Source organism: Cololabis saira, chromosome 17, assembly GCF_033807715.1.
Source record: "Cololabis saira isolate AMF1-May2022 chromosome 17, fColSai1.1, whole genome shotgun sequence".
NCBI lineage: Eukaryota > Metazoa > Chordata > Actinopteri > Beloniformes > Belonidae > Cololabis > Cololabis saira.
In genome coordinates this window covers 19327243-19448424 of record NC_084603.1, presented here as the reverse complement: position 1 = coordinate 19448424, position 121182 = coordinate 19327243, and the positions used below count along the sequence as shown (strand labels likewise).

The 121182-nt window shown below is 40.1% G+C and overlaps 4 protein-coding genes across 5 annotated transcripts; all 4 read right to left on the bottom strand.

Moving 5' to 3' along the window:
* Positions 1 to 11944: 11944 nt before the first annotated feature.
* crtac1b (cartilage acidic protein 1b) lies at positions 11945 to 48433 on the bottom strand. Of its 2 annotated transcripts, XM_061744880.1 has the most exons (15): positions 48365 to 48433; positions 45212 to 45402; positions 40700 to 40896; positions 40259 to 40395; positions 31252 to 31408; positions 29024 to 29158; positions 28445 to 28587; positions 18789 to 18925; positions 17805 to 17887; positions 17253 to 17353; positions 16985 to 17153; positions 15668 to 15813; positions 15215 to 15257; positions 14965 to 15108; positions 11945 to 14698 (listed from the first exon to the last, which is right to left on the bottom strand). In XM_061744880.1, exons 2-15 carry the CDS (start codon positions 45394 to 45396, stop codon positions 14583 to 14585), a joined length of 1893 nt encoding a protein of 630 aa, XP_061600864.1. In that variant the 5' UTR covers positions 45397 to 45402; positions 48365 to 48433; the 3' UTR covers positions 11945 to 14582. The 2 variants fall into 2 exon arrangements, with proteins under 2 accessions (XP_061600864.1, XP_061600865.1); XM_061744881.1 differs by lacking the exon at positions 14965 to 15108.
* A 14582-nt stretch (positions 48434 to 63015) lies between these two features.
* loxl4 (lysyl oxidase-like 4) lies at positions 63016 to 92221 on the bottom strand. Its single transcript, XM_061744786.1, has 15 exons — positions 92145 to 92221; positions 90353 to 90685; positions 86040 to 86344; positions 85742 to 85956; positions 77039 to 77077; positions 76570 to 76783; positions 75129 to 75306; positions 70965 to 71119; positions 70700 to 70867; positions 70209 to 70371; positions 69882 to 70125; positions 69043 to 69158; positions 68597 to 68733; positions 66533 to 66644; positions 63016 to 66446 (listed from the first exon to the last, which is right to left on the bottom strand). The coding sequence occupies exons 2-15, from the start codon at positions 90663 to 90665 to the stop codon at positions 66376 to 66378; spliced, it is 2430 nt and encodes an 809-aa protein (XP_061600770.1). The 5' UTR covers positions 90666 to 90685; positions 92145 to 92221; the 3' UTR covers positions 63016 to 66375.
* A 6380-nt stretch (positions 92222 to 98601) lies between these two features.
* zgc:123010 (uncharacterized protein LOC641500 homolog) lies at positions 98602 to 107507 on the bottom strand. Its single transcript, XM_061745475.1, has 16 exons — positions 107301 to 107507; positions 104002 to 104090; positions 103827 to 103907; positions 103666 to 103722; positions 103369 to 103581; positions 103150 to 103263; positions 102920 to 102965; positions 102659 to 102749; positions 102433 to 102574; positions 102217 to 102321; positions 101954 to 102047; positions 101801 to 101828; positions 101599 to 101676; positions 101345 to 101447; positions 101139 to 101260; positions 98602 to 100852 (listed from the first exon to the last, which is right to left on the bottom strand). Exons 1-16 carry the CDS (start codon positions 107356 to 107358, stop codon positions 100717 to 100719), a joined length of 1557 nt encoding a protein of 518 aa, XP_061601459.1. The 5' UTR covers positions 107359 to 107507; the 3' UTR covers positions 98602 to 100716.
* Positions 107508 to 111745: 4238 nt separating this feature from the next.
* Positions 111746 to 120008, bottom strand: pyroxd2 (pyridine nucleotide-disulphide oxidoreductase domain 2). Its single transcript, XM_061746085.1, has 16 exons — positions 119854 to 120008; positions 119478 to 119497; positions 119182 to 119275; positions 117866 to 117939; positions 117567 to 117722; positions 116932 to 117085; positions 116778 to 116839; positions 116557 to 116654; positions 116314 to 116455; positions 116093 to 116227; positions 115416 to 115488; positions 113888 to 114041; positions 113239 to 113390; positions 112894 to 113000; positions 112425 to 112545; positions 111746 to 112198 (listed from the first exon to the last, which is right to left on the bottom strand). Exons 1-16 carry the CDS (start codon positions 119993 to 119995, stop codon positions 112128 to 112130), a joined length of 1755 nt encoding a protein of 584 aa, XP_061602069.1. The 5' UTR covers positions 119996 to 120008; the 3' UTR covers positions 111746 to 112127.
* Between the last annotated feature and the right edge of the window lie 1174 nt (positions 120009 to 121182).

The window sequence follows — 121182 nt, the reverse complement described above, 5'->3', positions numbered from 1 at the left end:
GTAGCTCATTCCAGCAACAAAACTGACAGCTGGAGCCCCTCACACACACACACACACACACACACACACACACACACACACACACACACACACACACACACACCCACACACACACACACACACACTCTGTCCATGTCATTGGACACCGTTCAATGACAACGTTCAGGTACATTGCACAGCTTCATAATCACTGTCTACAATACCTCTCTGTACTCAGATTATTCCACGTAACCTCAAAAAATGTGCTTTTAATTCTAAAAAATAAAGTGGTACAGCAACCTAATTCATCATTATGGAATATTTTCTCTTTATTTATTTTCCACAGTTGAGCTCGGTCTCATTGGACACAGGTATGTTTCTGAACTGACTTTGGTGTATTAATACATGATGGCAGGGACTCCTTGTATGTTTTGGTGGGGAGGACAGACTAACTAAATACTGCACACGTTGTGTTGAATATGTGTTGATTATATGTGTAAGACAAAAGACAACTGTTATCAATAGTATTCCACCTTCATTCAAAAGCTTTAGTCAGGTGAAATTACACTGTAAAACCAATATTAACACCACTTGGAAATCAGTTCTGTGCTTTAAAGGGATTAAATATGATATAGTTATAGAGAATTGTATTCCATTACTATGCTGTAAACCATAAAAAGTTTTGAATGTTGTACGGATTCAGGTTTTCAGTAATTTCTTTATTCTGTTCAGTTACATTTTCTGTGTAGAGCTAAATTGGATGTTTAATTTGAGCAAAGCTGCAAAGCCCTCTGTTTTGAGGTAATTGCACAGTACTAATTCAATTAACTGATGTTTTTTTATTTCGTTTTATTTTTAAAAAGACAATATCTGCTTTTATTGAATGATAGAGATGAGATAGAGATGAGATCTTAAATGAGGTATGTGTCTACATCCTTAATCTACAGTATAAGGTATTCACATACACTAACGGAGGATGAGGAATATTGTAAGTACATGTAAAGGTTATTTTTTCATTGAAGAAATAACGTTGTGTATGTTGTCAGTGGGGTGAACTATATAGCCGTTACACTAACCCCAGATAAATAATTCTACATATTTATTCAAAGAAGACTTTCACTTCACCTCAGAATGACATATATTGCCTTTTTGGATACGTTTAAAACGAGTCTCTTTATCTCAACTTGCCTGTCTTGTCCTCTTGTCTAACATCATTGCAAGCTGCAGGTGGTGCCAAAAGAGCTTCAATGTTTCTCAAATAACCTAGTTTATGTGATATTATCAGAAAATAGTGGTAATTTCAGCAAATATGACAAAAATACACATACCAACTTCAACTGTCATCCTTTGTCGGCCTTTCCGGTTCTTTTCAAACTGGATCCTTGTTTTGTTTAACCACCCATTTTCTTGCAGGTCCATTTCTATAGTTACACACAATATATCTGTATTTTTCTTAACCAAACTCTCTGGAGATCATTTGTTTGCATCATCTTTTTGATTCTGAGCTTTCTGTTCACCTTTATTTGTTTAATCATTCTTCTTCCCTAATACATCTTTCTGAACATCTGCACTTTTAAACCCGAATTTTCTTTCTCAACTCTCGCAGGGTGTCGTGGGGAATTTTTTTTTTATCAACGATTTGATGAGTTGAGAATTGTGAACAACCTGAAAAATCTTTAGAAGAAAATTAGCATTTAATTTTTCCACCATAATATATATATATATATATATATATATATATATATATATACATATATATATATATATATATATATATATATATATATATATATATATATATATATATATATATATATATATATATATATATATATATATATATATAGATATATGTATATATATATATATATATATATCCAGTACTCGAGCTGTAAGAAAAAATCAGGGGGGATGGTGGATTTTATCATATGAGGACTGATAATTTGTGCTGATTACAAATAATATAATAAACTACAAATAATAGCACTGACCAAAGCACCTGCAGAAATACTGCAGAAATGACATAGCAGCAGTTAAATGCATCACTGGAAAAAACAACAATTTTCACCTGTTTCAAGTAGATTTTCACTTAAAATAAGTAGAAAAATCTGCATGTGGAACAAGTTTTTATTGCTTGTAATGAGAAGATAAATCTTGTCCCATTGGCAGATTTTTCCTACTTATTTCAAGTCAAAATTTACTTGAAACAGGTGAAAATTGTCAAATAAGTTATTTCCCTGGTGTTATTTTTCTCGTGATGACTAAATGTTGAAATAGCAGTAAAACCACATTCATTGATGAATGACATAAGGGATGGAAAGGGGGGATGATTTTGACCGTTTTTATTTCAGGGGGGGTGCCATCCCCCCTCATCTCGAGTACTGTGTATATATATATATATATATATATATATATATATATATATATATATATATATATATATATATATATATATATATATATATATATATATATATATATATATATATATATATATATATGCTGCACTCTCGGTACATCAAAGCTGTCACAATTTTAATAAATGTATTAAAATGAACATATGAGTCTATTGAACTTCATTTTATTATTAATAAAGTTCTTCTCCTCTCTGTCGAGTCGCTCTCTCTGCAGCTCCTATTTCAGCTCCCGGACAAATTCTCTATCAAAACACAGCAATGAAAAGTAGTTATTTCATGAAAATACAACGAACTCCCGATATATAACGTTGTCATAACACTTAAATCACTTTTATTTACCTCACAAGCACGCTAAGACAACTAACAAAAACCTAACATACTATTAAAGACCTAACTTTTAGGGCAGCATTTGGCCGCCACTGAAGAGGCTTCGCTGTTGTATTGTTTTGTGTTTTCTCAATAAAGCTTTGAAAAAAAAAGCGCTTCCCAGAGCTTCCGGTTTTCCATTGTTTTTGAGTGAATACAGACTACCGCTGCCTGCTGGTATGGAGGGAAATTACCTCTCACGCATGCGCAGAACGTACGTGCTAGTCAAGCGTCGGGTGTCGTCTTTGCAGTGTGTTCAAAGAGCCCGACAGAGCCCGACAGAGCCCGACAGAGCCCGACGCGAGCCGACACAGCAGTCGCCAGAGAGTGGGGGACGTCGGGTTGGTGTGTCAGGGCCTTTAGGTCTGACCTGGCATTTGCAACTGCTTCAAAGTGCAGTGTGAGTGGTAAAACTTGGCTTGAAGATTTTTGGTCTGGGTCGAGGCCATTTCACACCAAATATGACAACTGTCTCAGACCACTCTGAGTCCCTGTTTTAAGTTATAACGTTTCCAAGCGAAACATGAAACTTTTCCTTTTTTTGAAAATGCATTCAAACAACTGCAAAATGAAAACTATCTCTGTGCACGGAAAAACGCTAATAGAACCAGAAACGATGCATTTTGCATGCCAGGCCTCTAGTGGGCGGTCAAACTTTGCAACAACACACCCAGGTTTGCACCACATCCTAATTAGACCGGAAAACACAACACAACAGAAGTGTTGAGTGTCCACTGCAAGGAACAAAACAAGAAGAGGGAGAAGCAGAACAACATCAGATTGGGAATCCTGTCAGGCAAATTATGTTGATATTCATGCGGCGGCCCACCAGTTACAGAAGCCTTTGAATCAAGTTTAGAGACTGGCTATATCCACAACAATTCGGAGAGCATATCGCCTGCCAGTAGTTGATGTTCAACTCCTTTGTTCGACTCCTCAGAGGGTGCCAACTCTCTGAACGATGGAAGTAGTGGTTTGTTGTCATTGTCCAAGGTAAATGCAAGACAGAGCATGCTCCAAGTAAGTGTTTTAGTTTTCTGTATACAATGTTAGTTGTATACACAGTATTTGGTTCAAATACTGTGGTTGTGTCATATATTTTGTTATATTCTTTTAATTGATGTTTTATCAGTCTTACTTTTTTGGGGGGAAATCATGACAGTCACTGAGGAGACAGGCTAAAAAGAAAGGTGCACACAGATCCAGCCATACAGGAAGACCTCCCAATTAGAAGACACATGTCGAAGTTGCTTGAGGAGTCGGATCAGTATAACAAAACCAGACTGGACAGCCTTTAAAAAACAGATATTGAGGGTCTGTCTTTGCTTATTATATAATTAATTGCCCTTCGGGGATGAATAAAGTTTATTGAATTGAATGAAAGACAATATTTCAGCCATAACAACACAGTCCATATTCTTATGGAATGGGCAATGTCATCAGCTAGATTTACGCACACTCCTCCCTAGCATGTACACAACATACCAGGACCTATGCAGTAGCCCCCACCTGGATTCATATCCATTCCTCCTCAATATAGCCCACCTGGCCCTTATATTTCATTAACTTGGCTGTCCAATACAAGCTTTACACAGAATAAGTCCAAAATAATTCTCTTGAGGGGTAGAACAACCATTGGAATATTCCTTCATCAAATAGGGAAGGAGAGGATAGTCAGGGTCTCAAGGAAGAAAAATTGGAATTGCTTCCTGATCGTCCACAATCTGCTTCTCAATTGCAGGGATCTTTAAGAATGTGTTTTTTTTGGAATTGACAAAGACAGCTGGGAAGAGAAGAGAAAAAAATACATCTTCACATGTGTATAAATACACAGTATGAAAGGGCAAAAAAAAACCACCTTAGAAAGCAACATACTCAAACAATTTAACAACATCATAACGAAGACTCGCATGTGTGGAGGGGTGGAGCGGGAGGGGGGAGTTCCTGGCACAGGCCACCCAAGTGAGCACCGCGGCCTTCATGGCGTGGCTCTACAAGCTGGTTGCTGTGTTAGGAGGGGTGATACGGGGTGAGCAAGGGAAGGCGTTGAATAATGGGGGAAGTGTATTTATCATTATGTGCATGTGTGTGTGTTTGTGTGAGTAAGTAAGTCTGTGAACTATGCCACAGATCTACTCCTCAACCACTGTGCTAGATGTTATCAGCTGGCTCGGTATAGTTCTGATACAGGTCCACAGGTGTCATAAGGGGAAGGGGAGGGCTAGTGGGTGCAGAGCGTCATGTAAGCATGCCAGCCAGGGAGATTGTGGTTAGACCGGCCTGCCAAGCCACTCTGCCAAGGTCAGATTGTAGTATCAACAATTGTATTTGAGTCATGCCAACTCCAGTCATTTTCCGTCTGCCTTAAAGTCTCTCTGGTTCATCTCAATGGCAACTCCAAACAGCCAGATTTGTGCTTAATTCCCGCCAAGCCGAGCTTTTAACTTTCTCCGAGGTTTTTTCCATCCTGCCAATGAGTTCAAAAACGGCAGCTAGCCTGCGATTCTGTCAAGAATTGCATCCAGTTTGCGATTTTGCGTTGAGTGTTGGTCACACAACTTCTCCCTTCAGACATGCAGCTCTGAAAGGGCCAGAATAGCTGTCGACGTTTTCCGAATGCCAGGTAACCGCCATCTCCAAAAAGCCTGTTATCAGAAATCCAATTATCTAGGCATCTTCGACATCCTCGACCGACAGTATGGACAGACACACGACCCTTCACGTCTTCCAGGAGTTCATCGTGTATCCAACAGCAAACGTCCCGTCGGGGCCAGAGGGCTACCCTCTGCCCTGTCTGCTCATCGAGAACATTCAGTCAATTGTGTTGAGAGATCAGCTAACCAGATCTGTGATTTTATAAGTTTTCAGAGGATATGCAAAGAGAGGCTCCAATAGAATGACAACACAGCACAAGACAGAAAAGTGTTCGCTGAGGGCTTCACCAGTTTGTTTCTGTCTTCATCCAATTCTCTCTTATCATTTTGCAGTCTCCGATTCATCTCATTAATTGGTATCTCGTCATTCTTCAAATGGTTCTTCTTCATTTGCAGTTCCTCCATGTATTTCTTAAGTTGAATATATCCTCTCATCCATTTTTATTTTCTCTTCCTCCAACTCAGCAGACCTATGCGGCAGCCTCTTCTTCTCTGTCTGGAGTTCTTGAATGTTTTCCATCGTTTTCATCTTGGTCCCTCTGGTTTCAGTTTTCTCCAGCTGGAGTTTTTCCTACTCCTCTTCTAACTCTTTCTTCCTGGCCGCTACATTTTTCTCGTCCTGCTGCAGATTCGGGGACAATTGGAATTCCTTCTTGTTTTCATCCAGTTTCACCTTGATACCACAGATTTGTGTCTTTTCCACTTCCAATTTCTTCTTATCCATTTCCAGTTCTTTCTTGTATTCCATTAAAATCTCTCCCTCTCTCTCTGCAGCCTCTTTTTCTCTTTCTCTAGTTGTATAACTTTTTTCTTTTATTTTTGTCTGCACACATATTAATGGTTAATACCATGCTGGTATGAACCTAAGGCATAGCCTATATATGTGCATTTTTCATATAAAATACATATGATGTATATATATATTTTTTAATATGTCACATATATTTATTTTATTAATATATATATATATATATATATATATATATATATATATATATATATATATGAACGGGCCGATGTATATGTCTGTATGTCTATGTGTGTGTGTGTGTGTATGTGTGTGTGTGTGTGTGTGTGTGTGTGTGTGTGTATACTGTAAGTCTGTGTGGCTGTGTGTGTGTGGCTATGTGTATGTGTGTGTGTGTGTGTGTGTGTGTGTGTGTGTGTGTGTGTGTGTGCGTATATGTCTGTGCGGCTATGTGTGTGTGTGTGTGTGTGCGTATATGTCTGTGCGGCTATGTGTGTGTGTGTGTGTGTGTGTGTGTGTGTGTGTGTGTGTGTCTGTGTGTGTGTGTATATATGTCTGTGTGGCTATGTGTGTGTGTGTGTGTGTGTATGTGTGTAATAGTCCTATCAATGCTCCACCTGAACTGTATCTATAACTGTATGTATAACTTTTTCCTTTCCTTGTACCATAATTTTCCTCATCTTAGCTGTATCCACATTCATAACATGCCACAACAATTGAAGATCTTTTCCTTTATCTCAGCCTTTGCTGCTGGGAATATTTCCATTTCCATTTCATATTTTTTATTGTCTTACACCATTTTCCTTTCCTCTCTTTGCAGTTGTAGCCTCTGCTCTTTCAAATCCTTCCTTTCCTTCTCAGTTTCTTGTTTCATTTCTTTCTCCTTTTAGTAGTTGCCTTTCCTGTTTCAGTTTCATTACAGCCTGCAGTGCAAACCATGACCTTGCCATTTGTTGGTTTTCCTCATGACCCATCTCCGTTTTAGGCTCGTCCACTTCTTTATTTCTCTCAAGGAGAGTTGTATTCTCCTTCTGCAAATGTTGGAGTTTCTCCTTCAGTTCAGATGTATTTGAGGCCAGGTATTGGTTGATCAAGTGATCAAGTTCATCAGGTTGACCAAGTCTCTTTATCTCTTCTTCAAACTCTACAGACTGTTGCCGAGGTCATGTGAGGTACAGGATTAAGCACCATTGGTAGGACTGCTCACAAATCCGTCTCATTCTTGGATCTTATCTGTAAGCCGTTTCAGCAATAAACACAGTTGGAAGGGAAACTGTTGGTCAGGGCTTCTGAGTCGTTTTCTGGGTCTCAGGCAGCTCCGTGTCATCACCCTCCGTCTCCAGGACCCGCACACCACTCAAGTACACAGGCAGGTAGAGAGATTGATTAGGCACACCTGTGCACAATCAGCTGTTCCAAACCGTGTCACCTGTGCGCTGCTCTCCCGCACTCCCTCTGTCCCCTGCAGACCACGCCCCAATCCTGCACCCTGCCACACAAGTGTTATGGGTTTTAAAGAAATTAAAATTTTAACCCAAAGCACCAAATCATTTATTAGAATTCAGAAATGCGGCTGTTGTCAATGTACAATGTTCGCTCTCAAACAAAAGACAAACATATTTGCCAAACATTGTTATGTACCTTTTTCACCTCCAAAAGGCCACTACCAATATTAATAATACATATTTTCAAAAAACCCCCACTAGCTCTTTTTTTAACTTAAATATAATATATTCATATATTTTTTAATCACTTCAGATACCTTCTTAAAAGTATACCTTAAAACAAAATTTCCTCTCTTGATTGTTTTCAGAATTTGAAATGAATATAAATAAACAACTTAAAACAACTTTAACCTTTTACATTGTTTTCTGAAATTAAAAATAAATCTACATTTAAATGCTATGGGTTTTAAAAATAATAAAAATGTAACACAAAGCACCAAATTATATATTTAGTGCAGACAAATCTGTTACCAATGTACCATTTTCACTCTCAAATAAAAGATTAAGTGATTTGCCAAATTATTTTTTTTTTTACTTTTTTCCTTTTCAATCGCTTATGCCAACCATGATAAAAGTTTTGCAGAAAACTTTACTTATTTTTCTTTGACTTTTTTTTCTGAAATATAATATATTTACTACTTATTTCATTTGCCCACTTATATGTTCAGCTCAGGAGACTCGCGTTGAACCCAAAAGCCGACACAAGGCTGGAGTAGGGTGGAGACGGTTCTTTATGTGAACCCCACAGGACAAACGGCTGCTGTAGAAAGGGGGTAGAAGTCACTGGAGAGCTGGGCGAAGAGTAATCACCCAGCTCTCCAGAGTGCTTGCTTGCTTAGGCTCATTGCTCATAACTGAGCATAGGCCATCCATGACAATCCGCCACCGCACTCTGTTCTGGGTTAATCTTGATGCTCAACTCCAGTTGGTGTCCAGACTTTTTAGCTCGGCTTCAGTGTCTCGCCTCCAGCTGTTGCGAGGCCGACCTCTCTTCCTCTTTCCTTGTGGATTCCAAGTCACTGTCTTGTGATGCTGGATGCTGGCTTCCTGAGGGTGTGTCCTATCCAGCGCCACTTTCTCTGACAGATTTGTTTGTCCACTGGGTCCTGTCCTGCCCTCTTCCACAGCCATCTAATGTTGTAGAGTCGTCTTAGGCAGGAGTTGATGAAGGTCTGGATTTTTTTCAAGATCCACTCTGGAGTGAATCATTCCAGAGTAGTGAGTTGTGATTCACATAATCATCTGGCAGCAGGCAGCGTGAGGAACAAGGCCTTTAACCTGGCGCTGATTATCAACCTGCTGCAGGTGCGTGTGGGTGTGATTCCTCCAGTGGTTTTGAAACACTACTGCGCACATTGATTGATTACATATTTACTAAGGATATGATAAATAATACTGTTAGTGGTCTGTTAATCGATGACCATCATGACCATCTACCTATTTTTACCTGTAGTATAATATTCATATGCCAAATTAAATGGAAAAAAATCTCTAACACATAGTAGATGAGGAAACAGGGATACCATTAATATATATTTCATAATAGGTCTTGTATTCCATTAAAATAATAACACAAGATTGAGAAAGTGTATGAATTACACAAAGATAAGTCAATCGATTTCTTTGGAAAATAAATTACTCAGCCGTCATACACAACAGTTTTGCTTCACCAAAGTACCATCTGTATCTGCAATGCTCCAATAGCCTGCTAGCAGCCCAGGGAATGGCTCAGTCTAAAAAGTTGCACACTATTGCTGGGGAATGAATGCTTCTGCTATTGGATAGTTGCAACCATGATTGATGAAGCAGCAGCCAACAAACTGAAAGCTATTCCTCTGTCAAATGACACAATCAGGAGCAGTTTCATGGCAAAATAAGAGACAGTCGTTTTGCAACAACAGTAACAAAGACTGTTTATTCATAACACACTATATGTCAGACACATTGACGCAAATGACTTGAAGGAAATTATCATTTCTGCAAATGTGTAAATAACAGGGCCACTGCTCATGAATTGTCAAAATTATGGACGCTTACTTAAAAGAAGCCAAATTGAAATGGACTGTGTGGGGATCTGTATGGATGGGCCTTAGTCTATGTCTGGGAGAGGAGGAAGACTGCAAGTGCTCATCAGATGCATGTCCCTCAATGTGCAGTGGACACATTGTATGATACATGGAGAAGTGCTGCTGTCTAAACAGCGGAGTCCTGAGCTGAACAATGTAATGACTGACATCATTGCCACAGTGAACTACATCAAAACAAGACCCTTACAGCCCTGATTGTTCCAGCTCGCTGTGAGGTAATGGGACCCGACCACACAGCTGTTTTGTTTCATAGCGAGAAAAGCTAGATATATGGGAGACACACGTGAAAGACACAAGCAAAAGAAGGGAATATAGACTCGTTTTGAGAGCTAGAAATGATTCAATGAGGACAACAAGCTGCTGAACCCAGTGAACCCAATATGTGAAAAGGCACGTCTCTATATTGCTGAAACACTTCCAGAAGTATTTCTCAATGCAAGATCCTGATGAATATGACTGGATCCATGACCCCTTCAGTTCAGCACCTACAGCTGACCTCAGCACTGTAGAAGAGGAAGTGTTTATTGATGTCACCTCAGATTCAACGATGAGACGAGAATTGAACTCAAAGACATTGGCTTCATTTTGGATCGGAGTGGAAAAGGACTGCCAACTGCTGGGCAGAAGAGCGCTGACCACAACTCTTCCTTTTGTCACATTGCGCTTGTGTGAGATAGGTTTTTCTGCAGTTGCCTCAATAAGACAAATAAGACAAAATATAGATCAAAGTTGGACATTCAAAATTAACAGAGTGGCTGCTTCTAAACTGCAGTCTCGATTTGAGAAAATCTGCAGCACAAAGCAAGCCCAGACTAGTCTCTGAAAGGACTGAGAAGCTTGGGAAGTGTTTTTACAGAGACTGCTCAAGTTGTCAGTTATTCCCAGACAGCTGGTACAATGTAATTGTTGTGCACAAGCAGTTTTACATTGTTGTAGTTTAACTCAAAAGAATTGGAAGTTGAGTTATTCAAAAAGTAATCTGAACATCATTATGTCTGGCCAACATTAGCTTCTGCCAGCTGTGTAACTAGCCTCCTCAAATGCATTACTCGTTTAATAAAGTAACTCAGTTACAGTTACCCTGGTGCGTTTGTCCGTTACTGGCTCCCCCACTGATGAGTGATGACAAGCAGGGGTGGAGGAGTTTGACAATTAAATGGAGGGGAAAGCGTTTGCCGGTGGAAAGAGGGTTTACCAAAACAAAGGAAGCATGGGTCTTTCAGAGTATAGTTCACAATCAATAAATAAATAAAAAAAACTAATAATAAAGTGATCGTTTTGGGCGCATTTGTTTCAGTTTGCTGGCATGCAAGTTGAACATTGCTAATACATTTCATTTTTAAGCCGCTGTTATGTCACATTTTTATTTTTATTTATTTATTCAATTCATTTGCCGGCCTGATTTGAATCAATACGTTTTGAAAAATGACATTGTTTTTGAGTTTGTATGATATTTTTGTACAAGACTGAAATTAAGTTACAAGGACATTAATGGGAGCACTTTTAAGAATGATATTTAAAAAAATTAAGAACAAAGTTTCTTTTAACACTCCCAATGTCTCCGAGCTGGGCTTTGCTCCCTGGGACTCCATCTATAGATTCTAGCCCTAGTACTGCACGCTCTCCTCTGCATGAGAGAGTGCAGGCAGACTGGTGTTCCACCATCATTTTCCTGGTACTCCCTCCCGAGAGCTGCAGCCTTTTTTCCATTGATGCTGACGTAGTCCCGCCACGTCATCCTGACATCTTCGGGTGTTCTTGAAGAGCTATGACCCACAGAATTCATTTTGGCTTGCCAAGTATGGACTTTTGATTTGCAAAAATGTAAAGATTTTACTTGGAGTAAATCGGTTTGACTCTTTCTTTTTTTTTCAAATCTGTGGCCTAAAGGAATACTTGCCAGTTGCACAAGGAGATAGAAGATACAAGCAGAAGCTGTTTGACAGTAAAATCCCCAGTGTTAAAAAAATATTAAAAAAAAACTGGGCACATATAGACACTGTCCAGTGTTAATTTCGCTGTGTTCCTCACCTGTTTCCTAGCTGTTGAAATTCTCCTAATTCCTTACATGAAGCAGTAGGAAGTAAAAGGACAAAATGCACGATGAGAAGGCTAAGGAAAAATATTCCTTTAATGTTGAGGGGAGGTATTCAAATGTCCATGAAGAAGACCTGCTCAATACTCTTAATTGAAAACACATATAAAAACACATCCTAGACAACAGGTACAGATTTTGAACACATGATTATGACAATTGGTCAGCTACAACCGACATTGTTAACATCGTTACTGCAAATAGTTGTTCTTTTTTATTTGATCATATACTTAAGTTTTGTGCAGACTACTACTACACCAATGGATGTTGTTCTCAGGTTATTGTTCCAGTCGTTGGTCAGGAATGTGATGCGCGCTGAGAAAGAGGTGTCTTTTTGTCCTTACTATTCAATAACTGCTTTCAACCCTGTGACATATTTGAGCAAAAACGTATTAAAATGGTCACTGTCACTCTCCGTGGATTATTTGACTTACAAAGACATCAAAACAACACAGCCAGGATGCAGAGGTCCATGGTGAATTATTTTAATTGCACGAACATGCTCTGATCAGAGTTTGTGGAACTTCCATCTTGTGCAGAGGGATGGTGAGCTGAAGAACTAGATTCATATGTGAAGAATAAAGATGAGAAAAAAGATGGCGCCACAGCTGATGGAGACCAGCTTGAGAACCAGATTTATTTTGGGGGAATTCAAGCTCCAAGTCAGTAGACTCATAACATGGTTGATAGTTGAAGTGCATGTCTTAGCTGCTCTATTTTCTATACCTGCTTTAATCTTATTTAGGGTGAAAATGCCCAGCAGCTTCCTATGCCTGCTGTCATTAAGGTGGGATACCCCCTAGACAGGTTGCCAGATCATTGCAGAGCATATTAATTCATTTTGGTCCACTTGTTGAGTGAACACAAATACAGGAATCGGTGGAAACTGTGAAATGATTTTGTGCAGAGCCACAGTGACTGAGGGCTGAGAGTTACCACCAACACTGTCTCGTTTTTATCTCGTAGCTGCAAACTTTTATTGAAGGCAGCTGAGATTAACGGCTGCACCACCGCTACAATTTACCACAGTCAGATTGTGTCTGTCCGTTCCCCGCTAGCATGCACACCAGGCCGACAGCTCGACTACATCAGTCCCAGGAGATGCCTGCAACACGAAGTGTAAGCACCCTTTTTTTTCCTTTTAGCTTTTCAACTCATTTTCAGGCTTGATGATTACTTTCATCCCTCCATTTTGGATGGAGGGGTAACATTTTTTATATATCTTCCATTCTATATAGGCCTTGACTGCCACGTAAAATGACCTCAGTTCCAGTAGATCTTGAGTGAAACAGCATTATTAAGGACATTAGTGAGGTACACAGATTTTAATCATATGCATCTACCTTCATTACAACGTACATGGGAACAATTTTTTTCTTTCTTTTGACCTCCTCTTTCCAACACACACACAAACACACACACATTACAGGGCTCCATGCCAAATGTGCCGCTGAAAATAATTTCCATCTCAAACACATATGGCTTCTTTCTGATGACAGGAACTTACAGCATCCACCTGTTTCAAGAAATTATTTATTGAGATAGTAATTATTTAAAATACAGGTAATATGCTTGCAGGGTAACAGTGAGCTTGCATCAAAATGCAGCCAACAGGGTAGATAAATCAGAACTTAATAAGATTGTGGTGTATCACAAGCCTCAACTTCTAAAGTCTTAAACTCTGTCATCACTGAGATTGTATTGTGTAAAAAATGCTGCCCGTCCCACATTAAAATGAATGATGATTTTTGTGTTTGTTGCTTTAATATTTCTTTTCATCTTCATGTGCGTGATACTCTGTCTTTATTACTTAGATATATCATTTTGTCTTGTTTTTTTTTGAAGGTGGGATTGGGACGTGGGGTTAAAGTGCACTTTTTTGCCCACATAAACATCCAAATCTGATCCTTTGTTTTCATATGCTCGCTCACGTATACGCTTGTTTTTATCTTCTTGTATTATTCATCAATAACCAAATGTAACGTGCCAGTGGAGACAGATGGTCTGGCATATGTTCTCCAACCCAACCACGTCTCTGAATGCAGCATGCACACACACACACACACACACACACACACACACACACACACACACACACACACACACACACACACACACACACACACACACACACACACACACACACACACACACACACACACACACACACACGCACACACGCACACACACACGTAAATATACACACAAAAGCTGCTGTAACTTGGAGTTCCTCAGTATTCCAATAAGTCCATAATCAGAATGAGAGTGATTGTAAGGATTGGCATCGTGTCATGGTGGAGATACAGAGCGGGTCTCAGCGTGTATCTAATGAAGTCTGTTAAGTCAGTGGATCTGCCTCCGTGTGTGCAGTGGTTACACTGCAGCTCCACTAGCGGTTTTGGCCTCAGTTCAGGTCCCACTAAGATACGTGTCAGGTGATGAAGTAAGGGCCTCCATAGGTGACACAATTAGTCCTGATCCTTGTGGCTCCCAGCAGGCATGCTTTCCCTATGTTTCTTTAAAGTCCAGAGGGGGCCGGGAGCTAAAAGGTGACAAACAGCAGTGGCGACAAGGGGTGGAAGGGTGGCCTGTAAATACCTGATGGAAAAAGACAGCAGAAATCCACAGGAGAAGCAGGAAGGGGATTTTTTTTCTTTTTTGGTGAAAAGTTTGCATTGAGAGTTTCTGTACAACCCCGTTCAGTGGTGCAGAAGGGGGAAAACAGTGAGAACTACAGCAGTCCCACTTGCAGACAGGCTGAGATGAGTAGTAGCGTACAGAGAGAAAGCATGTGGAAATCACTGCATTCCCCGCAAGACCGTGTCTCCCCAAAGTAAGCCACCTGGGCTGCAGGGAAAAGGGAAAAGAAGAAGGAAGCAAAATGTTAACTAACATGGCAAAAAAAAAGACAACTCCTTCAGATGGGGGAGTCAGTCATGTCAGACAGCGAGTGCAGAGAGGGGACACGGTCGGAGGAATGTTAGCACCTCTAAGCCTTTACTCAAAACTAGCGTAATTAGGGAAGCTTAACAACACATGTCGCTCTCTGGCAAGCACATCCTTTGTTCTCCTGATCTTGGTAATCCAGCTAAGTCTCTGTCAGGACCACTCACCCACACAGGCTGACCCATCATCATTGGGCTCAAAGCCCTGGTTGCATCTCCTCTTGGCGCGGCACTTATAGCTGCCGAAGGTGTTGGTGCAGACAGGACGGTCAGAGGGACACACAGAGGGGAACTGGGTACACTCATCCTTATCTGGGGGCGGGGGAGGTGAGGAATGTATAGACACATGACTCATAAGTGGTTTTGAACAAGCATACAAGCACAGCGTTCGACAAGTGGATGAAGTGTTTCAGCTTACCTGTGCAACGGCCATTCTCGTTCAGAGAAAACCCATGACCGCACTGTAAGACAAAGTTAAAATGAAGCTTGAATCTTTTACACTGTCTTAAGACAAACCCAGTGAACATCGGCCCATTTGCTGTTCTGCTTTGCACCATTTAAGACCACCGAACCTCTTTAGATCCTTCTGATGTCTTTCAAACAAAAACAAACTCGTCTGCTTCTCGTTCAGCAGCACTTCTGCTCAGAAACAACACAGCCAACAGAGAACTGAACATCTCAACTTCACACCATTTTAGTCTCAAATCAAACCCGATTTTGAATCAGCATTTTTTTGTTGATGAACAAAAACTCCATGAGTGCCCTATTGTTATTAAAAAAAGAGACTTTATATGTAGATCTAGGGCTAAGTTCTACAGAATACAGGTTTCTTTTGAATGATAGGGGACTACTTTTATGATGGCTTTCGTACCTCTATTTCCACAGTTGGAGTTATTTCATCCTCATCTCTTGGATAGTGGATCTCTAGCACTGAGTTGATTTCCGAAGGCTCCAGGGGTCTGGCTACTGAGCGTCCATCTGGCCAGTACACCTCCACATTGGTGGCTACATCTTTACCTGTTTCGGTGAGGATCATTGATGACAGACACACAAATGAAGACACATATTATCTTATCTGATCACTGAGGGTTCGTACATAACAGTATATACTCCAAGTAGTTAAGACTCTTTCTTTTTACCTTACCAGCCCTCCGTGCAGACAGAGCTCCACCCTGCTCAGGTTTTAATCAGGGACAGAGAAAGCTTACCTACTGAGGCTCCCTCTGTGGCCCTTAATTAAAGTGGCATTTCTAATGTAAACAGATCTTTAGTAACCCTACCACACAGATGTCCTGCCTTAAAACCAAAGAATATTGCACCCACATGGTCACAATCTCATATGAGTGGGCAATTGCCCCTTGGGGATAAATAAAGTTTTTCTGAATCTGTATCTGAAGCGTCCACCACTACTCTGCAGTCTGGTTTTTTCTGAAACTACAACTCTGTGGAAAAGATAAGGGCCGTTGGAGATGAGCAGGGTAAATCTAAAGCAACACCAGTGAGATGCAGCCTTACAGAAGAGCAGATGTGGTTTTCTTATATGATAGATCATATGTGGGTGGCTTGTAGCGCTGGGCGATATATCGAGATTTTAATATATATCGATATATTTTCAAACACGATATGGTACGAGACAATATCGTTTATATCGATTTAAAAAAAAAAAAAAAAATTTTTTTTTTTTTTTGATATAGCTTATTTTGTGACAAATTGACTTGAATGTTTTATTTGAGATTTGCACAAATATTTTGTTATTTGCACAACTGTCAACCTCAGTGGAAAAGTCTGCATGTTACTGTCTACATTGTATTAATTGCACAGTGTATTTTAATTTAATTGTTATGCAGGAAAGGGATATTTGTTTTATTTTATTCAAGAAGCATTTTTATTCTATATATGCAGGCAGTTTATTTTTATTTCATTTCTTTTATACATTTTGATATTGTGCAGACCTCTGTTAATAAAGGTACCTGTGTGACATTTGGCACGAGGCTTTGTATAAAACTGACTGTTTTTTTAAGGGTTTGCCTCAGAAAAAATGAAGCTAACAGAGATGCTATGCTATAATGCTTTGGGGGAAACCCCAATTAAGAAAAAAAATCGAGATATATATCGAGTATCGCCATATCGAGACATGACTTTTGGTCCATATCGCCCAGCCCTAGTGGCTTGTAAAAGGTGGTCTTACCAAGGCCAAAGTGGGCCACAGGCTCCATCTCACACAGGTACCCTGAGCCTCCATCAATAATCCGTGTGTGTGGGCCACTCTTCTTTGTGTACACGACCACCTTCGCTCCTCTGGCAAAAGCCCCAAACTGGGTACGAGGAATCACTCGCAGCCATGAATTAGTGAAGCCCTAACATACAGGCAGAGTGAGGAGAAAACAGAGTTTGGCTTAAGATGATACAACCTACTACGTGTTGAAAGCTGTTTAGAAAAAAACACACACACTCACCTGGTTGACTTTGTAGACAGAGAGGGGCTGTGCAGCGCTCTCACCATGGGACACTAAGAGCTCCAGATGTCCATCTCCATCGAAATCTGTGGCAACGGCTCCTGGAGAGCCATTACGGTAATGATTCAGCTAAACTCTTGAGGAAACGGCCTTCACAAAAAAAGATGTTCCTGCTGATGAACAGTTCACGCTGATAATGTAGGAAAAAAAGTAGGAGGCAGCCGTATTCCTTAGTGGAGCTCTGATGCCATCTAATGGTCTTATACATACAACAGCAGCTTGTCAGTTTTACTCTTTTGTTACTGATTACTTTAGAGTAATCCACTACAGTGAGTAGTGGAATACTTCTAAGTTACGTGGAAGTGCTCCACAACAAATATAAAGGAGCATTATCACCTTTTTGACAGCGTAAACAAAAACTGAAGCTAAAGAAGCTTCACAAAAGCAGAGCTGCCATGTTGGATTCCATCATATTTCATGCTGTAACTTATAAAGTGCTTGGTTTGTGTCTTTGGTCATTTGTTAATGTCTGTTTTGCCTTACGGTACTTACCGGTTCCCCGTCCATCAGGCTCTGCTGCTTCCCCAATATTTAACTCTTCTATCTGGGGGTCCCCATGTTCTCTCCTGCTCACCCTATAAAGCACAGTGACAAAAATTACCCAGAAAATCTAGGCAAAACATTCATACCACAGTCACCACAAATAGATATACAGTAAGAGTAGGAAAGAGGATTTAAAGGATATTATAACACTCTTCTTATTACACTCAGAAACACGCTCCACACAAATTTAATATGTTTTTTATGATATTTGAAATATTTTGTTTTCAATTTCATTACACTGATTTTTCGACTATTATGCAGCCAGCCTCTAAATGTTAAGAAAGGCTTGCAACATAGTATTCACCAGTATGCAAAGTTTAAACTTTAGTTGGCCCTCAGCAATGTTAAAGTTAACGGCTGCTTGCAGGAATTCAGTAGATTTAAATACATTTCTACACAAGGAGCCACTTTGTGGCAAATCTAGCACAGTTTTCCACTTAATTTAATATATACTATATGTAAAACACATATGTGTGTGCTCAAAATTATTATGATTTAAATTAGATCTCGCTGAGCTTAGGACCATCGCACAAAAATATGCTAGGTCTGATGTTACTGAGACAGGATGGACTCATTCTGCAATCAATCAGCTGATATGTATCACACATTGCATTTTGAGCTCTGAGTTCATTAATATTATCTAGAGAGGAAAGCAAACCATGAGCCAAAGAGGGACCTAAAACTGTCTTAATGAAAGATTCATTCATCTGTGGAGGAGGAGGAGGAGGAGGAGGCGGGATGCCAGACTAGATAACTATCCTCGACTGGGAATTTTAAATTCTCTACAGCTTCCAAGCTCATCTTTAGAATATTAAATCAAGTGTAGTTCGTTAAGCTCATTATTAAAGTGTTATTAAAACTTAGCGTCACGCTTGTTCAAAAACTGCATATGTACCTGCAGGTGCGTGTCTACCGTGTTATTGGAGTCAGTACCTGAAGAGTCTGTTGGCTGAGGGGCCTCTGTACGCGATGTTGTTGAAAAACACCTCCAGCTCGTTGTCATTGTCAAAGTCTGCAACAATCACGGTTCGAACCGGGGACGGCATGGAAAACTTCTGCGATGCTATGTCCTGAGAGAAAAGATCCACACATGAAAAACCATCATGGCCATCATGCATACATTCACAAGGAAACACAAATATCTTCACTTTGCATTGGTAGAACCTGCTGTTGTCCACTGGCTTGAGAGATAATGCCATAACCTGATGGTGATGGTTCAGTCTCTCCAGAAAAAGAGCACAGTCATTGGGTTGGACAGACCTGGTTGATCTAAAGTTTAATCTAAAGCTTCCAATCAAGAACAAAGAGGCTCTTTATATTTTCTAGCATAAGGAAAGTAGGCATAAGGCCCCTACCACCACACACACACACACAAACAGAAGTCCCTACTGCAGAGTAGTTTTTGTATGAGAAAAGTAACCGATATCTCCTCGCTTCAGTGGCACAGTGATAAGTTGGAAAAGAGTTATAGAACAGCCTTTCACTCCCTCCAGTATTTACTCCCTGTTTTAATTATAAGGTTCATAAAGCTTCGGGGTGGGGGTGGAGGTGGAGGGCTGTTCGCAGTGACCTTCCTTTCAGGTGAAGGAGAGGGGATGGCCATCAGAGGCCACGAGGGAGGACAAGGACATTTACTATATTACCCAGGTAAGTACATGCGACGTGTGTGTGTACGTGTGTGTGTGTGTCGCTACTAAGCACAAAAACTAAGTTAACATTTGAATGCAATGAATGTTAATTTTAACCGATTTATTGAAACAATTTTCCCCAAATTTTAATCAAAAAAGGAAGATATTTTAAATATCTTTACAATTAAAAACTCCTATGTTGTGTAAATGTATTTTGTTTGAGGGAGTTTTATAGCAAACATAGATAATGGGGCCATCTTGTTCACTTTTCTCTCCTAAATTTGGAGCCAAATAAAGGCCACAAGTGCCCAAAAAAAAATAATCAAATAAAGACATAAATAAAAGACTAAAATAACTATTAAAACTTCACATAAAAACTATCCTCTACTGGCTTTGACTTCACTTTGCATTTGCAGCCACTACAGCCAAGTAAACTTCCACAACTACCACTGCAATCGTCGGACTATTGAAATACACTTTCAGTTTGTGCCGATGTATATGTCTGTGTGGCTGTGTGTGTGTGTGTGTGTGTGTGTGTGTGTGTGTGTGTGTGTGTGTGTGTGTGTGTGTGTGTGTGTGTGTGTGTGTGTGTGTGTGTGTGTGTGTGTGTGTCTGTGTGTTGGTGTATGTGTGTGCTTGACCCAATGTAAGGAAAACCTGAACAACAGATTTTAATTAAAGCATAAAGAGGCCTAATCGGCACTTTCCACCACAGAGTCAAGCTGCTGGTTCAGCCCAATTTAATTGGCGGTTTACTGAAGTGATACAACAGCTTTATTATGCATGCCAAATGTCAACACTGATATTTAAGATGTCGGCGTGTGTGGGTGAAAGGGGTCCTAAATATGTTGTGGCTTGTGATTTAACAATCTTGGTTTAAAACTATGCTGTCCTACTAATTTAATTTGTCTGTGTGAGAGCACATGCCTGTGTGTGCTGCTCTGATGAACTGTCTCTGAGCAAGGGTCACAAGTTTAACCCCTTATTTGACCTCGATAAAGATGCCGTCTGTGATGTTTATCGCTTCAGTAAAGGATGCAGGTACAGGCGGTGACAGGTAGATCACAAAGCAGGAAACTTGTAGATTTACACTCGGTATGACCCATCTCCGCCGCTCAGAAACAAGGTATGACAAAACAGATGCGTACCACTGGCAGTTTCTCAGGAGTTCTCCGTAGAGTTATCGATCGGGTAAATAACCATCCATGCGTCTTTAAATACCACTTAAACCCAAAGTGGGGCCAGCGGTGAGCGGTGTTAATTCATTAGGCAACTGCGAGGACTGATAACACTATGGTTCACATTGCAAGTAGAGGAGATTTGTTGTTCTGTGCTGCTTGCTCATTAGGCATCGATTTTGGTCAGAAGAGGAAAAAAAAAATAGAGACCGACAATCTTTCTCACAAACTCCTACATCAGCAGCTATAATTGATTTTTTGACGCACTGAATCATTAGACACTAAGACTGCACATGGTCAGTGTGTACTGGTTAATCTAGATTATCCACAAACCTGCCTGTGAGCACTTTTTCTTTTTGGTCTAATCAACACTTATCTACATCTAGATCAACCACTGAAGACTGAAGACAACTACTGTCAAATAGTTGTCCAATACATGAATGAAGAGCTTGGTTACTTGTTAAGCAAAGTGCCTTTTTTGTCCATGCGATCCATCCTTTAGGTTCAGTGTTGGAATTCAACAATAACACAGTTACAAGGGGAGGGTTGGTTGTGGTTTGTTTAAATAAAAAAAAAATATATATATATATATATATATATACATAAAATATAAATATGAGTGTGTGTGTGTGCGTGTGAATATATAGTTTACAAAATACAGTACTCCTTCCTCACCTTTTGAGTGATCACTGCAGTTCCTCTTTTCACTGACCAAAGAGGGACAAAGAAACACTTGACCTTTGATTATCTTCATCAGCAGAGCAGAGCGATCAGACTAGCTGCTCTTGACTTAAAGGGGACCTATTATGAAAAACACGTTTTTTCTTGCCAACTCAGCCTGCCAACTCAGAGAAGCAGTGTCTGTACAGCCGCCCGGATGATCCATCCAGTGTCATGTGACTTCTACGAGCCGTTCAGATTTGCGCATTTTCGTTACGTAACCAAAATGCAAACCACGCCTCGGTCGGCTTCAGCTGCATGAAACCACGCCCACAACTAACTCCGCCGGCCAGAACGTCCGCCATTGTTTCGAAGCGGTGACTGGTGTGGCTGTTTGAACAACGAGGGACGGTAAAAATTAGGTTTTGTATCGACACTTACCCTCATAAAAGGATCAGTACCAACAGTACGGACCCGGCAACTGCACACGAGTCAGCGGTAAGTGACGTTAATTTTTTATGTTATTTATATTTGTCTACAAGTATGATCTTTGCATGGGCTAAGTATTTAGCTTAGCTCCGATGTTACAGTCTGTTAGGTTACACCGGAGCCACTCACCGGAGCTCCGGTTTTACCCATTAGGTAACACTGGAGCTCTATTGGTAATACATTTATTTCTGTTTATGGTTTCAGATCTTCCAAGCAATGCACCTGAAGTTATTTATGTACAACACCTTCAGAAGATGCACGGTCCTTCCTTGAGCCAGCAATAGTGCATAAATGTTTTTTTGTTTTTTTTTTTAACAAAAAAGTTGCCATTTGTGAACATTCAGTGTTGTGATTTCTTTACAGTTAACATGATTCATTTGTCTTGTAACATAAGAAATGATATGATGAGGAATCTGATTAAAGAACTGTGGTGTACCTGTTTAGAATTCAATTAAATCTTCCTGTGTGAATTAGGTGACCCGTTCCCCCCTTCAGGTAACTAAAGGCATTCAAGGCCTGTTTAAAATATACATTAAATGCCATAATAGGTCAACTTTAAAATAGCAGTCTCAGTTTCATTTGAACACTTTTTTTTTTAAATATTTTTATCCAGATTTTTTTCCCCATTTTATCACCCAGTGCTCCTACCTACAGTAAGTCAGTCCTGGGCATTGCTCCCCTCTACCAACCCCGGAGGGCCCTGCACTGAGCTAAGGTCTCCTTCTTAACCTGAGGAGTGAGCAGGCCGCTTCTTTTCACTAGACAGGGTGGAGCTTCTCTGGCCGGACGTAGCGCGTGGAAGGATCACGTTATTCAGGCCGGATCCTCCCCACCCCATCTGGCGCCCCAGCTGGCCAGAGAGGGCATGTATAGCCCAGGACTGTGTGCATGTTTTTGTGAGGATAGCTCACATTAGCTACCCAATGGGAGCTAATTTGAACACATTTTTGATGACTTTAAGAAATGTTGTCTCACTATTGGAAAAACTGGCCAAATTATTTTTTGACTCACATCCTCTTTCGACAGCTGTATATCACTTTATGGCACGATGTCTACAACAATGATGGTTTCAACTGTTAACATGATGTCAACTGTAGTTGTCAGAGATGGTGATGGGAAAAAATGAGAGAAGGACCTGCTGAGCAAAAAATAGCAAAAATGCCCTTGTACTAAAACGCTCTGATCTGATTTCACCATGGCAGTCAGATCTGTAACCTGACTTGTCAGTCTCATATAGATACATGCTTTTAGTTGTCACACTAAACTTTTATCTTTAAATGGTAATATTCTCATGGCAAATTCAATTCAAATTCAAAAAATACTTTATTGGTCCTCAAAGGTAAATTTCTTGTCGCAGTATTCGTGATTTAAGTCTCTTCAAAGAGTCATTGTAGAAGTGTGTTGCTGTGGGCAGGAAGGATCTCCTGTAGCGATGTGCTGCAGCTGATCTGAAGAATCCTCTGACTGAGGACACTCGTACTGAATCAATGTGTTGTGAAGAGGATGCTCAGGGTTGTCCATGATCTTCTCCAGTTTATGAAGTATCCTCCTTTGCACAATCAGCTCCAGAGGCTCCAGAACAGAGCACGCCCTCGTTATCAGGTTGTTCAGTTTCCTTAAGTCCCTGGCTCGGATTCAATTCAATTCAACTCTAAATACTTTATTAATCCCCGGAGGGAAATTAATTCCCCCAACAGATGACTGCAGATGTGATTTAACTCTCCAAGACAGACTTATGGAAGATATTCAACAGCTTGCTGCATACGCTGAAGGACCTATCCTTCCTCAGGAAGTAATGTCTGCTCCCTCCTTTTTTAAAACAGCATCAGTGTTGCATCTCCCATCCAGTCTGTTGTCCCAAGTGAACAGGTATTCATACTCCTCCACTTCGTCTCCCATGATGGAAAAAAAACTTTTTAACTTCCTGGCTCTCTTAAAATCCCAATCATCTCCTTTGTCTTGTTAACATTCAAGATGAGTTGATTGTTTTCACATCATGCAACAAAGCGGTCCACCAGCCCCTCTGAACTCAGTCTCTTGTCCATCACTGATAAAGCCACAACTGCAGACTCATCTGAATAAAGGCACAACCGGAGTGGCCAGAACTTCAGGAAGATGCCCAATGGGCCGCTTAATGAGAAGGCTGGTGTTCTGATCAGTGATAAAGAAGAAAAGGCTATTTCCTTACATCGTTTGATGCTTCAAAGATTTAGCGTCGTAATAAAGTGAATTGATGCAACTTGAAGCAAATTGTCAAAGGTGGTTGAGATCAGATGGGGCTGAAAAAACTCAGACGTGAAAACATCAAGAGGTTTGGAGGTGAAGCAGTTAGAAATTGTAAAGTGATATTTATTTTACAATAGGATAAACAAGCACATAAATGATCACTAAGGCGGAGATGGCGATGACCTATCAAGTAATCATAATAAGAATCTCTTTTAACATTTATTAATCCATTTAGATTGACTTGGTCACTGTCGGATTGTGTAGGGGGAGACATGAAAGTACCGTTGCATCACGGATAAACCACAACTGTGAGCAAACTGTGAGCAAACAGTCTTTCCCACCACTACAAGCAGCCTCTCCCATCATAAATAAAACCCATTTGCAGTTAAAGAAAAGGGACAATAATAAAGAGGCAAGACGAGGGTTGACGGTCCCCGTTCATTCCTCTCGATGGATACAACTCTTGGCAAATAAGGAAGTGAAATATGATGCAGAACTGGTCATGTTTCTTCTAGATTGTTAAGTTGGCTAAATTACATTTTTTTGGAGTGGTATTGTTTACATAATGGGCCTTTAAAGCCTATTAATGTATAATTCAATAGCTATTTCAAGCATTCAGTGAGAAGTGTATCAACATGGATGTTTGTCAATAACAGGAAGAAGTTTGCTGGCTCAGGAGAGCTGTGGTGCCAGAAAAGGAAATCCTTATGTTTACTGACAGTGAGACAGTAATACAGTTACAACACAGTTGAGAAGAACAGAAAACTATTCTGACCAAAGTGAAACTGTAGGTTTTATTAGGGCCCGAGCACCTTCAGTGCGAAGGCCCTATTGTATCTGTAGGAATTTTTCTTTCTTTCTTTCTTTCTTTCTTTCTTCTGACGAAAGGAGGGCCTTTTTGCCCCCCTAAACGTGCCCAAAAAGTCACCAAATTTTGCACGCAAACCAGGCCTGGCGAAAAATTTTATATTTAATAGTTTGCATTAATGGGCGTGGCAAAACGGCTCAACAGCGCCCCCCGGAAAACTTTGTGCCTCAAGCCCCACAATACGGTTTGACGTACATGCACGAAAATCGGTACACACCTGTATCATGTCGCAACTTAAAGAAAAGTCTCTTGGCGCCATGGCCGAAACCGAACAGGATGTCGGCCATTTTGAATTAATCGTGTAATTTTGGCGAAATTCATGCCATTCCTTCGGCAGTTAATACGGCCCGAACCGTAACATGCACCCAGGTGTGTTATACATCAAAATGTGCGTCTCCATCCTGCGACACCACGCATTACTTTTCTCTTTCAAAAGCGTTACTGTGGCGATGCTAGACGCCAAAAAGCGCGCCCACCCTTCATCTAATTGGTTCAGACAGAAAAAACTTTGTGCCTCAAGCCCCATAATACGGTTTGACGTACATGAACGAAAATCGGTACACACCTGTGTCATGTCGCAACTTAAAGAAAAGTCTCTTGGCGCCATGGCCGAAACCGAACAGGAAGTCGGCCATTTTGAACATTCTGAATTAATCACGTAATTTTGGAGCAAGATATGCCATTCCTTCGAGAATTAATACGGCCCGAACCGTAACGTGCACCCAGGTGTGTTATACATCAAAATGTGCGTCTCCATCCTGCGACTACACGCATTACTTTTCTCTTTCAAAAGTGTTACCGTGGCGACACTAGATGCCAAAAAGCGCGCCCCCCCTTCATCTGATTGGTCCATATTTGATAGTTCCCCAAAAGTCACCAAATTTGGCATGCAAGGCAGGCCTGGTGATAAATTTGATATTTCATGGTTTGCATTAATGGGCATGGCAAAATGGCTCAACAGCGCCCCCCGGAAAACTTTGTGCCTCAAGCCCCACAATACGGTTTGACGTACATGCACGAAAATCGCTACACACCTTCATCATGGCACAACTTAAAGAAAAGTCTCTTGGAGCCATGGCCGAAACCAAACAGGATGTCGGCCATTTTGAATAAATTGTGTCATTGTGGCGAAATTTATGCCATTCCTTCGGCAGTTAATTCAGCCCGAACCGTAACGTGCACCCAGGTGTGTTATACATCAAAATGTGCGTCTCCATCCTGCGACACCACGCATTACTTTTCTCTTTCAAAAGTGTTACCGTGGCGACGCTAGACGCCAAAAGGCGCGCCCCCCCTTCATGTGATTGGTCCATATTTGATAGTTCTCCAAAGGTCACCAAATTTTGCATGCAAGCCAGACGTGGCGATAAATTTGATATTTCATGGTTTGCATTAATGGGCGTGGCCTAACGGCTCAACAGCGCCCCCTAGAATACTTTTATCTGCCGTAACTTTTGAATGGTTTGACATAGGAAGTTGTGGGTGGTGTCATGGGACTCTGTAATGAGTCCTTAAGCTTCGTTGGCCTTAATTAGCCCCGCCCCTTCTTCTGATTGGTTGTCCCGATTTTCTGCTATAACATTGGAATGGTTTGACATAGAGAGTCGTGGGTGGTGTCATCAGATTCTTTATGGAGTCCTTGACCTTCATTGGCCAGAATTAGCCCCGCCTCTTCTTCTGATTGGTTGTCCCTTTTTTCTGCTATAACCTATTAATGGTTTGACATAGGAAGTCGTGGGTGGTGTCATGGGACTTTGTACTGAGTTCTTAAGCTTCGTTGGCCTTAATTAGCCCAGCCCCTTCTTCTGATTGGTTGTCCCTTTTTTCTGCTATAACTTTTGAATGGTTTGACATAGGAAGTCGTGGGTGGTGTCTTTTCTGATATGCTTATGGGGGGCGGTGGTCTTGAGTGCGAGGGCCCGTTCATCGCTGCTTGCAGCTTTAATTTAGCCTTGTTTTCTCTTTGAAATGTGTGTGTAATGTAATGTAAGAACTTAACTGATTTTTTTATCCATGCAATGTCCTTCAAATTGAGAAAACAAAACTCAGGCTGAAAGTGGGTCCAACCATGGCTTTACAGTATGTTTCTAAAATCCATCTTGAGAGGAGTCAATCTGAGCTTGTGGCTGATGGTCATATAATTTTCACCTCCATACTGACAAAAACGTCATCACAATCAGCTCTTTGGATTATGGTAAAGGGAACTGTTGTTGTTTTTTCCTCTACATCAAGACAATTGGTTTGTTTGACATTGTCCAAAGCAATGACATAACTGGAAAATGATGGTTTAATTCAACCTTGGTTATCTTCCTATGTTAGGTGTGCAAAAAGTGTATTTAGGAAGGCCAGGACAAGCATCATGTGGAACTTTTGCCCCCATGAATTCAGAAATGGTAGCTCATGCTGAACTGCTGCTCCACTTTTGCCACATATGTGGTTCTGTGTCCAGGATCATCCACAGGTTTGTGTTGTACAGGTTTCATTCCTTCTGATGAAGGGATTCCCAGTTCACCTGGCAGGTCATATGCAACACATACACACATTTTTGAGGAACACGTGCACGTCTGCAGTCGGATCGAGTTTCATATCTAAGTGGATTATTTTGCAAATGATTGCTCAAACTGTGAAATGATTTTCACACGTTGAGAATAAAGATCCTTCGAGAATCAACACACTTTTCCTGTTGCGTGTTCTCTGTAATAACAATCAGGCCACGTTTGGCATACAATTTACACAGGAAGACATACAACAGAGCTCCAAATGGGATTTCAAAACCAGTGCAGTGCGAGACTGGCGGCTGGCGCACTTCCTCTGGCTTCCACAGCTCGTTCAGTTTCACCGTCAGCAGCCACTTCTGGTCACAGACGGGATCAATGTTTAAAGATCTGCCAGAGGTTGAACATGACAAAAATGTGCACTCAAACATTTTTTGTCATGTTTGCACATTTATTTTATAGCCACCTTTCTGTCCTGATTTTTCCCTATCAGATTTTCTTTTTTTACACTACACTTCTATTATTTGCTGTTTGTTGTTATTCCTTTCAGTATGATCACTGTCTGCTCCTGCACTTTGTACCAGTTTGCGTGCACGTCATTTTAAAGTGGTCACTTTCTGAATGCACATTTCAAACGTGCTCAGAGTACATACCTCCGAGGAGATCCTTTTCTAACCGTTTAGCTTGACTTTGTCTGGCTACTCCTCCTCTTGAGGTGTAATGACAAGGTTTTAACAATGAAAACTGATTCATAGACTTTCTTTCCCAAAAATGTAGCTCCTGTTTCATTTTCACATTAATTAATTAAGATTACCAGTATTCCAATTTCTACAAAGCTGCGTCAAGTATGGAAGCCAATGGACTATTTACTTCATATATACGCAGGTTTTTTTGTGTTTTGACTGTCAATGCAACACGTGCCTTCAAATGTAAACATCTAAACCAGGTCCACATCAACCCAAGAACTTTTGACACGTCAGTATTGACAGAAGAAAACAAAGGTTTTGTGTTTTGTGGATATTAATAGAACACATTCAGGGCCCACCTTGAATTTCTGTTTGCGGTTATTCAGTTGCATGAACAGCCGATGAGGTCCATTCCAGTTCCCGTAGACAATGTCCGTCCTGCCATCACGGTTAAAATCAGCCAGAGCCACCCCTCTGCCATGCTGCATGGGGTCTTCCACACCTTAAATTATATGTTAATATGTCTGTTTACAGAAATAAAGGAAAACAAAAATCGACCTTGTACATTGCTTTTGCACCAAATTCATAAGATATATCAAGAAAGACCTCATCTGCAAAAGCAGGATTTACATGTATGCATTTCAGGCTTGGAGGGTCATCATACTTCTCATCCACTTTGAATGATGTGACATCAAGAGCTATCAAATTAAATTGTAAGTCCCTTGACTAAGTTTTCAAGCATAGCTTGTGCTGGAAGTTGAGAACAGTTCAACTGTTTAAGTGGCAGGACAGGCACCAGTGAATCCAGTTATCTGGCTAACTGTGTATCTGATCTTGGAACTGACATCACTTCAATGTCAAATGTCCGGCCCACCAACCATTGAGCTTTAATGCATCATGTCCATGTGAATCCTACCTTAAACTGCACGCAGTCTTACCGGCCTGCTGCGCCACATCAGAAAACGTCCCATCTCCATTGTTCCTGAACAGGAAGTTGGATCCATACTCATTGTCGCAGAAGACATCCGATAGAGTTTGACTAACAATGGGCCCCACCACAACACCCCTACCACCTGCACAGATGGAAACAGTAACACAAGGCTCAGCAGTGACCGAAAATAAGGGTACCTCAAAAGAAAGAGAGCAGACACATTTAGAATGAAGAAAAAAACTGAATAAGTGAAATAATGAAGGGAACAGAGGAAGAGATCAGCTTTAAAACAGAGGTGAACGTTAAGAGATCATTACTGTCTTTCTGGTCCATTTGCTCTAAGCATGGCTAGTCTTTCTGCTGACGCAGACACTGGCTCTGATGGGTAACACACAAACACAGGTACAGTACGTACACCTACACTGTAAGTAAAACTGCAAACAATCACAGGGGCACAGAAATGCAACATACCCTGACAAAGTTTAATATTAACCACAACAGTAATTTTCTTCTCATGAAAAGATGTCCATGACTGCATTTTCAATATGACCCCCGGATTTCCCAATAACTTTCTGTAAAGTGAAGTATGTCGCTAAAGTGTTTCATCTCAGACCAGCGGAGTTTAATTATGTAGTTGAAAGGGCTTTGATTGCCCTTCCTGTATGCGGACGCAGCGCTGTGAGCCAGGACTTACTCCTGATTTACTGGCCCGCTCCATCAGCTCAGACAAATATAATTCGCCCCCCTTGCGGCCATAAACTACTAATGTCTCTCAAGAGATATGTAACCATCAGATATACAACTTCACTGGCTGTCCCTCTGCCCTGATTAACGGCAGTTTGATGGCAAAGCCATCTACCATACATCATACACAGTCATTTTGGGCCAGTACACTTCCCCCCCTGGTGGATCAGATGATGTCCTTCATGTAAAAAGATCCAAAGATGAGTATTCATTCTGCTGCTCTAAAACACAAGGTCACGCTCCATTTACAAAACTTAGTGGAACATCAGCATCAAGGGCATTTCAGTTGTTACAGTAAAGTATCAAAGATGGATCATTTCTTGCGAGGAAACAAATCATACTGAAATTCTGCATTTATTCAAAAACGATTTCAACAACTTTGGAGAGGTGCACATATGCATTTCAACAAGATACACCCAACCACAGGTATATTTCTCTAGGAGACTAAATATTTAGGGTGACGCAAGGTTAAGGGTTAGGTGGTTGTCACACACATCAAACATCTTAATAGAAATCCAACCAAGTGAAACAGAATATTATGCATTTTACCCATAATGCCACACACTTGCTTTCCGTGTGGTTGCTGACTAATGCTGTCTGATGTGGGAAGCTGCTGTTCACTGACGTATTTTTTAAACAAAACTTTAAAACATTAACCCCAAAAGATGAAACCTCTGCTGTCCTTTTTTATACGCTTGATGAGACTGACTTCCACTTAACTGGCTGTGCATGAAATAGCAAGTATTATATCAAGATGGCTGAGGCTGTAAGAGATATTATATTTGGTTAGTGAACAGAAAGGGTGACACAGACATACATCAGAATGTCTATGTCACCCTTTCTGTTCACTACCCTCTGACTTTGGAATAAACAGCTAACAGGGCCAAAAGAGCCTGCGTGTCCTCTTCATTCTTCTCCCTTTTCCTTTTCTTATTACCTGGAACTTCTCCAAATCTCTCCTATTTGCCCTTCAGCAAGCTCCTCTGCGTACTGAAGTCCGATCTTTCAGGCCCTATAAGGACAACAGTCATGAGCCCCTTTCACACAGCCAGTTCGAGGCGGGAACGTTGCGCCTTTAAGCCGCCTCGCTGTTCTGTGTGAAAGTCACGGAGGCGGAATGGGGGGGCCAAGTGGCCCCACCAATAAGCCGGCAGCGGAGGTAGTCACAGAGCCGAAACGGGGTCTGTGTGAATGACACAGCCGGCATGCCGGCATGCCACTAGACGCTGACGCTGTCGTCACGCCTCTGATTGCGGAACGCCGGCATGCTGTGTGAATTTACAGACGGGAGCGCCGTTATGCCGGCGTTGTATGGTTCTGTGTGAACCAACAAAGGCGGCGTATTGGCAGGACTTCTTTACACCAATATTGCGGAATCTCTGTGTGAAAGGGGCTATTGTCTCCTTTGCAGATGCCAGTATAAATCATATTGAAGGTCTGGTAGTGCTACAGCCCCATGATCTACGTCACACATCAGTTCTTCATACCCACCAATTAACTTGTTGACTCCAGCTTGCTCAGCCACGTTGGAGAGGGCAACGACACCCTGTGAAAGATCACTAGCTGCCTCGTCCATTTCTATGAGAGCATGAGGACCCACATTTCCACTGGCATAGTTAGCGATGTAGATGGCATATCGACCTGTACCCTATGAAAGAAAAAAAAGGGGGTTTTCCCTGAATTATGCAGGGGTAGCATAAAAACAAAGCAGAAACTTCACGTGAAATGATGACATGACAAAAACTGACCAAAGGAACCACCCTGGTGCAACCTCTTTCAGTTCTGTTTTGGGGCTGATAAAAGTCCTTTGCGGTAGGTACTACTGATCAAACTTTAGGATCTGCTGGGCAGGGCTGATTGGTTAAAGGTAACAAAATAACAAACCTATCTCTTTTTTCCTCTGCCTTATCCTCATGACGTTTCAATCCTCTCCTCTGTAGCCATAGAGGCTAACACAACAAACAGTCAAAGCACCTGAATTTCCTCCAGAGTTGTTAGCGTTAAAATCACAGTCAAAGTTGTGACAAAAATATAGACTACGACAGAAAATGAAAGGTTAAAAGGACCACGAGGATGATGATCATGATCATGAGGATGTTTCATAAATGATAGTCGTACATTGTGCTTGCCCTAAAATCCTACAAGTATTGGTTCTGGAACGATACTCTGATTTATTCATTTATTTATTTTTGCTTTTGACATCAGTATTCTCTTTCTTTGCAAAGATGTCAGATCATTCAAACACCAGTGATTAAACTGGTGCTCAATACATAAATCTACAGGATCATCTGCATATAGTGTAATCGGTTATTAAATGGATGGACTAACTTGTCAATGCCACCTATTGTTTTTTAGAAACATGTTTCAAAGTCTCATGTTCAGCTTTATGCCGAGCTCCTTCTTAGTCTATTAATAATGGATGATACAAAAAATATGAATCTTGAAAATAACCTCACAAATGTTGAATGTTCAGAGAACAGCAGACTGTCAATCAAAACATAGCTCTTACTTAATCCACACACTGCTTTATCATCTAGTTTACTTTAATATTGTCTATTATCATCTATTTTACTGTAATAGCCACAAATATATACATTATATATTGTGGTTTTTGGGGCATGGTTTTTGAGTGTCATCTGCATTGCGGTCTGTGGTGTTATAAGATAGCAACTTAGCAATTATCATTTTCTGGGGCGCTTGGCATCTGACCTAAAGAGCGTAACCATTTTTATTTTAGTTATATTAAGGCTAGCACCATGGCATCCGCGATAGGTCTAAAGAAAAGGCTGCAGAACTTTTATACAGTCTTTGATCATACTAGGCCACTTGGAGGCAGCAGAAACCATGATCTGGATCAACAGTTGGGCAATTTTATAATTTCATCTGAGGTGTGTTTCTGCTCCCCTGATAAGTACAATTCAATAATCAGTCTTATTTCAGTCCATTTTGTTCTCTATATAATATCTACTGCAATTATTTGGCATTGCTTTATGTAATGTTTTTTGTTTTTTTTTTCTCCCAAAACGTACGCTTTCTGGGAAAAAGAAAAGGTGAACAAGAAAGTAGGAAGAAAGTTACAGTCACACTGAACAAAAAACTAATTCTGGAGCTCCTTTTAGCTGAATAAATCTAGGAATAAGATGGTTATTTTTACATAGTTACTGTACACTTAGATTAAGATTGTAATTTTATACATGATAGCAATTTTAGCTTTTAAAAAGCCAAATAACTTCCTAACAGTTCATCAAGATGGTATTTCTGAAATAAAAACAGGATTAAACAGGATAATTCAGTAATATTTTTTCATTCTTTTGCTCACTTAATTAATATTCTTTATGAACATATGTTCCCAATTTCTTTCCCTCTTATGACATCTTACCTTGCTTCCTACCCCTCACTGTATTTTTCAGCCTGTCTCCTTTCTTTACCTCCCTTTGGAGATTAATTTCACACTTCATTATCAGTTGGAGTCCCTGCAGACACAAACTTACAGACGGAACTACACTAATAGACTACACACTCGATTTCAATGAGCTTCCCCACCAGGCTTGACATATTTCCATCAATACAAGCATGCACGTATGCAGGACCACAGACACATACAAGTGGTTCCACTATGTGGGTTCACCTTACTGTATTTTTACTAAAAAAGAAAGGCAAAGAGTCTCGTCAAGGTAAATTTCCCATTGCAGCATGTATGAGGAGTGGGTTTCAGACACTCCTTACACACACACACACACACACACACACACACACACACACACACACACACACACACACACACACACACACACACACGCAAGATCCTGCCGATATCCTCATTGGGATACTACGTGGACTTTTATCATTCCGTGAAACCTAATCCAACCCCGGGCTCCAGTCTAATATTTTTTTCCTTTTAGGAGCACTGTGGCCCCTGACTGAAATGTATAAGGGGCAAAACCACAAAATTTAAAGGCATACCTTTTAATCAACCTACAACTCAGTTATACACAATTCTCCCATATTAGCTGTGATACTGAAGAATTATTTGGCAATAAGCTGACAAGAGAATGATTTGAGTTTACGTCATTCTTGTTTTAACAATTTCACGAGTTTCATAAATGGCAGTGGAACAGGTTATGTTGACTTTTGCCACAATACCACCATAAAGACTGGTGTTGTCCTGCTTATAATGCATTCTAAGAAGAGACTTTCCCAATTCATTAAAGTATCTGAGCCAAAAAAGTCTATGTTTTGGGCCATTATCATTTGTGACCAGGTTATCATGTTTGTGCCTCTTACTTTGGGACAGAAAGAACAGAAAATACAAGTCACTGTACTCATCTTTCCATTGCATTCAAACCTATTAAATCCAACAGCCATTCATATTGGTTACCAAGCCCTGACAAGTATAGATGACAACACCCACCCTGGTTCTCACGCATGCACAGGCTTCGGCATCAGGTTCAAAATATCCACTTGCTCCTTACCTAGTGACCACTCTGTCTCTTTCTGTTTTTCGATATGATACAAAAATGTTGGAATTTTGCAGGTCACACTCAAGCAACTCGTTGTAAAAGTAATCACACTGGCTCAAAAAGTGATCACAAAATGTCACCATTTGTTTGCAGTGTGGAGCCCTGAAACCCTAACCGAACCGTAACTAGTACTGATTTAAGAAAGATTCATGAGAATGACCCAAATATTGCATGATGTGCTATTGTTTCTGAGCTGTAACACCCCTACTCAACTTGTCAGCAATAAAGTCCAACTCTTATGTTAGCAAGTGTCTGCAATAGCAAGACAGTTCTAACACAATGAGGGCTTTAACTTTTGCCCCTGAGAAAGCAGGTGAAGAGTCCAGTATGGCTACTGAAGACACTATTGCACAACGAAAACCTCAGCCTTCAGTCACTCCCTACCTACCCGTCAAATCATCTGACATGCCTACTTTGTTACCAGAAGAACCTGGCATAGCTGCATTAAAACAAAATTCCTACTTCAGAACCACAACGACAACTTGCAGTGATCCGTTCAAAGCCCACTATGGCATCTGAACTTCCTTTAATCGTTCCGGATAAGACATCTGCTGCGGAAACTAAAATGTACCCAATTCTGTAGCATCTGCAAGTCAAGACAGTGACAAATCAGCAGGCTGCAGGAAGGGAAGGAAGCACCTCTGTTAGCTATAAGAACCTTCATCTCAGCCAAAAAGGTTAGCTCCCAGTGTCAGAGAATCAATTTCATGAAACGTTGGTTAACAAGGCAATACGTTCTCCATATTGCTGGGTGAAATAAAAACTCTGAGGGAACTGCTTCCCAAGAAGGATGTGAAGCAGTTAGATATTTCACGGAAAGTTTATCAACTAGAAGTAGAAGTCAGCCGTCAGAAGGAAAAAAGAGAGAAAGCTAAAAGCTCCTTGGCACAGGAACAAATGAGGCCAAAGTTAAGTCTGCACTGGCCCGAGAGCAGGCTCTGCTGGAAACCAACAAAAGGAGTCTCTCAAAGATACAAACACTTCAAAATATGACGTTGAGCAGTTGAAACAAAAGCTGAGATCTCAAAATGATGGGACAGAGGACCAAGTGTCACTTCGGTCTACAGAACTGGGTAAAACATATGTAGAGATGCTACGAGTAAAGTCAAATGGAGGAAACATTCAAGTTAGAAGTTGCTCTTGTCCAGATGAACCTTTACACCGTTCACCCTATTTTTCATCCTTCATCCAACCCTAACTATATACGCTTTAAACTTTGGTACCTTTATCCAAAACCCTAAAACTAAGACCATGACCTCATACTTAAACCCTACACAGCAAGAATTCAGAAAGGTACAATGAGTTTTAAAAACAACGCCACAGTTCAAATGTGTCCAAGTTTGGTTTGACGGGTGATTCTCAACTATCTGTATTTGAATGTGAATATGTGGTTGTTTGGATGTGAGTGGCCATGTGGAGGCCTCGTGAGATACCTAGGGTATACCTCACCTCTCACACCTAGAAAAGACTCTAAATTCGGACTGTCCAAGGCTATGGGGAATTTTTTTTAAAGAGTTGCATCTGAGACCTTACACAGTTCTATAAGCGTATAACATTTTAAACTCCAGGGCAGCACTATTTGGAAAGACTGAATAAGCACGTTTGCTTATTTTGCTTTGTTCTAACAAATGAGATCAAGCATGACAAACCTGGCATTTCAGCAGAAACACCTCATCCCATACTGTAAAGCACAGAGGTGGAGGGCTGATGATTTGGACATGTTTTGCACCTACAGGGACTGGGCACTTGTAGCTTTTAGGATGAACAAGAACTCAAATAGAGCAGGTAAATTGACAATTAAAGCTTGGGTAATGTGACAGGAAAAGGATCCAAAGCAAACAAGCAACTCTATGGATGGCTGAAACATGAAGAGTTATGAAATGGCCTAGTCAAAGTCCAGACCTCAACCTTACTGTGGTGCTGAGGCAGGATCATAAGAGAGCTGTGCAGATAAATGTATTATATATATTCTATATCTATATATTAAATAATTATTGTAATATTGATGTTCATTAATTATGTTCTTATTTTCAAGAGATATGAAAAGTAAATATGCAATATGCATTATATTATTCTTAGATTTGATTTTAATGGCATAAAACTTTTTTTTAATTTACAGCAGAAGTTTAGCTGATAAACTAGGGTTTGGAATACTTTAATTTGATGTGCTCTACTGAGTGTATTTGGTCTTGCTTTCTATTAGGTTTCACCCCTAGGCTGAAATTTCATTTCAACTTTGGAGGATACGATTAACAGAATTTGATCTCAAGAGCAAATGCTTATGGGGGACACTGTCGCAGGGTCACCATCATTCAATGTGCACCTGTCCCTGGTCCTGCCGCTTCATGTCTCAGGATTTCAGCCTTATGAGTTTCCATATTGGCACCAACCTAACACACTATTCAGCACAACATCACCACTACTGTCTTTCTGTTGTTATGATCCATATGTGAAAGGGTTCTACATTTCTTTGCACTGACAACTTGGAACACACACACACACACACACACACACACACACACACACACACGCACACACACACACACACACACACACACACACACACACAAAGAAAAAAAATCAAAAGCAACTCCAAGAAAAGCCCTGAAGGCCACTAGCTGTTACTTAACAAACTTAAAAGTCAATGATTTTTCAATAAGTCCTCACCCAGGGCCAATTTCAGTCACTGGGATTAGAACTGTGAAAAGTGCGACATGCATGCCCGCAAAGTGCATGTAGGCGCTAGGACTGCATAGCCTCACCATCAGTCCTTGCTGCCTGAGCAGAGACGCCTGAATAAGCTACCATCTATAAAGTCACACTATTGTCGTAAGAAATATCATATTTTTATTGTGCTTTATTGTAACATATTTCTGTTATTTAAGCCTTTTAAATCCTTATATTCGCACCTGCCTGCCACTTCAAAGTGAAACGATACATCAGCTCGATGTGAGACACCTCCATATGTCACCCTTTATCAGATTTGTAAAGGAATAATAATGGTATGCCACTTTCAAGGAGACAGAATGTGACAGACAAAATGGCTGGATGACAAATGTGCCTCTTTTGCAGAACGATAGGACTTTATATATGCATAAACTGTTGTTCCCAACACGTCTCAATAGAATATGCTCAGCAATAGGAACAGCCGTCCTGCCTGGCATACAAGAGCACACATGAGCCTCTTGGCTTCTTCTAAAAGAATTATGCCATTAAAAGCAGATATCTTTCCAATCTGTGTGGCACCTGCACATCCCATTAGTGCTCAGTGAGATGGGAATGTGTTAAAAAAAAAACTATTGTAATCCCAGTTCTCCTCTTCCCACTATAAATGGCTTCATCCCATTCCCTAATTAGAAGTGAGAATTGCGTATCTGAGAGATAAGAGATGAAGAAAGAGTGTGAGTGTGTCAGTCAGAGGGAGGAGAAGGAGAAAGGAAGATGGGAAATGGGATGAAAACAAAGGAACTGAGAAGAGGAGCGAAAATGCTATGGGGAGAAAGCAGTAGGGTGCAGCCATCCCTCCCCCTCTTGCATGATGCTCTGCAAAACAAACGAGCCTTTGCTTCTGTAATTACAGTGATGCAATGGATGGAGGAGAGAAAATGGGCTACTATTCCCCCAAATGAACTGTCATAAGACGTACTGTGAAGGGAGGCGCAGGCATTGCACGAGTTATCACTGGTAAACAAACAGAAGCACCCGTGCATGTACGCATAAGACTACAGTGAGACTATGTATGTATGTATGCGGTGCAGAGCCATATACTGTACGCTACACCAGGGGTTCGTAACCTTTTTCACCTCTGGGCCCAATTTTTCCAGCACCATCTACCAGGCGTCCATTCAAATATTAACACTTTCATTTTAATTGATCCGAGTCATGGTTAGTTTTGCATTCAATATCTAAATTGCAACCACAACCCTTGTGAAATTAATAAAATGATATACTGTGACCATCTATATATGTAAACCTGCACATTCAACAAGATCTTGTCTTAATAAAAGAAATCTGTCCTGTATTTTCCTCCGAGCATTATTGACAGCATTACTATTAAATCTCATTAGTTCTAGGCTCCCTGGAAGTATACACTGTGACCATCTATATATGTAGACCTGCACATCCAACAAGACACCAAACAGGTAACAGATATTTGAGCAAATCAAGTTGCAACAAAAACAAGTATAAAGGCTCAAATCAAGGTTATTAACACAAAGATCAGACGTCGACGACGAGATTTCGAGATTTAGATCGACTCAAAAAACTGCAGAGAAATTTTGATAATTCAATCATGTGGTAATAAATGCATTCAAAATAATAAAAGTTTCATAAAGTGTGAATGAAGATATTGTCTCATAATCTGCAAATGAATTTGATTTTAGCATGGCAGAACCATAAAGCGATGACATACTGGCATCTAGTAACATTTATGTAAAAGTGGGCCACCAATTTTAACGAGTGTCCTCACATAAACGAAACCGGCATTCCGGAACCACAGTGTGTCTAAACGTGCGTGAAACAAGACGGAAGGCGTCAATCACATTCCTGAAGCTCATATTTATAAAACTGAAATCATAGAGGAGAAGAAGATGCTGTCAGGTTACTTCATATGGTTATGGTCCTTTTAACAGGAGTGTGTGTAAGCAACTGTGCAAAAGAGGCACGTGGACAAGAGTGACTGTGTGTGCGTGTGTGCGTGTGTGCGTGCGTGCGTGCGTGCGTGCGTGCGTGCGTGCGTGCGTGCGTGCGTGCGTGCGTGCGTGCGTGCGTGCGTGCGTGCGTGCGTGCGTGCGTGCGTGCGTGCGTGCGTGCGTGCGTGCGTGCGTGCGTGCGTGCGTGCGTGCGTGCGTGCGTGCGTGCGTGCGTGCGTGCGTGCGTGCGTGCGTGCGTGCGTGCGTGCGTGCGTGCGTGCGTGCGTGCGTGCGTGCGTGCGTTCAGCATTCTGATGTGGAGAAGTTGACCGAGAAGGTTTGAACAGTGAAACTAGACATATTCAGCTGTATTTACAGTTTCAGTATAATAAATATTAGTGCTGCGGCTCGTCCAGCTGGAGGTGTCCTGGTCTTCCTCACCAGCTGCTGTTTCAGTCGTGAGCGGATTTCAACCACGTCCCTGGAGCATGGTGCAGCTCCTGTTCTAATGGGCGGCAACAGGAACACCATGTTAATGTGGATTTGGTCAGACGACAGGTGACGTCATCGTTTTCTGGACGTGAAAGGATGCAGTTTCAGCCACCTTTATTCAACGGTTTCTTTAATCCGGCCGTAATGTAGTGCCTGATTTCATCTTCTCTTTGATAGATTTTCTTGTGTCTCCCAAATTCAGCTTTGTTAAATTACTGGCGAGTGAATTTGAATGTAATGTGTGGTTCAGACAAAAGTTTCCCTTCGTCTTCCGTGACCCAACCAACATGATCAGAAAGTTGTTAGAAATCCTCACACTTGTCACTCGGTTACAGAATGGGGGGATGTCTTTGCAGACACAACTGGTCTCTCTTTTTGACCCCTTTTTGTCTATATCGGGAGGTGGAAAAAAGAGGGAATCAGATTTGAAACATTTCCGGAAAATCGCTCAGACCGGGAAAAGGGGGACATGTTCCGTAGAGAAAAGCCAGTATGTGAGGACCTTATAGGCTGTATGAAGAAGTTACTCACCCTCTCGCTTTAAATATGTGTTTTTCTTATATATATTCTTATTATTGGACATGTAAAACAACTGACTGGCGCCTGACTGCCACCAGAAGGCAGGAAGCCGTATTGGGGATCCACAGCCCTTGCAGGCCACAGGGTTCAAAACCGAAAGTTTTTTGCAGCCCATTAGGTGGCGCTCTCGGCCCCATGGTTAAGAATCACTGGTTTACACTACTTTTGTGTGTGTGTGTGTGTGTGTGTGTGTGTGTGTGTGTGTGTGTGTGTGTGTGTGTGTGTGTGTGTGTGTGTGTGTGTGTGTGTGTGTGTGTGTGTGTGTGTGTGTGTTACCTTTCTGTCCACACAGGCCACTGAGCGCCCAGCCATTGGGTTGGCTACGTCTCGGTGTTCGTTAATATCGTCGCTTAGAAGATCCTCAAAGCGTCCATTTCGAAACTTGAACAGCTTATCGGAATATGTTGCCCGACCTTGATGCGGGGAGACACAGAATTACAGAGGTAAATAAACGGGAGAGCTGCTGCAACTGAAACCTGAAACAAGGAGTTTTAATAAAAATGACAGAGTTCAGGTGCCGCAGCACCGGCAGCGTGCATTCTGTAGCTCTCCGTATGATTAATGGCAGCACAAAGCTTATCTTTTATCTGATGAAGACTCAGATGAGATAAGCCCGGTAACTGCTTACATATTCTCCTGCTTTGTTTCCGTGTGATAAAAAGAGGTATAACCACTGAGTGAGTGTGTACATGCTGTTGGTATCAGCTTGTACTGTACCGGAGAAGGCATTATTGGTGTTGAGGACATAAATCTCCTCCCGTCCATCCCCATCTATGTCACATGCTGTCACTCCGATGGCGTTGCCATGGCGGTCTCTCAGGGCGTAGAACGGGGAATTACGGTCGTCAACGGCGATGTTGACAAGCCTTTTCTGCTGCTTGTCGTACTTCAGCACCAGGTTTGGGCCGTTGTAGCTGTCAACAGGGGACAACAGCAAGTTGTTACAACTTTATCACGTACCATTGAATATCTCCGGTTCAATAGTTCATATATTGTTACTCGTTATGATGCAGCATAACATCCTAATGTTGAAAGTCAACAGTTTTACAGAAAGTGTTGGAGTCTCAATGTGAAATAACCATGAAGAGCTTTTTTGACATTTGATTCACCTGAGAAATCTTGTATAAATTGTATAACTTTTCCTTTCTACAGCAAGTATTTTAGATCATGGCGGTCAATCTAAAATGCTTAACTGTGGTTTGTTAAATGATTCACACAGGACTAATACTTTGGATTTCATCATGTTGACTCATGTTTCACCAGAAGAAAAAGGTGAGGACTTTTTTAATATAAGGTTTTGTTCACAAACTAAAACCCCATCTAAGTTGGAAAAAATGTACTTATTTGGTGCCTTTTAAAACCATCATCCAACCATCATCATCATTTGGGAGTAAAATAATTATCTAGCGGTGCATGCTATAGGATTTTTGTAGATCATTTAAGCCTGTTTTCAAAGATACTAATACAAGAGTTAAATACTAAAGGAGGTTAGAGTAAAGACTGTAGTCCAGCGTTATAAAAGAATCACAAATTGGAACACAACGAGACAGATGGATGTCTCATTGAACAAATATTCATTGCCAACAAAGTGTAGCCCTGCAGACTGCCTTCAGATATATCAGCCAAAGTGACTGCAAATCACCTGGATCCACAAATCCATGGAGCCCATCTTCTCGGACGAAAAGAGAATCAAATTATTCACAGTATAACAGGGGTTGGGGATTTTAAAATGCCACTATATTTCTCACTACATAATCATAAGTCTTTAATTTTAATAAACACAAGATTTGTGATTCCTATACTTATTGTAAGAACCTACATTTATGTTTTTACTACTAGATTTGTGAAATGATTTCTTTCTGTCATCCTAGCAGATCAATTTTTTTTAACACCTAATGTTTTTTTTTCTTTTATTCCCCCTGCTAGAGAGTTCTGCTGTCAGGTTTTTTCTGCACTGTAATCTTTTAGGGTACGAGCACCATTAATCCAGAGGCAGAATGTTAAACTGAGATTGGACATTTTACTTCAACCTCTGGAGTCGTTGTTAATGTCTCCTCTGAAAAAAATGACACTGTTAAACTGGTCCGCCAGGTCTGCGCCGGTGCGGTCAAAAACGCACTGTAGCCACTTGGATTGGATTTCAGAAACTAAGATATCGTCCGGACACTTATAACTGTCAGTTCTGATCCAAATGACCCCACATGCACATTGGTGCTCAGAATTACAAGATCGTTTTTGTAACGTAGAAAGCATGACCGGAGATTGGACAAAAAAACAATTAAATAATTTTTCAAGTTGGACTACAATATTTAGATTGAAAAGCTGCTTTTAAATACTGATCTGCATTATTTGTTTTATTTGTAATAATGCTAATTTTATATTTGCTTATTCTGAAACTGTAACCTATTAAAAATCACAGATTTTATTGGGGCGCTAATTTAACAGAACAGGGGAGGGTACAGTTATAATTTATAGACAAGATTAAATTATAGATTCCAAATATCTATGAAATGTTGAATATGTTCAGAAAAAAGACGAACAAACTTTTAAAGTTGTTATCATGCTTTGGGTACTGAAGGTCAGCGCCACCGGTGTAATATAAACTATACAGAAGCAATTCATGCGGAGATTCTTCTAATGGCAAAATGAAATTACATCCCATATGAGTCTTTGGGATGATCTCCTGCCTGGGATACCTGCTGAATAGGATGTTTTGGCTAAATGACTTTTCGTAAGCACGCTCATTTTGTCTCATCTATATTCTGTTAAGCATTGAGAAACTCATTGCTGCTTCACTGGATAGAGGCAGGCTTGCAAAACTGTTCCCATCAATGGCCTTCTATTCACATCCATTTTAATCAGCTGAGTGAGCCTCGGGGCACCTTACTGTCTTGGCTTTCAGCTTCTTTTTTTTTTTTTTTGCTTTTTTTTATTCTTTTTTTCTTCAGCATTTACCTTGGGAAAATGCCATTGGATTTTCATTTTGGTATTCAGTTACATAACACTCAAATTTCTGACTATATTAGAAAGAAGCTTAAAGCGATGTGAAATAGAAATTTCCTTTCACATTGTACAAGGTTTTGTTGTTGTTGTTCTGATGGGGGGGATGACTATCTTTAATCAAGAGTGGGTTTGGGGTTTCTTTCCATATAAGAACATATCTAGTTATTGTCCAACACTGTACAGGTGTCCCTCACGATGAAAAGCTTCTGTGGAGATATGATCTGCTCCACTTCAGTTTTTCTTTTCTTTATTCAGATTCACTGCTGCACATACAAATGTCCCGCTGTCCAGTTTGAACCCTTTTCCTTTCACGATAGCTATGAAAGCCAACAGAACTGAAGAAATAATGCAGACGTCACTGATTCTTTGCGGCTTCACCTCTGGACTGTTAGACATGGATTTAGCAGATCATGCATCATCTTCTTTTAATTCAATTAAGTTCTGTTTTACTTAACGGCCTTAGTCCTGTAAGGGCACTTCACATAGAAGATTCACAGTGCAATATCTGAGCATGAAAACAAGGAAACTGTCACCCAGTTTAGCATAACATGATTAAAGATAGTAATATCCCATAATAAGTACATCCCATGATCCGTCAGCCAGTAGGTTCATTGAAGCATGTGTTCATTGAGACTGTTGCTCTGCTGAATTACTTCATTTTCATCAGTCTTTATCTGTCAGACAAATGGCCTCACGTTTGACTCCAGAATTTGTTGGGATAGGGACAAGGTCAGGGTCAGGACAGCCCAAGGTCGACTCAGTAACTGCATGAACCAAGTCATTACTACTCCACCACCGTGTTTGGCAGTGCGTTTAATGTTTTTGGACAACAATAGTTTGGCCTGTAGCTGGTACCCGGACATTTGTCTCTATGGTCCAAAGGACATTATCTGGGGACCTACGGTAATCACTCTGTAATAATTACAGAGTACATCTGTGATTTTAATCCCGTCCAAAAGCACCCTGTCTTATTTCTGTTAATAAAACTTTTCACAGGAAATTACCTTGCCTATTTCAGTGAACACCAAGGTCATCAAATAAATGTAATTCCATCCAAATGTCCATAACTGGTGGTGTGCAGGCAGGAATCTTTCTGCCTCTTTCCTGGCGTAAATACGCCAATTGCTATACATAGTGTGACATTACATAACGACTTTAGCCTATATCCACCACATAACGTAATGACCGGATATTTTAGCTAATAAACGTACAGAAATTAATCAACATTAAGTTTCACATGGAGACTTGTTTAACACAAAGATCAGTAGAAGAATGACAAGTTGAACACGTCTGGCTGCATCACGCAGTAAGAAACTTTTAAACATTCATCAAGCTAAGTTTACTGTTACCATGGCAACTTAATCACATAGGGCAATAAACCATTTCCCGTTTTTTTCACTTGTCAAAATGTAACGTGTAATCACTGAAATCTAACTCCTGAGTGTCTGATCAAACACTTGTAACTGAATATTCAAAGAAGGTTACTGTTTAATAAAACCCAAGGCCTCACTGCCAGGGTCAATCCCCATAAATACAGACTACGCGTATCCAGTGAAAATGGGTGGAGCTTCACACCGATGTCGAGGTGTATTTCTAGAATAACTGCAGGTCCAGAGGTCATTTTAGTTCAGCGTGAATGGTACCTAAGAGACTTTCATTTGGATAGAACTCTTGGGTTTGGGGTTTTTGGGCAATTTATCTGAGCACTGCACAACCTGACATTGGGAGGAGCTTTCTGAGATGTCCACAACAAGGAAAGTTGACAAATGTCTTAAATATGTTGAACTTTTGAAATAATCTCCCACTGTTGACTTGTTTGGAAATGCTCTTACAATTTCTTACAAATTGATTTGTAGCCAAGTGTTCCTCAAAGATCAATACTTTTCCAGTGTTAATCCACACCTGAATGCTCCTGACCAGCCAACTGCCAAAACCCCTGCTTTTGTAGAGGTGGCCAGAGCTGCTGATGATGCATTTGATTAGCAGCACTTGGGTGCAAGTCACCCTCTTAATTCCTAAGTTGTTCACACCCCTCTTCATTTTACTTGAGGGTTCATTTAGTGAACTTTTAAACCATATAAGGACAAGAGGATTTGTACATACCCTTGATATGTTCACCCTAGAATCAAAAAAGAGTGTACGTTCATTTTCTTATTACTGCGTTGCACTGTGAGAAAGCTAAAAGGGCATTTTTCTGAAATAAAGTCGATGCTACGCTCTCCTCACCCAGCCACAAATATCTCCAGGTCTCCGTCGCCGTCCACATCGGTGACGGCCACGCCGTAGTTGAGCTGAGTGGGGTTGTTTTCGTGGTCCGGAGGAAGGACAGTCTTGGTTATTGCTGAGAACATGGGCTCTGATCGCTGAGCCAAGGAAGGGGCGGGCAGGAACAAAAGAAGCCACAAGAACATCCTCACCTGAGGAGCAAAGCACACCATTTGCGACATGAAGCTAAAAGAAAATACTACCTTTGTATGTTTCACAGGAAGCTTTTATTTTTCAAATAAACTTAAAAAAAATGCATGGGCTGTGATACCTTCCACTAAAAAGCAGTAAAAAAACAGCCGAGGCAAACACATTGCTCTTCACATGAACTAGAGCACACATTAGTGTTGCACGCTGAGCAAATAATAATCGAACAGATGCAAACAACAGCAAACGTAACAAGCGTTTGTTGCTAATTCTCCTGTTCCAATGTGGGGCAAACATCATTGGCAGAGGTTTCTTCAATACTCAGACATAAAGATGAAGATATACAGCTGCAATCAGCTGTGTTCTGCCGGGTTAGACCTGAACAACCCATCACACGTGGACAGGCTGACGAATTACAGAACAGAAAATCCATACATGGAGCAGGGTATTATGGTGAGCAAGGAGAAAACCAATATGACCTGATCTAACAGGCCCAAGGTACTGGTTCCTGAGAGACAGAGATCAAATATATACTTTTTTTGGGGTGGGATAAAAGGGCTCTGTGATGTATAAGAGCCCTTTTGGAGGGAAGAAAGGGAAACAGAGAAGAATCGATCCAATTTGTGCAGGTAGGTAGATATGGTGTTTCTGAAGCTCATCTTCAAAAAAAAAAAAAGAAAAGGAAACATGGCTGAGAAAGGAGAGAGAAGGGTCACCTTCTTAAGGCTCAAATAAAACTTTACATCACACACATACACACACTCTAAATGGCGTTTACAACCTGACAACTTGATTTTCTCAGCCCGTGGATTTATGAATGCAGCCTTAGTCATTCTATCTGCGCTGCCATTGAAACGCTCCCATCTCTTTTTCCACACTATTGCAGATTCTTCCTTTCAGCTCCCAGTGTCCAGGTGATATATGGCTCTTTAACGTCTCCTTCAACAATTCAATTTAAGATAAAACTACTGTGCTGTTTGAGTAATACTCTCAAATGCACGTCTGCAGTGATAGGAGGCACCTCCGCTGACACCTGCAGATATAAAGCTTGGGCCAGTGCTGGATTTCCTAGCAGGCAGAGCCGGGATAATGCACATTAGAGAGCTGTTAGTAATGTAGACTGTGACTTTTAGCAGGAGGGGGGTCAATTAACAGCAGTTTCTCTAAATTAGAGCTGGATGTGATGACAAATGAGCAAGTCTACAGAACGGTTTTACAAATTTACTCGTACACTTCAGATGGAAGAAGCGAGCAATAAATTACAAAGAGGAGGAAAAGAAAACCTGGCAAGGTTAAATAACTGTAGGAAAAGAAACAAAAAAGTAGAAGTGCACTGCAAAACAGAGGTATTAAAAGTACAAGTACATGACAAATCTAGTAAAAACTAGGATATAGGTGAGCTTAAATGTCCACATGAGGATCAAAATGGGACATGAGAGCCTGATAACTGGGTACTGTGACGAAACCCCACTAATTCATCTCTAGAAAACGGTAGATAAAAGGCAAGTGAATAACTGAAACCACAGGGGACATATTGGTTCAATAAAGCCATGAGATCGTACATCATCCAGTCAATGACATGCAGTTTTTTTTAAACATTTACTGCAGTAAAAACCAAGACATCCCGCTCAAGTGGCTGTAATGGGCAAGCATGGATTCACAAAACAATTCACGCGCTCATATGGCTTTTACAGTGTAACATCTGTGGCTTGACAGCAATGATGGGGAGCATTACATTAAGTATTTTGTAGTAAACCAGCCAAAGACCATGAAATAGCCCTGGGAAAAAAATAATAAAATGACATTTGAAGCAGGGAAATGCTTTCCATTTGGTTATTTGTATGGATGGTAGGAGGCCATTACTACAACGTGCAACATCAGCATGTGCTTTCTGGAGCGTTCCTGCTCAGCTGTGATCCTGATAACACTGCGACAAAGACCTGCAACATCTTCACTTTCAAACACACACTTTCAGAAGCTCTTCCCTGTGAAGGACACCTTCACTGCAGAACACACACACACACACACACACTCATCCATAAGTGCTCCTCAAAACCCACACATTTCAGATTTTGGCTTGGAAGAACCTGCGTCTGCACCTACCAGTAATGTTAAAGTTTAGGTTGATAATCAATCACCTGACTGTATAAAACAACACAAGTCCCCATTTGCCTCTTAAAACATTCAACACAACAGCAGTTAGAAACATCAGATTTTTTTCATCAAGATGATAGATTAAACTGATCTATCTATCTATCTATCTATCTATCTATCTATCTATCTATCTATCTATCTATATATATATATATATATATATATATATATATATATATATATATATATATATATATATATATATATATATATCCATCCATAAATGCAAAATATTAAATGCATATAACTCCAAATTAATATACCAAGTAACCATTTGAAAATAAAAAGGAAGAAATGACCAGGAAAAAGTGCAGCTATGACAAAACTCTTTTTACAACAGACACAAGTGCTGCAATAATTAGCCTACTCTGAAATCCTCCTGTCATTTTTCCTCTCTGCTCATCAGCATTTTAAAGGTAAATCCATATTATCTGAAGCAGCACCTCTTCCGCGGCCGCTACTGTAATTGCGGCTGTTGATTTAACACTTTTGCTTAGTAAGTAAGCGAGCGTGTTAATCGGGAGTTGTTGGCTGGAGGAAGTGAAAGTAAAGGCTGATTTATGGTCCCGCGTTAACCAACGCAGACCCTACGCCGTAGGCTACGGCGTAGGGTCTGCGTCGATTTAACGCGGGACCATAATTCAGGCTTAAGAAAAGGGAAGAAAAAAAAAGACAGGAAAAGTTGCGTTCAAATACAGTTGAACTTTCTTTCAGGCTCTCTTTCCATCAGATTCCCCGGGGTGAGCTACATTCCTCCTGGAGCCGGAGGACGGCGGAGCAGCATCAGCATCAGCGGCATCAGTCGGTACTCACGGATGCAGAGACGCTCCAAACTCCAACAAATCCTGCAGCGACTGACAGCGACGGGAGAGAAGGGATACACGCAGCTAATTGTGCAGGTTTGTAACGGCGTTATCTCAAGGGTTGTTTTATTATTTTTTTCACCCCCACTTATTCCCTTTACACAACTTCTAAAAGATTTGCTTTATGAAATCGGTGGTGTGAGGTTTCAGCCAATCAGCGGACAGCTCGGTGAATATGTAAGCACACGGCCAATGGGAGGGCTGGGAAACAGCGTGTGGGCGTGTCCTCAGGTGGTCATCATAGTGTGAGAGGGGCGCATCTGGGATCAGGATGCAGAGCTCCATCCATGGAAGAAAAGCTGCGAGAAATCCCTGGATGTCGAGCAGCCTTTTCGTGTATGATTAGATGTAACAAGAAACAGCTGATGCATGTTGGATGCATAGCCTTTAAAAAAAAAAAAGATTATAGTAAAGGATTTTATTTTAATCTAAATCTATCTGTCACATTAGGGACAGAATTCATCACTGAGAGAAAATCTTCTGACCTGTGTGAAAATATCTGGCAGCTTTTGTTCCTTCCGCATCATCAATAATAGTTAAGTAGCATTTTCAGCTTCCGTGCACCCAATGCTACTGAACTCTGGACCCCAGACACTGCAGTTTGCAAACGAGGCATGACCATGGGTTCTCAGCATAGATCCAAAACAAACATAATTAGACAAAAAAACATATTTTCAACAGTGCAAAAAAGGCAAAACATGTATTTTCATTTACAACAAATAGTCAGACCTTTAAACTTGTCTTGAAAAGGTTACTGTAGCAGTGCAACTGATGCAAAGAGAAGCTATTAAATAACCTAAATTAACACTGACAAATAAAACAGCGCTTGATCAAATGGCCTGTTTTATTTTATCTTAAAGGGAATCAGACAGCTGTTCTGGCAATAAGTGATAAAGATAAGGGAAAAAACTGCACCCTATTGTTGCAGAGCATATTACAAATATCAACAGCAATGATTCACAAAAACCACAACAAATTATCTTTCAACGTAATGAGCAAAAAAAAAACTTAGAAATCTCACTCATAACAGTCACAAGTGTGTGAGAGAGGAGTTTGCAGGTTTACAGCTGCCAGATGTATAATTCTTATGTCATGCTCCACTGAGTCCAGCCTCCTAGAGACCCCCAATGAAATGAGTTGTGTGCGTGTGTGCGTGCATGTGTGTGTTTGTGGCGTGTGTGCGTGCAACCTGGTGAAATGAGATGTTCACATCCCAAGGACGTCTCCCACCATAATTTAAACTCACTGGTGCTGGAAGACTTCAAACTGAAAGTGCTGAAGTCATAAAACTCTGCACTTCTGTCTTTACTGTTATTGTCTGTGATCTGCAGGTGTAAACCTGCAGGCAGGTGACAGTGACTCCAACAATGTGAATGCGAGGGCAGAGGCGTACAACTTTGGGATTTGCTTCCAGCTGTCAGGAACCACAGGATGTTCTGTGTTTACTTACAAAATTCAATGCTGTATTAGTGACTTGTCCACTCCATCTCATTTACACTTTGCCCAGTTCACGCTCCCAAAATGTAACAGGTTAGAAAAAGAGAAAATCTTTGGAGTTCGAAGTTCTGCTGTGTATGCATAGTATCTTCAACTATTTACCCCCCTGATCTACAGTCTCTCACCCTGGAGACCTGTGTCTTTATTTACAGCGGGACAAAGAGAAATCTATCAGGACTCAGTCGGAGCCAGTGACAGTATTCAGTGGGACTTATATTCCTTCCACTGGGCACACGGAAACACAGACATAACACTGTGGCGGATGGCGGTTTCCATCGGCTACGCACACTCATCCAGTTCTTTCCACCACCTCACTTCACCTCAATGTCCCTCAATGTCGTCCTCCCTCCCTCATCAGACATAATGATCTTCAAATTGAGCTTCTTTAAGTGAGCACGAGGATGGGGGAAAGCTCGAGGGAAGAAACGGCAAAAAAGGATAGGCTTTTACTACAGCAGGAAAAAAATGGTCCTTTTCCCCTTTTAGGGCCGCTGAAAGATGTATAGTGCCATAGCATCATGATGAATCCCCTCCGCGGTGGATAGGAGAACACTTCTCTCAAATCATTAAGCTTTAATAATGGTCCCAAAGCCGTGCCCCTCCTGGCAGAGTTGCCTGGAATTTGCTCCTCTGGTTAACAGACCGGCTGCTGGATATTCCTACAGAGTCCTATGCTTCATCTCTGCAGGGCAAAGCCAGAGTTAATGCTCAACCTCAGAGTTAGCCGCCTGAAAACATCTTTAGTATGCAAGCTCTGGAAAATCTTTTCCTTAACACAATATAATAAAAATACAAAAATGCTACAAAGATTCAAAAATATCAAATGTGACTTTTATTATTATTTTTGAACAATGCACTACTTTGCACAAAACTGGATTAACCACAGACATGGTGGTTACTGCAATGTTGTGCTAAAGTTGAGTGACAGAATAGTACATTTTTTACGGATACAATTTTTTTTTTTAAATAATCATTGAACGTGCCTTCAAAAGGTTGTTAATAGGCATGCAAGAAAAAAGATCCTACGTAGCCAATAAAGCAGAGACTCTTGGCTTAGTACAGGCCGACCTCTAAAAGGCTATAGATCCCATAATGCAGCATTCCACCATATGGTCTGATCGGCTGTCAATGATTAATGATCATCTTTTAAATTCTACATCTTCTGTTTTTACAAACACAAGTTTCCCGTTCGAAAGAAAGAAAGAAAGAAAGAAAGAAAGAAAGAAAGAAAGAAAGAAAGAAAGAAAGAAAGAAAGAAAGAAAGAAAGAAAGAAAGAAAGAAAGATATAAACCACAATAGAGTTGAGCTTTGCAGTTCTCCTGAGTTATAAAACGCAATGGCAATAGACAAAAAAAATAATTTCACAAAATTCAGCAACGAAACAGAAGAAATACTTTTAAAAAATGCAGTTTTAAAAGTACAAGAAGATAGTAAAAAACATGAAGATTTCTTGTTTTTGATTGAATTCAAATTCCTGTAAAAATGTTGATGTTATTTTTATGTCTCTTTGAAGTTCTTGATGGCATATTTGCTCAAATATAAAAACCACAGTTGTAGTTTGAAAGAATGGCTATCATCTAAAAATATACACGTTAATGACAGAAGTTTAAGTTTTGAATGTAATGTATACTACTTTAAAAAAAGAAAGCTTTTAGCAAATACCCACAATTTTTAGTAAAAAATAATATTTGTTTGTTTCTTGGAAATGACTATGTTTTTTCCTCATTCTCCCTTTCGTTTCATTTCACTTAATTTAATTTCATCTCAAAATGAAAAGTTTAGATTTTCTGTGTGGATGGACAGCAGCTCTGATCTTTCAGTTTCACACTCAGACTCTGCTGTATTTAATCCTCCAGGGTGTGCATGCATGTGTTGCTTCATGCAACGGCGCCACTGCCCTCATGGCTCCCCCGGCTCTCTTGTAAACACACACACACACACACACACACACACACACACACACACACACACACACACACACACACACACACACACACACACACACACACACACACACACACACACATGTGCACAAGGATATAGGTTTTGCCAGGGCCTTTCATACATCAGCCTCCCTTGACAGCTCTCTTAAATGTCCTTGGCAGCCCCCCAACACCGAGCCCTCGTTCCCTCTATGTTCTCGCACCTTTTCCCTCTTTGGCCGAGCCTCTGATGGATGTTGCCATATTTCTCTGCCTCTCTCCTCTGGAATGCTCCCATAACTACTGGGCCCTGTAATGCAAGACACAATCTGTATATATCCCATTAAGTGTCACTTTGTGAATGAACCTGTTTCTTCACACTCAGTTCACCTCACAGAATGACATCCACAGTACGGGGCTGGGGTTAACCACATCCTTAAACGTGGAGACCGGTGTCTCTTCACTTTAACTATTTGTAATGCTTTCATTTCTATTGTAAAATCATTCCAGTAAATCGGAGTGTATTATTCTCATGATCTGCTTCTTTAGCTCCATTTTGAGGAATTGCAGCTTACCTTTTCCTCTACTGCTGAGTGTAAAGAATTGCCTCACATCCCCAGCAAATATCTTTTTTTTCACATCATGAGCTTTTATACACACTTGCTGCTTAGCTATTTATCACATTTTTTAATTTAATGTATGAATATATGATTTATGTTACCCAGGCAGAAGATATAAATCTATTTTTGCAGAGGAGGGGGAGGGGGATAAGAGCTGATGTCTCCTTATTGATTGGCTGCCGTAATAGTGTTTGTTCTTTATAGCTGATCACAGGAAATAAAGCAAATAAATAGTTGAGACTGAGCGCAGTCACTGTGATGCTCACAAAGATGCGAAGGTGATTGAGTGTGGGTGAAGGAGTAGCAACAAAAAAGCAGCAGATAAAGAATCAACCGGCAGGAAAACAGCTGAAACATCATAAACCATTAAGGATACGTACAAAGTATCCACCACATCCACATTGTTAAATGACGGTGGTTTAGAAGAATATTTCAGCTCCTCCACACTGGAATAACTAATACTTGAATAAACTTTTGACTTCCCTGTCTTTTGAATCTAACTGTGCAACTAGGGCACGAAGTCACATGAAGTTTCATCATTTAAACATGCGGCTGGGTCAGAGCTGAAGGCTTAACATGTTTCTATATCTGTACGAGGCTGCAATGCATTTGCTTCAAGGTATTGTTGCCCTTTGTGTGTGAAAAATTATAACTTATTGACATCTTTGTGTGGCATCGTGAGTGACAGGAGGCGATGTTTCTTCACGAAGCTAAAAAAGCCCCATGGTCAGATGTCAGTCTTCAGTCAAATCTTCCTTGCTAATGCGTAATGTCAGGCCATTATTTGCTCTAAGACACTTTTAAAATTGTCACAGGATTTGTCAAATTGATTTGAAAACCAAACAGTAGTCATCGCCCTGCACAAAGCTCTTTGGAAAAGTGATGAACTAAATTTGCCTTGACATGTCTCATGAAGGGAATAAGAAGGAAACGACCTCCTTAATTTAAAGTCATAATCCCGCGTATGTCTAAGTTCAAATTTATCATCTTATCTCCGGTTAAATTAACTATATTATTAGTTGCCAGCCTTCACAATTTAATTATCAGCAATTACAGGAAACTCTAAAAAGACCTCAGATCAGTGACCTCACCTTTTAGCAACTTGGTCCACGTAGAGAGGTGGAGATGAGGGCATAAATCCAGCCCATTAGCCTTCAGCTCTGCTGATGACAGGTCCCGCCCCGAGGCTGATGTAAAGCAAACTTCCTGTTAGGAGATGAAGAAGCCTGTCACACGGCTGCAGCCAGCTCAGCCCATGTCATCCTCCCTCTGCCATCCTCTGGCATTAATAGCAAATCGATTCTAAATGAGGGACAACAGAAAAAAGTGAAGCCAAAAAATAAAAGGTTGCAATACATTTATGTCTGGAAAACAACGGCACAAGGAAGGCCAGGCCGAGGTTGCAATGGATGGAAATAATTTTGCCATCTTTAGACACATGTTAGTTCCTGAAGAAAAGAAACATGAGGTGATTTGAAAAGGGGGAGATTGCAAGAAAGGTTCACAGTCTTGAAATGCAGAGCTGTGTAAATCTCTCCATGCAAGCACTTGTTTGTCTTGATATAACTTTAACTCTTTTTTGAGGAACTTCTTTCCATTGACCTCCTCGGCTTTCTCTTCAGCGCAACATTTTTTGAACGTTTTGTTCTGTTTGTTCATCACTGGAGGTCTTGCCTTTTGGTTGGAGTCTCGCTTCACAGGATAACCTCTTGTTTAACACAATAAACATTGTTTCCCCTCATCATCTCTGGAAATGAAACTGCCGTGGAAAAAAATAAATACATCATCCTTTTAGTTGGTCCTGGTTGCACACAACAGACCGAACATGTAATATATTACATTAAAGAATATTACATTCATTTGTAGAAAGAATAGAATCTGTAGGGTGGTGTGTTGGCACCAAGCGTCTGGCACTTTTTAAACATTATAAGTTTAGTTATTATTACTGAAACTAGTATGTAGGTGCTTGGTTGCAGAATATTACCCACAGATATCGTGTATTTTATCAACAAAGCAACCCAAAGCAGCCGCTCACTGGCTGCCAGTGCTGCCAGCCTCAGTCAGCAACCATCCCTCCTCCCGTGGCTCTGTCTCTGTCTCCTCAGTGGGGTAATCAGGCATTCTCCTGCAAGGTAATTCCTGCTCAGGAGTGCATGTGGCGCTCACTGCGGAAATTCATTTTTTGGTTTAATTTCAGGCCTATTGATCGTGGAGCGCTTTACGACCGCATGACATCCATAATCACAACAATGGTATGACAGCGCAGATAAATAATGTGGCAAAGGCAGGGAGAGAGGGAGGGATGAGGGGACGAAAGGGAAGCAGCACTGAAAACAAAGAGAGAGCCAAGTTCAATCTCCTACTGCATTCTGTATTAATTATTGAACTCCACCCTCCACCGTCACCGGATTGCTCTCCCCTTAGCACCCATAAATTAGTTTTCTTCCCAAAGTTATCTGAAATCTGTTTGCTTAAGCACCCATTAAAGGATAATAGCCTGTGCTCTGTGGTAATTACCAAAGCTACTGTAATATATAATTATTATGTTTAGTGGCGCAGAAACAAGTTACTGCAAAAATAATAAGTATTAAAAAATAAATAAACACAGGGTGCCAAAGCCACAGCATAATTATGAGACTTTGCAAATACTAATGGCGTACTTGAATCCAAGCAAAAGCGATGTAGCAAAACTGAATACAGGAGTGCATTTGTGCTGAAGAATACAGTTTATCTTCCTTTTTTTGGGGTGATATTATCGGTATTAGACGGGATAATGTAGAGGTAGTTAAGAAGAAAAGGATGAGGGAGGGAAATACAATGTAGCACAAGAGGTCAGCAGGCATTAACCTCTTCATGATGCAATAGTTTGGACTGAAACTTTAGATCAAGGATGACCTGAGGTGCAAAAAAAGAGCAGAACAAACAAAGCAAACAGCAAACTCTATCAGATGCATTAGTTCTGAGGAAACCATTGACCAACATGTCACATCCCACTTGCTACTTGACTTAAAATAAAACACTTTTAACATTATTGTAAACATAGATATTTGTAGAACTCGGCACACATCCCTGAAACACAGTTGAGTCTTTTTTTTTTCCCCCTCTGTAAGCATAAATGCTATTTCAGGGACTTCTGGGCCCAGTGCGGTAAAAGTTTGTGTACACTGAAACTTTAAGAGAGTCGGGAGAGCCGTTCTAGGCTGGCTGCAGAAGCCACAACAGGACTATGTCTCCCCCAGGTGTGGACACATAGCTGAATGTGTTTTTAGCACTGCTAATTTTTCAAACTCTGACACAGACATCTGCTACATTAGAATGCTTTACATAACAAAACATGATGAGAAATATGACGATGAAGTCACGCTCAATAGCAGCGGAGGAACTATAATAAAATGCTGTTGTGGGACTTTAAAGAGCTGTGGATGAAGAAAATTATCTACAAATCTCAATTAACTTTTTCAACTTTGTAAAGTCAAATAGCCAAAAATCTGAAATTCCTAAGTTACTTTTCTCCACAACAATGCGAAATGTGACCCTTCGTAGCGTACTAGTGCACGTGCACTTACATGACAGTGGTGTCAGGTGATGCAGCAGTGAATAAAGCATGCCTTTCTTGTTGCCAGACTGACAATTCATGCCCATAAAATGTCTCAAGCCAGAAAAGCGATAAGGATGCAGGTTTAATGCAGCTTGCTCACAGTTTTATTTGTGCAGAGCTGGAGAACCCATACCCCCCTCTCTCTCTCTCTGAGGAGGATGACAGCAGAGAGGATACTTCTGCAGGACAAGGAGCAGTGGGGCATATTTGCGAGACAAAGCAACAGGGCCTGAGAAAGGAAAGTGGCCATTTTTATGATTGCCATATCAGCTGTCACTGCTCAACAGGACATTATTTTATTTAAATTTATATGAATACAACACCCGCAATGGACTAGAAACCTGCCTGGGGTGTACCCTGTATTTCCCCCAGAGAGAGCTGGGTTAGGTTCCAGCAGACCCTCATGAGCCTGAATAGGACTTAGCAGGTATAGATAATAAATGGATGGATGAAAACAGCTAATAAACATTTAGCAGCCAGGTTTCGCAAAATATGTGAAAATGTTCACAGCCTCTTAACAGTGATTTGTGGTGTGACATGATGTTATAAACTGAAACTGATGCCAGTTTAAAGTCAGAATATTACAGTTTTGTTAATATTTACAGCTGCTACTCAATTTTAAGGTTCAGCTGAACAAATGGCGCATGACGTCCTCTCCAAAGTCAGAGGTTGTTGAGTGTTATTACTCACTCATTTGTTTATTTATTTCATTTTATATTCGTTTTTAATTTACGTTTTGTTTGAGGGTCTAAATTATTAAGTCCATTTTTGGAGAATCTGGTTACTTTTGAAACTTGACTTCTCCCAAAAACTATTGAAAACGGTTGTTAAATTAAAACAACAACATTCATCAATTTCTGCTTCTGCGTGATTGAAGTTTATGTGTCTACACACTTGTTACAGATGCATCGCTGTGATTACCTCACGCTGGGATGGGACTAACCAAAAGAATGGAGGAAACACTGGATCTAAACATTTTAGATTGTATTCCTAAACCATGTGACAACCTGCTCATTTTTTTTTTTTTATTTAACCTTTATTTATCCAGGAATAATCCCATTGAGATTAAAATCTCTTTTGCAAGGGGGTCCTGGCCAAGAAGGCAGCACAATAGGTCCACATCAGTTACACATTGAACAACATTGAACAACATCAACAAAAGAGACATAAAAAACAGCTAAAACAGTTTGGCAATCACTACAGTATAATCACTCAATGTTTGATAAAAGATTTACTAACTTGCTACATGAACTACATGAACTACTTTGTTAGTAATGTACCAAAGTCTATCTGCTAACAATGCCATTCCTCCAGAAACACTGCAACTTTAATGCTGACACAAAATTAGGAATTTCTTTCTAAATAAGAGGATGGTAATGAGTTCATCACCTGAGGGCCAGCTCTGTAAAATCGAGGTAATAGTGGGCGGTTACTCAGTGTTGCAAATAGATGAATTTCCCTTAAATATCTTCTGGGAACTTGCTTGTTTTTAGTGTCTTTTTATTTACCTGCATAATATTCATTTAGGGCAGCATGGTGGTTTAGTGGTTAGCACTGTTGCGTCACAGCAAGAAGGTTCCTGGTTCAACCCCCAGCAGGGTCTTTCTGTGTGGAGTTTGCATGTTCTCCCTGTGCTTGCGTGGGTTCCCTCCAGGTACTCCGGCTTCCTCCCACAGTCCAAAAACATGCGTAGTAGGTTAATTGATGATTCTAAATTGCCCGTAGGTGTGAGTGTGTCTGGTTGTTTGTATCTATGTGGCCCTGTGATGGACTGGCGACCTGTCCAGGGTGAACCCCGGCCTCTCAGGGGTAATTAGCTGGGATAGACTCCAGCAGACCCCCTGGATGGATGGATGGATGGATGGATGGATGGATGGATGGATGGATGGATGGATGGATGGATGGATGGATGGATGGATGGATGGATGGATGGATGGATGGATGGATGGATGGATGGATGGATGGATGGATGGATGGATGGATGGATGGATGGAAATTTCTAAAATTCTGCAGGCAAGTTCCTGAAATTACCCTGATTATGTCATGGTGATGTCATTTTGGCTGAGGGTTGGAAATTTAAAAAGATATATAAATATTATTTTGCAAACTTAAAGTTTTCAGGGATGGTTTAAAGTAAGACGCAATCAAGAAGGATCGTGGGAAATATAAGGTTCAGTGTATTTTAAACATAACTGGCTAAAAGTATAGATGTTTCACCCCAACTGCACTGCAGGTTTGTCTTATCTTTCGAGTGCTTGTTCCTAATTTTCATGGCATACAATTCAAAGTCAATGGCGTGTCCCTTTTATACTGTATAACGGTGGGATGACTTATATGCATTGCAGTTTTTTGGTTTGGTTATGTACCAGCCAAAAGCAGTAAAGTTACAGAACAGAGTACTGATCATGAGATGATTTTCAGTCATGCTAGATGTAGTCCCTGCATAAATCTCATTACTCGGTTCCTTTAACGTGAGTCTTGCCAAATATGCATACATAATGAGACAAGGCTTAGTAGCAAAACTGTGTCTTACTGGTGTAAGGGATTACGACCACAGGCTTCATACCTCTGATTAACTTTAGCTATTTGTATGTGAGTCAGTGTCCAGCCCGGCGTCTTTTTAGGGAGGGCCAGTGACCCTATCATGGACACAACCTGTTAAGAATAGCAGACTTTTCTTATCTGCATGCCCTTGGAGTATGCACCTATTGATATGCCACCGTGACTCTATCTTCATGCCAAGACGCTTCCAATTATGCGAGCCGCTGGAGTGAGGCAGAGCGTGGGTTTCGCTACGATGAAAACTGGTCCATGTGATGTGTTCCTTCTGCTTTTCCCCCTTCAGGACAGCCTCTGTAAATGAGAGGGACCAGTTAAAAAGGACAAGCACCTCTCCCCTCATCACAACCCCCAGATCACCACTTTCCCCCCCTCAATCTCATGACCCCATAAAGTCGACTTATCTATTTAGTAAATGGCTCATCACTAGGGCCTGATTCCCCCAAGAAGCAGCATCAATTACACTCAGCGGTAAAATACATCATATGCGGGGAGGTTGACAGTGACGTGGGATCTTCGGCTATCAGTCTTTCTTTAGAAGCCTCTTTTTACAGGGCGTGATGTCACCAGCCAGTCAGGTTGAGGTAACTCGTCAGGGCTGCCCCGTCACTGACAGCAGGCTGTCACTCAGCTGTCACGCTCAGTGTTGGACAGCCACCAGGAAAGTGGAAGATGGATGGAGAGGTATGTGTCTGTTTCTCTGTCAGGCCTCAGGAAGTATCTATTCTCCTGCTCCACTGTCTTAGTTCACACATGTTTGAGGTTTGCAGTAGAAAAAAGTCACCTCAGTGATTTAATTCTGAACTGATTTAATGGGGAAACGGTCCTCTTGGCTTTTCTGCATTTACATCTGTAACAGCTCCATTTATTTAGTTTTCCAGGAGAGGGCAGCACTTCTTTACCAAACTTTGCCGTCATCACTTCCACATAGTGTACGAAGCGCTGCTCTGTAATTCATTGGGGACAGGCATGCAGACGGAGGTCATAATGTTAGGGTCAGAGTACACTGCTTGTTCTGTGCACGCTCCCCGTCCCGGGCTTTGATCTCCTCTCTCCCGCTTCCCTGTTTTTGAAAAAGAAACTGCTTATGAAATGCACTGTGATTCATGAAAAATGCACTGTGCAATTTACAGAAGGCTTCAATCACTTCCCGTTGAACTGCCGGTCTCCCTTCTTCGCTGTCTCCCTGACTCCCCTTCTCTTTCGCCTCGCCTCACTTTTTCAGCCCCCCTCCACCACCGCCACCTCCCCCTTTGCTCCTGCTCCACCCTATAATCACGCCAGTTCATGGCTCTCATTTGGAGTGGTATATATAGCAGTAATTGTCAGGGTGCAGTACAGGGACTGGGCAGAGCGTGTGTACTCTCTCACAGGGCTGTTTTGCAGTAAATCTCACAGGCGGGGAGGAGAGCATTGGGGTGGGAAGGAGTCGGGGTTATGTACGTGCGCTGCAACATGGACACACATGTATGATAAATCCATTTACACACAGTGCTTAAACAACAGAGTAAGAGCATGAAGTCCAAAGTACCTTCAATGAGAAGACTGGATTGGAAGATTTCTCTCTGCTTTTGTAAGTCATTTCATATCATTGCCAATTCATTCACACCTTCAATAAGCCTGACATGAAAACTGAGTGTGTCTCATAGTGTGTTTTTTCCATCAACAGAAAGGGAAAATTATTCAAATGCATTCATTATTCACGGGAGCATCTCCTTATCTGTCCATATTAAGAATCCCAGGTAATGAGCTCGGGCCTGCGTGTCAGCTGCTGAGCGTATGATCCATGATGGAAGCACACACACATCCTCGGCAGGGAAAACAGCTAAATCAATTACGAGCAAAACAAAACACTAAATATTATCCATGTTAGGTTTTTAGATTACGCAGCACCAGCTCATCACGCCACACGTGATTTAAAAAGAGTTATCATGAAACAAATAGGTATCCTGAGAAAAATAAAGGAAAGGATGACAAACTGGTCATTAATCTGAAGTTTGATCACTAGAATCCTTCAATGTGTCTGCAGCCAGAAGAGATGACAGCAAAGCCTGTTAGGCCATGAAGGGTCTGCATGTGCTCCTGTCTGGGTGTGGGGAGGGTCCCTCGTAGGACATGGACAGCTCTGTCATTCAGACAGCACACACAGTCTCCACTGTGGGGCTGTCGGTGGACCCCATCCAGTCAGGGTGGGGTGCCGGGGGGCCTCCCACATAAAAACACGTGCTGCACGCAGGAAGTGGAAACACGAGGATAACATGCGAGCTGCGTGGACGAGTCTTGATGAATGGGCTGAGCTCATATCTTTTCTGATATGTCTTTGTTTCGGCTGTGAACCATCTCAACACAACACCTGTGTTTGCTGGGAATTCACCTCCCTTTAATAATGAAGGGCTGTAGTCAACGTCTGACCAACAAAATCACATTATCCTAAACCAATCCTGAGAGAGTGGCGTCTGCCTGCATGAGGAGATCATTTAGATCTTTTCTGAGGAAGAAACATTTTTTCCAAAGAAAAAGTAGATTTATCTTTAACTTTCACCAAAATAAAAAAAAACTAAACAATGACCAATTACAAAAAACATTCCATGTATCTTTCTAGTTTATATATATATATATATATAAAAGAATAAAAATAAAATATATATAGGCAAGACAAGTTTATTTATAGAGCACAATTCAACACAAGGTAATTCAAAGTGCTTTACATCAACATTAAAATTGGCATGACATAATTAGACAGTAAATAACAAATAAAATGAAATACAATTATGAGAAAAGATGGTAAAATAATAAAAAGCACAAGTTGTTGAAAAATAAGGGCAGTGGAGTACAGCAGGTAAGTTTAATTTAGGAGTACGCTTCAGTAAACACAACAGTAATGTTTTTAGGCCTGATTTAAAGGAGCTGACAGTTGGAGCAGACCTCAGGTCTACAGGAAGTTTGTTCCACCGGTGAGGAGCAGAATAACTGAACTGCCTCACCTTGGTTGGTTCTGGTTCTTGGGAACCACAACAAACCAGATCCAGATTAACCTCAGGGGTCTGGGAGCTTCATAGGAACTAACAGATCAACCATGTATTTTGGTCCAAGACCATTCAGGTCTTTGTAGACCAGCAGTAAGATTTTAAACTCTATCCTTTGACTCACTGGAAGTCAGTGTAGTGATTTCATGACCGGTGTAATATGGTCCAGTTTCCTGGTGTTTGTTAGGACTCTGGCGGCGTTCTGGATCAGCTGCAGCTGCCTGATAGATTTCTTGTTAAGGCCGGTAAAGATGCCATTGTTCTGTTCCATTGTTCTCTTCTGTACTAATGTACTAATGTACTATATATATATATATATATATATATATATATATATAGATATATATATATGTTATATACTGTGTATATATATAAGCTTCATCTTGTTCAGCTCATCCTGTAAACTGGATGAACTCATGGGACAAGAAGAAGGATGAAGTCACATGTCCATGTAAACATACAGTCATTTTAAAATCCCAACAACCTAACTTGCACGTCTTTGGACTTTGTGAGCAAGCCGGAGCACCTGCAGTAAAGCCACGTAGGCACAAGGCACATGACGATACGATAAAAGCAAATGAAAAGATGCTGAACGTGTGAGATTACACTCGATGAACCCATGTTTTTCACTTTAAACTGTGTCTTTCCTGTTTGCCCAGCAGCTGTTTCATCCCAGCAAGTGACCACTTCACAACTCTGCTGTTTTCTTTCTGGGTGGATTTTGTCAGCTGCGATCAAATCAGACCTTTGTTGAGAGTACGTCTACCAGATCTGATATGCTTGAGCTCAGTCATTAAATCTCGGACATGTTTGTGTATTTTTGGTACTGGAATAGTTCAGCAGTCTCTTGGTTTCCATGCCCAGCTGTGTTTGCAAAAGGATTTACTCACAGAGAATCTAAGAGCTTGAAAAGTTTTTAGATTTTTGTGTGCCAGAATAACCAGTTTGGGCAAATCATATTTTCCCATAAAGGAAACCACATGAATTACAGGGGATATCAGGAGATTTCTACATATGAGCCACAACATTTTAAACCACATTAGGTGACTAACTTTGAGCATTTCAATAAAATCCAATGCTCTGCATGTTCTTTGACATATGAACCCCATCTACAACCCTCCCAAATGTGCAAGATCCAGAAGGGCCACTGTAATAGAATCAACCAGGACACCCCAAAATCCATCGTGTGCACACTCCAATGGATCAAAGCTGTTTGGAAATTGTTTTGGACCTTCTCAATATCAGGAAGATGGGTGTTTGTTGTTTCCTTTCTTTTGGCAGAGCCCACTCGCAGCTTGAGCTGAGCTCCGCTTTGATGAATCGTTTGTGGGGTGTCATGCATTAACATCAACAAAGTACGGCAGGAAACAGATGACAGTTTAGTATTAGATGAAGTTTTATTGATTCACAGTAATGATGTATGAATGGATTGTGATTTGACTGCCACAGACAGTGTGTATCAACAGTTTCCTCAGGGCAAAAACATAACAAAGTATCTATCATACCTTAAATTCTAACTACAGAATAAACACGTGGGCACAGATGGGTCACCGTATGAGTGCTGACAGCTCCAGTTAAATTGTTTCATCACAGAAAAAAAGAGAAGTAAATCACATCAGGTGAAATTATTGTTTTTTTACTATTCAGATGAGGTCCCTGAAGTCCCTGAGAGCACAGTTACATATAAACTGTAGAATAACGCCATTTATGTCACACTCTCATTTTTAAAGACACAAGCAAAACTGGCCAAAGAATACGATATCCCAGTGCCAAACTCATAGCAAGGGTACAAATACAGTAATATTATGCAGTATGAACTAAGCAATGAAATGGTATCATCTTTTAAATAACACAGAACAGACTATGGGACAAGCACGAAGCAAAAGGACATCAAAAAACATGTTTTGGTCTATCTAGTATCTATTGATGAGGCAAAATGTGTCTGGAAATGTTTGCGCAATTAAAAAAACAAAACAAAAAAAACGACAAATTGTATAGCAGTCTCAGTGACAAGTCCAACAAAGTTTCCCTAAGAAAACCACCTTTACAGGTTCAGGCACTGAAATAGGAAGCCAAACATATTTAGCATCATTAACTCATGTCCCATTTTGTAAAGGAAAATTGATTTGTATCAGTCTAGTGTGTTAAAGCTCACTTATTCAGTAAAAAGGCACAGTACGTTGTACAAGGCCTAGCTTTAGTAAAAAATAAAGTTACTGTTTACTGTGCTGAAATGTGAATAGAAGAGTTTATATATTTTTTCTGCCAGACAAACCTGTTATTTTCATTGGAGAGCTGCAAATGCCAGCCTTTGGTCTGCACATAGCTCCTCACATAAAGGCAGCTATTGTATTATAGGCGTACTTCCGCATGAGCCCTTGTCCAAACTTCCTTCCTCTCTCATTCTTTTCTTTCAATCACAATCTCTCAAATCTCTCCAAAAGTCATAATCTCACTTACAAATTGCATAAAGATTCAATTCCAGATTTTCTGCCTTTTCTGTGATTGCATAAATAACAATTCCTTGGCGTTTCTTTATAAAGCACATGCTTGGGCCTCAATCTCAACCGTAACCTTAAGTTTAACCAAACAGATGTAATTAAAAGGCTTTTTATACGCTCTCAAAACCCAGCCTGTCTGTCTACCACAATACTGTGGTTTTGTCAGACCGGTTTTCCCTCTCATCAGAGGCTGCGAGAGGAACGCAGTTCAGTAACAATTGTACAGTAACAATTGTTTTAATTAGGAACATTAAAAACAATTATTCATCGGCATGATAGAAATGTTCTATTACTATGTCCTCTAACTACTGCAATAACTTATCTCCCTCTGTAATAATACACTAGTGTCAGAAAAATGAAACGAAACAAACGTAAATGTAATTAAATGCTAGATAACAATTTCCTTACTGAGCATGCTGTGTAAGTGTGGATGCAATGAATAAATAAAAAGTTATAAAGTACAGCATAAATAGCACATTGAACATGAAACACAAATACCATATTTCATATTCTAAATAATAAAACACAACAAATTCCTTTTAGATAAACCCCCCCAAAATAGGAAAAGCCATATCAACACTGATGGGAAAATTGTCCTTGAAGTTGAAGCAAAGAGATGCCATTTATCCATTTTCTCCAGCTGCTGCATCTTGTTCAGGGTCCTGCGGGGTGGGGGGGTCACCCCGGCTGTCATCAGGTAAGAAGTGGGGTACGCTCTGCACAGTCAATCACGGGACATAACTCGGTCTAGAATAACCGATCAGTCCGACGAGCCACCACACCACCACGCTGCCGGATGTCATATTGCGTCTCCAAATTATGACTTGGTATGAGTTTGACACATAATTCATCGTCATGACTGCTTTCTTTCATGGATTGCACTGCTTTTGCAATCATGTTGTTAATATTAACTTTACAATGACCAAAAAAAAAACTAATTAATTAAAATGTTCTACCACAGAAACCCATTATGCACTTTTCCACTTACAAAAAGGGTTTATGGCTACTTACAGCTACTTTTTCATTTTGTTGTAAAAACAAAGTAAGGTGAAACAGAAACTAACATTGCTTTGTTTGTGGGATGGAATTCCAGGGAAAACGAAGAGGAATTCCAGGCACATGATTTCGGTGATTCACAAATCTCTAACTCTGTGCTGGAAACATGAATCCTTCATCAGTGCCGCCATCAGTTATCAGTCATAATTAGTCATAATCTTTAGATACCAAGTCAAAATGTTGGGATAAAATCAAATTTTCGGATACTTTTTTCCATCCCAGTTAGGCTTCCATATAAAATAGTACATTTTGCGCCAAAATTAAAAAGGACTGGGGGCAAAACTCAAATACTGATGCTTAAAGATAAAGTGCTTTCTTTGACAAAAACAAACTGACCTCTTGTTATCTATTCTAAATGCAAAGCACAACTAGGCTTTTATAAAATTCTAATTTTGTTAAAATGAATCCAAAGGAAGAAATCCATTGTAAAATAAAACTAGCAAAAATATCCTGTACAACACCATTCACCTGACACTGAAGTTTATGTCACCATATACAGTGTTTGACTGTTGCCAGTGAAGTTGGAATCGTTTGGTTTTCAGAAACACTCTTTTCAATCTGCTTTTCATTGAGGATTATTTCAGTAGAAAAGGTTCAAAGTGTTTTATTCCATCTTCATGGGCAACAGTGAATTCAAGAGCACCAGTATTTAATTAATAAAATGGCATTATAATAATTTTAATTGGGTTAATTATGGATTTAAATTGAAAAAAATGGAAAATAATGTCAACAGTTCTATTCGTGATACTTTTTTTTGCAAAATCTCATAAGCTTTCTCTGGTTTTCATATCTCCCAGGTCTGGCCCAGATTTTGCAACACAACTAGCACCTGTTGTCTTAGCGACAGTTATCCACATTAAGAGAAATTAAATCTAAATCTAAATCTAGGGTGTTTTTTTCTTTAAGAAGAGTGTTTGAAAACATGTTGAACAAAACGCCACCCGATCCTCTCTTGCTTACGTCGGCCGCTTGAGATTAGAGTCTCTGCGATGGCTGATGCTGTGATATGAGGTCTTCGTGATTATTTTATCCACACCAGCCAGGGATATTTTTTTCTTTTCTTGCATGTTTTCTGTTGTGGTGGGTCTTAAGGTCCCAAAGGTCTGGGGCCATCAATTTCAACCCAGCCTGACTAGTCTCAGTGTCCCACTGCAGGGCGTTGCACAGGATCCTGGGATGAGTTACACAAAGTTGTTGGTGATTTGCCTCTGGTGCTCAAATAGATCTTCAGTCTCTGCACTGTAAGCATCACCTGAGGAGGAAGAAAACGTAACTTCAAACTCAAAATATGAGAGTAATCTAAGAGGAAAGGTAAGTTGTTGTTTTTGTTGTCCTCACCTGCATGACAACTGTACATGTAAACTCTCTGGCCGTCGTATTTGCACCGACATCTCATGACATTGTTCATGAAGTCAGACTCAGCCATGTCCATCGCAGGATTGACTTCCACCTGCAAGACAGCACAATGCATGACTTCTTTCATTGTTGTTCTCACCTCCATCTAACATCGTATCTCCAGTTGACCAGGTTCATGGACACATAAGCAGTGAGTCTCCTTGCTTTACTCATCGGCAAAGCCAATTTAAATAAACAGCAATTGCATGTAAAATTTTGAAAGGGAATGTTATTAACACCACTCGTGGCCAGTATTGTTTTTATAGTCAATCTGCTCCGCTATAAAAAGATGACTTGATGACTTTCCCATACCACATTCTGCTGTGCAGCACTTTCTACTGGATCTACTCTGGGATGATGCTCATTTGGTAGTTTGCAGCAGATCATATGGGCATGCAACAGCAAAACATTTGCCTTTACTATCTGTTATACACTGACAGATCTTTAAGGAAAATGCATCTTGGGGCACTTTAATATTGTGTCCAAAAATAAAGAAACAACAAAAACACTTCTGCCCACACAAAACATAGTAACTGGCTGCTAAAGTGTTTTTGCAGGTGGAGAGGTGAGGGGGCTGCAAAGTAGGACTGATTTAACATCTGAAATCCATCTTGTTCTTGTGTGCTGCCATACACGTGCTAATAGTGTGCCATTTGCAGAGCAACTCCACAACTGCTGATCCTCATTCTCTTAATCTGGCCTGGTGATAATACTGAGGAGCCATTTACTCTAATAGCTGCTCTGTAAACTGCAACACCCACTGTAAGTACAGGTTACAAACAGCTTATGGGAGAAAAATGCAATCTACACCAAAAAAGAGAAGAAAAACCGACGGGGAAAAAAAAAAAACAACATGAAATGCACAAAATGGTTTCTTAATTTTTATGTGTAAATTACAGTGTTGGACCAGAGAGCGTAACACTTGCTGAGAGCCGGTTTTGTGGAAGAGTGCACTGCTCAAATGTGGCTTTAAAAAGAAACTGGCTTTAAAAATAAAAACAGGGCAAGAGGAATTCTTTGGTGGCAAATTAGCCGTTCCTAATGGAAGGGGGGGTACTAGGTGCTATTTGACTAAAGGGAGGCAATGGTTAATTTGGGTAAATTGGTGTGCTTCATTTGGACTGGGTGGTTCAAGGGTAGACCAACTAAGGCTTTTTGTAAAAACCTGGTTCAGAAAAGTCAGGCACTGTCAGCACTTCACATCATAAAGGAAAGAACAAAGCGACTAAAGTAGGAGTTGCATGCGAAACTATATATTTTCGGCGCTGTTGAATAACTACTTCACTGTTTCATCTTGTACTACATGGTATATTCTCATTTGTGCATATTCTTTGTTATGGCCCTTTCTAATATGGAGAAAAAAAAAGAAAAAAAATCAACCTCTTCCCCTGTAGTAGTTCTCATTTCTAATTACTCTCAGGTGTCTTATGTGTGGTTTCATCTTCCTCTGTCATTCCTTCCCTCCAGGCTGCACTATAGCGTAGAACCACATGATAATTACACCCAAGTTTGCTTAAAATACATCTCGTCAGCACACGGCTTTACATATGTGTGTGACACATTGGTAATGAGTGAATTAAATAAAATGGTCTTCAACAGAGAGCCGAGTGTTAATTACAAAGAATCAGTCTAAACAAACTGGATAACAGCAGTAATTATCAAACAGTGAGGTGCACCCTCTCCCACAGCGTGGAGGTAATTGGCAGTATCTAAAGACGGCCGAACACCGTGGTGGGATCGAGAGTCTGATGGGAACAGAGGATAGTGGGGTATTGAGTCTTTGGTGTGTTTTATTTTGTAGCCACAGTGATTTGACTCGACAAAGAAATGACAAAGAGATGAATGGTTGTGGTGACGACTGTGATGAGGAAGGTTAGCTGGTTTTACTGGAATAGGAACAGAAACCCCAACCAACCATGAGGAGGTCCAACTTAAAGACTGTGTGAACCTATCTGCAAAAAATTGCCCTGACTGCAAAAGCGAAGATTTTAAAAAATGAGCTCAGACCTGGAAGATGTAGTCTCCTGGTCGTACATCTGTCACATCAACCCACTGACAGTCAATATCATGGCGATAGGTGTCCCAGCAGCCCACAGAGATGCCTTGATCACCCATGTTGTAGCAGGAGAATCGCTTCTGAAGTCCTAAAAAGAGGGCACACACATGTATACATCAACAACTTCATCAATCATAACATCAAAGCTAATTTAATGCTTGGCGCTCCCTGTTATTCCAAGAGCCTTTAGCTTCCTGAATTGTGTCAGACTACATGCTCTATGAACGCTGCCTTTTTCATGGGAGACATTTCATCCATGACATAACAAGTAAATGGAGAGTGAACAAACAAGAACGGCAGCGATCTGATACATTAAGCAGAAAGTAAAAATCTGAATACATTTCTCACTAACAGCAGAGCAGATTGCTGATACTCGTGAATAACGTTGAACATTTACCATCAGGGCAGTATGTGTCCTCGAGACAGAAACTGGCCTTGTGTCCCTCTGCAACTCTTGTGCCATTCAGAGTCAGCAGGTCGTAATGCGTGAACACCTCGATGCTGTGGTAGTGCCTGGGACGTGAGAGGGGAAAGTCCAGGTGAGTGTTTGTGTCTGCTGAGTCTGTGCATTTACACTAAGTGAACACTGGCTCCCTATGGCTCGTATCCTAATGACCTCACTGCCTGAACATGAGCATGGGTGTCACCATAACACCTTACACAGAGGCTTGTCTTAGCACCAGCTCCGTTTGGGCTGTTTACTTATTCTAAGTGAATGGAGAGCTTTGAAACTCACATCTATAGCGCTGATATGCTATAATAAACTGAGGCAGACCTGACTGTGCACGGAGTACCCTGGCCCTTGTGTGACACTAACAGGAGCGGTTAGAAGGTTCAACCGCCATTTCCACAGACTTGTTAATGAATCTGCAGCGATGACAACACTGTTTCAGGTTCCCCGGTGACAAACAGTTTCTTATGTTTAATGTCTATATTGCATGCTATTGCAGCAAACTCATCAAACTTCTGCCATATTTTCCTTCCTGCAGCAATTAAGTACAATTTAATTCAACATAACTCAGTTTTCTCGACATGAAGGAAGCTCTGTCATTATTCTATATATTTTGAATAATAAACTACTGTTTGCCTCTAGGCTTTTCAAAACCGGCTACTCCACCCTCCCTCACCTCCAAAAATATAGGTAATCAAAACACTGCAATTATATTAAATGCCTTAGCAATTCTTTCCACTGCAACAACATAACAAACCCTTCACCGCTCTTCTGGGGTTTCCTACCTGTGGCACTGGTGCCATGTCCAGCTCTCTTTAGACGCTTTTGGTCTGAAATCGGAGCGACCCATGTTCATGATGCGGGAGGAGAAGCGCAACAGCCGTCGGTGACCGTACGGCCAGTTCATCCTGGCAGCAGATGATGAAAGACAGTTCTCCTCATTGGCACAGGTCAGCAGGTGGAGCGGACGATCTTCCAGGTAGGCGGTCTCCTGGACCAGCTTGGCATCTAAAACAAGGTCCGGGGCGGCTGAGAGGTGTTAAATGAGAGTTATTACAGTGTTATTACAGGAGATGAGAAGATGAGGAGTTACAGGAGGAAGCTTAGCTTACTGTCTGAACAGCTGACCCCAGCAGCCTTAGTGCCCCCTCCGCGAGGACAGTGAAGATGGTTGTTTCTACGACACTGCTGAATTGACAGCTCTGTTCCCACACAGTGAGTTCCACTGAGAATCACTTCACCTGCATTTGAGTCACCAGTCCAGAACCAGGTTTCCTGTCAAAGAAAGTACACAAGGAGAGGACAAGGTGAGTCAGGTGTTTTTTTCACAGTGAGCAACAGCGTAGCTTATTATTTACTCTGATGAATAAAGGGGATGTGACTATGGATCAGTCTCCAAGTGTTCATTTCATTTGCTCATCAATAACCAAGACAGTGCTGATGATAGTCTAACAGCCTCTGGAAATTATATGTCTGATCACTGTAGTTTTCAAAATGACACTAATTGTTTTAGAAGTTGGAGTAGTACTTTGTTTAATTTTGGGCTTTGAGAAAAGGGGGCGACCCTACCATGAGAGACAAAAATGACTATCTCATGTTTTACCTGATGAGCACTGGCAGCAAATCCCAGGCCGAGCTGTCTGCAAACCACCATGGCCTCGTTGATGCCCCAGTTCTCACTACAAACAGATCCCCAACGTTTACGACCACCAACGTCCATCAACACCTCGACACGGCCCTCTGATGGGACTCTACCACCAGCAAGCCGCACCTGGACATTCACCATATTATACCGTTTAATCATAACATTTCAATGAAACCCAAGAAATGTGTTACTTGTCATGTGTTACTTTATCATTTTTTTATACCGTCTTCTCTGAGCCAGTCTTGGGAACGTTGCAGCGGACTGAGGCATCTTGGCTGTGTTTGAAGGTCCACGGTTGGACTTCCTGGAAGTAGCAGTCCAGGATGGACTTCTCAGACCCCCGACACTGAACACTGTTCATATGGATAGGTCCTGTACCTGAAGAAGGAGAAACAGAAAAAGCAAATTTGAAGATTGGTAAAAAAAAATAAAGCAGGGAAATAGGGCTGGGCGATATGGACCAAAAGTCATATCTTGATATTTTCTAGCTGAATGGCGATACTCGATATATATCGATATTTTTTCTGTGCCATAATTGGGGTTTACCCCAAAGCATTATAGCATAGCATCTCTGTTAGCTTCATTTTTTCTGAGGCAAACCCTTAAAAAAACAGTCAGTTTTAATACAAAGCCTCGTGCCAAATGTCACACAGGTTCCTTTATTAACAGAGGTCTGGACAAAATCAAAATGTATAAAACAAATGAAATAAAAATAAACTGCCTGCATATATAGAATAAAAATGCTTCTTGAATAAAATCAAACAAATATCCCTTTCCTGCATAACAATTAAATTAAAATAAACTGTGCAATTAATACAATGTAGACAGTAACAGGCAGACTTTTCCACTGAGGTTGACAGTTGTGCAAATAACACAACTGCAAATCTCAAATAAAACATTCAAGTCAATTTGTCACAAAATAAGCTATATCAAAATAAAAAAAAAAAAAAAAAATTCTCGATATAAACGATATTGTCTCGTACCATATCGCGTTTGAAAATATATCGATATATATTAAAATCTCGATATATCGCCCAACCCTACAGGGAAATAAGAAAAGTAGAGAACATGGACATTACGTGTTTCTTATGAATGTGTGGGGCCACCCAGTGTGGACATCGTGTCATGAGAAGATATTATCATGCAAGTGAGGCTCTCCGTTCTTTTCACGTGAAAGAGCGTTTTCTACTTCATCAAACCGACGATGAAAAGTTGCCATCTGTCATGACAAAATACTCCTGCGAGCCAAACAGCATCAGCGGCAAAAGAAAAAAGAAAGAAAAAAAAAAATCTACTTAAGGCATCTGTCACACCTCATTACCACCATTCTGTTGCTTCAGGCACAGAAACATGTGTGTAGTCCACCACCCTGAGTGGGCAAACAAAGCCGAATCTGTGTCAGCAAAATAAATAACTCACTGGTTTTCATTTGTCGCTTTAACCCAGATAATCTCTAAACAACATGGAAGATGACGGAAGAAAGTTTTTTAGACTTTAAAAGAACAAACAGTTGGTGCCACAATTATGGCACTGTGGCAGGTTCAGAAAACAGAGAACAAACTGTGGCTTCAGTGTTTTCGTAAAACAAAAGACGCAAGCAATAAATGTGGAAATGCACCAGCGTTGGAATAAACAGAACTGAAACCACAAAAACACTGGGAGAAGGGAAAAAAAAACCATGAAAAAGGCCATAAAAAAAGATAGATGAGAGCAGATCATAGTCTAACCAAATTTGTTTCTGCGTCTGCTTTAGTAGATTGTAGGTCTGTTACCGTACTGGTCACCATGCGTGGGTTCATGTTTATGAAAGGACAGAGCCTCACCGCTTCAGACTCCATCTATATGGTAGATCCAAACTCCCAGTCTTTAACTGATCAGGACAAACTTTCTTAAAGGCCCTTGAAGTGAGCTCTAACATGCTCTTTTAAAAGCTTACCCCACAGCAAATTCCAAGAAACCGCCTACACTAACTTTACATGTACGCAAATACACACGGGAGCGCTCCGGTCCCTTATACATGCATAGCAGCCCATGTACAAGCACTTCACTGGCACAGTAAAATAACAATGTTGGTCAAAAGGGGAATAGAAACATTGTCCCTGTAATTTAACTCTCGTATGGTGATGATACATGTAATGATGACAGGAGTTGAAGGGTTGGCGTTAGAACTGAGCTGAATATTTTCCTCACTTTCAATCTACCGCACATCAATTTTCCAAATCCTGATTAAACCATGAATTTTAGCAGTTATAAATAACTAAACGGAGAAAAATGAGGCATAATATAAATGCGGTATCTTATATTTAGTATTTAGAACAAACAGGTTGAGTTTAATTGCTATGTAATTAGATTTGGCCAATGTCACAGATCATTTGGTCAATTTAGAAGACTGACTTCTGGATACTGAACACAGATGCATCAGTTACAGTCTTGTTAAACATGTTTCAAATAGTTGGTTAGTGGTCACTGTTTTTCTTCCCGATGAAATTACATTCTGTTTTCAGCTCGCTAAAGAGTGTACAGTGTTTTTGTCCCCATGTTCGATTTGGGCTGTATGGTACACCCTACCAATGACATTCATACAAGCACACATTTAAACAGAAGAAAAGAAAAAGAAACAAAAGAAAATCAAACCTGTGTAAGGGTATCGTTCTTTGTAAAGGTTGCTCAATGAAAATTACTTGCACCTTTTTGAAAGACACCCAGCTAAATGTGGCCTTCAAACACTAGGAAAAAAATCCTGTCACAGTAATGGTATATATCTAAGATGCAAAGTTATAGAAAGGAACGTGTGAGAGGACTTTGAAGTCAGAGCAAATTCAAGTAGTAATCTATATGAAAGCGTAAGTTAGAGCAAAAGAGAGAGTACTGTGTGTGTCTGAGTATCTGGAAGAAAAGCAAACACGCATGTATAACTCAGTTTCAAGTAGGTTTATTGGTATGTGGACTGTGTTGGTCTTTGTTTAAGCGCACGCACTAGTTTGGCATGAATAGTTTTCAGTTCATGTGCAAAAACAAAAGGAAAAACAAAATAAAAAGATATGGGAGAATATGGTGATAAATATTTGTTTATTTTTGTAACATTATCTGCATATTTTCCATATCAAAATACCATGAAAATGAGAAAAGTTAATCTCCGAGGTTGGGTAATACTTCATGAGTGGAATGATTCATGCACTTGTCATTCTGCATCCACAAAACAAACAGGGCAGGGAATTACTTACCTATGAAATAAAGGGCAGTGAGCACAAAACAAGTTACTAGGATCTAAAAGTAGAGTGACTGTTAAGAAGTAAAAAATCACCATTCGCCAAGTCAAACTGGGGCTGAAGAGCTACTTATGATAAAAAGCCTGAGGTTAATTGTACTGCACACTACCATGAAACATGCATGCAGGATGGCACGTACGGCACGTACACAGATTAAGTTTTAGAGCAACATCAGAGACATTTTTTTTTTAATCTCTTTTGAGGTTAAACACCCAAATGATTCATCAAAGTCGCATGAACTGTATGAAGACGGCTGATGAAAAGGGCGGGCTAAACCAGGCTTAAACTGTGTTAGGCTCATCAAAAAGAAAACCTGCATGAATTACATCATTTCCAGAAAATCTAATACTAAGAAATCAAAACCTAAAACTAACTTAATAATCCAACATGTATTAAAAATATGCTTACTATGATCATCTAAAGAGCTAAACAAGCAGAATGTCATCCCACATTTCATTTCCTTTAGCGTGTTCATGTGCTACACCCTAGCCTGAGCCGTGGGGAAGCTGCTCTCTCTCACACACCCCACTCTTATGGGTGGAGAGACCACTGTCACAGCTGGATACCAACTGAAACTGTGTGTGACACCAAATGTGGACATTTGAAAATGAAGAAAAAGAAATTTGCTGAGAAAAAGAAGTTTTCTCAGCAATTGACTGAAATCTCACTTGAACCTAGCAAAATTATATCCATGGCATTAGTTACCAAATGGCAAATTAAACCACTGTGAATTATAATATTTTAATATTTAAATTTAGTGTGTGTGTGTCTTCGTGTTATTTGGGCAGCTGGAAGTGCTGGCAGAGTGCTTACATAATCACAGCTGGAAAAACTGCAATCAACACATTTGCAGCTCAGAAGGTAACGTATACAGACAGAAAGACAAACACATGCCTGCACATTATCTAATCAGTCAGGGCAGACGGGTGCGGCGTCTACGATAAGCGAAAGATAAGCAAAAGTCTCCCTGTCTTCTCTGGAAGACCATGACGCATGATAAACACATTCAAACAACCAAATTACCGACTCAAAACAACCAGATTAAATGTGGAATTTTGCAGAACTTCTGGAGTAATATGAAAACCTTTGTGTTGAGCAACAAAAGTTCTTTCTCTCACCTTGACCCATGAACGCTCCATTCAGGGCATCCTTGGCCGTGCCAAAGCCCAGCTCTTTACACACCACACTGGCGGCAGTCATGTCCCACAAATGATCCACGATGGTCCCCCATTTTCCATTTCGTAGCACTTCGACACGACCCTCGCCCAGCCTGGGGCCTGCCTTCAGACGGACGGGCTGTACATGGCAGCAAAGGTAACAAATCTCAGTTTTCACACATATATTTCCAGAAGAGCTTGGAAACTTTTCACAGTGCAACAAAATATTCAATTTGTAATTTGGTTTTTTTCTTTAACCATCACTGAACAGAACCATGTACAAAGAAAAGTATTTTCAGGGCCTTCTCTAATCAATGTTATTTGGATTTGAACCAATACACAATTTGATGCATCAATAAAAATAATAATACAAAAGAATACTGCAGACTCTTTCACATCGTTCTCTGAAAACACCTTAGATGGACTTCTCATCTTCATATTTCTTGCCCACACCATATCCAGTAAGCACGAAGCCAACACCACCCCAAACCCAGCAATTTCCCAGGATCATGCTGAAGTTACAACAAAGAATACAGACACTGTAAATGTCATTCTACTCTGCCGTGCTTTTATTGCTATTTTTATTTTATTTTATTTATTGCATTTTATTTATTGTGGCACAAAATGGAGAAGCGTTCCAAATTTAATTTTATGTCTGACATGTAATGACAATAAAGTCTTTCTAATTCTAATTTCTAAAGCACCCAGCCAAAGACAGTGAGCTGTTTAATCCCTGTTTATGTTCATGAAATTTCTCACTGTTGGGTCGTTCGTGGTAGTGGAGACAAATGCCACATTTGAGGTCCAGTAAAACTGCCCCAAATCCACCTACAGCGGTGACTGAAAGCTAAAATATGACACGCGTCAACCCACCTACAGCGGCGTTGGAAACAAAGAGATCGCATGCATCAAACAGTGGTTTCTGGCGTTGAACTTCCCACATCAAAACTGCCACCGATTCCCTGAATCATTTTAAAGTATCAACCGCCACAAACTTTAAGAGAACTTACATTTTGTTCAGTTTACTCATTTGAGATTTTATATAGAGAGAGAGTTTAAATTATTCGATGCTACTCTGACAGAATTTTGTGAGCCATCACCATTGTTTCTTGGAAAGACTGCGTCTTTGGTTCAGGCCTCTTTTATACCAAATCCTGACACACTCACCTGTTACTAATTAATTAACACCAGAAATTCCTACAATAGGATTATATATCTTTAAACATTCCTGTCTTTATTTGACTCTATTTCTTTGAGCCTGTTGCTGGCAACAGTATCTTGGATTTGAAGTTTCAATGAAATAATGAAGTTGTAGAAGATTTGGTTGCTTGTAAGAAACTACACTTTTTTTTTTTTTACACTGTATGCATTTTTAGTTAAGATACAATTTTATGAAACTTACCACAACTGGATAAGGAGCCTGTGGCCTTCCTGAGGAGATGCGAGCAAACTGAGGCCCTGGTACACACTTGGCCACTGCATGTCTGCCGTTCTTACAAGGCATGGGACTGCGGGCGATGGACAGCTGAGCGTGGCACTCTGACAGGCTGTTCTCGGTGCCAAGACAGTGAACTTTCTCTACCCAGGATCCCTTCTTCTTTGCCATGACACTCAATCTAGAGAAAAAATAAACCAAGTCTTGCTTTATTAGTCTTAATATATTTTCAAAATTGCAGACAAGCTGAACTCAAATTGATGTTGACAACATTTCACTTTTACCAATACCAATAACTCAAGGAGACAGATATATTCCATCATGTTTACTAATTACATTTTATTTAAAAAAATCACTTTTAAATGTTAGTATATTAATTAGGACAACATGTGTCTTTATTTGTGACATAATCAACAAGTAATGGTCTTTTTATTACCTTGTTGACGGATCTGCAACCTTGGTATCCCATATTTTCCTGTAAAAGAAAAAGGAAATATATATTTGATATTCTGTAGCTGCTTGTTATATATATATATATATATATATATATATATATATATATATATATATATATATATATATATATATATATATATATATATATATATAATCTGATCATAAAGAACATAGGATCATAAAGAGGTCCTAATGATTTTAAGAATAAAATTTAAAATTGGTTTTGCATGTGGCTTTGTTGTAAGCGTTAGAGGGAAATGCCTAGTAATATTAAATTATTATTAATTGCAGGTTCGTAAAAGGTTTTACATGGTTCATTGTTCAAAAACAAAAATGTGTTAATTGCTGAAATATCTCTTGTATTGTCTGAACTGCTGGAAGGTCCGGGCTGCTTTGATTACTCATAAAAGGCACATGCAACTGCTCATTCATTGTTCAAGTTGTGCCAAACTAGCCACTACGCTGGCATTGTATAAACGTTTTACAAAGTGATGTTGACTGTTGTGGGAAGAAAGGCGAGTTGGTCAACTTCCTTTGGTGAGGACTTAGGCCATTTATGTGCAAAAAAAAAAACAACAACAAAGAAGCACAGTGAAGGAAAAGGAATTGGGAAAACTCAAAAAGCAAGTAACTCCACTTTCAGGATGATGATATTGTTCTGGATGTTTTGCTGCAGCTTACTTTACATGTTTCTTGTTTTACCTTAAAGATTCAGGAGCATACTATACATATTCATCAGGAATCTGGAGCAAAGTACTGCTGGCCTGACCGCTATAAAGAAATGTTCAGTAGCATTGTTCTAGTAAATGTGCCAAACGTATTTCCTGGTTCACTAATAACACTAACGGAGACTTTCTGCTTACAAGACTTTTGCATTGTGTGTTTCAGTATGACAAGTTTGTACATAATAACAGGATGCCAGAATAACTAAAGGACTGGAAAAAAGAAAGAAAAATAAGTTATTTTAAACTATACTTTTAACCTCAAAAGCCGCATACAGTCCCAAAAAAAAGAAAAAAAGCAACAGTAGTAACATAGAACATTTCTGGGAAAGCAAGGTTTGACCAAGCCCGACATACAAACAAGAACTGTGGCACTATGATGGAACCAAATAAAGATTTATGTACCAGGGAGGCTGACTGACTTGGGAGGGAGCTGGAGAGGAAAGCCCAAAGTGTTCTTGACAAACACACAAAAAAAGCAAAGAAGGTATGCCACACAGAACCACGTCAGGACATCCTCAGATAACTGCAAAGAGCACGTCCTGTCACCACCAACAACACCAATTATACCCTTAACACTCACACATAGCTGAATACGCTAAAAACTGACAAACATTCCAAAACATCCATTATCCACCAACCTTAATTTATGGCTGTCAAAACAAATTCGTCAAATAATTTAGAAAAACATTATTCAATACTTCATTCACAGCAGTCACAACAGGCCTGTGTAACATGAGCGCAAATATACCTGAACTCCATCAAATTGCCAAAAGGTTAATTTTGACGGACACAAGCACGGCATCGCAGGTGTTGGAAGCTTAAATTAAAGTACATGTAGTGAATACAAGCACAACGATGAAATGTTCACCAACCCACATCCCACCGCTGATTTCAGCGGCATTCCTTTTAAAGAAACAAACACATCCATGTATGTTTGTATGAGAGCGAAGGCGGGTAAATATTTGTAGTCCCGACATGAAACGCCAGCCATTCCTGTAAGTTAACACACAAACTTTAAAAAACAAACTAAGGACGTAGGAATCAAAAGCCTCATGTGAAGTTAATGCTTGTGTGAAGTCATGGACTGCTGAATGTACACTTTCCAGTCATATAATAACATGTTTCCTGATGCTGTAAGTAGTCACTGTGAAATGACACCTTATGCTAAATATATCCCCCCTAAAAACGTTGAGTATTAAAAAAACAACAACAGTATACATTCATTGTATTCATCCTTAAGAAAAATAAGACATTTGGCAATTTGTAGGTGTAATCTGTTCATTTGAAACAATTAAGAGATAAATAAGGGGCTTAAATCAGGGAACTTTGCTTCAACAATCTCAGTTGACAACTCTTAAAGCTAATTAAACTATGTGTGACTGTAAAGAAAAAATGGCCAATAGGGAATCATCTTAAACAGTTATGTACATAACTTTAAATACAGCTGTATGTGCTGGGAGCTGCGGTAAATTGTGACTGACTCACTACAAACAGTTAAGCACACACGCTTCACAGGGTATTGAATTACACTAGTAAAATATCTTAAATTTGTCTGCCATGTGTCTTTGCTGAAGCATGAAGTAGACATTGTGGGATGCATGCACATTTTCCTATCAGGCAAACATGTCTGTGACTTGTTTGTAGCCTCACCACAGACAAATCAACTTAACCAACTTCCCTCTTCAGAAAGCAACAGGACAACTACACAGGCTGTAAATGATGCGTTCAAGTCTTTCATTTGACTGAATTACAGCTGTGTTAAGCTTCATTTAAGAGTGATAAAACTAATTGTTACATATGCAACAAGAGAAAATGAATGACTGGTAGAAGTTATGATTAATGGTTAATTCTGTATCTGCATGGAGCTGTGACAGCTAGTAAGAACTACAGATCTGATCCAACATTGGTATTGGAGGCCACTACTGAAGTCATTCACTCATCTGCTGTCAGAAGGACAGCACAGGCGTGTTTTGCTGATGCAATAGCTCACCTAATGTATCCAGTTCAGATGACGCATTACTGTTTTTAACTTGTTTTATATCCAATTTGAAAACAACAAAAAGCTCTTTAGTATGAACTTCAAGAGGTAATTTCCCAATAAGCTGGAAGCTGATACACTAAACTGACAGGCAGGTATTAGTTTGGGTTTTCACCTGGTCCGTGTAACTCAACAGTGTCAGCAGTACTTGTTGTGGTACCAAGAGAACATCAGCTGATGATACCAGATTGATAAAAGAAAAGCGTTACACCACTAACTAAATGCATCATCCTCACACTGCTCACGGCTCACATGGAGTTCATGTTAAAAAAAATAAAAGCAATGAAATTATTATTTTTTTAAATGTGTTTAAAAATGTATTTATTTAAAATTAATTTAAAAATTTAAATCTTTTCCTTTCCTTCAAAAGGAAAAAATACAAAATCAAGTTTCGCATATGTATTTTCCACTGTAAGCAGAAAACTCTTATTTTGAAATGACAAAGAGGCGGCCAAAACCAAATAAGCGGTTAAGACAAACACTCAGACAGACAGAGACAGACAGATATTTGTTTAAGTTCATATAACTATGGTTCAACTAAACCATAGAAGTCTGTTCCAAGCATAAAAGACACACATACAAAAAATGAAAGAAAAGAAAACAAATTAGAGACACCGGAAAACCACATCCTGTAATAAAAATGTCACCAGGAAGCCTGAAAATGATACTCCTAATATAAAACTAACTATGAAACATAATTAAATCAAATACCGGTTCAGTTCCTAAATCACATGGTGACAGAGGAAGACAGACAACCGCTGACACAGCGGGCAGTTCAGCAAACTACAGCTGTAATTGGACTTATTTTACAGAAGCAAGCAAAAACCTGGCACGTCTGAGCATTGCTCTCGTTCTTTCTCTCTGCAGCCTTTTTCGTTTTTTTTTTACTCTTGTCCACCTTGTTTGCTACCTCGGTGTTACTCTCTCTCTCTCAGACACAGAGCTATAATTAGGGGTGTTTTTTCACCCTCAGCAGAAATCCTGGAGAGCTTTGGTCCTGACCAACTTGTAATTACAGCATCTTCAGAGTTCCATCCAAGAAACACATGACGCTGAGAGACATGGCAGGGTCTGGTATTTCTAAGAATGGACTGCGAGACTTGGCCAAGAAGTAGAAATAGAGGGAGGGGGATGGTCACCGACTAAATTTGGTCAGATGGGTTTTCCTTCTTTTTTTTGTACACTACGGTAAGGTATTACACAAACAGTTAACAGATGGCAGAGACAGTCATTTCTAATTCTGCTCACATTTAAAATTATAATTACAAAGCGGTAATGTTGGTAAAAATCTAAAGTGCAATCCCTATATCTACCTCTAAATCCCAACTAGGAAAGAGTGAAATAAATCTTTTAGTTCATCCCCATAAAAGCACCTCATGATCATGTGAAAAAGGGAAGTACATGGTCTTCCCTTCAGTTTTAAGGGTCTACAAAAGACATAAACTATAAAGAGAAATAAAATAATTGTAATTAGCAGGTTTTAAAATTATGTTCCTGAGTAACAAGAAACATTTCTTGAGATGTCACATGATGTAACATATTTAAAATGGAAGTTTTGTTTATTTTTTCTGTGTCTTTTTTTAACTCCACCTTGGCAAATACCTGTAAGCAAATACTGCTAAAAAAAGACAGAAAAAAGCTTTAGTGTATGTATATGTATATGACAGGTGAGGCACTAAGAAATGTGTACTCTCTGAACCAGCCTGAGATAATAAAATAAAATGTACCAAAAAAAAATGACAGAGCAAATATGCACCTGTGGAGATATAAAGCAGTTACTGATTTGGACGCAAACAAATCACAGTCTTGTGTCTGAGGTCTCAGCAAAACACCGGGTCATACTGAGGGCAGGCGCGGCCAAGACGTTTCAAGTAATGGCCTCTTCCATGCAAGAGCCTTATAATTTACACAGACGATAAAACAAATCAGCACGCTGACAAACATATGCCTAAACTCGAAGACTAAAAGGTGGAAAGGACTTCTATTAATTAAGCTCTTTTACTAGACTTTAGAGGGTGATTTAAATAATACATCCCAAAACAGCAGTAAGCAGATTCTCTGCGGGTTTCATGTCTTTCAGGCTACAGCAACTTCTCCTCCATCACATCAGTCTTCTTATTAAGCAGACAAATCTGTCAAAAATAATGCAGCCACACAAATTAATCCATATATTCCCCTTCACCTTTATACTTTTACTTATCATCATCAGTTTTTGCATCTATCCTGCCAAATCTATACCACCAGGGAGAAAGAACGAGCAGATGCATGAAAAGCATTACACCTGCAATGCAGGCAAGCTGTAATAATAAATGATCCTGTTCCGGCCATGGCAAGAGTCAACTGCAGCGTGCTCCGAGAACCTTTTATTACTAAAGATATGATGTCATGTGATTCCCTCGTCCAGCAGTAGGAGCTTGTTATTGCTTTGCTGTGTTCACAATAACGCAAAAGTTCAAAACAGACTGCAGATTCAAGGGCAATGCAGAAATTCTTTCAGTGACTGAGTGTGCGCCACACTTTGTTGAGTCGATAAAAAGTTGGAAAAGTCTATAAAATAAATAGGGTTCCCTCTAAACATGTGCAGCCCTTTTCAGCAGCGAACAGTAGTGAGCAGATGCTGCGGTCTGTCGCCAGTTGAGACGGAGTAACCCTCGCCAGCACAAGGACGGAATAGCTGTGCTGTGAATCACCTATGGTCAGCAGCTTTCCGGGAGTCAGATCCAAATTGGTTCCCCTCTACTGACAGTCATACGCTACTCCCTTTTATGATAGCAATGGAGTAATTCCCTGCTGTGTGGTCCTGTTGTGGTTTTGGAGCAGAACTTGCCCCAAAACCACTCTGAACGCTCTTTTCTTTTTCTTTCTTTTTTTTTCTGGAAGCAGAAATGGAATGTCCATCTATGCCAACAAGAAAACTCAATATGATGCACGTGCCACTGGAGTAGCGTAAGCGTGTTCGTGTTCAGACTCATTTTGAACCTTGTGTTGAGAGTTAGATAACAATTTTGATACCTGTCTTGTATCTCCAAGTTAAACACCGTCTGGGAAAACTGCCAGGAGCTTGAGCATAAGCATTACAATGTCAGATGCTCCTGAAACAAGCTGCTTCGACTCCTGTCTCCTTAAGGCCTCGCCATATCAAAAGTCTGTAGTTGGGGAATCCCATCGTACTTGTGGGCTGAGCTATTGCTTAGTTGCTATGCTCTTAAAACAGATTAATGAAATATCTGTAAAATTCAGCGTGATGTGAAGCCTGTACTTCTGACTCACAGGGATTACTTTAACTTAAACTTTGTAATTTGACAATGACGAAGTCATAACTCTTAACTTTATCTATAGTTGAGAAGAGTGAATCCAAATACATCCTTCAATTTGTTTCCGCTGATCTGGGTTCAGGGTGCAGAATCAGCAGACTAAGATCAACCATGGCCCAGACCTCCCTCTCTCCAGCCAGCTCCTCCAGGAGGATACAAAGGTGCTATCAGGTCAGTCAAAATATATAATGTCTGCTTCAGGGTCTTCTCCTGATTGGACATTATTAAAAAAAACAAACTCCCAAGCAATCAGCTTCCCTTGAGCTGGATGAGCAGTGACTTAACTCAAGAGTTAAGGCACATCTAACCTACTACCTCTAAGGAAGAGTCCAGCCACCCACCAGAGGAAACTAATTTCATTTGCTTTTATTTGTAATTTAGTTCTTCTGGTCGCTACACACAGTTTGTGACGATAGGTGAAGGTAGGAACTTTGTGTTTGGTTCTGCTCTCCCTTCACCACAACAGGCCAGTACATAGTCTACATTACTGATGTTGCACTAATCCTATCCATTCTTTCCCTACTTGTAAACAAAGACCCCATGATTTTTAAACTTTTACTGATCACTGCAATTATTTGCTGCAATCACAACACCAAGTAGTGGTACTATCAGTTTACCTTAGAAGTCGGAGGTTCAAAACAAAAATCATGTCACATCCAAGTTGATTGTGTTCCAGCTGGAAAGAAAATCCATTGATTTTCACACCTTATTATCTTCTGTAGACGTTGGACTATCCGTACCCTATGCTAGCCGTAGCTGCTTTGAGCCACTGTCAGCGATACCAATTTAAAACAATAGTACCTGGTGTTTAGCATATACAGTGTAGCAACACACCCACTCACGAGAAACAAAGGGTGTTGTTTCTGTCTACTAATATGTTAGTCTGGCCCAGGGGTCGGCAACCCAAAATGTTGAAAGAGCCATATTGGACCAAAAATGCAAAAAACAAATATGTCTGGAGCCGCCAAAAAATGAAAAGTCTTTTATAAGCCTTAGAATGAAGGCAACACATGCTGCATGTAGCTATATTAGTTATAACTAGGGGAAGATTTTTTTTTTCATTATGCACTTCGAGAAAAAAGTCGAAATGTTGAGAAAAAAGTCGAAATGTCGAGAAAAAAGTTGAAATGTCGAGATTAATGTTGAAGTACAATCTCGAGAAAAAAGTCGAAATGTTGAGGAAAAAGTCAAAATTTCGAGAAAAAAGTCAAAATTTCGAGGAAAAGTCAAAATGTTGAGAAAAAAGTTGAAATGTCGAGGAAATAGTCAAAATTTCAAGAAAAAAGTTGAAATGTTGAGATTACAAAGGAAAGGAAACAGGAAGAAAAAAAAAGAAAAAGAAGAAGAAAAAAATGAAAAAAAAGGTCAAACATTTTTGAAAAAGCTCCAGGAGCCACTAGGGTGGCGCTAAAGAGCTGCATGCGGCTCTAGAGCCGCGGGTTGCCGATCCGTGGTCTGGCCTTATGACTTCTGTTACAAACAGTAAAATGATCTGAGTGCTTGTTTTACTGATCTGAGGAGCAGTCATGTGGACTTATAAGTTTGGGTAGTTGAGGTTTCTCCAACCCTCTGAGTTGGAATTTTAAACTGGGATTCAGGGGCTGTTCTGGCTGAACTTTCCAACTTGGAATTTGGAAAATCCAAGCACAAATGGATGACACTATATAGCTCACAAGAAACACGCCTCCAAAAGCACGCCAGTTAGTGAAAAGTAAGGTTTTTAGGGATACAGGCTGGGTCAGCCAGAACATGATGTGGACAAACTGCTACACAGAGAACAAGCATTGAATAAGCAGGGTTTTTTATCTTTTTATAATGGAAATCACATAAAAATATTCAAACAGAACACGTTGATATATATATACATATGTGTGTGTGTGCGTGCCTGTGTGTGCGTGCATGAGAAAAAGCGATCCTCCACATAAATGGACATGCATTATGGCAGCATGTTCTTCATAGTGTTGTTAGGGTTGAATGTAAAAGTAAATACATGGCTGGGTTGTGCCTGAAGAGGCTGCCCTGTCAACAAGACAAGTCGCTTCACACAGACCCTTATTCCGCCCGCAAATGGCTATCCCAGTCTCACACACGGTATCGATGGGACTGTTAAACCGCAATCAGCAGTGATATTACACTGCGGTATGGGAATCTAAAAGTTAAAGTGCCGCTCTTTGTCTCCGAGCAGCAGGCTGAAGATAGCATCAGGAGAGGAGAGAGTAAAAGAGTGAGAGAAAGGCAATGAGGTGTGCAGAGGTGATTTGCCAAGAGAGAGGTGCAGAGAAAGGGCAGTGTAGAGGGACAAGGATCCCTTTATCATTATCCTGAGGCTCAGGGAATGGAGTGCAAAGCAGGGCACGGGAAAAAAAGCAGCTGGGGGGAAAAAGATAAGCCCAATGCAAGTATTTTACTCAAACTGACACAAAACAGGATGCCGCTGCTGTGTTTTCATTCTTTAGTAAGGTTGTTTTTTCTTTAAATGTAATATTAGAATACAGCGTGTTGCTCTTTTGAACCCTGGTCCTCCTTGGTTTGGTAATATGATAACAAGCTCACACGGGTGAATTGTGCTGCTCTAGATACAGCCAGAGTGAAAGAGACATACTCACTTGTATGTTTTAATGTTGGGCTCTGAAGCGTTGGGAAAGCCGAGCATCCCGCAGACAACACGGCTGCTGTTGAGACTCCAACCCATGTCACAAACTTGTCTCCATCTCCCAGCATGCTTCACTTCCACTACACCCTCTGTGATAAGACTCTTCCTCTTGGTAGCCATGAGGATGGGACGGAGACGTACCTCTTCAATTCGTACCTTGCTGTTACCCTTTCAGATGAGGCAAAACTTATTTGAAATGATATAACTTTGTATGAATTATAAATATATGCACGAGATGATAAATGGTGTACCTGGAAGTTTGGGTGATGTCTTTGGAATCTGGGAATATCAGGTGAATGTCCATTTCCATAATATCCATATCCTGGATGTCTCCGGGTCACCACATGTCCCCCCCACTGAGCTGCAGTGGTGCCAAAAGGCCTACCAGCAGTTGTGTAGCCTCTGCTGGCTGCCAGATCCTGCCTACGTTCAGGGGTGCACACGACCCCCAAGTCTTCTGAGTGCTTGCAGTCACTCACCCCCCATCCATTGTGTTTGCAGTCCTTCAGGGACTTCTCTGAGCCATCACAGTGCACATTATCCATCCATATTGGGCCTGTTGAAAAATAATAAGATTAAATCAAAATGGAATCCATTGTTTTATTCAAATGTTCAAAAGACGTACTAGGCAATGCATCCACACAACAATCTGAATCAGCTCCCAAACACCTAACACTTGACGTTTATAGGCAGGCAGATTTAGGGTTGCAGGTTAGCAGCGCTTAAGCAGTAGATACACAGTATTTTACAAGGAGGCAAGGTGCTGTAGATCACGCTCCCTGAATCCACTCAACCTTCTCTTTAATTTGGATTTAAAAGCAGCAGTAAAGAATGTCCATAAACCACAGCAAGAGTTGCATAACTCTGGCAAGCAAATGCTGTCATTATTCTTAAACAAATGCCCCTTTTCTGTCTATATACTTACTCTGCTGGTTTCCTAGTTGATCTTAACAAGATGCAGCCTCCAATCCCACGACATCACTTTATGATGCTAGTTATTTTGGACGTCTTAATTGGTGGTCTTTTCCTAAAGCCCTACACGTGAGTTGTAGGATAGGCAAGCTGGAGGATGGCGAACTTGTTGAGGACAGGTTACTACTAGGGTTGCCAACCGTCCTGTATTTATAAAGTAAAGTACACGTCCCCTATTGAGCTGAAAGGGACGCACTTTGTCCCGTATTACTGTGAGAGTCAAAAATAGTCAAAAAGTTTTCTACAGACTTTCTGTTTGCACTTTTGTAATTCAACTAACAATGTGCATTATTACAGATTGGATGTTCTGCTTTCATTCTATTGTTTTATATTCCTACTATTTTAAGTTACCAGTAAGAAGAACAGGTTTCTGTTTAAGAAAGATACTTATATTAATCAGTTCATTTTGTTATTTTGTATTAAAGTGAATTGCTGGATAATAATTTGTTTTCCGTGTGTTCATGGCATTCAAAAATAAGCATCCAATTCAATTCAGGTTCGAGTCAAATAGTTAAAAAATCGTTTCACTCACAAAAAAAGGGGCTAAAAAAATTCACCACGCCAGGAAGGGTGAAGGCAACCGGGTCGGCCGACCCTGCCGATGAGGTGTCCCTTATTTATTTTACAGGGAGTTGGCAGCACTAATTACTACTATTCACGCGAAGGTGGGCCATACCTGTCAAGTTTTGGATTTAAAAATACGGGAAATTTTCCGCCGCTGTCCCACCAGCCCAACCAAGGTCCAGTATCTTACATTTTAAGACAGATTTACGATAAATTCAAAATAACTACCTGTTATTTTACCTGTACCCACTTAAAAACTACAATTATGTGCTCATAGCCTGATAGTTGTACCTTTATTGACACTGAAATGCTGTGGACATTCTTAAGTTTGTAATTCCTATAATAGACCCTAAATGAAAACACAAAAGTGAATTAAACCACACTAATTTTTTTTAAATATTTTCAGTTTACATACACATTGATTGTCTTCAAGTGAAACATTTTATTTTCTTTTAATTTGTCATTTTCACTGATGTGGCTCTCTGGTATTCACTGAGGGAAATCGGTCCTTCCCCCGTGAGACACTAAAAATCACCCCATCCTGCTCCTCTTTAGGAAAGTAAATGTAATATCCCATTTTAGAGATATTTATGCGACGTCTTCGCTTTTTGGGGCAGAAATGTCTCCTCTCGTTACATCCATCCATCTCTGATTTGTTTTTCCGAGTTTGTTCCCGTTGTCGCCACTAACCTTGCGAGAACCGCCAACCAGGCTACAGCGACCAGCAGTTCTCGCGAGGGTAGTGACAATTCAGTTTGCAGTTTGTATTATTATTCAGTAATACAAAACGGGACATTTACGGGGAAAATACTAATACGGGGGACGGCGGGAAAGAGGGGTAAAATGTCAACATGTGATGAACTTTTTCTTTGGTGAATGGCTACATTGGCGCTGGCTGACAGGAATGTGCTTCCATTGGCGTGTCTGGCCACAGAGGCGGGTAAATCTGGTAACTTGCTCAAGAGACGTTTTATAAACGAGACACCCCACTACGGTTGTGTTTCCTGTATCTGTGTCACGTGGGTTTCCCCACTCCCCCGCCCCTTTAGGAGACTAACAGCAGGTCCTGAGTCTATTGAGTCCTATGGGAAAAGTGAACGTGAGCACAGATTATTACCAATTCCTAAATATGGGACCCATTTTTCAAAAGATACAAACCTTCTGAACATTCTGACACCAAAATGGCAATTTTCAGACCGACGGATTAGGAGAAAATGAACTTTGTTTGACACCTGTCTCTGTCTGAGCAACACACTCTCGCGAGATTTGGCTCTCATAGCTCTCCTCAGAGTCGTCGGTCACTGCAGAACTGCCAAAGTCGTTTTCCCATCGGATAAACTGAAATGTAAAATTAAAAACTAGCTTCTTTGCTTAAGAATACTGTTATTGTTATTATTGAAGTCTTTTTGGAAGGGAAAAAAAGAATATTAGACTGATCCGATGATTGATATCAGGTTGATATCAGACATTAAAGTAGCAGATAAAAAAAAACGAGCAGCAAAATAAGGCGCAAACATTAAAGTTGTACTGTATCTCGTTCACAACACTTCCAAAACGATGTGGGGAGAGGGGCGACCACGCCCACTTAGGAGACAGGAAATGTATACCATTTAATACCATTGGCAGAAACGGTAATGCGTTATCTTCTGTATAGAGTATCTTTGTTATACAGTAGGCTACTACAAAACGGGACATTTACGGGGAAAATACGAATACGGGGGGACGGCGGGAAAGAGGGGTAAAATGTCAACATGTGATGAACTTGTTCTTTGGTGAATAGGGTTGCCACCCGTCCCGTAAAATACGGAATTGTCCTTTATTTGAGAAAAAAATGTTGCGTCCCGTATTGAACTAATACGGGACGCGATTTGTCCCGTATTTTCATTAACGCCCCATACACACGTCTGTCACACACACACACATCAACACTAAATTGATCAATAATAACAAAATAAAACACAGGAAACATTAAGGCCAGCAAAATCTTTGTGGCGGGACAACAGGACCTGCTGCGTCTGTGCCCAGATCTTTCTATGTGCCAGACAGCGCTGCAGGGAGGACTCGGGCTTCACCTCCAGGTAGGGCTTGGGAATTGGGAATTAAAAGTTCCGTATTGAACCAATACGGACATATATTATGCCAGGCCCGGTTCTACGATGGTGCATAAGCAAGCATTGCATCCTCAGTTTGTGTTTGCATGCTCAGTTGAAAAGACGAAAAGAAAACTGACAATGCGCCCGCGTTAAGCCTGATTTATGGTTCCACGTTAAATCGACGGCATGGCTACGGCGATGGGTACGCGTGCGACGCGCACCGTACGTTCGCGTCCCCAACGTATCCTACACCGTAAACTCTGCGTTGGTGCAACGCGGAACCATAAATCAGCCAGTGTCCGTCACTCATCTCCGTGCAGCAGTTTCCTGCACCAGCAAGACACTGCTCTCTGATTATGGCTCACAGTTTTAAAACCCCAAATAAAAAATTAATTAGAGAATATTTTATGAAATCAATAAACAATTCCATCATCAAAATTATAACAAATAAAGGTTCAACATATCATGCTTTGCATGTAATAAGACTAGGTAATATATTAGTTTCACCTTTTAAGTTGAATTATTGAAATAAATTAACTTTTACACCATATTCTAGTTGAATTATTGAAATAAGTTAACTTTTACACCATATTCTTCACCTGTAGCAATATTCTACACCTTGGCTGATGTGGACATACATAGCATAAGCGGCTATTTCAGCTGCTATATGGTTGGCTGTCTGTACAGTCATGCAAGTTCAATGCTACTAAAGAATGCGTTTTTTCGTATAAAATAAACACATTTTTTATGCAGTTTAGAAGTTTTGGGGCTTTTTTTTGGCTCCTGCGCTGCTGAAATTGGAGCGTCCTTTATTTCTATTTCTGAAAGGTGGCAACCCTATTGGTGAACGGCTACATTGGCGCTGGCTGACAGGAATGTGCTTCCACTGGCGTGTCTGGCCACAGAGGCGGGTAAATGTGGTAACTTGCTCTCACCCGCTCCTTGTCCGTACTTGGCGCTGTGAGCCCAAGTCACGCCGCTTCGGTAGCCGAGCTCCTTGCACACGACGTCGGCCAGCTTCAGGTCCACCTCGTCGTCGCACACGGTCCCCCACGTGTTGTTGTGCAGCACCTCCACGCGCCCTTCGCTCGCCTCGCGCGGGAGGTTTCCCGCCAGTCGCACCTTCAAGGCCGGCGACTGAGGTGCGCGCGCCGCTCTGCGCGGCGGGGACGCGGCGGCGCGCACGGGGTCGACCAGGGACAGCAGCAGGGGGGAGAGGAGGAGGAGGAGGGCGCATGCGCGGGTCATCCTGAAAGCGAGGAAGAGTCCTGCAGAGAGATGTTGGTACAATGTACAGGACTGTCTCAGAAAATTAGAATATTGTGATAAAGTTCTTTATTTTCTGTAATGCAATTAAAAACACAAAAATGTCATACATTCTGGATTCATTACAAATCAACTGAAATATTGCAAGCCTTTTATTATTTTAATATTGCTGATTATGGCTTACAGTTTAAGGTTAAGATTCCCAGAATATTCAAATTTTTTTAGATAGGATATTTTAGTTTTCTTAAGCTGTAAACCATGATCAGCAATATTAAAATAATAAAAGGCTTGCAATATTTCAGTTGATTTGTAATGAATCCAGAATGTATGATATTTTTGTTTTTGTAATTGCATTACATAAATCACAATATTCTAATTTTCTGAGACAGTCCTGTATGACTCAGTTGTTCTTCTGTCCTTAAACGGATTTTATAAATGGCACGTTTGGTTTGCTCATCAATTATCTACAGTTTAAGCTGTCGGTTTCCCCTATATAATGAGAAACACCTGGCATCAGTTTTATACGAATTTCCTTAACTTCATTTCAAAGCAGGTCAAACAGCCAGTACAGAATACCGTTAAAGTAAAGCCTAAATTATGGTTCCGCGTTAAATCGACGGCGTACCCTGCGCCGTAGGCTCTGCGTTGGTGTAACGCGGGACCATAAATCAGACTTAAGTGGGGGGACTTTATAAATTAGACAGAGCAACGCTGACATCCTCTGGACAATACTGCCTAGTGTTGTCAATGAATTTTAAATGTCCTCAAAATTACCCCTGCATAGGTAGCGTGTCTGCATAAAATAAGAGACACAGGACTTGGCTTAATTTGTATTCCTAAAAAATCTTACAAGGATGCAAGTGAAACTTAAACCTCTCACGTATGTCAAATAAAGATATATAATTAGAGACAGGCATTTTTATGAGGCAATTCGCGTGAATATATATCCCCCAAAGCACACTAACCAGACAGAGGTATATACTAAACAGGTTTTAACGTGTGGTGAATAGTTGTGTGACAGTAAAACACAGAGGTGAAAAGAGATACCCAAAACAATAACACACAGCAGGCCACAGGAAAACACAAGGTACAAATTGCCCAAAATATGTTTGTGTAGTTCAATGATAAAATTACAAAAGAACAAACCCCTCAACAAGTAAATATATCATGCAAGGTACACTTTAGGAAACCAAATTGCCCATGCAGCTACTGGGTCAAACAAAGTGTACATACAGACCACTTAGTATTATTCAAAATTTAAAGCGGAACTATTTTCAGCAGCTGAAGCAGCCTTTGCTTGCATTTCATCCTTTAAACACCTGTTAGGCTTGCAAAGTCATACACCCATGCTGAAATAAAAAGAGCTAAACTTATTTCTTTAAAACATCTTTTAAAATCATGAGTAAAAGTCTTTTCATAGAACATTTGAAAAGAAAGAAGCCAAAGTGAAAGTTTACTCACCTGCCAGGCAGCAATTATTGCACTGGTGAAAGTCAGTGGCAAGAGGAGAGTGACTGAAGGAGTGAGTCTACTAAATGCTATCCTTAGTCAATCCTGCCCTGTTCCCTCCTTCTCCATATATCCCTCCCTGCCTTATTGCATCCCTCCTCTTTCTCTCTACATCTTTTTTTTTCCTTTCATGTCTGGACTTAGTTAAATTCCTAAAATACTAAAACGTGAATCAGGTTTACTATATAGACCAAACTGTGTGCATGTTGGATAAAGTTGTCAAAATAGTGAGTGAGTTCCACTAATTTCTCACTTTAACATGTACCGTTGATGACATTTCTATAACTCTAGATGTTAAAATATTATATAATTGTCCAAAGTTGCTCCTTACAGACAAAAATGTCCAGAAATAAGTTTTCGTGGAGTCGCTAATTTCAGAATGTAAAATTTGATCTGGAAAAGTGAATACAATATATCCTGAAAACCATTTCATTCAATGTAGCGCGTGTTTTTTGTTTTCAATCACATGTGAGCCACTCTACACCTCTCTTCCCTGATTGGTTGAAGAGGTGTTTCACAACGCCTCAAAACTTTATGCAATCTTAGGGTAAACGTGTGTAAATGCAACCAACAGGAAGGTACCAGAATAGTTTCAAACATCAAGCTCCAAGTGTCTTAAAGAAGCTCCCTATACCACAGGGTAGATATTTCCTTGTTGAGATGACCACAAACCACCAACTCTAAAATAGGCCCAGTCTCACCGTAGCCATGGTGAACGTGACTGATGAGAAAATGCCCAGGAGTGTGACACCATAATCTAACCTATCATCGTGGTGTGAAGAGCATAAAGAAGTATAGATCAATATAAAAAAAATTAAAAACTGTAATTTTTTTGACTGAAGAGAAGGTCTGACTACATTTCTACCAAAGCCTCTTTACATGTTTAGGACTTATTTATTTACTTTTCGAGTCATTTTGGGAAGATTTGAGGCAAATTTAGCTGCATGGAAATTTTTGTCCTCAGGGTGTTGTGCTGATAAACTGTATTTTTCGGTTTTTAAGTTAACCTCAGTGGGCACATTTTTTATTTAGGTAGCAGGATTTATTCATAGTTATGAAAAATGACAATTATGACAAGGCAAGTGTGAACCTAAACAACACCCATAACCATTAAAGCTGTATGCAGATTTCCAGAAGGGTGCTAAGGAATTACACATTCCAAAGTGTATGTGTGAATATATTTATATATGTGTGTGTGCGTGTGTGAGCTTTGAAGCTGTAATAGCGTCGGTTGTGTGTCCCAGAAACGGTGTGACTGGGTGGCTAGCTGGTGGTCCCTCCCTGAGTGGTAAACCCGAACAGGAAGAGCAGAGCCCCTATTAACAGAACCAAATCAGAGGGATGTCCAAGGCCAACAGGGGGAAAATAGACTCAAGAAGAAGTAAAAGGAGGCATGGGGTGCTGAAGTTTAAAACTGAAACTATCAGCGCTATGTTTGACATCCATCCATTATAATTTATGGTAGTCTGTCATATCGCACTAATTAGACTTGGCTAGACAGGTGCATGCTTGCCATTACTTTAGAGCTCATTGGGGGTGTGGGCTAGTGAAAGTGTGTTTCAGGGCTCTCGGAGAGCCCATAGGACTGTCTAAAGCAGAGCAGGTCTCTGCGGCAGAGTGCTCACCCTCTCCACCTCTCTAATTATGCAAACCAAGCCGGCTCTGCCCTTACCCACAAACTCTGGAGGCATGAAATAAATACATGGTCTCCAACAATAAACAAGTGCCTTTTGAAATGACAGGACCTCCTCCTGCTCCCCCGCCACTGCCGTCTCTCAAGTGTTTCGTAATGCTCTCACTTTTAACTGGCTGGGGACATTTGACGGCGTGTAGAAAAACGTGCAGAGAAATTGCATAGCTCTCTGCAGAACTACATGCTGGCAATAGACTTGGAACAAAGGCCAAGTTTGCCTTGACCTTATGTCGGGATAAATGCAGGGATACAATTTCACTATCTGGAAAAATGATCTACGGTCAGCTTAATTGTAGCAGTATATTAATACTTTTAAAATCTGAACTGTGAATGAAAACCATTTCCAGGCATTCAAACATCCTAATATCAGTAAGTTTATCGTAAGTAAGTAAGTACATTTTATTAATATAGCACCTTTCACAAACAACGGAATGTCACAAGGTGCTTCACAAAAAAATAAAACGACATCAGTAATAACACAAATAAAACACTACAATAAAAGTAGAAATACGATAAAAACAAGACAATACCGATAAAAGCTCCTAGAATAAAAATACATAAAATCAACATGGTGATCATAAAACAACCCTCTCACTGCGAATGTTTAAAAGCTTGGAGAAACAGGTGGGTTTTAAGTTTGTTCTTAAAAGTATTGTACATGTATGGATTTTTAAAGTATACAATTTTTAAGGCTTCACATTCACAAGAATTGGAGAAAAAAAATATCTAATGTATCTCATGCTTTGAACACACAGGACCCTACATTCCCCACACATGGCGTTTGTGATGCAATATATCAAGATATCTTTTTAAAACACATGTATTATGCTCATTTATATGCTCAGAATTGTTTAAGAGTTATAGGTTACTTGCTTAAAAATACATTACTGTTCATCATTGTAGCACGTTTTTTCTTACGTGCTCAGTTTTACTTGAGTCTGCCTCCTTTTACGCCCCTGGAGTCCCGGTCTACACTGATTGGACACAATTCTGAGTACATGGCAGCTGCTCATTTTTTGCTTGAGGTTTCCCCTTGTAGTGTGTTATGCAATGCATTTCATCGTGATGTTAACAAGAAAGGGTAAAGAAAGAAAAGGCTTGGCCAAACACTGGATGTTTAAAGCAACCCAGCACAATTACTATATATTGGAGATAAAAACTCTTTGTAACTTTTACAACTTTTTACTTTTATGTACATTAAATGCAAAGGGGCACAATGCAGATAAAGGAAAACCTCAGAAAGTATGTAGTGATTTTGTTAAATCTATAGTATAGCCCGTGATATGAAAATTTAACAATGCAGCCTCTATGTCATAGAGTCTATGACATCACCCATAGATGTACAAGCATTTTGGCCATCTCCTTTTTTTTTTTTTTTTACTGAATCTTGTGAACAAGGCTATCTGGCTGTCTTTAGGCTATCTAACTGAGAGTCTGTTAATACCATCTGCCCTTAACAGTATACTGGTGAGTTCTCCATGGATTGTGAATAAAAGACAGTCATTGTGACAGCGTGCTTTATTTTGTGTGTGAACAGCCCTTCTGAAACCTCCTGTGTGGTTTATTAGTGTTGTTGTCCTGGTGGAACCAGAACAATATCTGAACAAAAAGGTTCACCCAAAAGGCAATGCTTTCAACCTAATAGATATATATCAATTTACGTATGCTGTTATTTTTCGACACTACCATAACTTGTGGGAAAAATTTGATTTACAAGGGTGTTCCTTGAGAACTGCTTTAACAATGGGAGTCTGCTGGTGCCAGTGCCCACTGGCAGGGAATTTTATTGCACTTTAAAGGGGAAATTATAAAGAATAAAAAGAAAATAGAATGTGCTTTTGAGCGATGAGTGCCTGAAGGGGCCGCCAGCTCAAACTCAAAGTATGTGAGTCAGTGAACTGTTCAGATCTGCAGGACACTGTGACATCATGGACTTAGGAAAAGAAATATCCAGGCTCCCTTTCTTTATCTCCAGCCAACTTCACATTATGCTGCACTGCTGTCTAATAGAAGTGGGTACCACAAAGCTGTAACACTGATTTTCAAAAAGGTTACACCCCTCTAAGGAGAAGAGAGGCTTGCTCATGTCTTTTAAACTGGCTGCAGTGAACACATATGTAAAGTCATGTTTGAACTGTAGCTCTGTGGTATTTTGAACAAAGCATGCCAAAAGCATTTCATTAATTCCTCAGGAAATTGTATCAGAAGTTCAGAGAAAAAGTACGTCACATGTCTCTTAAAGCACTTCTGTATTACTTTAAAGTTATACTGTTGCTATCCACATCAGAGACTTCAGAAATATGATGATCTACTGAAGAGTCATCGCCTGTTTTTAAACAATTTGTGGCTTTAGTGGCCTTTATTAGTAGTAGTGACAGGATTTTACCTTTTCATCTTAGGAGACAGAGTCCGGACCTGAGTCTTTTCATCTCAATAGGAGAAATAAACATGGAACACAAATTCTTCCCACTTATTTTCCCCAGGTCTTCAATGGAAATAATATTAAATATTATTACGAGTAATAAATTCAGTTTTTACTAATCAGCCCACTTACCCACCGCTCAAATCATACGTACATTACGCCCGATTTTCCTGTTACTCTACAAAGTTAACAAAACCTGGACCTCACCCACTCAGGATACCAGAAGTCTAGTCTCCTCTTTGATGTCCTTTTTTTTTACGACTGCTAATGGTAATATCTTAATGCATGCCCTGTATCATCATCTAGTTATGCTAAATTTGACTTTGATTTACTGAATTAACAGCATGCTATATTGAAGCATCTGGGAGACCAGTGATTTAGAGTGTAAACTGGGAAAGATGTTTACTGAGCTACTAATCAAGTGAAAAGTAGTAATTTACTTATATGCTTCTTTACAATCAGTAACAGCTGTCACCGCCTACTGGCCATGAGAAATAATACAGCTGAAGGAGCCGTGCACTGGCTTCACCTTTCAAACGGCTGGTGCCAGGAACCAATCGTGTCTCTCGGGTCATCAGTTTTGGGCCTTGTAGCTGTTCCCAGAATCAAATCTGTGTCTGCTGAAGACACTTTGAATTACTGTGAAGCTTTGCTAATCTTACAGGTTTACAATCATTGTGTGTGTACAGGTGTGTGAACTTGAACATGTTTCACTCTTTATTTCTACTAATACTATATTTTAATGTATGTGCAGTCATGTGATGGAGAACCCACACCCTTAATCATCCTAGCTTTAACTTTCAGACAGATCATCTGACTCCTCATGCACACCAAGGAGTTCATGGATAACTTAATGACCGCAAGGTTCCCAGGTCCTGTGGCTGCAAAACAAGCTCAAATCATCACCTTTTCACCATTGTACTTTGCAGCTGGTAGGAGGTGTTTTGAACTATTGAAATAGATTTCTGTGCATTCTTAGGTGTGTGTGTATTTGTATGAGGATGTATTCATTTGTCAACAGTTGTGTCATGAAACAACCCCCTACTCATGCATTATCACACGTCACTGTCACACAGAGAACATAATGGATTGCCACAGTTTATGTAGTAACCATAAGCCTTAGACTGCTTCTAATGATGCATGGATGTATTGAGTGCACTATGCCGTGTATAACAATGCAGCAGCACTACAAACGACAACTATATAGCACACTATGAAGTGAATAAAGAACAATTTCTGACACAGCCTGTCTTTAGGTTGGAATGTATACAGCTGTATTGTATTGCTTGTCTTAATTTTATTTTCTTTCCCTGTTAGGAACATTGGGTTTAATTAAACGTGCTATACAAATACAATTTCCATACATTGGATCAGTTGGAGAGCCTCTCTGAACGCTGTCACCATGTGCAGACAACGGCAGAATATCTGAAGAGGCTCTAAAGCACTTCTTCTGCTCAGTCCAAATTTGAGTATTTTTGTATTCATTTTAGTTTACAATATCTGAAACCTTACAAATGTACCACTACAAGTCACATAAATATATTGTACATTTGGTTTCACTGCTGTACATTTGTCCGACTTTGCTTTTAAAGTAAATTAAGAATTGATATTCATACTGGGTAGTACTTTGTTATAGATAGGCCTCTAAAATTTTGATGCCAATATAAAGAGAATGATTTGACAATTGCTTTTGTGTGCTGAGTAGGTAAGATTTAAGTGGGTAAATTAACCTTAATGCATGCAGAGCAATACATAGTATATCGTTTGTAGTTTTTCAGCATACTGCAGCCTCACACTTGCAAAGATTGCACATATATTTTGCAGGTGGAATCAGGCCTCAAATCTTCTTTTTAAAATGTCATCTGTGGTACGAAGGCTGCTTTTCCCACACATTCTCAGAGCCACTTCCATCTTCCCTTGGTCTGAGTGGTTACAATACTCCCTAATGTATGTTTCAAGTTGGCCACACAAGTGTCTCCTACTAGTGGTGAGAGTTACCATGCTCCCCCCCACATGAGCCGGGCCTGCTTTGATTTACTTCTCAGGGGTTTTAGGATCAGAAGTTACTTTGAGGAACATCTTGGCTGCCAGAGGTTGAAAATTAGAAAAATGTATGTGCAAGCCATGTGGTAGAGAGAGCCACGTTGGTGAGATTTCAGTATAAACCTGCCACCTTATGGCGGGAAAGAGAACTACAAGGAACTACTACAGAGAAAAAAATAAATACATTTTCTTCCCAATTCATACAATTAATTCATCCCATTACTCATGGATAGGCTCAGACATAGGTGGTTCAGATAAGTTTATTAAATACAAAACAATTTTATTTGATGTGCATCCATGATAATACAAAAATGTGTTTAGATTATTTAAGAAAAATGCAGTGTTGTCATTATTAATGTGGCCCTAAGTGGAAATACATTTTCTTTTAATAGTTTGAAACTGGGTAAAGAGGATAAAAATGAACCAAACGTTAAAATTTCAATTTGTAATATTTAACAGCAATATTAAAAATATGATGTGCTTAAAATCAAACAAGTTATAAGTTGACAAATTTGAATGTACTCTGAAATAATATTTTACAGCACCAATTAAATAAGAAATAAGCAATTATGTTAGATTAAACAAGTGCAGACTTAAGGTTTAGTTTTCAATTCCTTTTTCACAAGTTGAAGCCACAGGACAGAAAGTAACAAAAGAAAAGCAGAAGTGCAACATGTGACAGTTTTTGCCTTGTAAGCCAAAACTAGAAAGGTGAGGGGGGCTTCTGAGAAACGGTTGTCTATAATTTACTGCCCAGTTAAAAAAAAAAAAAAATATTACAAAGCTGAATTTGTGTAATAAAGAGAAATAAAGAAATGTATAAATATCAAAATAAATATTCACCATGCAGAGCATAGTATACAAGTGAACGTAGTGTGGACTTTGGCTGTAGTCTAGTAGATACTGGGAGGCTTGTAATGCACCATCTAGTGTCAAATCTCATGAACGAATGGTGCCTATTTCAATTCAGAGCCATTAGATTCTTCAGCTCACTGAATTACTGAAATTCAGGCTCTAAAGTTCATAAACACTGCTTTTAAAAACGCATAATATGTTATGCAGATGGTTACTGATGTTTAGGGGGGGCGTCTGGCTCTCTCTTGCAGAAACAAAGTTTGACATGTCCAAAACAAATGTGCCAAGAAAGTATACTGAATATTCGAATGCTGAAAAAACAACAAACGACAGCTCTTCATTTGAATTTGATATACAGTGGTCCTGCAACGAGCTCTCCGATAGGCCACAAAGACAGATAGGAACCCTAATGAATGGAGCTCTTCATGGAATCCAGGCCATTAAAAACCTGTAGCCTCAAAACTAACCATGAAAAAGGGTAAAATAATACCTCACAACGTCCACAAATACTGGGCATTATAGTCTTATTAAAAACAGTAGCAACTTTACTGCATTGCATAATATCACCAGGCTTTGCTGTTACTTCTATCACAATTATCATGAGAATAGCAATTCTGCTATCACTTGTCATGACAACTAATCCGATACAAAGGCAGCCAATTGGTAAATAAAGTGATAAACGCAACTCATGTTATTAAACAATCGTATGCTCCTTCAGTCTGATTATTTAAAGCTACATTTAACTGTTTTAAGGCACCCATCTGGGTCTCTGTAGCTTATTGGCTTTTTTAAAAAAAATAAAAAAAGTCCTCAGCTGCATAGGCATTGGTACTGAAACATCAGCTATGTCCGTTTGTACATCTTTGGTCTGTTGATGTTGCTGGCACAGGAACAAGTGTGAATGGAGCTCCAGTATTCCAGTATAAACAGCAGACAGGTGAGAGATAAGAGCAGCTGTGGGCAGTAAGTAGACCTCAACGGTTAAAATCCAAGCTGGTAAGTCAATTGAACATATTTCAAAAATGTTTGATGGAATAAGGAAGATTCTGGACATGATGGCAGAAAATCCTCACTGATGTCTTTCACTGTTGCTGTACGCAGCAGATCCATTACCTTCTAACCCCCCATGGATAGTGGGCCAAGACAGTTTCACTTAAACGTTTCGTAGCTGGCCTGCAAAGTTTACTTTAGTGTCTTTTAAGAGGCGATAGTTCACCATGTACTAAGGAGGGCTGTGAACATGAGGGTTTGTTGCTCCCGTCTGGTTAATCTAGAACTATTTCACAATATTATCCAGTCTGGTCTTTGGTTGAAATGACCTTCACGCTCTCAGTCCTTAGTGACACATGTGTGACCATTCCTCTCTTCGAGTCCAACATCTGGCTCTGCTCCTTCTGGTCCATTCTGCCACAGTACATATTTTTAGACTGGAGATCCTGATCCAGTTCGTCCCAACTCCATTGGCACATTCGGTGCATCTTAGTTTCCTGCACACTGCCGAGGCGCAGCGTTCAAGGTTGCCAGGGTTTCCTGTCCTTGCCCTTCTGTTCAGGAATGTGTTTGTAGCGACATTTGTCCCCAAAGTGGCAGCCAGTGGTTCTCCAGAAGTAACATTCATCGCCGTTTACTGGGCCACGTCTCCGAGGACTGAGTTCAAAGAAAGAAGGAATACAGACAAAGACAAAGAAAGGGTACATTAGCTTTAAAAGTGAAAAGAAAAACAACTTGATTGGTTTATGTGACAGGAGGAGGTCATATTTGGCTTACATGTACAACAATGTGGCTTTTAAAAAAAAAAAGAATAAGTACATAATACATCATATGACTTCCAGTTAAGAGCCATAACAGCATGTACAATGTGTAAGAAAAAGGCATTAAATCCATTATCTTAATCAGAAATATAAATGACCAAGAGGTCAGAAGAGCTTCTTACCCAGCAGCTGCTCCTGTCTGCTGTGTGACGGGAGGAAAAGTCTTCAGTGGAAAGGGAAGGACCCTCTGAGTGCGGCGGTCAGGATAGCGAACCACCAAGCGAGTGTTCTCGATGCAATAACCCTGTGAAAGTAAGCAATGCAGATATAACAACCTTCTTTAACATCTCACAAAAGATAGAGAAAGGGACAAGTAGTACGTAGTTACATTTAGTTTCTCCATGGCACGGGATGCCATGTTTGCATTCTTGAAGTTGACAAAGGCACAGAACCTCTCATGGAGCACGCGGATGCTCTCTATCTCACCATGCCTACAATGCAAAGCATATCAACAGAAAAGTCAACAACCATCTTGGTTAAATATTACATTTACATCTTTCTGCCCGAGAACACTGTGTCCATGTAGGACTGATTTCAACTCATAAATCAGGCCAGTATGAAATAAAGGAAAGATCATCATACATTTTAAAAAGGTCCCACAGGTGTTTCTCTGTTAAGTCAGTCGTCACATTTCCCACCCAAAGAGACGGGCAAGGGCTTCTGAAAGAAAGATGAGAAATAATAGAAAGAAAGTCAGTTAGTATGTACAGTAATGATTAAATAATTAAACCCAAGCCACCAACTCTTGTGACAACTCCACTTGTTGGAACTCACAGCGACTTACCCTGGTTGCACAACAGATGGATCTGCAGCTGCAAAACAAAAGCACGTGATCACTAAAATGCATCTATATGATGTGAGGATATTTTCCCCAGTAAAACTACTGCTGCAAAGAAAAAATGCTGTCCATTTATAAAACATTAACATGGAGTCTAACCTCTCGCAGCATCAGAACAAGAAGCCAGAACAGCTGATACAGTTGAAAACTTCTCTAGCAGTAGAACACTTTGCACCTCTTCAAAACCAAGCTCCTGGGAAGGGAAAACCAAATGTGTACAGCCCAGGGCAAGTGATACAGTTTAACTAGGCTAATGACAAAATGTTTCTAAAAATTGAGCGCTAGAAGGAAGCTTGGCTCATTTTCAGTGACATCTGGCATACAGGAAAAGCCACCACCACTTAGTCTGCAGGTGCACTTACCATGAGCTGCAGAACTTTGCAGTTAAAGAGATCATTGACGGCCTCCTCGCAGTCTTTGTCCAACTTTAGCACCTGCTCCATGGCCTTCTCTGCCTCGCTGTACCGCTGCAACGTGCACAGATCCATGAAAATTGAGCCAAAGGTAACTTGTATTTCACATTTTTAAGCATAAAATTAGCCAACAGATCTATTCCCACAGCAGCAGACTGCGCTCACCTTCAAGCCCATGAGAGCACTGCCTTTGCGGAAGTGTCCTTTGGGCCAGTCTGGAGCTAGTTGAATGGAGCGTTCAGCATCCGCCAGGGCCTGGGGGTACTGCTCCAAGAGGTAATAGCAATAAGAACGATTCCCAAAGAACCTACAGGATGTTATTTTAAAAATGATTAATTTCCAAAATAAATACCACTCCTTTGGTTATTAGTTATGATCAAACAACATGTACCTGTAATCCTTTGGATCACATTTAATGGCTTCTGTAAACATAGTGACTGCTTGTGCGTACTGTCCCTCTTGCACCAGCTTTATCCCTTTTTCTGCAACATATTAAGAATGCTTGTAAATAATTCACTGAGGAGAAAGTGGCCCAAAAAACTCCACAGACAACCGTGCATGTTTGCATAAAAGGAATGTGGAATCAATATTTTTCTTGCTTCTATTCTAGTAAAATAGTTTTGAAGCCTGTTTTACACATATCCTTCCTCACCTGTCAGTGATGCGCTTTTCTTGGTCATACTGTCAGTTCCATTGGTCTGCAAACGGAATAAAATTTGCATCACGTAATATTTATGAAAATGTATACACAGCCATAATAAACTCTCAATCTTTGATCCTGCCACACGGACACACTGCAGTCAGAAGACAGCGGACAGAAAACAATAACAAGAACTTTTGCTGTTCCTATTGATGTCACAGTATGTATTAGCATTCATTCACCTCTCTCTTAGCTTCATTCTCTTTGTTTTCTTTGGACTTGCGATTTGTTCCTTTGGGTTTGATATGACTAGCAGCGTTGGCAAAGAAGGCACTGCTCACATCCCACTCTGGTTCCTGGGGGACAAAAAAAGCCAAACACGTGTGTTAGATTATGGGCCATCCAGGCCTACACTTCCCAACCTGACTCACACTCAAAATATGGTAATCTAGTTTCAGTACCTCTTCAGCGGACCTGGCTTGTGGCTTCTGGTGACCTTTGATTTCTGCAGGAGCTATGACTGATGTGGCAACATTCTTGTGGGAAGCTGCAGATTTAGTTTCCTTTATCTCCTCTCTCTGTGACCTTTGTAGTTCCTCTTCGACAAGCATGTCTGTTTCTGACCCGCTCTCATCTAACTCAGAGTCGGCACCGCCATCCTCCTCTTCGTCATCCTAATGGGTGGAATCATGCAAACATTTAAATATAACATTAAAGCCATTAATACAGTGCATTCTTAGAGGGAATAGTACGACTACCTGTTCAGTACCGTCACTTTGTTTAACCTGCTCCTGCTTCTTCCGTTTTCGACGACGCTGAAGCACATTCAGGAAAATAAGTTCACCCAAGATATGTAGCACAAGAGACTAAAGAATAAGAAACACCATCTACAGGGTGGTGTTTTTATTTGCCTGCTCACCTTCCTCTTAGCTCTGCGTCGCTCTGCTTTCCGGCTGACCTTTTCATCCTCACTCAATTCCTCCTCTCCATTTATTCCATCCTAAATAAACACGTAAAGAAGTTCAACAGTGCACATTGCAGGGTGACTTTAACAGTCCTGGTATTGCCCTGTCAGGATGACACCATTTGTTTACCTGTGACAAAGTGGCATGGTGACTTGGGTCAAGAGTCGCAGCACTGCAGTCCATCTGCTCCTCCTGCTGCTGTTGCTGGACATCAGGGCCTTTTGGGAAATAAAAACAGCCCATCAGCCCATATATTTTCTTTTTTTAATTTGGGTAAACCAGATTTGCTGTTGTTTTTGGGCACACAGGAAAAGCAGCGTGCCAGTAGCTGGAAGGGCCAAGTGCCTGTTCTTTTTCTGCTCGGCAACACAGTTTCTCCAATTAAAATTCTTTTCCCATTTTCCCAGTCGGCAGAAGGGAATAACACTAGTGCTGACATAACGGTATTTTTTCTTATTGTCTTCACCTTTTATCAATTCCACAAGCATAAATTCTTCTTTTTTTTTAAAGATTATTTTTGGGCTCTAGTGGCCCTTTATTCAAGTAGCAGACAGGAAGGGGGTAGAGAGAGAAAATGGGGATGACATGCAGCAAAGGTGAGCAGGCCAGGACCTGCGAGGGAGGACTGTAGCCTCATGAGCCGCTTGCTTAACCCACTGCGCCACCGAGCGGGCCACAAGCATAAATTCTTGTCAAAGATTTAGAGATGGACAGTTTTCTTTAAGAACTTTTCCCTTTCAATAAAATGTATGGTTTGAAAATCTGCACCTGTTTAAGTATACAATCTAGCTTCAATAAGTGTCCTGTTTTCCTGTTAGGACATGAACACGTTGCACCTCATATTTGGGTCTAACCACTGTGACCACTGATAACGAAGCAAGAAATTATAAAATAGCATTTGGTGGAGAGGAGGAGATTTATGTTACGCTATCTAAAAGGGCAGACTAGGAAATGTTTCACATGAGAACAGTACACAGCTCACAGAGGCTTGTTCAAGTTGTTTCTTTTTGGTCTGGACTCTGGAGAGATGTTTACCCACACACAGCTGCCCCAGGCGCTGCCATTTAAGAATACATTTTCTCCGAAACTTAGCTAAATATGACACAGAAAACAGCCACAAGCCTTAATGTGGCACGACTGCATGCGTGTGCGTGTGTGTGTGTGTGTGTGTGTGTGTGTGTGTGTGTGTGCGTGTGTGTTCTGGGGGGCATAGATGAGATCAACTCAAAACGCAAAAGCTGGTTTCAGCCCAATGGAAGAGCACAAACGACAAAACAAAAGAAAGTAACAGCATTGGTTGATGGGAGGAATATAAGAGGAATCAGATTTCCATTAGTTCAGCAAAGATTTCCAAAGAGTGACAAATTCATACTTGGTCTCTGACTCATGCTGCGACTCGTGAAGCATTGATGGTGGAGCTCAGTGCGGTTTTGCTATTTAGATGTAGGGTTTTCAAACTGTACACTACATTTCTGGCAAGAAGTCAAGCAGACCTGCAGTTCCTCACTGTTTTCATGTAAGTATTTCTTCTAAATAACAATACCTCATGTCACCATTTATAACTATAATGATGATTGTACTAAATACAGAAATCACCATCCAGCCCTGCTGAGAAATCCATCCAACTACGTGCATTCCAGCACATTTCCCCTCCCATTTTTCTAACTCTAACCAGCCCACACACAGTTTACCATCAAAAAGCCTTTGGAACATACATATTGTAGAGAGTGCAAAAGAAATATGGGCTGTTTTTGAATCTCAAATCTTTATTTTAATGCAATGTCCTCTTGGTACATAAACGATACAAGATCAGTGGACAAAAGCAACAAAAAGGCCTCTGTTTCTTTACTCCAAGGCAACTTCCTAAATTAGTGCGGAGCTGAAAGGTGAGCTCTCTCCACAGGAATGCAAAATAACAGTGTATCATAGTGAGCCGGTGTTGGAAATCAGCTTTGAAATACTTTTTTTGTTACAGCTCTTAGGTAAAGTGAAAGTGATTACAGCCTTGACACTAATACTAGCATTACTAAACTAAAAGATGTTACTGTGTGCTTTCGCAAAGTCACAAAAGACAGATTCTTGCAAAACATGAAATGATCAAACGATGATGAATGATAAACTTTTAACTGCTTAATGTGAAACTATGTGTGTAATGTATTCACTATTGTAATATATGTAAATGTCTGTAAGATCGTGTAAGTATTAAGATTGATGTGTCAGGTTGTTCTCCTGTTCCTTCTATCTTAAATAGAAGCAAAATAACAAGAACAGAAACTTTTTGCACGCTTTATTTGTATTTGTTCTAACTAGTTGTTTAACTTGTCTATCTTTTATATTTTTAGCCGGGGGACTGCCAATGGAAACTAGCTCTGTAGCTAAAATTGGGTGCATTTGCATTTTTAATTCTAAATGTATATGAATGTACACTGTCCCTTCCCAAATAAACTGAATTGAAACATTTTGTGCATTGCACATTTTCATCCAGCTGTTTTTTTGGGGTGTAACTGAGTCAGTTTTAAAGAGTCAAGTTTCATAAGGGGGAGCAAATCTGCTTTTCAGACTCTTCAGTGCAAATTAGACTGATAACAGGTGAGTGGAAAACTGAAAAAGAAAAAAATGTGCTCTGGAATCAAATATGTTATCCTTTAGTCATCAACATGTGTTTTTTGTGGGATAGATGAAAGAGGTCTTTCAGGATGTTCAGCTGCCTCTGATGTAACTTTACCAGCAAGTACATAAAGTAACACGCTGCAACTTGCAGTGCGAGGAAACAAACGCAAAACAAAGAAGAGGAACAAAGTTTAGACTCGTGATTAACTTGGAAAACAAAAACCTTTTTCCCCCACCTATTTGAAGCATTATCATACCTACACGAACCTACACGGTGTCGGCTCCTATAAGTTTCGGTCTTTAACAAAACGCATTTCGTGCTTGATCTGCCACACTTTCGCTTTATTTAGTGTGTAAATCTGCCATTATCTGCTTTAAGGGTATTGTAGTCTGAAAGAATGTGTCTTATAGGTGTTAACGAGAGCTTTTTTGACACCTACTGAGCAAACTTGGACGCAGTGCGAGAAAGGGTGGAACTGGCATGAGGCGACTCTCAAGGCTGATTTATGGTTCCGCGTTACACCAACGCAGAGCCTACGGCGTAACGTACGCGGCTACGCACACCGCTACGGCGTAGGCTCTGCGTCGATGTAACGCGGAACCATAATTCAGGCGTCATTGTTACAAACCAACTCAGTTAAATCCTTTCGACAGAGACAAACGACAGACACTATCAACAACGCGCTCGACTGATAAAAAAAATCCCACGTTAACTGTATTTCAAAGTTTAAGTGTCACACGCGTCTCATTATCACTTTATCGCGACAAAACTTGTGGTTAGTTGATAAAGTTTTGAAAAGAGCGACGCTTCTTCTTACCGCTTCCGAGTCCCAGCAGCCTGCATATGTCCCTAGTGAACTTCATGAGTGCAAGCATCCAGCATTATCGGCGCAAATATTTGGGGGAAATGTTTAAATATGCCTTTAGGTCAGAGTGAAACCGTTTGTAACATTGAAAGCGTCACTATTAAATCTGCGGGAATCTTTGGTGGTTTGCTCCACTTCCTGAGCGTCAGGCAGCGCCGACGCGCCTCCCTGAGTAGCGTCTTAAAGGCGCAGCGCACCTTTCTCGGTTATCAACAAACAGCACTCATGTCATACATATTGATACGGAAAGGTATTAGGGCAAGGCAGGAGAAAAATAAAAATAATATTTTAGAGGAAGATTTTTTTTTCATTATGCACTTCGAGAAAAAATTCGAAATGTCGAGACAAAAGTCGAAATGTCGAGATTAATGTGGAAGTACAATTTCGAGAAAAAAGTTGAAATGTTGAGAAAAAAGTCAAAATGTCGAGATTAATGTGGAAGTACAATTTCGTGAAAAAAGTCGAAATGTTACGACGGAGTATTAGGGCCAAACTAAGACAAAAAAAATTATAGGAAATTACGAGAATAAAGTCATAATATAATGAGAATAAAGTCGTAAAATTACGAGAATAAAGTCATAATGTTGCGAGAATAAAGTCGTAATAGAATAAAGTCGTAATATTATGAGAATAATGTCGTAATATTATGAGAATAAAGTCGTAACATTACGAGAATAAAGTCGTAACATTACGAGAATAAAATCGTAATTTATGAGAATAAAGTCGTAATATTACGAGAATAAAGTCGTAATTTATGAGAACTCTAACAGGAAGAGCAGTCTTCTCCCTGTGTTAAAATGAGGAATATTTAGCATCTTGTGATGTTATATTTATATATTTATAATATATTTAATATTACGACTTTATTCTCGTAATATTACGACTTTATTCTTGTAATGTTACGACTTTATTCTCAAAATATTACGACTTTATTCTCAAAATATTACGACTTTATTCTGGTAATATTATGTCTTTAATCTCGTAATTTTACGACTTTATTCTCATATTATTATGAATTTATTCTCGTAATTTCCATTTTTTTGTCTTAGTTTGGCCCTAATACTCCGTCGTAAAATGTTGAGAAAAAAAGTCGAAATTTTGCTAATAGAGTTGAAATGTCGAGATTAATGTTGAAGTACAATTTTGAGAAAAGTCGAAATGTTGAGAAAAAAGTCAAAATTTCGAGAATAAAGTTGAAATGTTGAGAAAAAAGGCGAAATTTCGACTTTATATACGAAATTTCGATTTTATTCTTGAAATTGTATTTCAACATTATTCTCGAGGTTTCGACTTTTTTCTCGACATTTCGACTTTTTTCTCGAAATTGTATTTCAACATTAATCTCGACATTTCGACTTTTTTCTCGAAGTGCACAATAAAAAAAAAAACTTTCCCCTCTTCCCCCTTTTTCTCCTGCATGGCCCTAACATTCTTCCGTATATTGATGGTAGTATTGACACACACATTTTTTTTCAAAATATGCATGAATTATTTATTAATTTCCCCTATTAGAACATTTCTAAATCTCTACATGACTTAAAACATTGTTATAGCTCACAATGGTAGCTCCAAATAATTCCAAATAATTTTCTTTAATCTGACCGCGCCTTTGCGGTGGCTGCCCTGAAACTGTGGAATAGCTTGCCACTAAAAATTAGATCTGCTCAGACCCTAGAGGTTTTTAAGCCATCCTTGAAAACGTATTTATTTTCATTAGCTTTTGGTGTACGGTAAATAGTGGCCTACATCTGTGGTTACTGTGAGAAGTGATTGTGAACTTTGTGTGTCTGTTGTTTGCTGTCTATTTTTTATTACTATTTTATTGATCATCCTAGTACAGTAATGATTTTATTGTTTCTGCACTTTGTACTGTATTTTCTTTTGCTATTGTTTCATTTTAATGTATACTGTACAGCACTTTGGTCGACCTCTGTTGTTTTTAAATGTGCTATATAAATAAAATTGACATTGACATTGACATTGACATTCTTTAACCATTCATTGGCTTAATGCTTTATATCAGGGGTGTTCAACCCTGGTCCTCGGGACATTCGGTGCGTCCGAAATGCCATACTAAACAGTATATACTAAAAAGTATACTTAAGTTCGGCACACTTTTGAGTAAATATTAGTAGTATGCATTAATTCTTCTTCCTGCCGTTGGGAGGAAGTGACATGTCACAGCAGCAGTAGCAACGCTCCGCTCCGCTATTTCCTGTTTATCCTGGCCGAAACAAGATGACATTATATAATATTATTATATACAAATATTATAATATTAATATTATATTATAATATTATTATACTTAATATTATACTTATGACATTATACGTATGATAGCAACACACCGCTGCATTGCATTGTGGGAAGTTTCTGCTCGGCTAGTGTCCATCAATCCACACTAATACATTTCTCCGGAATGAGTATGGATAGCGCATACTATTGAGTCAGACGCACTAAAAAATCTCGCATACTCATTTTGCATACTCATTAGGTTGGAAGTATGCAATTTTGGACGCAGCCCCTCTGTCCTGCATGTTCTAGAATCTAGATGTTGCGCTGCATCATCACACCTGATTAATGGTCGTCAATTAATGGTCGTCATCAGCTTGTCATCCAGGTCTGCACAAGTCTTATAATGATGACAACAGTCACTGTATCACGGTGTGATGAAGCAGGGTAGCATCTAAATTCTAAAACAATGGCCTTCAACCCTGGTCCTCGAGATCTACTGTCCTGCATGTTTAAGATGCTACCCTGCTTCAGCACACCGTGATACAAAGAGCTGTGTCAACAACTGAACTGTCCAGACCTTGATGACAAGCTAATGAGGCCGGGAAACATCCAAAACATGCGGGACAGTAGATCTTGAGTACCAGGGTTGGTGACCATTGCTTTATATGATGTTTGGAGATGACATTGTGATGTGTAGTGAGAGCAGGGAACAGGTGGAGGTTTGCCCTGGAAAGGAGAGGAATGAAGGTTAGTCGCAGCAAGACGGAGTATATGTGTGTGAATGAGAAGAACCCAAGTGGAAGAGTGAAGTTACAGGGAGAAGAGATAGAGAAGGTGGAGGATTTTAAGTACTTGGGGTTAACAGGTCAGAGCAATGGAGAGTGTGGAAAAGAGGTGAAGAAACGTGTGCAGGCGGAATGGAGCGGGTGGGGAAAGTGTCAGGTGTGATGTGTGATAAAAGAGTTTCAGCTAAAATGAAATGAAAGGTGTACAAAACTGTGGTGAGACCACTGATGTTGTTTGGTCTAGAGACAGTGTCACTGAGGAAAAGACAGGAGGCAGAGCTGGAGGTCTTGATATTTTCTTTAGAAATAAATATAATTCAGAACGCCTTTTTCCATCAATGAAACTAAGCCCTCTTGCCATAAATACTGTAAAATAGACCCAAATATAAGGTTTTTACCTTACCTTTAATATTAAACAGGAACTTTTTTTGGGGGGGGGGCATAGGCATAACAATCTAAATTATTTTTGGAGAGTGGTGTTGGTCTCTTTGCAGCACTGCTAACTATTATTCAGTGTTCTTTTAATGGACGTGAGCAGGGTCTTACAGTGCATAGACGCTGCTCTGTGTGTCCATGCAATGTGACTCATAGATTATAACATGCCAACTCAGAGAGATGTCGACCACTTTTGAAAACCATAACAGTCATCTAAAACTTCCATTTTTACACAGTTAGTCAGACTGTGGTTAAGTTGTTAGGATCACATGTTTATCTCCACAAACCTCAGACAAACCCCTGTTCTTTGTTTGCTTTTATTTGAGATCATATTTTTTGCATTCACAACCAAATACTATTTATAAAATGTGTGTGTGTTTAATTTGGTTCTTTATCTACTTTGATTACCAAAGTACTTCCTGTGTTCACAGTTTTGCAGAAACACATTTAATTCCAAAAGGTTCATAAACTCACAAGTACCACAGTTGTAAAACAACAATGAAGTTTTAAGATTCTGTCTGAACTCATCTTTATGGCTCAACTTACTTGATTGCATTTTGTAAGTCAATACTATACAGTATATAACACTATATAGTCTTTTGGTTAAAGACATTTTAGTTTTTCACATGATGATGTAACATTAAGGGACAAAAGAATGAGGAAATGATCCTTCAGGCTCGTAACTGATGGCCAGTCTGTGTCGCTGTCTGCGGATATACTGTACATATATGTAATATGGCCTTCACTCTAAACACTTTATATTTTAAGAGATTTGAGTTGATTTTTGTTGGTCAAAGCTCACTAGTTGGTCGCAAATCTTTGATTCAAGATTCCCCCCTAATTCTAAAAAAAACAACATAGTTACATTATCAAGTAAAACAATTCTTGTGGAATAAATACAACAAATGTAATTTCACAATTATGAAAAGATATTTTCCAGATTTATTTGAATTATTTTTATTTATTCAATATTTAATCATGAAAAACATTTTAGTTCAGTTTACTGACCCAATTGTCAGTTATTTTAAAAATACATTTGCACTCAACATCTTCATATCTATGCATCAGGGATTTTCTGATGACTTCATCTCTACAAGAAGACTTCTCCTATGAATAGCTTATAAAAGGCCTTAAAAACCTGCCTTTTCCACCACCTGTTAGTGTCATTTATCACATATAACTATTATCATATCAACCATTTCTCTGCTTACAACAAGAGAGGCATCAGACAGATATTCAAATAGGTGTTCTGAGTTGAATCCACACAGCGGAGATATTGTAGCGCACCGCTGAATGAACCAGACACTGATACCGCCACGTTTCTCAGCGACGTTTCAAGTCAGCCATGACGGTGAGGGCAGCGTTCCAGCCAGGAGAACCCATCACACCACCGCCTAAAGATCATCCAACACATGAAAATCACATTGTTTACTCAGTCGCCTGACATCACCATCACTTCTTTATCAACAGCAGTGAAGATAAGATTTCACTCAAAGCTCCAAGGTTCATTTCTGTACTCTTCAACTGTTACAAAACACTTCATGATACTTTACTGTACTATACCATGCTCGACATACTGCAACATTTGTATTTATCATCCTTCTGTCATTAAAGGCAAACCTGGATGACAGCCGCTGCCACAGAGATAGAGGCCTTTGATTGGTGATCGGTAGTCTGAGAGAGCGGGCAAAGGCCGTGCGAGGTAGAGCTGGTCCAGAGACATTGAGCCGTGGAAAATATTCTGTAAACACAGGAGCAAAATGTTGTCTTTTCATTCCTTTTGGGTACAACTAAATATCCTGCCATTTGGTTAGTTACTGCCCCATAAAGACACATAAGAATCTGTAGAGTTCAGTTCAGTGCTGGTGTGAACTTTGATTCTGTTACATTCGTTGTGCTAAAAGTATCCGTAACCATTAACTGCCTGTATACCAGACCGGCCCTTATGTGACGAGGGGAGGACTCGACACTGGAGGACGCAAATTACTTCCTCTTTCAGTGAACGGCAGATTGTGTCAAACAAATAAGCTCCAAGTCAACATTCAAATTGTCTCACAGTTCTACAATGTCTACAGTGTACAGTGTGTACCCCTCCAGTGAGTCCAAAGATCCTCTCCAGGTCTGATGGACACAGGATATCTCTGCCAACTACGGACTTTTTAAACCCAGGGGCATATTGCTCCACCCAGTCGAATGCTGCAGAAACAGACAAACACGTGCGTTTTCACTCAAACATGTTAATCAATACACATGTAAACATTTTCAGTTGTTAAAATGTTATTCACTTTTTTGACAATGTATAGTTCTTGAAATAAACATTTTCTGTCATTCTCGTCTGTTGTTTTATATTTCAGGGTTTGATATCAGCTTGAATTGCAGTTGTTAAGCCTTAACTTGGATCTATAAGAATCTCAGCAGCATTTCAGTTTCTAACCAGTGTCTGCGAAGGCCTCCCGGTCCTGGTCAGTCCACTCCCTCCCCTCTATGTGGTAGGGGGTGAACTGGCAGAACAGTGACACCACGTGACAGCCAGGGGGCGCCAGAGTGGGATCCAACACAGAGGGGATGGTCATCTCCAGCATCGGCCTATGGGATTAGAGGAACATTTTATAAGAATATCGTGGGAAATAAAGGATGGATGACTTGTCTTTGGATGAAACAAGATCAGAATGCTTTTGTAAATTAGTTAAGAAAGAAAGTTAAGTTTATTATCTAAACTTGTGTAAAAAAATATTTTGATGCACATTCTGCAGTCTGTAAGCAAACTAACTCTGTTAACTAATTTATAGTCACTTCAAGAAATAGACAAGGATAACAAAGACTTGGTTCACCAAAATATGCAGGGAAAATCTATTTGTATGAACTTATAAACTCAATATCTGTGTCTAAAGCATTCTCACTACTGACTGTGAAGTACAACCTTTTGCAGCTGCTGGTCTGATAATGTATGACTGAGTCTTATATGCAAGTTCAAGGGAAATCTTTGCCAGAACATCAAATGAAACGATTTGTGCAGAACAAATGCAGAGTCATATTTATGAGGTAAAGTGCTCATTTCTGTAAGAGTGTGAAAGCCTTTATACCTGGTTGAGGGACGTCCACTCTGGGCATCTTTATATGCAGTCTCCAGTATGTCCACGCTTTCACAGTTTAGATGGATGGAGCATTGATGGTGGGGTCCAGGTTTATCGTCTGGTGTAGGAGATGCAAGGAAGTTTGGTAGCTTGTCTACTGCCACTGTAAAAACAGGTCCCAACAAAGAAAAAGTAATTAGATCAATTAACACTTCACTTTCATAAAAAATAACAACATAGCACTACACAGCACTACATTTACTGTAGAAAGGCATATGATGCAGAATTAATTCACTATATGTGACTATAGCTTCCAATTGCTTGACCATAAATATTAGAGAATATAAAATATGCATCAGACTGCATGTTGAGATGTGAATGCCATCTCATGAGAAAAGCTCTCCTGTTCCCTCTCACATGCTGCTCTCATGATAGAAAAAATGGATGGAGACTCATAATGAAGTGTTCAGTATCTGGGGCGCAGGAGTGCTCCTTAACGTCCACTTTACACCATCTGCAATCCTTCCTCCTTTACTCTCTGGTATAAAAAGAGCAGAGAATGGGCTCCAGCAGCCATGTCTTGAGGGGCTTTATTTCTTTTACAGATGTTGTTTATTATAAAAGGAGTGAGAAATGAACACAGGGTTCACAGTATGTACTTAAATACGCAAATCTAAAGGTTAGCATCCAGCCAACTTTGGTGTTAGCACTATACTCACAATCTGTTACATAAAAAACTAAATTACTCGAATTTCAACACAGCATGATATACAACTATTAACCTTTTTTAATTGAAAATGCATCAAAACCATGGCGATTTGTTTGAACCGCATTTGTTACAACAAGCTAGTGCTTTGTTAGGGTTAGCAAGCCGATTTATACAGAATCCTATAACAAACGGTCTCAATAAAATCAATTACACAAATGTTGAAATTGTAATGAACTCAAAGCTAGTGATGTAAAGAGTATAGGGAGTACCACAGAAACGAATGGACGTGGGTTGAATCCCGGCAATGTTACGCCTACGCAGAGTTTACATGTTCTTCCCCTGCTTGCGTTGGTTTTCTCCGGTTTCCACTCACAGTCCAAAAATATTTATGCCAGGTTAACTGGTGCTTCTTAATTAGGAGTGAGTGTGAATGTGTGTGATTGTTTGTCTATATGTGGCGCTGTGATGGCAGGTTTACCCCTGCCTTTTGGCCGTAGAAAGCTGGGATAGACTCCAGCAGACCCCTGTGACCATAAATAGGAATAAATAGGTGTAGATAATGGGAAGATGGATGAATGAGTTTCCAAATGACTCGCATAACACACACACATATGTCAGAGGACATTACAGAACACGTGAGGATATGTGACCTTCCACAAAGACCTTTATGTATACATGGCACGACAATGACATTTTCATCAGAGACCCACTTCCTGAGTTTCATATGCTTGGAGATGTGCAGATAGTGTTTAAAACTTAAATAAACAATACATTTTTCTTGTTAAGTGTATATGGCTGGATGGCTGCATCATAAAACCAGAGACTTACCATTGATCTTAGTAACAGGGGAGGTGTAGTCAATCTGATCTACAGCTCTGATGAACTCTGGAGACAGGGCGGCCTACAAATGAAAGATAAGGTTCAATTCAGCTACATATATCTACAAAAACATTACTGGTCTGCTCCCACCTTATATCCAGACCTACACATTTCATAAAAAATACTGAAACCTACTGCCTTTGCTCCAAAGATTTATTCCTATATCTATGCGAAAAGACTATAGAGAATTTGGGGAAAAGCGGTTCAAATATTCAGCTCTATCCGCTTGAAAACAGTTTCAAAAGCAGCCAATTCTGAGTAAGTTGGTTTCATTGAAGAAATACAAAGACATTATAAATAATTTGGATGAAAAACTAGCTTGCTGCAAATCTAATATATCAAATCATGGCTTCAGAGTAGCCTGAGACGACTAATGATGAATTATTATTATTCTAAGTCCTCTGGGTTTGATCTGTATGACTGCGGTTATCTCTGGTTTACAATGTGGGCATAGTTGCTTAAATGCTAATAAGTATCCTGGCCAAGACAAGCACTTGCCTGTCTTGGCCAGGACACTCTCGCCAAAGAGATTTTAAATCTCATTAATTGATAGATGCATATTTAAAAAATAATAATTTTGCGTATTCTCTGCTGTTATCACATGCAATGATCATTTTCTATATTACCTGTGGTGTGAGGTTCTTGAAGGTTACATAAGGAGTAGCATTTGATAAAACCACTTTACTGTGGATCTCTGTGCCATCCTTTAGTGCCACTCCCCTGGCAGAACCATCTGAACCAACAAGTATCTGCCCCACATCCTGCCAAGGACACAAGACCAGAGTATAGACACTGAAAAACTATTTCATTAGCAAAACATAAACATAATACGTAACAACTGCATTACCTTCTCAGTGAAGATGTCCACGCCGTAGGATCGAGCAGCTTTAGCAATAGACTGAGACACTCCTCCCATGCCTCCCTCTACATAACCCCATGCTCCCTTCTCCGTCTCCAGCTCTCCCATCACATGGTGCAGGAGTACATATCTTAAAGATAAAATGTTTGAGAGGTCAGTCTTAAAGTCTTCTGGGTTACGCTTTCGATTAGAGGCCCAAGAGTGCCACACAGTGTGTAAAATTTATCTCACCCACTACCAGGATTACTGGGACTGGTCATGGCTCCTATCACGCCGTCAGTCGCCAGTGTCGCTCTCAGTGGCTCTGACTCAAACCACCGTGTGAGAATCTTTGGAAAAGTAAAAGTTTGTGATTACACTACTAAATTAAGAAAACTGGGTGATAAAATGGGAAAAGAAATCAGGGAAAAAAGCATTAACCAGTGCAGTGTTTTGAACTAACGACAACAAACCTTCATTATCGGTGCTGTTACGATCTCATAGAATTCTGGAAGATTCCTGCCAAGTTTTAAACCTTAAAAATCCACACACAAACTCAACTCAACACCACTCTTTCAAAGTACAACACCAAAAGTGAATTTTCAAAGCATGCATGCATCAACGCACCACATTTGACAATAGGTGTCAGTGTTTTTGCTGCAGTCAGCCTTTTCCTCAGCGATCCAGTTGTGACACCTGGAATGTCGACAGGAGGAGCGTCCAGCAGAGGGTGGATAGCAGCTCCTAGCTTGTCAAGATATGCAACGAACTCTGGATAGGCCTGAAAACGCATGAAAGAACAGGTGGTGAGCATATGAATGTAAGGCATTCAGAGACAAAAGTCCAGGATTTGAATCCTAAAGCCATCCAGCGGCAGTAACTTTTGGCGCGTGGACGGATCACGTTATTCCAGCCAGATCCTCCCCACCCCATCTGGCGCCCCGGCTGGCCAGAGGAGAAAGTGTGTAGACCAGTACTGTTGTATGGTTTTCTGAGGGTAGCTCACATTAGCTACCTAAGGGAACACGGGGAGAACATGCAAACTCCACACAGAAAGGCCCTTTCGCCAACCCCACCCAGGGTGAGGGTGCTGAAGTCATGGGGGAAGTAAACACGCTCTCAGCACGAACCCAGGACCTTCTAGCACTACCAGCTGCGCCAGTAACTTTTGAAGTTTACTTTTATGTAAGCTTATTGGACATGATGTAAATGTGTGTAGAAAACAAGCTCATACCCTTCAACAGGGCTTTCGTGGCGTTTACCTTTGCATCCCTCTGTGAGAACTTCCCGATCTCATTCTGGTTCTTGGCCAGATCTGCGCCGAGGGTGAGGGACCTCGGTGGGAGACCTCTCACTCCCTCCTCCAACATGGGGGTGAAAGCATGGGGGTCTCTCATGTACACCTTAAGCCCATGTTTCTGAATAAAGGTAAAAACAAGAGTAAAGCTATACCGATTAAATAAATGAAGGTCTGAAAATAGAGCCTAACTCTTTCAACTGTGCTGATTTAGTAGATTTATAAAAAAGAAAAAGAAAAGTTGGCAGTAACGGTGGTGTATACCTCCAGCTCCAGGTCTCGGTAAATGTGTGGTCGTAATAAACTGAGCAAATAGGAGCACCTGGAGAAGAGGAAACCTGCAAATAAGAGTGACATTTCTCTAATAAGAATGAAACAGATCACTTTAATTTGCATTGTATCACCTATACTTTGAATTGTAACATGGTCATAAGTCAAGGTCAATTTTCTCATGGAGCATATCTCATTTAAAGACATGTAACTAAAAACAATAGGACAAAAACAAACAGCAACATGTTTCTTACTAGAAAAGATTGAACATCACATTGTTGGGAAATGCTTTTACAAACCTTTCCAGTTTGATGTACAGTAACAACTGCTTCTCTAAGACAATTGCTAATGTCTTTCTCTCTTTGAACTGTGTTACGACACCTGAATAATTCCGACCAACAATTGCTAAAACATCTGCTTTGATATAAGTCTGCACGCTTGCTGATCATCAGTTCATCAAAGCTGATGATTCGCAGTATCAGGCTGCAACTTACCCTCCTAAATCAGTGAGGGAGTACTAAGTATTACTCACAGGATTTTTTTGTTGGGTTGTATTTACATAAACATAAAGTCCCAGATTTGATCATTTTTTGTGACATTTTTACTCTAAATTCTCATTAAGAGAGAGGGCACTAACTTTTACATGTGACTATATATGGAGGTGAAAACTGTTCTATGTATTTGGGGCACCTTCTGCAAAAAAAAGTGGAGCTTGAGGCAAAATGTTAATCACTAGTGCGGTAACAGGGATGTGGATATCAATAAGATCTGATAAATAGGAACTGTTTACAAAAGCTGCATAGAAGACAGATCTTAGCTATCATTGCGGACTGCAGGAGACTTGTCAGGAGGATATAAAAGTACCAAGAACTTTTGGGGGGCTTTGAAAGGGAGATAAGGCCTCATATTGGAAATTGTTGGAAAACGTTTAATTTGAAAATTCCACTGATGTTTTCCAACTTTTTATTAGAAAAAACAAACAAAAAACATTCCTATGATCATGAGATTATCCAGTACCATATAATAAATTTGTATGCAGTTTATAGATCAGGTTAAACCCAACAAGTAACTCTTATCAGGTACTGTAGCTTCATCCACCACCATTAACACGTGTTTGAACGTTTCTACCATGCAGATAAATTTTTTTGATTATTTTAGTATTGCTGCATGCTTGTGTTACTCTATGTAATTTGTACGTTCTACATAGCAGTTTTCCTTTTGACAATGTTCTTAGTTCTAAAAGGTGTTATGCTGTTTTACACTGAGATATTCTGCACAATCACAATATGTGTGATTAAGGTAGATCCTACCAGGGAAGATCTCCTCTGAAACTGCTGCTCCCCCCAGCAAGTGTCTGCGCTCCAACACAGCTGTCTTCACACCTCCCTTCTGAAGATAGGCAGCCTAGGTACACACACACACACACACACACACACACACACACACACACACACACACACACACACACACACACACACACACACACACACACACACACACACACACACACACACACACACACATTTATATGCTACCTTTACCCTGCAGAGCAATATAGGTGTGCATATTGTACATGAAGTGCTTGGGGATGGCTTTATGAACTCACTGCCACCAGTCCATTGTGTCCTGCAAAAAAATGAAAATAAACACATAATTTTCCCTGCATTTTTCAAGAAAAGAAATTAAAACTACTTAATATTCAAACAGTTTCACTGAAAAGAAAAAAATCTGTTGCTGAGCAAGCAATACAACTGCACCTTTATAACCAAGTTCAACAAGTCCAAAGTTAAACCGTTAATATCCAACTGTTATTAAACATAGATACACAGCCAACATTTCTGCACAAAAAATTAAGGCATTTGGGGGCTAAAGGAATATGTCATTAATTTCCTAAAGCATACTTAAGGTGAAAGGTTGCACAATTTCTACAAGTGTGCAGCGCAGTTCCACATAGCGGCAGTGATTCAGTCCTGAGATCTCACCTCCGCCGATGATCACCGCGTCATAACTGGATTTCAAAGCGGTGTGATTTGATCTGGCCCCAGTCAGTGTCCAAACCAGATTCACAGTCCTCCGTCCTCTTTCAGTCCACACCGCTGCAGCCATGGCAGGAGTTTGAAGCATTTAGTTGTTCTTCATCAGTCCCGCCTCCTTTTAACCCATAGATCTGCGGAAAGTAGATCTGGGTTTCGGGCAAATATCCTTAAAAAAAAACTTCTCCTGGCCAGTCGGTGGCAGGAAACAAACTAAATGAGTTATTACGTGTGCATTTTTATCTAGTTAATTTAAGTATTAGTATTCAGATAATCTGATCACTAAGTCAGAAAGTGGCAGACTGTGCGCATATTGACTGATGAGACATCTTTGAGTTTTTTTCTATGTTTGCAGCATAATAGCCAAAAGTTCCTTTGTTATGTGTTATGATTATTTTTATGTGATATTGGTATGTTTTTCCCCGAAATTCAAACATATAAACTGACAAATGCATCCAAAATCTGCCTGTGACAGTCACATCTCATGACCATGACCACCTCATACCTCATACTACTGCTCCTTTCACTTTTTTAATTGTATATACTGTATGTTAATAAGAGCTACATTTGTCTATTTACTGCTTGCTATTTAAATCTTGGTACAATGCGCGAAATAGCCGGAATCAAATTCCCTGTCTTGCATGTTCAAATTTGGCCAATAAAGCTGATTCTGATTCTGATTCTTCTGATTCTGATCAGACAATGAACGAGAGCAACTATAGGATATTGTCATTTTACTATTGACCACCAGGGGGCACTGTTGACCATGAAGATGTTTATTTCTTTTTCTCTCTGCCTCATGGTTTCTAAAAAGCTCCCTCAACTACTCTAAAGTTGAATCTGATGTATCTAAAAAAAAAACAAAAAAAAAACATCATACAATAATAATCAAATATGCATATATTTACCAGGTTGTGTTGGTTGCAAAAATATTGAGTTCTTATTTTTAAATGAGCAGGCAACCATTGTGATTGGTGGTTGCTGATGAGCTTATCTTCAGGACCTTCATAAACATTTACATTTGAAAGGCGTTATCTGCTTGACATAATATGTGACTAATTTCTATGTACTGTATGTATTCCCTCAAGTAAACCTATGTATTGCTAAGTATTGTAGTAAAAAGTAGAAGAAGTATACTTCAAAGCAATCCTTTCCCTGCTCTTCTGGTGGATTCATTCATCTGAAGTTATAAGGACCCACCTTAAGAGCTTTAAGATGAGCTCTTAAACCAGAATTGTTTGCTACGGCTGCTGTTGAAGATGTCATGTTGAACTAGTG

Excerpts from the sequence above, each read along its gene's own strand:
- pyroxd2 (XM_061746085.1), bottom strand. The coding sequence starts at position 119,995 with ATGCTTCAAACTCCTGCCATGGCTGCAGCGGTGTGGACTGAAAGAGGA. Across the intron at positions 116,655-116,777 it reads TAACAGCACCGATAATGAAG|ATTCTCACACGGTGGTTTGA; the intron begins GTTTGTTGTCGT and ends ACTTTTCCAAAG. Across the intron at positions 113,001-113,238 it reads GGAGGCCTTCGCAGACACTG|CATTCGACTGGGTGGAGCAA; the intron begins GTTAGAAACTGA and ends CTGTTTCTGCAG.
- loxl4 (XM_061744786.1), bottom strand. The coding sequence starts at position 90,665 with ATGACCCGCGCATGCGCCCTCCTCCTCCTCCTCTCCCCCCTGCTGCTG. Across the intron at positions 76,784-77,038 it reads GTTGCAGATCCGTCAACAAG|ATTGAGTGTCATGGCAAAGA; the intron begins GTAATAAAAAGA and ends TTTTTTCTCTAG. Across the intron at positions 69,159-69,881 it reads ACATGGCACCAGTGCCACAG|GCACTACCACAGCATCGAGG; the intron begins GTAGGAAACCCC and ends CTCACGTCCCAG.
- zgc:123010 (XM_061745475.1), bottom strand. The coding sequence starts at position 107,358 with ATGCTTGCACTCATGAAGTTCACTAGGGACATATGCAGGCTGCTGGGA. Across the intron at positions 102,750-102,919 it reads GAAAAGCGCATCACTGACAG|AAAAAGGGATAAAGCTGGTG; the intron begins GTGAGGAAGGAT and ends AATATGTTGCAG. Across the intron at positions 100,853-101,138 it reads CAGACAGGAGCAGCTGCTGG|TCCTCGGAGACGTGGCCCAG; the intron begins GTAAGAAGCTCT and ends CTTTGAACTCAG.
- crtac1b (XM_061744880.1), bottom strand. The coding sequence starts at position 45,396 with ATGTTCTTGTGGCTTCTTTTGTTCCTGCCCGCCCCTTCCTTGGCTCAG. Across the intron at positions 40,897-45,211 it reads CTGGAGATATTTGTGGCTGG|CTACAACGGCCCAAACCTGG; the intron begins GTGAGGAGAGCG and ends CCCTGTTGACAG. Across the intron at positions 15,109-15,214 it reads CGAGAATGGCCGTTGCACAG|ATAAGGATGAGTGTACCCAG; the intron begins GTAAGCTGAAAC and ends CCCCGCCCCCAG.